The sequence below is a fragment of the Schistocerca gregaria genome, chromosome 7 (genome assembly GCF_023897955.1).
Source record: "Schistocerca gregaria isolate iqSchGreg1 chromosome 7, iqSchGreg1.2, whole genome shotgun sequence".
Taxonomy (NCBI): Eukaryota; Metazoa; Arthropoda; class Insecta; order Orthoptera; family Acrididae; genus Schistocerca; species Schistocerca gregaria.
This window is the reverse complement of record NC_064926.1, coordinates 477,025,956-477,170,134: the sequence shown is the minus strand read 5'-3', so window position 1 is coordinate 477,170,134 and position 144,179 is coordinate 477,025,956. Positions and strand designations below refer to the sequence as shown.

The window sequence follows — 144,179 nt, the reverse complement described above, 5'->3', positions numbered from 1 at the left end:
TAGTTATTTTACCTTTCTAAGGGCATTACTCACACCTTAGGCCAAACATTTACTTTACTGAGACTTATTACTTATCTGAGGTATCTTAATCCTTTTTGATTTTCTCTTACACTCATTCCTTACGCTTAACCTATACTGCACTGAGGTTCTTTCCTACTCATTACTTAAACACTTTATCACTTAAAAACTACGATAGAGAAGAAGGAAAGACGATAGAATTTTAGTTCTGAATGAAAGAAGAGGTAGGTTGACAATACGGAAAAGAAAGTGGAAGAAATATTGTCAAACGACTCGAGACCTAGTGCTCGTCACGCACTTAGCTCTGCAAAGAGTGCAAAGCTCTCTGAGGTATCTACTCACTCCTGGCCACGTCTCTCTTTTGAACATATCTTTTCAAATCCACAATGTCAGCCCCCTCCAATATGTCTACACTCAGTCCATTTATAACTAAGAAGTTCTGTCTTATTTCTACTCCCTTAAATGCTATGGGTAGAAACACTTCCTGTTTTACTGTCTTCTTAGTCTTACCGGTTGCTACTACAATGTTCAAGCCACTTACTGGCATCTTAACAATCTGTTTACTGTTAGGGAGTTCATTTACCAAGTTCTGGGATACTGCACAGACTTCCGATCCAGTATCTATCAAACATTTAACTGGTTCATTTAATACTCTTAGCTCTACTATCGGTTGCCCTAAGTACTCTTTATTTATTTTGGGTTCTGCTTCCTCCAATAAATCTTGCACAATTTCTCTCCTTTCGAAGCCTGTCTTTTGGGTGGCAATCACATTCACACTTACAGGGTTTATTTCATGCTTATTATCACCCTCAATTCTAGTGGCAGCTCCTATTAGCCTATCCACTATTGCTAAGTCAAAACATTTTTCCAATGTTTCCCCCTCTTTCTCATTAACCTCCTTTTCTACGACCCTATCCAAGGCGTCGTCATTAACCTCTACCTCCTCCTCTAATCTATCCTCTTCTTCGTAACTATCTACAACATCAATTATCTTATCAAGCACAGTCACAACCCTGCCATTATTACTGTTCTCACCCCTATCCGACAGCTCTTCATTAGTTTTACTGTGCATAATGTCTTTCTGATTATTACCCTTATAACTAGTACTTAGTTCTTCAATAAGTGGCTTCTTATGATTATTCTTACAGTTAATTGGTTCATTAACCTCCACTTGACTTAAAGCTACTATCTCTGTCTGTTTTACGTTATCCTCCCTAAATTTTGTAGCAACAACATTTATGTTAGGTGGTCGTTCAGGCTGCTTTCTTATGAATGGTTTTGCCAGCGGATTTAACTTTAAACGCTGTTGCCTACGATCGCCAGCACACTCGTAGACAATTAATGGTTTTCCGAGCGCGGTGCGTCATCACTATGCCTCCAGCTGACCGCCTCACCTCCTGACATCTGTCGGCCGCTGTCATACTGCTCGCGTTCATTGAACCTGTTAACATATGTTCTTCCTCTACCACGTGATCTGCCACGGTATCCGCCGCCTCTCTGAACACCCATCCTATTAATGTTTACATCCGCGCGATTGTCATTCTGCCTAGCAGGCGGGCGATGCTCCCTCCTCATGTTTTCTTCTTCTTTTTGGACGGATTCAACCCTTTCTAAATACTGTACGAACTTGTCAATGTTATCTCGGGGCGCAGATATGATCTTAGTTTTCCAGTTCCACGGTAGCTTATTTTCTACCCCTAATATGATCTGTTCTGTTTCTAACTTATTACTAAGGTAGGACAGAGTTGCTACCCACCTTTGAACAAATCGTTTGATGCCCTCTCTCTTGGGGTCATACTTCTCTCCCGACCAGAACCGATTAAGAACATCCATCTGCTTTCTCTTTCCCCAGTATTCCTCAAAGAACGCTAATTTAAATTCTGACAATTTCGCGTATTTTTCAGAGGCTAAATTCCCCCATACTCTGGCCTCTCCCATCAAATTTGAAGTGATAAAGCCTATCTTTTGTTTATCGCTCCATACTTTCGGCAAAACGTCTTCAAAATCGTTCCAAAATTCTCTGGGGTGCATGTTCTTACTTGGGTCAAATTTTAAAAACTGTCTGTGGGTAACATACGCAACCTCGGTAGATTCAATTATTCCACTGGAAATTATACTACCACTATGGTTAGAAACACACTGTTCTACTTTGGTTAGTCTGCATTCATGCCCACAAAGTTGCTCATTCACACTTTCACTGAAATGGCTTATGTGAGTCTCTAAATTATTGACCTTATTTACAACTTGCTCTCCAAGTTTCTCACACCGAATTTTGGTATCATTTACTTTACATTCTAAGGCGGCATGATTAATTTCATTGGAATTCTCTACCACTTTTATGTGCTCACATACTTTATCTAATTCTGCATCAACATGGGATTTAAATTGCTGTTGATCCTCAGTAACCTGTTCGATTCGTGTCGTCAATTCACTTTGCACTTGAACAATATTTTCTGTACATTCTAGTTTAACCTGCTGTATTTCAACATTTACTTTACTACTGAGCACTGCTAAATCTTGCTTCCAACAGTCTCTGAGATCGGATATTTTGGAATCTAAATCAGCGCCCATTTTAGTCATCTCATTACTTAAATCAGATCCTAATTTAGACATTTTTGAATCCATTTTACTTGACATATTAGTTTCCATTTGTGACATATTAGTTTCCAATTTTGATATACTGGAATCCATCTTACTTGACATATTGGAATCCAACACGTTCATCTTAGTTAATAGATTCATCAGCATACTGGCGACATTATCCTTCGCCCCCTCATTTGCTGATACAATGTCCCTATTAACATTAACTACCGGCATGGGTAACTGTAACTCACTGGGCACTGACATATTTGGATCTGACTCCAAACTATAATTAACATAGGATGAATCAGTCAAACTACTACTGAAATTGGGTTGAGACACGTCTAAACTAAAATTCATGGGGTCATTTTCCCCTGTCTCCATCCCACTATCACAACTTAGTTCCGCCTTTTTGTCACTTGGTTGAAACTCAGCCATTTTTCTCAGTTTGACTCCACAAACACACAAAGTTTTCAAAAGCACTGTACTTAACTTTGTGCTTCGGCGTGCTGCGTTGCTGCTAGATGAAACTGCGGGTCCGTTCACCATACACTGCAATGCTGTACCAGTTTCCGGGCCCCCGCTCGAATCAGCGCTGCCAACTGCCACTGCTGTCGTCGCCTCTGCGTAGTCTCCGTAGCTCGTCGTCTGCCAGACGCCGTCGTAGACTGCTATTCCAATCGGCGCGTAGTCACCGAAAAATTCTTCCGTTCCGTACAACACATTACAGTTCACGGACACTTTCACTGTCCTTCCTATTCACGTGGCGATATCAATTTGTACGCTACACAGTTCCTACACATAGCGAGCACTTCTGTATTGTCCGGTAATTGTCACTACTGCTTTTTTTTTTGAAATTCACTGGAATTTACTATTTTTTATTTCCCGGCCGATGCACCACTTGCGACGGGTCAGGCTCTTATCGCGCAGTTTCCTTTCCCTGAAAGAAAATCCACCTACCTCGTTTCTTAGGTAGTTGCTGCACTCGCCTCTCCTGATAGCAGCTACTGGAAAAATTGCAGAAAAGCAGTGTTGAAGAAACTGCAATTTAATAGCCGCTCACCGGAGGCCGCGATACATGTTTGCTGAAATACAATCTATGAGCAATCTTCCTAAATAAATTGAGTTATTGGAATGGTAGTAATTGTTTACTCAAACGAGAACGCGAAGTTGGTAATTCTATTTAAGCTCTTTATTGTCTTTAAGCCTGATCATCAGCCCGCTAATCTACGTTTGAAGAAAGTTCAGTTCACAATTCTATCCACACTCAAACCCCGCCAGAATTAGCTTTCAAAGTTACGGAATTTACTTAACTGCAACACAGACGATTTTCTAACATACACGTTTGCAGTCGATGTTCAATAATAGTTCGTTTTTTAACGTTAATGCTCGCCATAAGCACTTAGTAAAAGTTTACGAAGTACCGCCACGCTTTTAATTATTAAAGTTACTCGCGTCTTTCGCGGAACGAAAAGTCACAACTCGCTCAAACTCACACTACGCGTTACTGGACTCTTCCAGTCTCAAATCGCACAGTACCGAACCGATGAAGCCGTTTTATGACTTCATTTTACACATTATTCGCGAGGACACATCAAGCATGTCTCTTCTCGATCACAGTTCCTTCGCGACTCCTCATCCACTCGCGACTCCCTCTCCTAGTCTGCTAACCGTCCTCGCATCTCATTGGCTCACACATCACACAGCCAATCAGAATTAACTCTTTGGGTGCGCCTCGCGCCAAAATCTAGCACGCACCAGTCATGACTTCTGAATCATTTACGTCATGATTTCTTGTTACACAAAATTTACTGTATAATTTAACAAACCGAAAGGAAAACTAGACTTTACTTTATTTCCAGAAATTATTTAAATACTCGCGAACGTTCTGGCTGCTTGTACAATACCATACACTCTTGGACATCCGACATTCACTAAGATGGGGAACCACTGGCGACTCTGTTCCCACGGTTACATCGTCTGAACACTTGCGAGTTCCAACCTAGATTTTATACACTTGCAAAGAATGGCGAATGTCCCTCTTTCATTCACTCAGGCACACTCATTCACTCTCACCTACTCATATAAAATAACTGTTCACAAAAATTCAAAACATTTATGGTTTTAACAAAGTTATAGGTGAATTTCTAAAAGTAAAATTCTCAAAATAAATACAAAAGCACGGAAGGTGATTTTGTTTCATAGTTGGATGGTCACTGAAGGTGATCTATACATAATGGTATTTATTTAGACTCGAAAATTGTAGAAATTTACGTTTTCTGTAAGATTTTTCTAATTTCCAAAATATGCAGGTTTCAAAGCTCAAATTTGGATGACTTATTTTTATTTATAACAGAAACTAGTATATTAACTTTTAATTTCCTCAGGTTCCTCAGTTAGAAGTTATTAAAGATGAAAGTTCCACGTTATACACGCGGCTAGTTAGCGCACAGGTCTTACATTCTCACGGTACAGACATGCCATATGGTCGTGACGTCAGACGAACGGACACCGGTAATCTGCCCGCTACAGCACATATGCTAATCTGATGGCTACTTTACAGTCTGTCTACATTTCACAGTAAATATTTGATAGAAAACTGTGCGCTCGCACTAGTTGCGACGCCACAGAACGACGTAAGTAGTAAAACATGTTTGTAAAAATAATCTGTGACGCTTGAAACGGGACTTGATCCCTGTTGAAACAAATTATTCTAGCTAATATAGCGAGGGATCTTGTCTCCCTCACTCACTCTCTTCTGTCTTAGCTTCCAATGTAGATGCATGCTTTCATAGGAGGTGCAGTAATTTTAATGCAAAGGTATTTCATGACAATATAAAATTATTTAAGTTATCAATCTTATTTGAAATAAGCCATTGTAACTGCCTTGTTCTAAGGCGTGTTTATCTTTTCCAGTCAGTTTGAGACAAAGAAACTTGGAAGTCTTGATAAGGTAATGAAATTGATCGGCCGCCATTGTAATGGTCCACACGAAATTGCATGATCAGTCATAGAATCTGCCTTCATTATCTTTTCATGATTTACGGACTCCTGTTTGAATTCGTCCTCCACATTTTTATGCACATCAGCATTGGCGATTCAAATCTACGTTACGGATACACGGTCTGGTGCCTTCTCATGGACTTCACACGGAAACCAGATACGTTGATTAGTAAGCACAGTTTTTTATTCATGCCCTTTATCAGAACGTTAGCCCTCCTTGCTGCTGTCATGAATTCCATTGTTAAACATTTTTAATGATTAACTGTGACCCGGAGCAGAAATAGCATAACTAGTAATCTGAATTGACATGGTTGTCTGATTTGAGTAGTGTGTTGTTAATTAGGTTGTGCTGCAGTGCTGAGAAAATTGTCGCATAACACAGGCAAAAAAGCTATAAGAAAAATTCTTAGGAAACAGAAGCAACTCACGAAATAAGTCACGACTATATTTTCCGTATTTAGTAAGTTTTACCAATCCTTGCTTTGTGTAACCAGAACAAGTGGTGTAGGAAGTTCGTTACTCCAGATCCTATTTAAAATTCAGTTGTCCAACTTTTCTTTTAATTGGAATGCATGAGTGAACTGTCTTCGTGTCGATGCGTTTTATTTCTTCTGCTTTATCATTTAGTTGCAATTTGAAGATTGTGTATCATTGTTCATGTCACATGGTGGTAATTTCACCATGTGTAATTTCAGTACTATCTTGAATAAGTTTTATTCTTAATTAAGCGTGATATTTTATCGTTATTTGTGTCAATACGATTTCCATTTGTGTTCTTGAAGTTTTCACGAATCTTTATAATTCTGCTTTATTTACTAATATTCACGGCTTTTAAGAGTGCTTCACGCCAGCATAGTTTAGTTTGATGTGCAAGTTGATTCAGATATTTTTGTTTGTCGGAAAGTGTGCCATGGTATTCTTATTCACATTAATTCAGTCGTAGTGGTTGGGATGAACCTCTGAGCCTATAACTTAATGTGACGGGTAAAATTATTTTTGTCTCCATCCTTGTATGTGAGATTTCCACGCCCACCTAAAATTTCCTTTTCATTTATCACTGTAATGTACCTCATCAATCAATACAATAATAACATGAGTTAATTAATGAAATAACAGACTACAACGGAACATAGTTTAGAATTACTCCCTGAATTTTTAACATGATATTTCATTTTAATAAACATTGTTAAACTGTGATGACTGCTTCTCCGACAAACTTGTTCTCTTCTGTAAGATTATTTTCAATATATCTCATTTGGCGTTTCTGAACCACAGAAGGATGACCTTATATTTGCAGACATTTTTGTGATTATTTTATTCTTTTTGTTGAGTCTTAAACTCCTGCTTTCCCTGAATTATTTAACGGTTTTCACTGAATTGTTCTCATATGCTCATTCACTTGGTCTTTTAATTAATATTAACATGTTTGTAGGCTTAGCAATTCGCTGATCAGTTCGGTTCTTGTATTAAATTTTCCCATTTTTTATTAAACTGGTTGGCGTCTCAGTGAAATTTTGTTGCACACGTAATTTACAGTAGACTGTCGAGTTCCACATTGACTGCCTTCCCCAGTTTCTATTTGCAAATGACTGTCCAGCTAAACCGTTGATGTTTTTGTGGTCTTCAGTCCTGAGACTGGTTTGATGCAGCTCTCCATGCTACCCTATCCTGTGGAAGCTGCTTCATCTCCCAGTGCTTACTGCAACCCACATCCTTCTGAATCTGCTTAGTGTATTCATCTCTTGGTCTCCCTCTACGATTTTTATCCTCCACGCTGCCCTCCAATACTAAATTGGTAATCCCTTGATGTCCTACTAACCGGTCCCTTCTTTTTGTCAAGTTGTGCCACATACTCCTCTTCTCCCCAATTCTATTCAATACTTCATCATTACTTTTGTGACCTACCCATCTAATCTTCAGCATTCTTCTGTAGCACCACATTTCAAAAGCTTCTATTCTCTTCTTGTCCAAACTACACTCCTGGAAATGGAAAAAAGAACACATTGACACCGGTGTGTCAGACCCACCATACTTGCTCTGGACACTGCGAGAGGGCGTATAGTGGGCATGCGGGAGGCCAGGTGGACGTAGCGCCGAATTGCTCAACACGTGGGGCGTGAGGTCTCCACAGTACATCAATGTTGTCGCCAGTGGTAGGCGGAAGGTGCACGTGCCCGTCGACCTGGGACCGGACCGCAGCGACGCACGGATGCACGCCAAGACCGTAGGATACTACCCAGTGCCGTAGGGGACCGCACCGCCACTTCCCAGCAAATTAGGGACACTGTTGCTCCTGGGGTATCGGCGAGGACCATTCGCAACCGTCTCCATGAAGCTGGGCTACGGTCCGGCACACCGTTAGGCCGTCTTCCGCTCACGCCCCAACATCGTGCAGCCCGCCTCCAGTGGTGTGAATGGACAGGCGTGAATGGAGGGACGAATGGAGACGTGTCGTCTTCAGCGATGAGAGTCGCTTCTGCCTTGGTGCCAATGATGGTCGTAGGCGTGTTTGGCGCCGTGCAGGTGAGCGCCACAATCAAGACTGCATACGACCGAGGCACACAGGGCCAACACCCGGCATCATGGTGTGGGGAGCAATCTCCTACACTGGCCGTACACATCTGGTGATCGTCGAGGGGACACTGAATAGTGCACGGTACATCAAAACCGTCATCGAACCCATCGTTCTACCATTCCTAGACCGGCAAGGGTACTTGCTGTTCCAACAGGACAATGCACGTCAGCATGTATCCCGTGCCACCCAACGTGCTCTAGAAGGTGTAAGTCAACTACCCTGGCCAGCAAGATTTCCGGATCTGTCCTCCATTGAGCATGTTTAGGACTGGATGAAGCGTCGTCTCACGCGGTCTGCACGTCCAGCACGAACGCTGGTCCAACTTAGGTGCCAGGTGGAAATGGCATAGCAAGCCGTTCCACAGGACTACATCCAGCATCTCTACGATCGTCTCCATGGGAGAATAGCAGCCTGCATTGCTGCGAAAGGTGGATATACACTGTACTAGTGCCGACATTGTGCATGCTCTGTTGCCTGTGTCTATTTGCCTTTGGTTCTGTCAGTGTGATCATGTGATGTATCTGACCCCAGGAATGTGTCAATAAAGTGTCCCCTTCCTGGGACAATGAATTCACGGTGTTCTTATTTCAATTTCCAGGAGTGTATTTATCGTCCATGTTTCACTTCCATACATGGCTACACTCCATACAAATATATTCAGAAACGACTTCCTGACACTTAAATCACTACTCGATGTTAACAAATTTCTCTTATTCAGAAACGCTTTCCTTCCCATTGTCAGTCTACATTTTATATCCTCTCTACTTCGACCATCATAAGTTATTTTGCTCCCCAAACAGCAAAACTCCTTTACTACTTTAAGTGTCTCATTTCCTAATCTAATTCCCTCAGCATCACCCGACTTAATTCGACTACATTCCATTATCCTCGTTTTGCTTTTGTTGATGTTCATCTCATATCCTCCTTTCAAGACACTGTCCATTTCATTCAGCTGCTCTTCCAGGTCCTTTCCTGTCTCCAACAGAATTACAATGTCATCGGCGAACCTCAAAGTTTTTATTTCTTCTCCATGGATTTTAATACCTACTCCGAAATTTTCTTTTGTTTCCTTCACTGCTTGCTCAATATACAGACTGAATAACATCGGGGAGAGAGTACAACCCTATCTCACTCCCTTTCCAACCACTGCTTCCCTTTCGTGCCCCTCGACTCTTGTAACTACCATCAGGTTTCTGTACAAATTGTAAATAGCCTTTCGCTCCCTGTATTTTACCCTTGCCACCTTTAGAATTTGAAAGAGAGTATTCCAGTCAACATTGTCAAAAGCTTTCTTGAAGTCTACAAATGCTAAAAACTTAGGTTTGCCTTTCCCTAATCTTTCTTCTAAGATAAGTTGTAAGGTCAGTATTGCCTCACGTGTTCCCATATTTCTACGGAATCCAAACTGATCTTCCCCAAGGTCAGCTTCTACCAGTTTTTCCATTCGTCTGTAAAGAATTCGCGTTAGTATTTTGCAGCTGTGACTTATTAAACTGATAGTTCGGTAATTTTTACACCTGTCAACACCTGCTTTCTTTGGGATTGTAATTATTATATTCTTCTTGAAGTGTGGCGGTATTTCGTCTGTCTCATACATCTTGCTCACCAGATGGTAGTTTTGTCAGGACTGGCTCTCCCAAGGCCATCAGTGGTTCTAATGTAATGTTATCTACACCCCTGGCCTTGTTTCGACTCAGGTCTTTCAGTGCTCTGTCAAACTCTTCACGCAGCCACGATATCAAAGTTAGCGTAAGGAGGGCTATCCGTGAAGCGTTCTGTGAATTCGAAAGAAAAATTCTATGTACCGACTTGACAGAAAATCCTAGGAAATTCTGGTCTTACGTTAAATCAGTAAGTGGCTCGAAACAGCATATCCAGACACTCCGGGATGATGGTGGCATTGAAACAGAGGATGACACGCCTAAAGCTGAAATACTAAACATCTTTCTCCAAAGCTGTTTCACAGAGGAAGACCGCACTGCAGTTCCTTCTCTAAATCCTCGCACAAACGGAAAAATGGCTGACATCGAAATAAGTGTCCAAGGAATAGAAAAGCAACTGGAATCACTCAACAGAGGAAAGGCCACTGGATCTGACGGGATACTAATTTGATTCTATACAGAGTACGCGAAAGAACTTGCCTCCCCTTCTAACAGCCATGTACCGCAAGTCTCTAGAGGAACGGAAGGTTCCAAATGATTGGAAAAGAGCACAGGTAGTCCCAGTCTTCAAGAAGGGTCGTCGAGCAGATGCGCAAAACTATAGACCTATATCTCTGACGTCGATCTGTTGTAGAATTTTAGAACATGTTGTTTGCTCGCGTATCATGTCGTTTTTGGACTCCCAGAATCTACTCTGTAGGAATCAACATGGATTCCGGAAACAGCGATCGTGTGAGACCCAACTCGCTTTATTTGTTCATGAGCCTACGGAATATCAGACCAGCTGTGTGGCTGGATTGAAGAGTTTTTAGCAAACAGAACACAGCATGTTGTTATCAATGGAGAGACGTCTACAGACGTTAAAGTAACTGGGGAGTGTTATGGCACCATTGCTTTTTACAATATATATGAATGACCTAGTAGATAGTGTCAGAAGTTCCATGCAGCTTTTCGTGGATGATGTTGTAGTATACAGAGACGTTGCAGAATTAGAAAATTGTAGCGAAATGCAGGAAGATCTGCAGCGGATAGGCACTTGGTGCAGGGAGTGGCAACTGACCCTTAACATAGACAAATGTAATGTATTGCGAATACATAGAAAGAAGGATCCTTTATTGTATGATTATATGATAGCGGAACAAACACTGGTAGCAGTTACTTCTGTAAAATATTTGGGAGTATGCGTGCGGAACGATTTGAAGTGGAATGATCATATAAAATTAATTGTTGGTAAGGCGGGTACCAGGTTGAGATTCATTGGGAGAGTCCTTAGAAAATGTAGTCCATCAACAAAGGAGGTGGCTTACAAAACACTCGTTCAACCTATACTTGAGTATTGCTCATCAGTGTGGGATCCGTACCAGATCGGGTTGACGGAGGAGACAGAGAAGATCCAAAGAAGAGCGGCGCGTTTCGTCACAGGGTTATTTGCTAACCGTGATAGCGTAACAGAGATGTTTAGCAAACTCAAGTGGCGCACTTTGCAAGAGACGCGCTCTGCATCGCGGTGTATCTTGCTCGCCAGGTTTCGAGAGGGTGCATTTCTGGATGAGGTATCGAATATATTGCTTCCCCCTACTTATACCTCCCGAGGAGATCAGGAATGTAAAATTAGAGAGATTCGAGCGCGCACGGAGGCTTTCAGACAGTCGTTCTTCCCGCGAAACATACGCGACTGCAACAGAAAAGGGAGGTAATGACAGTGGCACGTAAAGTGCTCTCCGCCACACACCGTTGGGTGGTTTGTGGAGTATAAATGTAGATGTAGATGTATCGTATCTCCCATTTCATCTTCGTCTCGCAGTCCGGAACCGTGCGACTGCTACGGTCGCAGGTTCGAATCCTGACTCGGGCATGGATGTGTGTGGTGTCCTTAGGTTAGTTAGGTTTAAGTAGTTCTAAGTTCTGGGGGACTAATGACCACAGCAGTTGAGTCCCATAGTGCTCAGTGCCATTTGAACCATTTGAGCCATCTTCGTCTACATCCTCTTCCATTTCCATAATATTGTCCTCAAGTACATCGCCCTCTATTTACTAATTCCACCTTTCCGCTTTCCCTTCTTTGCTTAGAACTGGGTTTCCATCTGAGCTCTTGATATTCATACAAGTGTTTCTCATTTCTCCAAAGGCCTCTATAATTTCCGTGTAGGCAGCATCTATCTTACGCCTAATGAGATAAGCCTCTACATCCTTACATTCGTCCTCTAGCCATCCCTGCTTAGCCATTCTGCACTTCCTGTCAATCTCATTTTTTAGACGTCTGTATTCCTTTTTGCCTGCTTCATTTACTGCATTTTTATATTTTCTCCTTTAGTCAATTAAGCACAATATTTCTTGTGTTACCCAAGGATTACTACTAGCCCTCGTCTTTTTACCTACTTGATCCTCTGCTGCCTTCACTACTTCATCCCTCAAAGCTACCCATTCTTCTTCTACTGTATTTCTTTTCCCCATTCCTGTCAATTGCTCCCTTATGCTCTCCCTCAAACTCTGTACAACCTCTGGTTCTTTTAGTTTATCCACGTCCCATCTCCTTAAATTCCCACCTTTTTGCAGTTTCTTCAGTTTTAATCTACAGGTCATAACCAACAGATTGTGGTCAGAGTCCACATCTGCCCCTGGAAATGTCTTACAGTTTAAAACCTGGTTCCTAAATCTCTGTCTTACCATAATATAATCTATCTGATACCTTCTAGTATCTCCAGGATTCTTCCATGTATACAACCTTCTTTCATGGTTCTTGGACCAAGTGTTAGCTATGATTAAGGTATGCTTTGTACAAAGTCTACCAGGAGGCCTCCTCTTTCATTTCTTAGCCCCAATCCATACTCACCTACTATGTTTCCTTCTCTCCCTTTTCCTACTACCGAATTCCAGTCACCCATGACTATTAAATTTTCGTCCCCCTTCACTACCTGAATAGTTTCATTTATCTCATCACACATTTCTTCATCATCTGCAGAGCTAGTTGGCATATAAACTTGTACTACTGTAGTAGGTGTGGGCTTCGTGGCCACAATAATGCGTTCACTATGCTGTTTGTAGTAGCTTACCCACACTCCTATTTTTTTTATTCATTATTAAACCTACTCCTGCTCTACCCCTATTTGATTTTGTATTTATAACCCTTGTATTCACCTGACCAAAAGTCTTGTTCCCGCTGCCGTCGAACTTCACTAATTCCCACTATATCTAACTTTAGCCTATCCATTTCCCTTTTTAAATTTTCTAACCTACCTGCCCGATTAAGGGATCTGACATTCCACGCTCCGGTCTGTAGAACGACAGTTTTCTTTTTCCTGATAACGACTTCCTCCTGAGTAGTCCCTGCCCAGAGATCCAAATGGGGGACTATTTTACCTCTGGAATATTTTACCCAAGAGGACGCCATCATCATTTATCCATACAGTAAAGCTGCATGCCCTCGGGAAACATTACTGCCGTAGTTTGCCCTTGCTTTCAGCCGTTCGCAATACCAACACAGCAAGGCTGTTTTGGTTAGTGTTACAATTCCAGATCAGTCCATCATCCAGACTGTTGTCCCTGCAACTACTGAAACCACACGTTTGTCTGGCCTCTCAACAGATACCCCTCCATTGTGGTTGCACCTACGGTAAGGCTATCTGTATCGGTGAGGCTCGCAAGCCTCCCCACCAACGGCAAGGTCCATGGTTCATGGACGTAGTAAGGTATTCCAATTAAACTCTTGACTTGCTCTTTGGGAAGTTGCAATGATCGGCTGCAATTTCAAAGGTCTAATAGCTTGCCATAGTCTCAGATACAACAATGAAAACTTTCACACAGTAAAATAATGATATAGAAAGGGGTGCCCTTACCAAACGAGTCCTGGGTGTTGGCTCTCATAAAATGTAATAAAAGGGAACATCTATCTAATTAGATGAATTATCAGTCCACACTAAGCCCAATTTGTTCCAACATTCTCTCATCTGAATGTTGAACAAATAATAGAACCTCTTTGACATCAATAAAGCACAGATAAAACGAAAACTAACATTTTCTAACACTGAAGAAGTTTAGACTAACAAGTGAATGGCTTGTCAAAGTCTGTGTGGGATAGGTAAATGGAATTACCATCATCTCACAAGTCATCGATGAAAAGACAGATCTGCAGTGGTACACAGTGATTGCTGTGGTTTAGATAGAAGGAGACATGACTACCACATGCAAAACAACATAAGTGTCCTAGTCATTAATGAGTCATCAGTCACTGAAGAACAAATAGAAGCTGCATAGTCTTGTCAATAAAACCAACACAGTAACATGTAGTTCATAACTTTCATTCCCTTGCTTGCCTAAGCAATAAGCTCTCACTGTACTCTGCAGACTGGAATGTGGAAAGCTCTGAGTAGTTGCCCACAGCAATACATCAGCCGCTGGATGTTGTAATGCATCTCAGAACAAACGCTGTCTTCTTCCCAAGGCCAAGTCATGGGCTCAATCCTGCCCCAGAAGCGATTGTATCGCACCTCAACTGTGTCTTAAGCTCCAGTGTGTCCTAAACAGAACTCCCTGTTCTCTGCTCTCTCCGAAGCCCTCAAATTTCTCCTTGGCCAATTATAAAATACCGCTAAATACTGTCTAGTACTATTATTCTTAATAAACTAACTAACTCCCCTCCTGAGAAAAGTTTTAAAACTTTAGCCTATCAGCTGCCTTTCCCCCCTACACTCTTATTAAACAAATTAGTGCACATCTCCTACTTTCAGTTAAGAACTTACTACAGCCAGTATGCTGCTCTCCTGTGCATGAAATTCTCAGCAGTGTGTTCCTATCCCCTACTCTCTGTTACTTCTTTAGGATTACACACTGAAATTTCTAGACAGTGGGTAGTCAGAGAAGAATATATTACTGTACCTTTACTAGAGGGCTTGGTTTGTAAAACAGCTTTTTTCTGTACAGAGTTAATTTCTCATCAATGTTCATTATACAACTTCTTTAGTTAAAACTCTCACCCCATACAAAATAGAGCATGTCTTGTGGAAAAACGTGCAGATATTGACACCCAAGCACCTGGACTGAATGTGCATGGCCCATAGCTGCTTTTGGCAACTTGACGTGATGCCTCCCCTTGCACTTTCTTTATTGAGAATTAGACTACACTCCCTTAGGTGCATTAAACCGGGTCCACGTCAATGCCCTATGCCTCTGCTCTCTTTTTGGCTCATCAGGCCCCAGCTAAAATGTGTAACTACAAAAATATGCAACACACGAACTACCATCAGTTTAGAAGAAATATTAATGTGGGTATTGTTGGTTTAATCCTTTCAGTCACTGATATTACCTATAATCAGTATTAAACATATATTAACTGGCAGGAGCATGAACTAAATTAAAAGTAATGAAATATGACATGTGCCAGTCCAGTAATAGACTGACACATTTCACTAAGCCTGTCCAAGAGAAGGGTTACTTATGGAGTGTTACTAGCTTCTAAAAATTTTAGTAAGATGATGTTCTCTAGGATAGTCACTGAACAGCATAGTAATTGGATCCTTAGCGAATAATACTTTGGATTTCAAAAGGTTCATTCTACTGAGATATCTATTTATGCATTTACTGTGAACATAATAAAATATTTAAATGATAAAACATCACCTGTTGAGATCTTCTGTATCTTACTGATGCCATTCCATCATGTCAGTAATTATATCACATTAGAGAAATTGAGCTTTTATGAAACATATAGTTCAGCAAATGTTTGGTGTAATATGTATTTAGGAAACAGAATGCCAAAATTCAACCTAGGCTGTTCAGGCAATACAGTAGGGTTGACACATCATCTACATTGGCAGAAATTAGAATAGGAATCCTGTAGGGTTCAGTCAATGGCCCAGTAGGATAGACCGGGTCAAAACAATCCCTTTGGGCATAATGGTCAAATCTCAGTCTTCACAGTTAGAGCTGCCATCCAGCGAACAATTCGTGAATTAAGAGCTCACATGAGTCTAAGGTTACACCAGTGATAATGTTCTGCCGTGTGTTCTACAACAAGATTTATAGAACAAAACTTCGTTTTATGCACTGTTCATCGAAGTTTAGTTCTAAATCTGTAATTGTTTACATCACACCGTGTGCCTCTAAAGCGAGTCACAAATATTTCGGCTTTTAAGGCAGTTTATACGAAGTTAACATACAAGATGGCGTTCACTAGCAAGATCGTCCTTGGTGCAGGACGAGGGTTTTGGGCAAAATGATCATGTAGGGGGGATCATTATACCCCATAGGGATCATATTATCCCATTAATATACTATTCCATATAAACAAGCCGACTTATATTTTTTTATGCATGTATTTACTTAACAACATATTTAATTGTTCAGTTTCATACAATTTTTTATCTTAGTATTTCAATTTTCAGATTCAACAATGGTGTAAACTTATGTTAGAAAAACTGATCGTCAAAGCTGGTGTGCTGACAATATGAACAACACATTAAGGCAGTTCAAAATGGAATACCTGTAAAAACAGCAAGTAGGAATTTTAATGTCACTAGAATGGCAACAAAAAGAAGAGTAATGGGAAAAAATACATCTGCTGTGCAAGATAAGAAAGTCTTAGGAAATTATTAACCTCTTTTCACTCAATGCCTAGAGGAGGAACTGGTTAACCATATCATGGATATGGAAACAAGATTTTTACGGTCTGACAACAAAAGATGTTCGTCACTTAGCATTCCAATTACCAGTGAAAAATGGTATCTCACATCATTTTAACACAGAACTGGGTATGGCTGGAGAAGATTGATTAGCCGGTTTTCGACAACGACATCCAGAGCTCTCCCTCAGAGTTCCTGAATCAACATCAACTGCAGGAGCTTGTGCAATCAATCGGCCTAGTGTGACGAAATTTTTCAAAATTCTTTTTGAAGTAAGTTCTGATCGGCCATATCCTCTTCACAGAATTTTTAATGTCGATGAAACTTCTATTGGTACATTTTCATCGAGGAATTCACGAGTTTTGGCGGAGAAGGGACGACTAAAAGTAGGGCAAATTGTGTCTGGCGAGTGTGGTGAGTCGACTACAGCTGTTTTATGCATGTCTGCTGGAGGAACATTCATACCACCGACACTCATATTTTCCCGAAAAAGATGACAACAGAGTTAACTGATGGATCTCCGCCTAGAACTATTTTTGCCTGCAACTCTAGAGGATGGATGAGAGTAGAGGTGTCAAAGGATTGGATTCAGCATTTTGTGCAACATGCAAAACAATCAAAGGATGAACCAGCACTGCTAATAATGAATGGACAGCTCAGCCACACGAAACATTTGAATGTGATTGAAGCTGCCAGAAAAAACTTTGTTACCGTCATATGTTTACCTCACCACTACACACACAAGCTCCAGCCACTAGAGTTTTCTTTAAGCACGTATTATGACAAGGCTCTGGAGAAATGGCTTAACTACCCAGTGAGGGTAGTGAAACTTTAGCAGATAAGTCAGATTTTTGGGGAAGCTTACCTCAAAGCATGCTCACCTGTGAATGCTATAAATTGATTTAATAAATGTGGGATATATCCTTATGACCCAGAAATCTTTACTGATGCAGACTTTATAGCTGCAGAAACTACTGACCAACTAGAAGATCAGTCAAACTGTGAAGCAATGGAAACTGACAGCAGTTCTAAAGTCTTCATTGAAGAATGCACACCACATGCACAGTCTTATATCAATCAGGAATCAGGGTCTGCAGAGCCTACAGAACATGAAAATCACTCAACAATCATAACTTTTGTTGAATCTGACCTCCCAGGTTTAGACATTTCCCAACCAGAACCAAGTGGAGTGGGCATATCTTTATGTAGGAAAAGATCATTTGGTACAACATCGCCAGCCCAGATAATTTCAGTTCCCAAAATGAAAGGATCAAGGTGTGTTAGGAAAAGGCAGAGGGGTGGCGCAACAATACTAACAGTCCATATAAAAATGCCTTAGCGGTGGAAAGAAGAAAAAAGGATGATTTACAGAAAAAGATATGCCTACAAAGATCTAAATGTAAACAAGTTAATGTAAAAATATGTGATGGCTCTCTGCAGAGAAGAAAAGAAATGTCACGCATGCTAGAGAGCTAAGAGAGCGACGATGCTGAGGGTGTCTATGTCGATGGTAACCAAGAGCGTATTTGCTGGAAAGAAACTTTTCTATGTTCGTTTCATGGTGAAGGTTGGATTATGTGACAGGGGTGTAAAAACTGAGCTCATGAGGAATGTGCTGGAGTTGACAATGATGACAAAGATTTCATTTGTGGTTTTTGTAGAAGCAGAAATGTTCTGGCAAGTAAAAGGAAAGAGCTTAGTATTCTCTTTGCTCAGTTTGTATTTTAAATGATAACTTTGAATATTTTATTTTTTAACTTTGTGACAGTGAATCAAAATTTCATTTCTCCTTAACTAATTGCATTTATGTAAAATAATATGTTATCTAAATATATTGCATAGTAAAATTTGAATAACATATGCATTCAATTTACTAAAAAAATACAAAGAATGGCAGTAAACTGCAAATTATAAGCCAGGGGATCATTTTACCCCAAAGACCAGGGGCGAAATGATCCTTTACGTTAAAACTATCTGTGCATTTATTCTAAACTTCATTTAAGTTTCAAAATTTTATAAGTAACTTCAATAACAAGTAAAATACGTGTAAAACGTATACGCAACAGATTTTATAAAATATTTTGTATATTACCCAGAGTAAATGGACATACTCCTTAAAGGCAGCGTTTTGCCCTGGTCTCCCCTACTATTCTTGGTTTATATTAATGATCTACCATTTTATTTGGATCAGGAGGCAGAGTTATTCCCATTTGTTGACAGCACAACCATTGTTGTGAAGCCAAGCAAAGAAGTATCAACAGAGAAAATAGTAAATGAAATTTTTATGAAAGTTGTTGCCTGGTTTTCCACAAATGGGCTAGTTTTCAACTTTAGCAAAACACAGTACATCATCATGTTTTTCACTATCAAAAATACCCCTACTCCTATTAACCTATTACACCTTCTTCTTTTCCTTCAGCTGTTAGCCCCACGTGCGTGCAGCGTCCACTACATTTTGCTCTATCACGGGCTGCATCTGGGTGGATGTTCACACATTTAAGGTTGTAAGGTTTTCAGGACAAAACAAAAGCTGTGTAAGCTGTAAATATTTTTGGTTTAATGTTGCAACCTTATCACAGAAATACACGAATTTATCCAGTTTACAATCAGGCAAAAGAAAAAAAATAGAAAAAGTGAATGGTCTAGGCTTAGCAAGTGCGACATTGAGCAAGGAAGAGAAGCGATGGCCCGGTGGCTAAGCGGTCGTGTTGCTGGACTGCAAAGTGAGCGAGCTGTGTTCACAGAGGACCCTCATGCCTCCTATTTTTATTATTTTTTCACTATTTGCTGTATCCAAATTTGTGTCTGTGTCATGGTTTAACGTCCGTTTGTAAGAGCGACGTGTAAGGAAGGGATCTATAATGAAAGTTGATTCTGCACAGTTACTCTATTAGCAGCCAAAAAGAAGTGGTTTTCAAATGGGAACCACAAACGTTGGATAACAAGGCCTACAAGTCAACCGAATCCTCCATCGAAAAACATGTCTGGTGTGTCATACACGACATGAGTGACACTACGTGTGTCATATGATAGGAATCTCTTATAAATGCACCTAACTTGTACACCTGGTGAGTGAGTGAAATATGCCCCCTTGCCCAGCTTAGCTGTTCGTATGAATGTCAATGCGATCACTCCCAAGGAAATGATGAAAACATAATAGTTTGTCAGATAAGCTGCAACACATGAATGCAACAGTTTCACAACCACACAGTTTCTTTGTTCTCTGTCAAAACATATGTTTTTAACGTTTTTGAAGTTGCATTCCATTTTGGAAGTTCATTCCTGAAATCCTTTGTTGTAACATAGTTCACATCCTTTTATTTGTTGTTTTCATTTCTGTGAGACATCTATGTTGTATCTCGCCAGTTCTCACTATTCATCACATTTACTTGTTTGTGGTGGTAACGTATTCTTAGCAAATGACTTATATTCTATAACCAATGAATAGTATGTCAACTGCCAAGACTACTGAAAGTGAATAGAAATTTTTACATACAGTTCCTAAAGTTGTGAATAAAGAAAAGAAAAATAAATGGCATGAGTGGGGACTAGAACCTGACTTGCCCACTTCAGATTCCAACACCAGAACCACTTGAACACGATATGGCTCATACACTGGACTAAATGTTGCACTTGTTAAGATTGGACCATTCACTGTTTCTGTTGTGCTTCTCTTTTCATACTCCAGCACACCTTTTTCCAGTTTTCATTCCTGATCTGTGGTCAGTTTTTGACAGGCTATCCACTGGGCCATCTTACTATTAAATCTGAGGGAGATGGGATGGGGAAGTTCCCCTGTTAGCAAAAAAGAATTCATTACAGAAAAAATTAATTAGAAGTATGTGTGGTTTTCACACTCTAGCTTCCTGCAGGATTCTCTTTAAACAGCTAAAATATCAAAACAGGGCTCTTAGAACATTTCTTCAGCGGTTTAATTTCTCAAAAATATATCTGAGTTTAAGAGTAACAGAAATATTCACAAGTACAAAAATAGAGGGGAAAATTACCTGCATTATCCTTCATGATTTAAAATTTGGAACAAAGGATTGAAATATCTATTTGTAAAACCATTTGATAATTTTCCCAGGAAATAAATTGTCTGACAGACAGCAGAACTGTGTTCAAATTTAGATTAAATATGTTCCTCCTTAATAACTTCTTCAATACTGTAAAGGAAACCTGATAAAATCCTGTAATTGGCCAGCAGTACCTCAGTAAATATTTGTCTTTTTAATGGGTGTTTTGTTTTCACTGATGCATTCTAAGTCACACTGTTCATCATAAATATTATATGTGGAATGTGGAACTAATGAACTTGGTAATGAGCAGAAACATACCATACCAGCTCAGAGTCATTTGACTTACAACAATTCCTTCACTCACCGAAAAGGGCATATTTATATTGTGTATAAGTAGATTCACGAGTCTGCCCCCTCTCCCATCTCATACTATTGAACTTAAAATTTCTATTTATACATCTGTTTCTGTTGTAGACCAGTGATTCTACATTTAAGCCATTTCATTGTATTTAGTTAAATTAACAAAAGATTACACACTTGACAGTTTCTTATGTCTTGAAGGTTAAAGGAATGTATTACGTAAATGCAGACAAGAGCTACGCACACTCAAACTGGAAGAAATAGTGAACTCAGGTTCCCAGTCAATCTTGTTAAGCTTAGACAGAATATACATGACATACATGTCCTGTACAAAGCAACAATTTGAGAACAAAAATATAACACAAGTAAAAAACCTTTGAAGCTGGTATTTCAGACATTAGAAAACATATAGTTGGTAATGAAATATCACAGTGATCTCTTATGGATTCTACAGGACATTAAAACTATAAAAGACTCAAAATCAGTATGTAACTTTTTTAACCCACTGAGGACGAAGCACCAAACTAATAAAATTTTTTTGAAAATAATGTTTATTTGATCCACTTGTACACTAATATAGACATAATTATACAAAAAAGAAATATACAGGCCACAATTAAAGTACAGCAAAATGTTGCACGTATGCAACTTTGTGATTCTAAGAAGTCTTATTTCGTTTTATTTCGTTCTCTTTTGAAATGTTTGAAAACAGTTTGAATGGAGATGCACATTACATTTTTTGCATTTGTAAATTGTTGTACTTTTACATAACCTACATCATCCTCTTGCATTGTTCTTCTCCTAATTGTTATGTGGCCTACATCATCATAGCATATTTCTTTCTGAAGACAGCATTTGGAGGAACATTCATAAGTTCATTTTCCTGTGTACTGAGGGGTTCCAGTTTCTCTGTTTCCTTCATTCTCAGCTGCAGTGTCTTCTGATTTCATAAGGGTCATGCATAGTATGAGTGAAATTGAAAGTGTGACATATTTCCTTCATTTGGAAGACTGTATATTTTCTATGGATTCACAATTACACTGTCTATCAAGTTGGTGAAGAGAGGCCACCACCATTTCTTGCCTCTTATTCAAATTCTGTAATTGGGAATAGCAATATTGTGTAAATCAACACCACCTGTATGTTGACTGTACTGAGCTATAATCCTGAGTTGGAGCAGAGAAATACTTTTCTTTTCTTTTCTTTCTGAATATATGTTTTTGCATTTGCTAAAGGCTGGATGGTGCCATTGTTGGCAACTACTGTCACAGTGGAATTGTCATTCCACTTTACCATTACGACCTCAGCTTTATTGTCAAATAGAATGTGAATCACACCCTTGCCTTTCTTCTTCATGCATTAGGTGGATTTCAAAGGGTACTTTGCAATTTGGGTCACCCTGAATAGTACCAGTGGCAAAAAATCCCTTCCATTTTAAAATACAAAACAAAGAACAAGAGGAAAAGAAATTATCAAATACATACAATGACGAGATGGGTCTTCAACAACTGAAAGCAAATTCATAGCTACATGTTCACCCAAAGAAAATTCAGATGTTTCACATCCTGCCATCTTCCTACCATAAAGAATGAATTTGTACAAGTAGCCAGTTGCACTGCATAACCACCACAATTTGAAGCCAAATATGACAGTTTTTTCTTTGATGAACATCTTGCAGGAATGTCTCCCAAAATAAGGGACCATTTCCTTATCGACAGACAAATTATAAGAAAATATTCCAAATTGAAGATATTTTTTATTGATTATATCAAAGTTTGGTCTCACTTTAGAAAACTTGCCATTTTATCCAGTCTGTCATTTTTAGACAAATGGATATTTTGTATGATTGACAAGAATTCATTATGACTCACGCAACTTCTTACAATTAGTAATCCTTTGTATTCATCTTCTGCCCAGTGCATTTAATTGCAGGTAATCTCTGATATCCTGAAAGAATCATTATTCCTATAAATTGCTTCAACAGTGGAACAGTTATTTGAAATGAATGGCAATTGTTATCTCGTGTATATTTATTTGTGTATTCAGTAATTTTTAAAAATGCTTCAAAGTCAAAATAAAGAGAAAAAATTTCATAAGGCAATAGACCCTCTACTCTATTCTTAATGTCTTCTGTCTTGGTCAGCTCCTCTGTTAATGGTGAGGAAGTGTAAGTTGGTTAAACCTTCTTTCACTTTGGAACATCTTCAATTTCTTTTCATTACATTCAGCCCAATTCGTTTTCTTTTCTTATCAGGTCCACTAGGCTCTGACCCTACAGTTGATTTCACTTTTTTTACTCACTATATGTATGTATTTCAAAGGTACCAGTGATAGCAGTTGCTTCCTCTTCCTCAACAAGATCTGCATCAATGTCTTCTTCATCTGTGATATTATTAACATCTGGTGGAATGTACGTGCAATTGATGCTATCTGGACTCTCAAGTTATTCATCTTCATTCAATATGGCAATAAGTTCGGAAGTAGACAGAGGTTTTGTGTAGTAATCAGATATGCCTAAACAAGCAGTAATCCCTATATGTACTGTCTGCATTCATTTACAGCAGAGTTGTGGTAAATTACTATTCAATTAGTAATACGCAAAAGTAAATAAAATGCAGAACTTCAATAAAACTAACTTACCAGTACTGGTAGCGAATATTTGATTACAGTTATTGTTCCATCTGCAAACACATTGAAACTCCAACTGAACTGAATGAATGTCTTTTGAATAAAGGCTAACAATAAAAAACTGTTCAATCATCAATGGAATACCATTATATTTTTATGGTAGGATGAAGCAGACGTGTTTCACAAATATACTTGGTAGTCCAAAGTTACATAAACATAACATATTGTAAATAGCAAAAAATAGTTAGAATTCTAACTGACATCTCTAAACAGTAATGTAGTATGACAAAAGGAGTTTGAAACAAGTTCACTGTATAAAGTTCATTTAAATCCGGAAATAAAATGAAAACCTTCGCAATGAAATACACAAATTTATCTGGAAGTTTGAAAATTCATGGTCGTCAACATTACAGTCAGGGATCTAAATTAAAATGCCTAAACTAGTTTTTCAGATATCCTCTTAACATTGTAATAAAGAAGTTCGAAATTTGTGCAATTCGTTTTATATACAAAATTTATGAATAAAATGTTGCATTAGCACGGCTTTAGGCCTTAATGGGTTAATAAACATTTCATGTCTCCAACACAGACTATACACATGCACCAAAAGATATTGAATGACATCATTCATGCAATGGATTTTGAATCTGAGTAAGTTATGGAAAATTAAATAAGCATGATAATGATCACGTTAAAAAACAAACAGTCAGCTTGATGGGACTGTAGTAAAAAATGTGTAAAAGAAGTAGTTACACCTCAAATGTACCTCATAAGATAAAGTATTAGAGAAGACTCATATCATAGTAGGCTAGAAAAGGCACTGTTAAACGAGTGCATAAGAAGAGAAGTACAAAATAAACTTCAATCTGACACTATCCCTCTCTTCAGTATGGTTTTTGAAATAATATTTGTTCAGCACCCTGCTTATTTTACAACAAACAATGTGCTAACACAAATACAGCATGGCATCAGGAAAGATTGCTTTACTTTATTTCTCCATGAAGTGTACACCTTCCTGGACAAAGGAGTGTGGACACCAGGTATATTCTTAAATCTTTCCACAGTTTTCGACTTGTCTAACCATGGGCTGCTTATTAAGAAACTAATGGCATACAAGGTCAAAGACACATTTGTGTATTTACTGTCCATGTACAGGTACATAACAAATCGCAAGCAGTGCACTAAACGTCCACATAAAATAAATAATAAGGTTATAGATCTCTAGTCTTCTAGGGATACAGTAATTCACAGTTTGTCACAAGGGACAGTTCCTGGTCCCTTTCTCTTCTTGGTGTATCTCAATGAAATGACACAACTTTCAATACTCATCTAGTAAGCTATGCTGAAGACAAATATTCTTATCTTATGAGAAAGACTCTGAAGCATTACAGTCAGCTGCAACTAATGGTGTAAAGTGTAATGGGACAAATATACCTGAACCAATAAATAATAATTTTTTCAAAATTGCTTTTCATACAACTATCAATCAGTTAATCTTGAAATAATATGAGAAGGGTGGCAATGGAGATGTCTTTGTATACATGGAAAAATATTACTTTTTATGTAAACATTATGTTAAAAGATCAAAATCTATTTCTTTACTTGTAACCGGATGCTACTCTCAGTGTTTACAGAAAGAGTCAATTAAAAGTAAAATTAATACCATGAAAGAGAAGTAAATGATTTGGATGACTTGCTTGAGCAGCAGGAGTGGGATGACAGACAATGGTGAGACTATTAAGTAGTCTCTGAAATCATTAAGCTGTGGGCGAAAGAATTTCGACACTTACGATGATGTGAAAATCTGTGAGCCATGGTTGCTTCTGAAACAATGGCTCTGGGAAGCGTGACGTTGCTTGGTATATATTAATTTATCAGAGACATGAAGAAGCTGCATGAGATCATTTTCCTTCACTGTTCCAACGCCACAGACGCGAGAATACTTCCAACAACACAAACCATGTAAGGTAAAACTTGCATTTTGTTCAGTAAATGGAGTAACCGTTACAACAGGCCAAAGTGAAATAACAATTAATGTGAACATTATGGTTCATTATCAACAGTGAACAGACTTTAGAATATTCCATCACAATTCTATCCTAAATAATCTGTAATTTACTATATATAGATTCATAGAAGATCTTGTGTTACCATCTTGGAATGTGACTAACAAAGCCAACTGTAATGAAAGTGAATCAGAGGCTAGTGAGAATGAAGGGGAAACTTCTTTACTACAAGATACATATACAGAGGTTACTACCACTCATGGAGACCTGTAGTAATACAAGTTAAATTTGGTGAAACTGTGAAAATGATAATATTCAACAGAAAAAAAGGCAGTGAAATATGTAGAGGATAGAAGGAGGAAGAAACCTCTGTACAAGGGTCTTTCATGACAAGATCTTGCAGTATAAAAGGATTTAGTGTGGGAAGAAAGTCACGTACTTTAGCACAGATCTCAATTCCTATAGAGATCTATGGGAATCATATATTTGTTTGCTGAAAACAGGCTGCAAATAAGTGCCATATCAAGCGCATTTCTTTAAATAATAAAAAATAATCCTTGTGTAGAAAGAATTATGGTAAATGGTGTTAAAGTAGTAGGGGCCAGCAATAAGGTGAGCAAGACCACTAGATAACATACCTTATTTGATTTTAAGATCCAAGGACAAGTATTTACCTCTTAGTTTTTGGCTGTGCCAGAATTGAGCACAGAAGTCCTAATGGGCACTGAATGGTTGGTAAAACAATGCGTCATCATTGATTGTAGCAGAAGAGTGATAATCTGTCAAACAATAAGTAAAATGTTACAAGTGCTGGTTGAAACAGTAAATGAAATTGAAGATGATATGATGCAATCTTTACACTTATTAGGCCAGATGGTAATGTCAGTTTTGTAAATTTTTCAGAAGATTACCGTATTCAGAATATTATCAAATCAAATGGAGGACCCTACTTTTGACAAATTGTGGATCAGACTGTCAATAGTGCAAAAGGATCAATTACACCAGGTATCAAAAGAGAAGTAAGAGGTGTTTTCCAATACACACAGGTGAAAATGAAATGTGTGGTGAAGGCTTCCCAATAGGTAGACCTGATAGCCTGGTGCATGTCTTTTGAAGTGATGCCACTCTGGCGATGTGTACATTGACGAGGATCAGATGATGATGATGAAGACGACACAAACCCCAAATCCCTTGGGAGAAGAATCTCCAACCCTGCCAGGAATAGAACCCAGGTCCCCTCAGCTACAGTGGTGGACTATACATATGGATGAGTAATATGATGTTATTGATGTTGGATGTTATTGAACGTGAGCGATTTTTCAAACCACCATATAGTCTCTCTGACAAAAAGAGCTCCAACTGAAATGGAGATAGATAGGATGGTTGAATGGGGGATAACTGAATGGAGCAATAGTCCTTACAACAATCTGTTATTACTGTGAGCAAAAAGGATGGAGGAGTATGTGTGGCTATTGACAGTCATTCCCTACATAAGATGGGAAAGCAGGAAACAGACTCCTCAAAACCTTAAGAAATTGCTCCAAAGGTTTCTTGACATTCAATTTATGACCAGTCGATGTGGCTGCTGGGTACTGCTAGGCGCAGTCATCCCCTGAATCAACAAAGTTCATTGTTTTCTTGTATGCAGGAAAATGCTGTCTCTGTACACTAGTAACCTTCAGGTTAAACAGCTCAAGGAGAGGCATATGAAACAACCAACGATTAAGTAAGATCTGAAGAAGGCAAAGCTAAAACGAATTGTCTGGTGCCTAAGACATGAAAACATTAAAAAGCCTTTTTAGGCATGTGTTCGTTTTACCATAAATACGTTGAGAAACAAGATTTCAAGAACCCAGACCTAAACTATTTACTGAGGTCTCTTGAATGCGATTTGGCTTTCAGTAAGTTGAAAGAGAGTCCATCCAAAAGACGTAACTGTTTCATCCAGAGGTGAAGGAGCCATTTCACAAAGCTATGTATGGCCGATTTTGGACCAGAAGTTCAGATTTTCCAGGAACAACAGGTTGGAGATCAAGTCATTCACAAACCAATCTTTTTAGGTAGTCAAATTTTCACACAATTGGAAAATATCTATACAGGTTAAGAAATGGGGCTTTATCTATAGTCTGAGGATGCAGAAAATTTAGGGGTGCAGAACTATTGTCCATACTAGCCACAGAGCATTGACATTCCTAAAATCCTGCAGACTATTAGATAACAGGTTCACTAGATGGCCCCTATTTCTTCAGCAGTGAGATCTGGAAATAAGATAGAAAAAGTCATAGATAATTAGCTCCCTGACGCTTTGTCAAGACTATGTGAAAATGGTGATAAGATGAAGAGAGGAAGATGAAGGCACCTTCAGAGTTAATTATTTCAAACCAGTACGGGGGAAAGACCAAATTAAGGAAATCTATAAGAACATGTGGCGATATCAAAATGTGGACAATTGTCTGAAAGTGGTTAAAAAATAATTTTGATACCATCAATATTGATATAACCAGAACATTCTACAAAGTATATACACTCCTGGAAATGGAAAAAAGAACACAGTGACACCGGTGTGTCAGACCCACCATACTTGCTCCGGACACTGCGAGAGGGCTGTACAAGCAATGATCATACGCACGGCACAGCAGACACACCAGGAACCGCGGTGTTGGCCGTCGAATGGCGATAGCTGCGCAGCATTTGTGCACCGCCGCCGTCAGTGTCAGCCAGTTTGCCGTGGCATACGGAGCTCCATCGCAGTCTTTAACACTGGTAGCATGCCGCGACAGCGTGGACGTGAACCGTATGTGCAGTTGACGGACTTTGAGCGAGAGCGTATAGTGGGCATGCGGGAGGCCGGGTGGACCTACCGCCGAATTGCTCAACACGTGGGGCGTGAGGTCTCCACAGTACATCGATGTTGTCGCCAGTGGTCGGCGGAAGGTGCACGTGCCCGTCGACCTGGGACCGGACCGCAGCGACGCACGGATGCACGCCAAGACCGTAGGATCCTACGAAGTGCCGTAGAGGAACGCACCGCCACTTCCCAGCAAATTAGGGACACTGTGGCTCCTGGGGTATCGGCGAGGACCATTCGCAACCGTCTCCATGAAGCTGGGCTACGGTCCCGCACACCGTTAGACCGTCTTCCGCTCTCGCCCCAACATCGTGCAGCCCGCCTCCAGTGGTGTCGCGACAGGCGCGAATGGAGGGACGAATGGAGACGTGTCGTCTTCAGCGATGAGAGTCGCTTCTGCCTTGGTGCCAATGATGGTCGTAGGCGTGTTTGGCGCCGTGCAGGTGAGCGCCACAATCAGGACTGAATACGACCGAGGCACACAGGGCCAACACCCGGCATCATGGTGTGGGGAGCGATCTCCTACACTGGCCGTACACCTCTGGTGATCGTCGAGGGGACACTGAATAGTGCACATTACATCCAAACCGTCATCGAACCCATCGTTCTACCATTCCTAGACCGGCAAGGGAACTTGCTGTTCCAACAGGACAATGCACGTCCGCATGTATCCCGTGCCACCCAACGTGCTCTAGAAGGTGTACGTCAACTACCCTGGCCAGCAAGATCTCCGGATCTGTCCCCCATTGAGCATGTTTGGGACTGGATGAAGCGTCGTCTCACGCGGTCTGCACGTCCAGCACGAACGCTGGTCCAACTGAGGCGCCAGGTGGAAACGGCATGGCAAGCCGTTCTACAGGACTACATCCAGCATCTCTACGATCGTCTCCATTGGAGAATAGCAGCCTACATTGCTGCGAAAGGTGGATATACACTGTACTAGTGCCGACGTTGTGCATGATCTTTTGCCTGTGTCTATGTGCCTGTGGTTCTGTCAGTGTGATCATGTGATGTATCTGACCCCAGGAATGTGTCAATAAAGTTTTCCCTTCCTGGGACAATGAATTCACGGTGTTCTTATTTCAATTTCCAGGAGTGTATATACCTAGCGAGGTGAGGCAGTGGTTAACACACTGGACTCACATTTGGAAGGACGACAGTTCAAATCCATGACCAGTCATCCTGATTTAAGTTTTCTGTGACTTCCCTAAACCACTTCAGGTAAATGCCAGGGCAGTTCCATTTCAAGACATGGTCAGCTTCCTTCCCTAATCCAATGGGACTGATGATCTCGCTGTTTGGTCCCTTTCCTCAAATCAACCAGCTAACCAAAATATATAAAGATGTTTTGTACCTGAGGAAGGAAAATGATTCCTAATCTTGAAAGTTATTTGGCCTTCCACATACATAAGGGAAGTTATCATTTATTTCCATTTGGATATGACCACTGCAGAGCTAGAAAGTGTGTTGATAAGGTATGGGAATGTGTAGCATTTAACAATTTCCTACGAAGAATAGTGGAGCAGATTATATCTTGCTATTTATGCCAAAAGGCTAAAGTAGCTAAAACTACTATCCAAGGACTGATGCCAACTATCAAGCCAAATACTATCATGGAAATAGGTTGTCTTGGATTTGTTTGGTCCTTTGCCAAAAACATCAGGTAATTTTTCCAACATTTTAGTAGAAGTAGATCTGTTTTCGAAGTTTATAAAATAGTATTCTTTGTGCAAACCAACTGTCAAAGCAGTTTATAGCAAAATGACTGAAAAATAGTTTGTTAATATGCATAAACTTCAAAGACTGTTATCCCAAATTGGATCCAAATTATGTTCAAAATTACAGAGGGAAGGAATGGCTGAAAATTAAGTCCAAGTAATCTGCACATTCCCAGTGTGAGGTATGTGTATAAAATAAGTAGGTTATGTCGTACATATGGTCATGACAATAGCCGGTCATGGAGAAAATATGTATCAGAATTTGAAAACATAATGAATGCTCTGAAATATATGTGCACAGGATTCTCTACAGATGAGATTTTGGAATAAAGGTGATCGTAATGTTTAGTGAAAAAGTTGGTAGAGTTCCCTCCACATACAGAAATACATTGATTAACAGGAAGAGACGCTTATAACTAAGGTGAGTAAGCAAGCAGAAGTTAGGATCTGTAGGTGCGATGAGAAGTTTGGCCCCTCAAAAAACAGGTGCATTCAGTCATGAGATAAGATTGCATCAGAATATCTGAGGACTAAGGGGTAAGCTTAATGAGTTGCTTATTTGTGTTGAAGAATTACAGTTGAGCAAATCAGTTGATATAACCTGCCTCTCTGAATATCATGTGATCACTAGTATAGATGTGTTAAACGTTACTGGGTTCAAGTTAACTTCTTATTAGTGTAGAGAAAATATGGAGAAAGGGAAGTTGCCATATTTGTCAGAAACTGTTTTGATATGAAGAATGCTGATATTAATAAATTTTGCTCAGAAGATCACTTAGAAGCTAGTGAAACAGAAGCAGTATTTCATAATATGTCCTTTATAATAGTAGGTATATACAGATCACCTTCATGAAACTTTAACCTCTTCTTAACAATCTGGAAGCTCTGCTGTTCCATCTCATTGTAAAAAACAAGGAAACAGGGGTTGCTGAGGATTTTAATGTGGATTTATTGAAAAGCTCTGTCAGTGAACAATTACTGCAGTCAGTAACACTATCATTCAATTTAGTTCCTACTGTGAACTTTGCTACTAGGATAAGTAAATGCTCTGAGACTGCTATTGGTACTATCTTTGTGGATAAATTTAGGGAAAAAAGTCATATCACAAAACCAATAGTAAATGGGCTATATGATAATGACATGCAGCATCTCATGTTAAATGTTGAAACTTGTCAGGATAAAAAATCTATCAAATCCGAGTAAATGGGGTAATAAATAAGTGAAAAATTGAGAAATTCTGGAAATTGCTCAAAGACATGTACTGGATAGATGTTTACAATACGTCTGACTCAAATGGAAAATGCAAACTATTCACTAATAAAGTTGCCTCCACTTTTGATATTTGTTTTCCGCTAAGGGTAACTCAGATCACACAGAAGTCAAAAAATAAAATGTGGATTACACAAGGAATAAAGATATCATGTAGGAGACTGTATGTACTATCCAGGAACAGCTCTGATGTTAGAATTGTAATGTATTACTAAGAATAATCCAAAATATTGAAGCAAGTAATCCAGTAATCGAACCAGCTTTATTATGAGAAAAAAATAATTAGATAAGATAACAAAATAAAAGCTGTATGGGATATTGTGGAGACAGAGACAGTTGGGGCCAAAAAGGAAGAGGAACAGATAGTTCTAAAAATAAATGACACTTTGGTAACAAGTACATGTAGTGTTGCAAACCTCTTAAGCAGGTACTTCATTTCTCTTACTGACAGCTTGGGGTTATCAGGTTCGGTGAACAATGTAATGGAGTATCTGAGACCAGTCCTTAAAAATAACTCCAGTAAAATGTAAATGACACTCATATCTTTCAAAGAAGTAGCGTCCATCATAAGATCTTTAAAATCTAAGTTTTCCAGTGGGTATGATAATATATCAACAAAGTTAATCAAAGAGTGCTTATGTGAGTTGAGTTCTATCTTAAGTTATTTGTGTAGTCAACCTGTAATCAGCAGAACGTTTCCAGACTGGTTAAAATATGCTGAAGTTAAGCCTCTTTACAAGAAGGGGGATAAAGAGATATCATCAAACTATCAACAAATTTCACTTTTGCCAGCTTCCTCAAAAATATTTGAAAAGGTTGTGTTTAAGCATTTGCTTAAGCATCTGATTGCAAATAATATATTGTCCAAGTCACAGTTTGGGTTTCTGATGGGGTTCTGATATAGAGAAAGCTATTTACACTTACACCAAGAATGTAATAATAAATTAGAATCTACTGGCATTTTCTGTGACCTGTCAAAAGCCTTTGACCGTGTAAACCACATCACTCTCTTAACCTTCACACGCTCGCGCGGGCGGTGAAATGACCGTCTTTTTGCAATTTCGCGCCATACTTACTCCACAAAGGTAACGAGGCGGCGGGAGGGACATGTATTCTCTAGTTGCACCTTTTTCCGACAGGTGCTGCTCGAAGTTCGTCCAAATCGCACCTCTCTGCCTCTCAGGACAAGTTCAAATAGGTCCGAACACGTTCGGCGGTCAGTTTACTGCCTTGTGAGTGCTTATGAGACTTTGTTCTACTCGTCTACTTCGGAATATAAGGATTTATTTTTGTAATTCCCCTATAATTCCTCAGTTTTATAGACTCTTCCAATTCTCTAATGAATGTGCGTTACTTTCTATAAATTTTGCCATTCACAAATCCTGTTTTTCTTTCTACTTTAACACTTCGTCATTCTAAGAAATTTCTGTTGGCAAAAGTAACAATTATTTTTGTTTTTTAAAGGGAACGACGAAACCTTGCGTCTGATGATATACATATAATCTTGGCTGAATTGGAGAGAGAGGAAGCAGAGGGGGAAAGGCCATGAGGAATCCCTAGAAGATGAGGTTTCCTATGACCCAGATTATGAACAAGAAGGGATTGAGATGATATATATCAAAGTGAGTCGTAAATTAATTTGGAAAACAGGGGATAAAATGGCGTAGATCAACACGAGCTACCAACAAATGACATCAGATTTTATATAGGTAAGGACATGGAATCTATTTGGGCTAGTAGTGCCAATATTAGCAGCAGTCAAAAAATATAATTAAAACTCTACCAGGTCCTATAGGACAAATAAGACAATATAAAACTCGACTGAAAAGTTTTCAGTGTATAATAACTCCCAAAATGGTAGAAGGGATCGTAAAGTACACGAATATTTATATTGAAAGGAAAAAATTGACACGTCAAGCACTGGCAAAAGGAAGTAGTAACTCAGCATGTGGAAGGAACTAGAAGCCGACAACAACAGCAGAAATGCTAGCATGGTTTGGTGCTCTGTTTTTGATTGCGGTCAAAAGAGGAAACCGTGCAAATTTCTCTGAATATTTCAATAGCAATGGAACAGGTCTGACAATTTTACGAGCCAATTTCAGCCTAAATAGATTTAGATTTTTGCTACGAGATATAAGAATTGATGACCTAAACACGAGATTGGAATGTCAAGCAACAGACAAACTTGCTCCTATACGAGAAATTTTGTCTTCTTTCATTGCTAACAGCCAAAAATCATTCAGTTTTGGGGCATTTGTCACTGTTGATGAGATGTTGGTTGCGTTTAGAGGACGACGTTCATTCATCCAGTGCATGTCTCAAAAACCAGCCAAATACTGGTTAAATGTATGCATTGTGTGATGCACGCACTTTTTGTACATATAACTTTTTATACATATGTACTGCAGAAAACAAGTGCCAGGCCCTAACGTACCCTCGAACAAACCATACGATTGGTTGAATGCATAGAAGGATCAAATAGAAATGTAACAACTGATAATTATTTTTCAAGTTACCTGTTGGCTGAATACCTCCTTAGCAAATGCCTCAGCTTTTTAGGTACAATGAGGTTTTTCCCCCAAAATTTGTGACAGTAAATGGAAATTCAGTGGCACGAGACTACATGTTCGGTTGTCAAGATGACAAAACTTTGATTTCTATGATTAGAAAAAAAAGGAAAGCTGTAGTAGTGCTCTCCACAATGCATCATACCGACAGTATTGATGAAGATACCAAAAAACCTGTTGAAATCACAGGCTATAATTCAACCAAAGATGGAGTTGATACTTTAGACCTCATGTGCTCCAGAATTTCAACATCAAGGAGAACACAAAGGTGACCTGCATGTATACTTTTCCCCTTACTTCACTTGGCAGGAATAAATTCGTTACGCATTTTTCAATACAACACAGATAATATGAAAGAAAAATCGAGAAGACAATTCTTACATGCGTTATCTTTGGAGTTGATGAGCGAAAATCTGAAAGAATGAGCTAAATTGAAGCATTTACCAAAAGATTTGTTAGTATATTTGGAAAATTACAGAGAGAGTGACGCAGCTTATCCAGCTGTATCAACACCTACAAGGAGAGGAATATGTTATTTATGTGGCTCAAAAAAGAATATAAAAACAAAGTGAGAATGCAGTGAATGTGGAAGAAACATCTGTTTACGACATTCAACCACGACAGGTACGTGCAATAATTGTTGTCAGCCTCAAAACAAAAATTGAATGGATACAGACTGATCAGCATTTTTCATCTGACAAAAATGTTCGTGACGTTTTCAATCAAAAATTATTTTTTCAAAGCTAAATTTGCTTTTCTTGTGACGAGTTAAGACAGTGAATAACTCTAGTCTTAAGTATTACATTATATAGTCCCAAAACATTACAATTAAAAAAATGTTCTTATATTTCGTTTGGATATTTGGCTTCCTTTTTGTATTCCATTGTATATTTTATTGTTAAATAAATAATTTTGATTAGAAATGTGTTTGCAATATTGTGTGAGACTTAATGGAAATACGACCTTTAAAAACAGAAAACCTCAAGAGATTCATGAAAACTCAGGGGCGGGCGGCCGACCTCCTGCGCAAGCGCTCACGTGGCTATTTCTATCATGAGCGCATGAAGGTTAAGTAAATGAGAATATAATGGTGTCGCCGCCAATGCTGCGAAATGGTTGGAGTCTTATCAAACAGGAAACAAAGGGTGTCGTTGCAAGATACCTGTGCAGTAGCAGTCAGTCTTCATCTGACTGGGAATTAATTACATGTGGTGTTCCTCAAGGTTCCATCTTGGGTCCATTGCTTTTTCTTGTGTGCATTAATGACCTCTCATCTGTAACATTCTCAGATGCTAGGTTTGTTCTGTTTGTAGATGATACAATCACTGCAATAAGTAGCAAGCCAAGTACAGATTTAGAAATAGGGGCTAAACCAGTTTTCATTGACATTAATAAGTGGTTTAAAGCTAATGCACTGTCACTAAACTTTGAGAAGACCCACTATATGAAGTTCAGAACCTGTAAGAGATTTCCTCCCAGAATGGGTATAACATTTGAAGACATGCAGATTGAAGAGGTTGACAGTGTTAAATTTCTGGGATTACAACTCGATAATAAATCCAGTTGGAGAGGGCATACCACAGAATTGCTTAAGCACCTAAACACGTCTGCATTTGAAGTGAGAACGAAATCTGTTCAAGGAACTTTATATTCTAGCCACTGCTTCTCAGTATATTTATTCCTTGATGAAATTTGTTGCAAGTATTACATCTCTATTTCTAGCCAATAACTCAATACTTAATATTAATACTAGGAGCGAGAACAAGCTACATAAAGACCTAAAATCACTTACCTTGGTACAAAAAGGGGTCGAATATTCAGGAACACAAATTTTCAATAAACTGCCAGCAACTATTAAAAACTTGGTTTCTGATAAAGCACTGTTTAAACAGAGTTTGAAAGACTTTTTGATATGCAACTCCTTCTACTCCATAGTTGAATATCTTAACAGAGACTGTTAAGCCAGCTTAAGTAAAAATATCTGTTACACCCCAGTTTTGACAGCACTTGGTCACAATAGTCAAGATTATGTGTTTTGTGTATGATAAATTTATTAACAGCGCTTAACAGTGTTTCATTCTGACAGTGTGTTGATTATGTAAATATTAGCTGTTCCAGTTTACTGTATTGTATTAACGTATTTCGACTATCTACTGACAAATGATCAGGGTAGTAAGTATTATATTCAAATTTTTTATGTTTTTATGTTATAATTTCTGGAATGTTCCGCACCCACAAGAATCATCTAATTTTTTGGGTCTATGGAACGAAAACTGAATCTAATCTAATAAACAAGTTCAAGTTCACGTTTAATGGTCCATTTGTAATTGTAAATTGTCCCAATGCCACTGCATATTAGAATTTACTATAAGAAAACAATTAGGAGTACAGAATATCACAGACCTAATAAAGTATGAGTGATAGTAATTAGAATTAGAGGAATAATCTGAATAGAACATAAATAAGTTAACATGCTAAATTAATGTAGTAGATGTTATATTTTTATTTATGTGTTAAACTTTTGCCTTTGTCAAATACCTAAAAAAAGTCAAGTAAGTTTCACATATGCTAAAAGTTAAACGTGCAGCTTAAAGTTATGATGAGAAAAAATAGCTTTGTGACAAAAATTACTTCACTAATGAGTGACAAAGAACGAAGTGTCAGAAGTGCAAGGAGAAGGACTTGTTAATTGACCAAGAGTTTAAAATAAACTAAAGAAACATGTAGGAACATAGAACACCACATGGCACATCATCCTAGTGAAAAATTTGGATCTAACATAACATAGTCAACTCTCCCTTATTTCTCAGGGTCTCCTCTATTATAGCAATTTTTAATCCTCACAGCTTCCTTATTCAACCTTTGTTTCTGCTATTATTTTGGTAGTGATCACTGTTATAAATATTAACCCCATGAAGTACTGTCAATAGTACAAACTCTGACCGACAGATCTCGAAAAGTTTTCATATGATATTCAGCACTATTGTTGACATACATTCTTTCTTCTGTTCATGGTTCTATGGAAAAAACATGGTTTTCCTCCAAGGAAACGAGGAATGGAGAAAGAATGACAGCAAATGTATCTGGCTGCATTGTGAGAGTGTTAATGTTTTCTTCCATCTAGATCAGTGCTTGCCAGCACTGATCGAGATGCAAGTAACCCACGAATGTCCTTGTCACATAGTGATCACCATCTATGGTATAAATGAGACATGGAAGTAACAAGGATTCATAAAAGTGTTTTATAGAGATGTTCATGTTTAAACATTCTTGTTACATTATTTAAATTTCAGTTGACTGACTCAGCACAACATTGCGCTCAAAAGAGCCAGTACTGATAGATCGCTGAAGTGGCAACAATCGAAAAAAGAGGACTGTCAACACAAAATGTTCCATTCTCTGTAGTTTTCTTTCCATAATCCTACCTACTATACTGTACTATACTATACTGATCCTAATTACACGCATTAACACTCTAAAAACTTTCATTCCATTTGGAAAATTTCCCCCAAACATAATACTATATGACATAACAGAGTGAAAGTGTGCCAGTGTTTTTGTATTTATATCTCCATTGTCACCCATACCAAAAAAATGCGATGTAGTTGTGCGACTGAAATTTATTGCAACTAAATCTCCCTTTAAAATCAGGCTCAGATCTTGCTAACCTCTCTTAAAACCGTGAGGAAATGTTGATCGGCCTAATCAAACAAATGTAAATTTTCACTTATCTGTTTATATAGACATTAATAAAGTGATGTATATGTTCTAGTAGATAAGCATGAAAAGATGTTTAGATATGTGAAGTAAGTTTAATTAGTAAATAATATTAATAAACCTGTTTACAAGGTGAAGTACTTGAAATTTATGAAACAAATACAGAGGATAAAATAAGTGTCCATATGATTTATACACACACTTATATACATAGAATTTGCACTTTTTATGAGAAGCCATATGATCATTGCATATTCAGATGGAAATTGACTAAAACAAAGCTTTTGTAAAATTATATGTATACTGTAACTGATTGTTTTATATTCCTTTATTTATGTTGTTTAGTATATAATACAATTGATACACTAACTGACATGAAGGAGTATAGTTGTTGTCATGAGGTATTTCTTGCAATTATGCTTTTGGGTATACCTCAAGGAACTGTGAAACACTAGTAATGGAACAACTTACCCAAATACATTAACAATATAGTTTTTTCAAAATCGTTTTTGTTAAAGCTATTGATTACTCTTGAACGATATATGGATGGTGGCAATAAAGATATCTTTTATACCTGGAAAAATTTTACTTTTTATATGTGCATTATTTTAAAATGATGGAATGATCTAATATTTATTTCTTTATTTATAAACAACTGCTCTATTCTAAGGGTTTACACAATGAGTTAATCATAGAAGTCAAATAATCAGTTTGAACAATTGGCTTGAGACCGTCTGTGGTGATGTGCTGAACAGGAGAGGGAAGACAGACAGTGGCAAGAACTTCGAACTGTGTAGACACTTTGTCAACAGCTACAGGCGTTAAATTGTTCTCTTATTAAAAAGTGCATGAAACTCCATCAAACTGGTGTAGCTTTTCACTTATGCACTATTACGTTGTCTCCGAAATGCATGAAAGTCATGGCTGAAGGATTTCCAGAATTATGACACTGTGAAAATTTGTGAGAGAATCTTTTCCCCATGAGTAACACTACTGGAAGAGTCATTGACGTATATCAGGAACAGTATTGGTCCTAATATGCTACCGTGTGGATCCTGTATATTAATGTATTTTGATTCTGATAATAAATATTTACATCTATTTGAAGTATGTGTTATCTCTACTCTTTGTACCCTATCTGTTAGGTATGATCGAAACCAGTCATTAGGTACCCCTCTTATTCCTAAGCTTCTAATTCATGTAATAGAATCTTGTGGTCGACTGTATCAAACGCCTTAGAAAGATCAAAAAATATAACTGTGACACATTCATCTTTATCAAGAGCATCAAATACAACTTTTGTGAATTCTACTATACCTGACACAATACTTTTGCCACTTTGGAAACCAAACTGTAATTCGGTTACAAGATTGTATTTATTCAGGTACTTCATTAATCTGTCTTTCATAACTGCTTTTATTATTTTTGAGAATGCTGATGCCAGGGAATTGGGTTGGTAAATTTCTATGTCTACTGCATTAGCTTTCTTAAGCAAAGGTACAACTGCTACCTGTTTTAACTGCTCTGGAAAAGTCTCTGATGTGAAGGATTCATTTATTATATTTGTTAAGGGGCCTTGTGTAATCTGTATGCTTTGTTTCAGTACACACATTAGTACTTCATCTAAGCCTACTGACTTTTTATTTTTTTAGTTTTTTGAACAGTTTTATTGACTTCATTCTCTGTGGTTGGAAGTAACATAATTGAATTTAGAGCAACATTATTTACAAGAGTTATGTTTGTTTTGGGGAATTTTTGCAGTAACTTCTCTATGGTGCTTGAAAAATGCTCATTTACACACTTTGCTAAGTGTTGTGGATCATTTATTACCTTATCCCTCTCCTTAGCAGTATGTTATTCTGTGTTTGTTTGCCTCTCCTTGTTTGCTTTTTTTAACATCTCAGACTTCTTTGCTTTTATTCTCTGCATTATATATTATTTTGTCATTAAATGACTATTTTCCAGCAATCAGCACCTTCCAGTAGGTCTTTTTGTATCTATGATAGAAATTAAAGAATTCTGAGTCATTGTGAATCTTTTTCATGGAACTGAGGTGTTTAAGTGTTTGGGAGGACATCTTAATACCTGCTTTTAACCACCTGTTTTGTGAGATGTTGATACAGACATGCATACTTTTAAAAAAGCCTTTTCAAAATTAAATTTAAACAATGTGGAGAATTTAGAGAATTTTATATTCACATTGGTTTCCTTATACACTTCATCAGAGCTTTGTTTTTCTAGTTCTTTTGAAAAATCTTTTATTTTGATTTCTGATAGATGTCGTTTGTAGGCTTGTGGTTTAGGGAATGATTCAATGCCTGATATTATTGTTGTTATTTGACGGAAATGGTCTGACAATCCCAGATCTTTTACAGCTACATCACATTTTCCACTGTCCATATTTGTGGCCACATGGTCAATCACTGAGGCAGTCGTTGTAGTAACCCTTGTTGCACTATTGGCCGATAGGGGCGTGCCAAAACGTTGGATGTTTATGAAGGAGCTGCTGGATTCATTTATGATATTAGTGTTGATATTAATTTCCCCATGCATAATTATGTTGACCTTTGTACTTGAGGCTTTATCTAGAACGTCTGTTAATTTATGGAAAAAAGTGTTCACACTACCACCAGGAGGTCTATACACACAGAAAATGATTAATTTCTTGGTGATATCAAGCCTTGTTTGTCAAATAGCCGATATTTCAAACTGTTTGTTTTCACTTACTGTTCTGAGGTCATGTCTTGATTTTAACTGTGTTCCTTTTCTGATACAAATGCATGAACCTCCACCCCCTGAAGTAGTTCTGCAGTAAGAGCTTGCCTTTTCATACAATGATAATACTATGTGTTGAATTTCTGTGTCTAGACCAGTGCTCAGTATGTGGAATGCCCCATGTTTCTCTTTCCAATGGTTTGTTTTTCTTTGTGACATCTAGTACATATGATATTTGGAGTGTTAAAATCTGTTTTTTGAGTGATTGTTTCAGTATTTTTAAACTGCTGCAAATACTCTTTAGGCAGGGGAACCAGTTGTCTCGACTTAACCTAAAAAAGACCTACTTTTCCTACATATGACAACAGGTATTTGACCATTGTGGCCTGAGATCCACCCCCTATACTTTCATGTGTCAGCTGTTCCATCCTTCCCTTCCCAGTCCTGTTTAGGGTAGGCCATGCCTAGTGAAACCCTATCTGTTGATAGTCTGGACAGGTGCCAGAGAAACATGAGCAATGTTGGCTGTCCTCAGAGCCATTCATAAACCCACATTGATTCGTCTCACAGCTCCATCAAGGTGTGGTCGAACATGACACCGGAACTGCTCAACAAAGAGTACGTTGGTGCCATGAGTCAGGGAAGCTATCTTGTCCAGGTCACAAACTGTGTCATATGCCCCATCCCTATCCAAACTGTTTTCTGGCACACCCACTATCACAACATGGCCTCTTTTGTAATGTCCTTACATAAAGACCCTTGGTCCTCTATCAGATGACTTAGCCCTGCATTTGGCTTGAAGATACTGGTGGCCTGGTATGCTGCCCCTAAACTTTGCTGTAACTGACCTACATCTCGCTAAGTAGTTCATATTTCTGTACCACTAGTGGAACACTGCTCACCTTGTTCTGTTAATACTGTAGCAACAAATCCACTTCATTGCGAATTTCTGTGGTAGCATTACGTAATGTCTCTCGCAACACATAAAAATTTTAAACACTCAAAACTGTGTTTCTTAATGGTGAAATCTGTGCATTTGTTTCTGCAGATATTTCACTTTTTAATACTGGGAACTGCCTGAATTTTCCATCTACAGTTGGTTCAACACTCTCTTCGAATAACTGTATTTCAGAATCAGATTTAATGCTGATTTCAGTATTGTGCATTTGAATAGCATATATCTCCGTTTTAATAGAACTCATGGATTTGCCAAGCTCTGTTGTTCTATCACTTTGTTGAGTCAAGACAGCTAAGTTTGGTTCCAATATGCCTTCCAATTTTTTAATGTAATTTTTAATTCATTCATCTGACTAGTAAAATAAGCTTTCAGTTTATGCATATTATTACTAAAATTCTGCTCCATTTTCTTACTGTTTTATTTTAAATTACTTGTGAAATAAATATGTAGAGCCCCATACTAGATTAGAAGATATTCATATTTCCAGTCATGTTGCTCATGTGGCTATATATGTTCCATAACATTCGCATTATTTTGGTCTCAAAGGTTCTTGCACCTCTACTACACTCTGATCTGCTACCCCATACTCTGGTTCATGGGTTTCACATTCCATTTCCACGTCCACTGTAGGTAGAGTGAGTGGTTCTGACTTTTTCCTGTTTTAGTTATCTACCCCATTCACTCCTATATATTCAACTACAGGTGTCGTCTGTTGTTAAGCAGGTGAACCTTCCATGTGTGCATCTACATTGTTCCCATCTGCTGTGTAACCAATCAGCTCCATTTTGAATTCTGTTACTACATCTTTACCACAGTTTCAGTTTTGATTTTGGCACTCTTTCCTGCCTTGCTGTTATGTAAATGCACTCAAATAAAATTTTTTGCAACATTTGGAGAAATTTTCTGTGATTTTTATAGAAGTTCACATCCTTAGACTTAACCAAAATCTAACACAAACGCAAGTTATGTAAACACACGCCTATCTGTGAATCCGGTATGCGAAGAATTTTTTTGATATTTCAAGGTACGTGAGTGGACTTTTTCCAAACATATATCAGTTGATGCAATTTAAATTTAGGCAAGTACTGTTATGGGAAGCTATGTATGGCTGGAATTTTATTTTTTACATCACTGTTTATGCAACAGAGATTTTGCTATGTCCTGTCATGGGAAAGGCATGTATTACGATTTTATGGAAATTCAGTTTGTGCTTTGTAGTGGAAACAACCTGTGTACCATCATTTCAAGTTGCTTATATGAAAGTTATTATACAAGTAATATTTTTTGACCAGTTTATCTTATAATTGTTTGATGTACATGCTAACATCATTAAAATGCACTGTAGAGGACAAGGGGTTATTTCTAGGAAAACTGGTGCGAAATTGTGAATTACTATGTTTCAGTGCGCGACGCGCCAGCCTCACGGCAGACGGCGGACGAAGGCTGGCCGGCGTGTTTGCATCGAGTGTCGGTATGTGTGTACGTGCGTGGCAGCCATCAAACAGCCAGAACGCAGCATTAGCAGAATTACGCAGGTGCAGGCCGCGCGTGGCGCGGTTGCGTTAGCCAACTCATCGAGAACGTTCTAATAAACATGGCACCGCGTAACCAGCGGATTCAGCTGCGGTCTGCACGATTTAAGAGCATCAGAGGTGGGCGTCAGCATCGGTTCGACCGATTGGGCGTTCAGTCTCCGCTACATCGTCGTCATCAGTGACGCTGTCCCCGAGGACCGGCAGGCAGAGAGCGTAGCCCGCTGCTGCACTGGCGACTCCCGTCGTTGACACGGGCCACAGCGTCTGCAGGAGGCGAGCCTGGCCGGGCGTCATGCTGCTAACCTCCTACCACCTGCTCAGCCGATGACCGAGAACGGCGTCGCGTTCCCCGGGCTGCACACATCAGCACGTCTCCACCACAACATGAGCAGTGGGGCTGAGCTACCAGAAAATGTATTGGAAGAACCAACAATAAAGAGGAAGACTGCTAAAAGCAGCCACCTTCTTCTACCCAGCTACACCCTACAACCCCAACCACATCACCCGCTCCGGTCATCTTATTACAAGTGGTGTCAGTCAGGCAACATGTGCATCACACACTCCTGTTACAATTGGTGACAATAGTGGTCTTCTTCCTGGATTTGGAGGAAATTGTGGCTGGTAATCAACGAGGATATGTGGCACCTGAGAAGGGCATCAATGGATCAGCAACTCCTGCAACATGACAAGTAGGTGCCAATTTTTCGTTTCGTGGTTTGTCCGAACCTGTTACATAGTCCATCTTCCCTTCCTGTTCTTCTTTCTGGGCTTACTGTAGTCTTCATTCGATAGCTGGCAGTGATGGAGCAGTCTGTGTCAGCCAAGGTGGCTATTCAGGAGCTACTTGAGCGAGTGTCAGAATTAGAGATAGAGCTTGCTCAGTCTAAAGAAGCGAGCAAGGAACAGTTTCCTGTTAATGCAGTAATTCTTGACACTAACGCTGCGTCTTTGGTCACCCCTTTCTCGGGAAAAGCTGGGGAGTATGTTATGATTTTTTTTTGAAAAACCTTAGAACAGCCGCTGAATTGGGAAATTGGGGTGCAGAAACACTTTCCCATGTGGCTAAGTTGAAAGTAACTGGGGATGCCAGAGAGTACGTTACATGCCTCGAAGAATTAAGGGATGCTCGGACATTTGAAGTATTCAAAAAAGGGTTGCTGGAAAGGTATTGGAGGAAAAATACGTCTAGATATTATTGGAAAAAATAGAATAGAATTATCAAAGGAATGAGGAATCAGTAGAGGCTTTTGTAGATCGAATTCGAAAAATTAATGTTAATACCTTTGAGCAAATTGATTCCAATAGGGTCAATGAAGCCATTCTGTAGGGAGCTGAGCAGAGGTCACTAGACGCATTTTTGCGGGGAACACAATCCGAAACCTCCCACAAGATCAGGGTGGAATTCCCTAAGACTCTCAATGAGGCAGTCGGAATTACTGTGCCATTAGAGGACGTTGAAGCAGTAACAAAGACGCGGGACAGGAAAGCAGTGTTTAATGCAGAAATAAAATGTTTCAGATGTGGTTGGATGGGACGTATTAGACGCGATTGCAAGAAAGTGCAGTGCAGGAAATGCAGACATTGGGGTCATCAGGAGCGTAATTGCAATGGGTCCTGGCAGAAACATGAGAGGAAACCGCCAGGTGGGCCTCCCCCCCATCAGTTAAACGAGGCAGGGTGTGGTGGGTCCACTGTGCAACACTCCCGGTAAGGATTAATGCTAGTGCAGAATCAGTGGCAGTCTTTTATCTGACTGGCTTGGTGAGGGGCAAACTGTGCAAGTTTTTATTGGATTCTGGGTCTCAGGTATCCGTGGCGATGAGAAATGTACTCGGTAAAGTAGGATTAAAACCATCATGCTGGGCGTTAAGTGGCGTGGGTGGTTGACAGGTGTAGTCACTCGGATCAGCAGTGTTAAATTTCTGAGTGGAAATTCCAGGCGAAGGTAGAAGTTCTTCCAGTTGTTGGCAGCAGTTATGATGTCATACTCGGACTGGATTTCCTGGTTGTGCATCATGCAAAAGTTAACCTGGAATGGCGTACAGTAGAACTGGACAGAATACAATTTCGCCTTGGTTCTGCAGCCAAAAAACCATTACTGCGGGAAGGAACCGCCCAGACGTCGGGTGGGCCACCTAAACTGTGTACAAGGTCCCTTTGGGTTAACTCATGGGATACTATACCAAAGGGTACAGGAAAATAATCTGGGCAGATGTTGGAGCCAGCGTGGCGGTAAATTCGTTGTGTGTCTTTGAACCTTTGTCTGAGAATGAGCCACTGGATAAAATGAAGTGTTTTTCGCGCCGTAGCATGTCCTACATGCGGGAGATAGAAGGAAACAAGGTTGTGCCTGTCAGTATTGATAATTTTGGCCTTGAAGAGGTACAATTAGCATGGGGTACCGTAATAGCGAATCTGGAGATAATTGGGGAAGATGAACTGGATAAGGCTTTTGCAGCAGATAACACAATGCTGGAAGAGTCTGTCAGCTGGTCCGCACTGAGGGGTAAAGTAGCACATTTAGAAGGGCAAGACAGAGAAGTCATGAACAACCTTTTGACAGAATATAAAGAGTTGTTTAATTCTCATGGTCCAATGCCTGCAACACCATTAGTTCAGCATTACATCCCCACTCGGTAGGGATGGGATAACAGAAACCAGAAGTAGTCCCTGGTCCGCTCCTGTCGTAATAGTGGGTAAAAAATCACGTGCTGGGGGCAAAGCATATCGTTTTTGTTGTGATTATCGTTTCCTGAATCAAAAAACTGTATCAGATGCATACACAATGCCTAATATCACTGAATCTATGGTTAATTTGGGTCAGTGTCGGTACTTCACGACCATGGATCTTCGATACGGGTACCACCAGCTGGAGGTTGCCCCAGAAGACCGACCAAAGACAGCTTTTTCAACACCTACAGTTCATTTTCAGTATCGGCAAATGCCTTTCGGACTCAAAAATGCTCTGGCAACCTTCCAACGGTTACTAGATAGCATGTAACGAGGGCTGGAACCTAATCGGTGTATGGTATATTTGGACGATATAATTGTTTTCTCAAAGGACGTGCAAGAACATGTGCGCCGTTTGCTCGAAGTTTTTTATCATCTGAAAGCAGTGCGGTTAACTCTTCATATGGGAAAATGTCATTTTTTGTTGCAAGAAGTCCGTTATTTGGTTCATATTATAGGACAGGAGGGCGTCCGCATGGATCCAAAACTTGTAGAGGCAGTAATGAACTTTCTGACACCTACAAAAGTAAAAGAGTTGCAGTCTTATTTAGGTCTCGCCGATTTCTACAGGAGGTATATTCCAAAATTTGCGGAAATTGCAAGACCCCCATGCAGTTGTTGAAGAAGGGAGCAAAATTTCACTGGTCAGCAGAATGCGAAGAGGCTTTTCAAAAGTTAAAAATTTGTTAACATGTAGTCCAGTTTTGGCTTTTCCAGATTTTAGTAAACACTTTATATTATCTTGTGACTATAGCAATTTTGCTTTGGGTTTTGTGTTATCTGAGGAAATAGATGAGCAGGAACACCTGATAGCATATGCTTCCAGACAGCTAAACAATGCAGTAAAAATTACTCAACAACTGAGAAGGAGTTATTGGCATTAATTTTCGGAATTACCTATTTCCGGTGTTATTTGTATGGACGACGTTTCAAGGTGATTACTGATCATGCAGGACGTAACTGGTTGTTAGGGCTTAAAGACCCAATGAGTAGGTTAACTAAGTGGGCTTTGTGTCTTAGTGAGTACGATTTTGAAGTGATTCATTGACTTGAAAAATCGCATGGAAACACAGATGGTCTGAGTCGTAAAGAATGCGCCATGGAACGCACAGGAATAAATGAGAACGAATGGGAGAAGGCACACACTACTGACACAGATTGTCAACGATTTATCTCACAGCAACTGTTTGTCATGGAAGATGGGATACTGTACTGTAAAACTAGGAACAGTCCACACATAGTCATACCAGAAAAATTGCGAAGCGAAATTTTAAGGCAAGCACAAGAATCAATGTTTTCTAGTCATCCAGATCGCAGAGCAACGGAAAGGAGGGTAGCACAGAGTTATTGGTGGTCAATGTGTAGGCAAGATGTTGATCAGTACATAAAGAATTGCATTCCGTGCACTCAACGGGCAGAATTGAGTCATCAGAAAATTGTGTTGCAATGACTACCAGAAGCGGATATACCTTTTCAATCACTTGACTTTGAAGTCTTGGGACCGTTTGTGCAAACACCAGCGGGTAATCGCTATGTTTTAACAATAATAGAACATTTTTCGCGCTATGTGTCTATGACAACTATTCTGGACCAGCGAGCTAAAACAGTGGCTCACACCATGGTACATCAATGGATACTGAAATTCGGAACATCTGAAACTATAGTTACAGATCAAGGGACAAATTTTATGTCCGATTTGATGAAACACTTATGCAAGTTGTTGCATGTTAAGAAATTTAGAACGAGCGCGTTTCATCTGCAGGCTAATGGTCGTACAATCGCTAAGATGTTAAGTTATTATGTAAATTAGCAACACAACAATTGGGATACCCTAATGGCGTTTGCAACCGTGGCGTATAACTCAAAAGTGCATGAGAGTACAGGATTGTCTCCATATGAAGTACTGTTGGGTCGAAAGATGCCATCTCCATTTGAATTGCTCAAAACCCCACCAGGAACCGATATTTCGGCTGTTAAGGATTTATCCACAAAGTTGAAAACAATCTGAGGCAGGTGAAAAAAATGAACACAAAAGCATTGGAGAGACAGGATCAAGTTCACAATATAAAACTGGCTTTACCCAAATATCATGTAGGACAATGGGTGATGATGACTAATCCGTATGTGCCAAAAAGCAAAACGAAAAAAAATTGTATCTCGTTATCAAGGTCCTTTCCCGGTGATCGAGATGACATCACTGGTGAAAATAAAACTACAGCTTCCAACTCACCGTACTATTGTGCATGTGAGCCGAATCAGGCCTTTCAAGGGGAATTTTGAGGAACTTCCTTCATTGCCTGCAGTAACTTCTAGTGGAGAGAAAGATGAATCTAAGAAAAAGAATAAGAAAGGAGTAGATAAACAAGATAACCGAGTTAATTGTGGAAGCGATCAGACATGCTATTATGCTCTTAGGCCACGTGTAAAAAGGAAGAGCTAATGTGAGCTGTTTTTCTTTTGTTTGTCAGGAAGTGTGACGTTCTGGTAAGACCAGCAGTTCCAGCGTCATGGGTTGCACTGAAGAGGGAAGAGGGAAGGTGTGCACTGTCCCTCAACATAGTTATTCTATTTTGCTCTTGCAACTTAGCTGAAGCCTTGAAGGGAAGTCCTGTATCAAGTGGTGTTTTGTTCTTGCGACAAGCGGATGTAACTATGTCTGGACATCAATGGACCTTAAGGGTGACTGTAATATTTGGGCAGTTGAAGACGAAATCTGTAAACTAGGGGATACATTTTATGAATTTCATTCCACGGTGGCTAATCAGTCAAGGTTTAATGACACACAGGGGGAATATGAGCTACTACAATCAGTTTTTCCACACTTACAAGCTCAGTTGAAGCAAACTGTACTGTTAATACCGTACGTCCATAGGAAAAGCGGATGGTTCTATGCAGGTGGCCATATCCTAAAAACTTTTTTTGGGACCGCTGACGCGGAAGATATTAAACGTATTAATGAAACGCTATGGCAGGTACAGGATAACGTGAATAGCAACCAGGTAACGTTAGATCTTCACACAACCCAATTAGAGAGTTTGGAGAAAGATGTAGTTAATAATATGCTCCAATTACGAGCGTTGGCCGTGACCTTGATGTCCCACATTAAAGCCACAGCCAACACAACCAATCACGACTTGGGTATAATCAAGTACCGGTTGGATAACATCGATTCACAGCTGATAATCGCTAAGCTGTCCGCCCCCAGTAGCTGAATGGTCAGCATGACAGACTGTCATTCCTATGGGCCCGGGTTCGCTTCCCAGCTGGGTTGGAGATTTTCTCCACTCAGGGACTGGGTGTTGTGTTGTCCTAATCATCATTATTTCACCCCCATCGCCGTGCAAGTCGCCGAAGTGACGTCAAATCGAAAGACTTGCACCAGGTCATCGGTCTACTCGACGGGAGGCCCTCGTCACACGACTTTTTTTTCATCGCTAAGCTGCACACACAGAAGCCACGGAACTACAGGAGGCTTTGTTGCACGCAAAGTGCGGTCACCTAACCCCAGTACTGTTACCTTCGAACAACTTCAGGAAGGATTACGGAAAGTTCAATCGGAATTACCCGCATCTCTGCAGCTACTGACGACATTAACAGATCAACACTTATCTGTGTACTACAAAATGGCCACTGTTACCAGTATGTGGACACGTACTCAACTGAGAATTCATATCATAATACCATTAACATGTAAGAACTGTAAATTTGAATGTTACACCTTGCATACGTATCCAGTGAAGTGGGAAATTTTGCAGAAATTCTTACAATTAACCATACGGGAAATAGTGTTAGTGGCATGTAATACACAAGCTCATGCATTCCTCACTGCACAAGACTTGCTGTGTTGTCAAACAGGTCCAGTTACCATCTGACCCGCGAAATTGCTACACCCTGTTCCCAAATCTTGTGAGCATTCTCTATTCCGCTCTCAAGAACCAGTTGCAGAGTGCCCTAAGAAAATTATAGCAGGCACGGTGCAGCTCTTTCAGCAAGTGGGTCCACATTGGGTATTTTCAGTAATGGAAAACACAGTCGTTATTTGCATTTGTTAAGAGCAGGGTAAGCAAGGGAGTACACAAAGAATAGAATTGCACGGGCAGGGACTGTTAATTAACAGCACACAGTGTGACATTTCAGGACCAACTTTCTGTTTACCAACCGTGATTACAATCATGAACATAACACGCACAGTGATCTATTCATCCGACCAACTGGTGCAATGCGTCACGAAAGAAAATCTCTCTTTTGAATAGCACATTAGACCCGACTTTGCTCGCCTCTTTGGACAGGATGCTAGCAGCTCAGGATGGACGGATATGTATGGAACACCTTTTTCAATGGGTGCATCACATTGAGCATAAGCAACACTTACTAGTTATTGGCTCATCAACCACCAGTTCCTGTGTGACTTCTGAAATTTTCCCGGCGTATTTGTTCTTCTAATAATTTCCGGGTATGCAGCCGGATCCCGTCGACATTCTGCCACGATATTTCGGCCCAGAGACGTCTGGCCATCATCAGGTGAGTACACAACTACTGAAGAGCTGCATACCCGGAAATTATTAGAAGAACCAGTTCCTGTATTTTTATCTTTGTCATAGGATTAGTGTATTATTGGCTCAAGACGAAGGTAGCCCAAATCCCGCCCCTTCCAACCTTTAACCTAAGGGTCCAGACAAAATCACTTAACAGTTGTGAGGCACTGCAGCAGAACACTGTGTAATGTTTATGAACACAGATTAGACTGAGGATAGAAGTGAATGAACACAGTGTAACTAGTGAATCAATCGCATCTTGTCGTGTTCTGAAGTGAACTGTGGTTGTTTTAACTTTTTGGTTGAATTCGGGGACGAATTCTTTTCGTACGAGGGAGGATTTGTAGAGGACAAGGGGTTAGTTTTAGGAAATATGGTGCGAAATTGTGATTTAGTGTGTTTCAGTGCGCTATGCGTCAGCCTCATGTCAGACGGCGGATAAAGGCTGGACGGCGTGTTATGCAGGTGACACAGTTTTGCAATGCGCATTGGTATGTGTATACGTGCGCGGAAGCCATCAACAGCCAGGATGCAGCATTAGCAGAATTACGCAGGCGTGGTGCGCAGTTGCATTAGCCAACTCATCGAGAAAGTTCTAATAAACATGGAACCCCGTAACTGGCGGATTCAGCAGCGGTCTGCACTATTTAAGGGCATCAGAGGTGGGCGTCGGCATCGGTTCGACCGAATGGGCGTTCGGTCGCTGTTACGTCGCCGTCATCAGTGACGCTGTCCCCGAGGACCAGCCGGCAGAAAGCGTTGCCCGCTGCCGCAGCGGCGACACCCGTCGTCGTCAAGCCGCAGCATCTGCAGGAGGCGAGCTAGGCCAGGCCTCGTGCTGCTAACCTCCTAACGCCTGCACAGAGGCTGACTGAGAATGGCCGTTGTGTTCCCCACACTGCACATATCAGCACATCTCCACCACGTAACGAGTATCGGAATAACCAACAATAAAGAGGAACATTACTAAAAACAGCCATCTTCTTCTACCCAGCCACGCCCTGGAACCCCAACCACGTCACCCGCTCTGGTCATCCTATGACAGCACTAAGTATTGTCAGATGCTAGAATAATGAACTCTTAAAGATAAGTGCTTAATTTTGTAACAGATGTTCTATAAGTTAATATTACGCCATAAAATTTAAATAGCACCCACTCTAACTTATCTATTGAAGATTTCACTTTTCTAAATCTATTTTTCGAGGAGACGATACATTTTTTAAGTGCTGGTTTTCGCCGTTTCCAGGTGTAGATTTACACATACTTGAGATATTTGAGTAAGTATTATGTGCACAATTTAAATTGTTTTTGGTCCACATACATAAAGTAGAGCCTTGTCTACTTGAGGAAGTAAAGATTTAAAGTTATATCTTTTTTTTAACGCAAAATGTCCATATCGCATTTATGCAATTTTAGGCCTAATTTTTCGAATGGACAAGTTTAGCAATTTAACTTAATTTTAAGTGTATTACGTTTCTGTATTAATAGTACAAACATATATTAAAGTCCTACATAACTTTATTGTCTCCTGAGATCTGTAGATAACAGAACATTATTGTTATTTTCTAGATAAATTTCATAAATATATTTGTGAAAAACCATGAGTGCAAAGTGTTTGAATTGCTGTAGGAAATGTAGTTCTGAGGTTCTATGCAGCTGTCGTAACAGGTGGTTTCATTGGGGCGAAATCTAGTGGTACGGGAACTGGGGAAGTGAATGAGACTCTTATACAGTATTTCAGAGTATGTTCAAGTGACAAAAAAATAGCTGAATGGGGAGGGAAGGTTAGAGCTCTTAAGGTTGAACTAGAGAGTGCTAGGGAGGATCTGATGAGGTTAAGAGAGGAGAAGAGTGAAGGCACGTGGGGAGTGGTAGAAAGGAACACGTGCCACAGAAAGAGAACAATATCTGATAGTTTCATCATTGGCACAAATAACAGATTTGCCTTGCTACCTCAGTTAAGTAAGTAAGAGGCTCAAGTAGATGTAGATGTAGCCAATACCAACAAACTTTCATTAGGAAATCAACCGTTTCAAAAAAGTAGTTGGAGGAAAGTTCTGTTTCTAGGTAGTAGCCATGGGAGTGGTATGAGCCAGATTTTGCAGCAAAAATTAGGTGACATGTACCAGGTCACAAATTTTTGAAGCCCAGTGCATGTCTTATCCAAGTGCTAGAGGATGTAACAGCCTTGTGCAACGGCTTTTCAAAGGAGGATTATGTTGCGATGGTGGGTGGAGCAGGAAACAGTACTGATAGGAATCAGCACTGGAATTTTGAAAGTGACCTGGTAAAAATAGCTTCTGCTATGAGCCATACAAATGTTGGTCTGGTGCCTGCTTTCATGTGGTATGATCAGCTCCCACTGAACAACTCTGTAAGGAGGATCAATATGGAGTTGAATCAGCTGCTTTGGGTTGCTGCTGGGTCAGACATGGGTTTGGTTCCTGTGGATACTATTGGTAAGTGGAATTTCACAAGTCATGGGCCACGCCTCAGTATGAAAGGCAATGGTAAATTGGCTGGTTTCATAGCAAAAACCTTAAGGGATGAGAGGCACTGAACCTCTGGGAGTGCCACATTTTTAGGCTAAGATCAGTTCCAGCAATACAATGCCGAAAAGAATCAAACATAATGACAAGCTCCAACAAGCAAGTACTAAAGATATTAATATATCACAAGATTCTTGTAAAAGTATAGTGTAATGTAATGTTAGTATATTGCATCAGAATATCAGGTGATTAAAAACAAAGTAGATGAATGTCTTCTTTGCTTGGAAGATTTAGAAACAGAGAATGCAATAGATGCACTGTGCCTGTATAAACATCATATAGTCACAGATTTGGAAAAGTTAAATGTAAGCAGATATAAGCTTTCAGCATATATAAGTAGAGACAATACGGAAAAAGGAGGAGTTGTCATATATGCGGAAAGTTATCATAGTGTGAAATAAATTTTTGTATAGAGGAGCACATAGAAGTATGTGCATGAAAGCGTAAACTAAAAATGGTAATTTTATAGTTGTAACTATGTATAGATCACCATTGGGAAATTTTCAAATATTTGTGAAAAACTTGGAGTCCTTGTTGTGCTATCTGTCAGGGAGAGCGAAGCAAATTATTATTTGCGTCGAATCCATTGTAGATTTCCTAAAAGAATCTGATACGAAGAATGATCTTGACGTATTACTCAGTTTTTTCAGTTTGACAGCACTTATTGATTTTCCTACTCAGGTAGTACAAGAATGTAGCACACTGATATATGATAGTTCCATAGATCAAGATAAATTTAATCAAATAAACATTTATCCTGTTAAGAATGGTCTTTCTGATCATGACGCCCATCAAGCACAGTAATGTCATAGCTCCCTACAATAATGCAAAATTATTCTCCAAAATGGTGCTTTCAACTGATAAATTGACGATTTAACGATCGCAAATGCTATGCAAGGCTTTTAGCAGACAGTACTTGTAGCAATTACACTGGGAAGAGAGTACTGGGAACCTGGTACTAACATAAAATATAACTTATTTTTGAAAACACTTTCCCAAAGAAAATGGTGAAGTATAATTGCAAGTAACAATGTGAAAACCATAGCTTACTAAAACGATAAAAAAACTTGTAAACGTAAAATGGAAGCGTATCTAATAGCAAGAAAACTAATGACCCAGAAACAGTCAAATATTATAAAAAAACTGTACTATCTTAAGAAAAGTTATTAAAAAAGGTACAGGCAGGAGCATGTGAATTACATCTGAGATTAGCAACTCTGATAATAAAATTAAATCAATTGTTGAATTGTAAACAGGGCAACCAAGAGCACAGCAAGACTATTACAATTAAACCGAAAGAAAAGTTTATTAACAAAAAGTGAGAGGTTGAAAATATTTTAATAATCATTTTAAATGTTATGGGGGCAATAGGATCCAGATGTTCATTAGAAAAATAAAGCTTTGCATGGAAGAGGCAATACCTATGCAATTTGATAAAACTGAAGTTCTACCCAACTCTCCTTTTGAAGTTGGGACTATAACAAACTTGCTCAAAAGTAAAAGCTTGCATGAAATTTATGGCATCTCCAACGAAGTGCTAAACGCTTGTTGCCAAATAATAACTAGGATTCTCAGCCATATATGTAACAGTTTTCTGCATAGACTGAAATATGCTATTGTTAAACCATTGCATACAAAGGGGGATACGTCTGATGACAACATCTACTAGCCAGTCTCACTTCTGATAGCTTTGTCCAAACTTCTTGAAAAAGTATTGTATTCAAGAATAGCTTCATGTATTTGTGCAAATAAGTTACTTGATTTTCAGAAAGGCTTTTCAACAGAAAATCCTTTATATGCTTTCACTGATCAAATATTAAATGTTTTGAATAACTGAACACTGCCAGATTTCTGAGATCTCTCAAAGGCTTTTCATTGTGTAAATCATGGAATTATTTTAGATAAGCTTAAGTATTGCAGTGTATGTGGGCAGGGCACGAATGATTATTTAACTAGAAGTGTACAAAAGATTGAAATAAACAGTTCACATAATGTGTCAAAATCAGCAACTCATTCTACTCACTAGATGATTTTTAAATATGAATTAGTAAGCTCACAAAAAATGCTGGGTGGATTGTTGTTGTACAATTGAGGTTATCGAATATCAGATCTTAAGTAACTGATGGATGCAAGGACTTAATCGTAAAATTCACCCACTATTACAACAAGACTGTGTTAATCATAAAACTGTCCCTCCCTGGTAGCTGATTGGTCAGTGCGACGAAATGTCATACCTAGTGGCCCAGGTTCGATTCCTGGCTGGGTCAGAGATTTTCTCCACTCAGGGACTGGGTGCTGTGTTGTCCTTAACATCATCATTTCAGCCCCATTGACATGCAAGACGCCAAAGTGGCGTCAACTCGAAAGACTTGCAGCAGGCGAATGGTCTACCCGATGGGAGGCCCTAGCCATGCGGCATTTCCATTATCACAAAACTGCCTACCAATAGTGTCATTCTGATACCATTCTTTTGATACTGTGAGCACAGACATCCACTGATCAGTTAATATTTCTGATACATAAAAGGAGATAATTGTGTCTTATTTTATTAATCCTCTGAAATAAATACAATGTCTAGGTCCTTATGGTTGCCAAGCTCTCAAGGAGATAATTTAATTTTAATTATTCCTGAAATTTATTGTGAATTTAAAGCAAATTTATTAACCAAGTTCTATTTTCAAAACTCTAAGATAAAAGCAGTCCTTTTTTATTCTAATACTATCTTCTGACAACCATTTTTTAAACTGTTTTGTGTAATGCATTATTGAAAATTATTAACTGGTTTCCCAACTTTCAATGAGCAAAATTTACACTTACCGTTATTAACTGGATTGTAGACATTCAATTAGTACAATTTATGTGAGCAAAGGAAAAAGTGACGATAACTAATGTACAGTGCATGAATTTATCCACTTTGAATGATCTACATTGTTAGCATTGTATTCTGAAATACTAAATTTTGAAAATGTGATTACAATTCTAAAGACTTTAGTTTTTATGTATGGCATTATTTGTATGAAATGGCAAAGAATCTGGGCAGAACAGTGATGGAACGGTGAAATATGTCTGATTACTGTTACTAGTAACCTACAATGTTCAATTACTTGTTATTTCACTTTAACATATGATGGCAAACTGGATTAATTTAAGCTGTATGCATTGGTCACCTTCAAAGGTCCATTTGCAGACATAAATTTTGCTAGCAGAAAGTTCACAATCGAGTTAATAATTTTTAATATTTAATTATATAAAAATATTTAAAGATAGTTGCCAGAACATGGTATTCAAATCCAATGGCTTGTTTCCATCTTAGAATGTTGAGTATAATGCTCATTTCATCGATTTGCTTCTAAATTCTCAGTAACTTTCAATATTAATTAAAATTAAATTACACAACTGTAAGAATCTAGACATAATATTTCTTTTACAGACTTAATAAGATAAGACACAATCATCTCCTTTTCTGTACATGCAATATAAGGTGATCAGTGGATAGGTGTACTCAAAATATCAAAACAATAGTATCACAATAATACTGATGGGAGGCAGTGTTATGACCAAACAGTGTTTTTGTAATAACGTACGAATTTTACAATAGAGCTCTTGCATCTTTCAGTAACTTCAGAAATGCTGGTCAATCACTTTCACTGTTCAACAACAATCCATCTAGTATGCACATGGTTCAGTTCATAAGGAAAGGTGATAATAACATCGTTATTTGCACAAATAAATACAATGGGAATATTCCAGTGATAGGGCGAATCTTTTGTGTACATTGACAACTTTTTCGAAGGCTGAAAACTAAGATCTATGCTACAGCCAAGGCCACATACCACAGCTACACATTTGGCACCTTTAAACATACTTAGTCCATTTAAGCATGTACCTGATAAGCCAGTTGGAAAAAATAATTTCAAGTCAAACGTTGAAAGTTGCATACTGTGGGAAAGTTTAGGCGTTTCTTAATTGCGGTATATAACTGTGGGGCTGTGCAGGAGACCTACACCAGAATATTTTTTGTTATTATAGAAAAGGGAAATGAGGTTAATGCATGGACTGAGATCCAGAGAGTACTGTCATGGAACTTTCATCCAACATAAATATCTGACAATATATTAGTCATATGTGTATAAGCTCCTAGCGACCTACAGCTGCCTACCATGTGTGTGTGTGTGTGTGTGTGTGTGTGTTAGTCCGCGAGTGTCAAATTTTCGCCTGTGCGTCAGTAGTTCTTTGAGCGCCGCCAGAGGCATTGGGTTTATTCGCTTGAAGTTCAGATCATTTATTCTTTGTTTTTGTTGATTGTCCTATGTTTTCTCTCTCTCTCTCTCTCTCTCTCTCTCTCTGGTGTGTGTTGCTTTCTGACTTCGACCAGACAATTCACATAACTAGAATCGTGAGCTTTGTAATTTATCACGGCACGCAAAAATGAAGTTCCATCGTTTAGTTTAACGTATTCTGGTGTATGCAGAATTTCTTTTGCAGGCATGGCAGAGTGCATAGTTGCCGTTCTAGTGTAAGCCGAAAGCACATCTAGGGGGCATTTTGGTGTAGCTGTTTTACTAACGGCATGGCAGAGTCGCAGGACCTAATTAAATTCCGTTGCGGCTAAAGCGGTGAATAGTTGCCGTTCTTCCGTCAGCCGACAGCATATCTAGCGGCCAGTGTAGCTTTTTTGTGGCAGAACCTAACTCTTTTACACTGCTGCTAAAAGTTTATTGTATTTTTTTCTGAATAGTAGAAATAAATTAAACAAGTGTTGCGATTTGCACAATTATTACACTAGAAGTAAGAACGACGACCTAAGACAGAAGACAAAATTAAAAATAACTGACAATAGCCCTCACAGTAATGGGCCGATATTATTTAACAAGCTAGCACATACTTTGAAAACTTGTGAAGGAAAGTTGTTCCATAGATAATTAAAAGCTTCCTAATAACTGCTTTTAGTGAATTCTAAGCTACAGGACTCCTGTTGCAATACACATTATACCATATTACTTATATTAATGTGAATATGTGTACCATTATTACATATGTAATTTGTATTACTATATTACTCAGTCTATGTATGACGTTCGCAAAAGTCATAAGCTTATGCTAAAGATTTAAATAACTTAAAAAAAAACTGCATCCTGCTTCACTGGATCTCTGGAGTACTGATGTTATGGCCAATGTAGGACTGCTTGCGAGTGAAACATGTCCATGCCATACTAGCAAATGAGAGCGATATTTGGATGAAAAATATTGAGTACTGTCATCCGGCACTGTCTCCCGTTCGCAAATACTCAAAACCCGACACCTATTTTCACGAAGCAGTGCCGTTTCACCTGATCGGAAATGTAGCATTTATTCACATTTACTGTTCCACGGATTTCGTCAGGATAAGGAACCCTAAAGTCTCTTCCGTTTGTATGGAATACGCGTTCTTGTCGATTCGATTCCTTTCCAGTGACTAACATTGTTCGTTCAAGAGAAGAAAAAGGATTCTTTTAGCCTTTTCCCAACTACTTTACGAAAGCAACCATTATCTGTATTCAGCCAGTGATACAAAAATCTCTCATTTTCGTTGATCAGGTTTACGTTAGGTACTTTTTTATGTTACCTAAAGCTAGCTACAAAATAGTTATGATTATTACTTCTTGCAGCGTATGAAGATCTTTAATGTAGTAAAAAACCTGAGAAATGTTCACAATGATAACCATATATAAAATTTATTTGCGTTGTGAATGTACGACCCATTGCATATCATAACCATCTATCGTGCAAAATGATCCATAGAACACATAACTAATTAACCAACCTCCATGAGAACGTATGAAATCTGTGATGAATACTTTTGTTTATTCAGTGGTACCACCACTCGTAGCGATTAGATAGATTTGCCAGTATTAAATGTATTTGTAAAGTAAAAGAAGGCAAGTATAATTTTGAACTTAGTACTTCAGACTTGAACCAAGTTTGAATTCACAGAAACAGACATATTGAATGCGCTTTCCAGATTTCTTGTGCGTCTGCATCTTCGGAGCATCTTTGAGCTCGGTGACAGCGGAGACGAGAGACAGTGCAAGACTTTATTTATTCATACATGAGCGTGAAGGCCAAGGTTCTTTAGGGGAGAAGTCATTGATTAGTAGTCCGTAGTTTGGCCTAGCATGAATGTGACGTCAGCTACTATTTGGTGGAGTATGGGAATCATGTGAAGGTGCGTCATCGACGGCCGCAACTTGCAGTCAAACAACAAAGCGTCCGTGAAGATGGCTGTTCACAGTTTGCATTTTGTTTTGAAGTTGCTTACTATTGTTTTACTAACAGCTGCACCATGCCTGCCGTTGGGAGACGGACTGGAAAGAAGGGTATGTGTGATAACTGAAGAGTATTCAGTTACTTCGTTATCGCCATCTTATTTCAATGCCTTTTCTTTCAGATTTCTTCAGAATTGAATCCACATTGCACATTGGCACAATGCAATACTTCACATTATTCTGTTGTGTATGTTAAAGCAGAAGGTCCAAATGATACATTACACTACGTGTGGGATCTTACTGCGAAGCCTTCTGTTTTACTGGCACTTACAGACAAGGATTCAAATCTCACGATTGACTGGAGGGGTTTCATTGATGGCGAAGATGGATCTTTAACGTTTTCCACGGATCCGTTTTATAGTTTTGGAATCATCATCGACAAGGTTTGAAAAAATTATTTATCTTGTCCTGTTCGCATGACAGTGTACCGCCAAGCTCTCTATTTGAAATGTTGCCTGAACTTTACTCATTAGACTAGTTTGGTATACTTGGGAAAATGCGGGAGCGGGGTTTGCCGAGGCCCAGTTTATGTGCATCAGGGAAATAAAAAATTCAATCTGTAATTGAGTATTGTTTCAGTACATGATGAATAAAGTTTAACAGAAGGTAGTAACTAATTCTTCTTACGATACAATTGATTCGCCACAATGATAGCTTTCTACTTCAGAGAGTAAAATAATGGCTTGAATTTATGTATGAAAAGTTTCTTTTTAACTATCATAAACGTATCAGCTGTTCTTCTTTAATGGAGCTAACCACTTGCATTAAAATGTAGTGTTATGCCATGTAGAAGCAATAACAAGAAAAATAGTTTTGAAGCATTATTACATAGGTTTTTCATTTGTATGAGATTTATGGACATAAGATTTCTTGGAATTTTTTAAAAATATAGGTGTGGGAATTCAACGATGTCAATGACACTGGTATGTTTCGTGCTGATATGAACAGTTCATACATAAAGGAATTGGACACACAGTTCTTCAATTGGAACAGAACCCAGTTTAGAGAAGAAGAAAAGTCTATGGTTTTAACTGCAGAAGCCAATGGTTACAATGATTCAGTAGTCTCAAAAAATGGAACATTGAGAGTAGAGGTATGTTTATTTGTAGTAACCAGTGGCAGCATTATTAAATGTTTTGTGTAAAATGTAGACTTTCAAAATTAAATTAAATTGTAAATCCTACTATTGTTATGCAACATGTTCTTTTTTAGGCATTTAGCCAGAATAGTAAGCAAAACATTGAATGCTATGGGTCATTGGGATTACCTGAAGCTGGAATTGCAGCATCAACAATTTGCAACCAAACTGTCAATTTTCCTACTGATCTAGATCACAGGCTATGCTACAGATCAGTATATCAGTACAGCTGAGATTCATGTTTATATTGTTGATTCTAACACAAAAATTTTGTCACCTGTCAGCATAATCTATACCTCGGGCTTTGCTACAGATAATACTATTGCAAGAAACTGCAACCCAAAAAGTAATATAAACCAAAAGACAGTGTTTTGTTTCCTTTCTGCACATATGAGGTCACTCACTGGAGCGTCGTTAAACCCCGGGACAAAGCTGATCTCTCTTGGTTCAGCTGTTGTAGCGAAGACAGTGAATGTGAATTCAAAGATATGGTGACATATTAATCTGTGGTGTAGCATGATGTCATGAATGACACATTTTTCCATTTTTGTTAAAAAAGCTAAAACTGCAAGGTAAACTTAGAAAATCTGTTGGGTTAAGGACTGGTCTTCAAATATTTTCATGCTTATTAAGTACACGTACTCTACATAAACTTCAGGAAATGTAAGAGTTAGCTTTGCAACTTTTACATTTTATTTGTGCTATCGTTGTGGATTGTCCCTTGCAGCAGGGCGTACTGTAACAGCATTCAGTGGTTTTCTCATTTTGTGTATTTTTTAAAATATGTGACTCATAAATATATAGGGGGGGGGGGGGGCTGCATTAGTGCTAGAATTTTTGCTACTTAAGTGTCACATTTCATTTTAATTTTTACCAGTAATCTCATCAGTACTAATGGGACCACAGTGTAAACATGACATTTGTTCTGTACTTAACTTTGAGTTAATTAAATAGAAAAACACAGTAATTGATGTAGTTTATTTATTGAAGAGGGAATGACTAGTGTCAGATACCAGTGCTGCAGCAGGTTGTTCAGTGGGTCGGCCAAAGTGTCGGATCCCTCTCGTCGGCTTTGACCCGTGATGTAAGGCTGTTGTGGTGTGTGACGGCATGATGGTGCGAAATTTAGTTTGTGAGAGTGACGTGTTTGCAGGTGTTGTTTTGGTGTGATCGATGGTGCTCTCTGGTGGTGTATTCATGGGTAGTGTGTTACTTGGCGTATGGGGTTCATTTGCATGGTAGCATTGCACATGTGATATCGGTAGTGACTGTGCTTTCAGCGGAATATTTTCCAGTGAGTTAACAGTTTGGTTCTGATATGTCAATGTTGTAGTTTTTTCTGTTTGTGTGTGTATTTTGGTAGATTTCTTTTCTTTTATGTCTTTGGTAGGTACGAATGTGATTGACCTGGTCAACAGTTTTCGGTTGTCGGCGATGATGGGGGGGGACAGAGCTCTGTCTCTAAAAAAATTTCCTCAGCTCTTCGGATTTTTGGGTGAAGTCGTGAAGTGTTCAGTGTCCTGAAGAAATGAGGGTTACTAAAGTTCCAGCGTCTCGGGCCAGGGATGTGGAGATGTCGTAAGGATAACAGTTCAAGGGAAGTGTTCTGTTCAAGTTTTGTTAGTTTGTTGTGTTTTTTGAGGTAGAGATGATTGTAGACGTGGTTGTAGTTTTGGGTTTTATGATTTGGTATTGGTAGTTTTTGAACTATATAGGTCAATGGAAGTGTTAAATTCCAGTGTGTGGTTGTAGCTGTGGATGCTCCGGTATTGGGAGTTGCTGTTGAGCTATATAGGTCAAGGGAAGTGTTATTTGTGGAATCGGGAGCTGCTGTTTAGATATATACATCAAGGGAAGTGTCCAATTCCAGAGGATATTGTGTTTAGTGGAATTTGGGAAGTTCTGTGTTGTCGGTTTTTGTTTTTTTGTGTGGTTTGGTATGGTGGTGTGTTTCTAAATTTGTTTATATTTGCTTTATCCCCATCCAAAAACATCCAATTTCCCACGCTTGTCCTGTTCGTTTCATTTCAAATTTTGTGGAACGAGTGTGTTGGTTTTTCAATGTATTTTCGTGTTTGTGGTCATGTTTACATAATGACGTCATAAGCGCCATATTGGACTTGTAGCGTATGGTCATTTCCGCTCATGAATGTGTCAGAGACTAAATGTCATACCATACACAGTATATATAGAACCCAAGATAATGTTTAGTGTGAACAACACATCTGGGAGAAAGTAGCAGTTGCAGCAGGACAGCTTCACTAAAATCTAAGAGTCAGCAGGGTAAGCTTTCAATGAAAAAATAAATAAATCTGTGTGTCATGTCAAAGTATAAAATGCTGAGGTGCAAACCATAGATAAGCATACTTACGTCATACACCTGAAGTGAATGTCCAAGGCATGTCATAAAACCAAATATAGGAAATGACCTAGATCACGACACAAACTATTCAGAGTGAATAAAATTCGTGTGTGAATGTACCCATGTATCATGAACTGCCATAAAACAAATACCACCAAAGGACAACTATCTAACTCATGGGAATGTCATAATGCAATTGGATACACAAAAAAAGCTACTCAACAAGCAGCAGCAGTACACTCGTATAAAAAGTATTATGTACCCAAGCTTTTGAAGCCAGTAGCTCCTTCTGGCAAAAGGGTTGAAGGGGAAGGAAGAGGGGTGAAGGAAAAGGACTGGTGAGTTTTAGGAAAAAGTGTAATGTTCAGAAGTCACTCAGAACCCTGTGTGGGGGGTCTTAGCGGGCAGGATCAGTTTCCCCTGACCTGGGGCTATGCGTGAGTTTCCCAAAATCTACCCCTTTTCCTAAACATCGCCAGTCTTCTTCCTCCCCCCTCTTCCTTGAGTTTAAAACGTACCAGAAGAAGCTACTGGCTCCAAAAGCTTGCATATGTAACATTTTGTTTGAGCATTCTCTTGGTGTCACTTGGTGAGTAGTTTTTTATCTGCCCAATTACATTGTTTTCAAAAATTTTCATGTAATTGTAGTGTATTATTAATATACCGTGTGGTTGTAATTAAAGTTTCCCTTTGTAACACATTATAACATGGAAACTAATTACCATATGATGACCAAATGTGGTAGCTTTAATGTCAAGGACCTGGGGGAGAGAAAATAATTCAGAATCAGTTAAATTGAAACACTTTTGATGTGTCCCAATGGTACATGATACAGTTACATAGTGGTATCATTACTGCTACAAAAGGTGCTCAACATGGCGACTATAAATGTCCAGAAGTGTCCGAAAGTGCAGGATTGTTTTCTGCACAGCAGAACGAAACATATCTGTAGGTATGCTGCACATCTCTTAATATACTGCACTTCAGATCAGCGCATGTGAATGTTCCCCTGCTGTCCTTCAGGTTGCTCCACAACCAGAAATCAAGGGAGTGCCTGCCAAGCATTTGGAAATGATAGGCTGATAATTCAATCATTTCCAAACGTGTTTCAGAGAAGCATGTGATCTTACGAGCGATGTGCAGTGGGGCCCCACCTTGCATGAAAACTGTAAAGTTCAATGTGTGTCTCCTGCAGAACCAGTAAAACATGCTGGTGAAGCATATTGCAGTAATGCTGGCCAGTCACACTACATCTTTGGTCATAGAGTGCCAACCTGTTAAAAAATGAATGGGCAAATAGTGAACACAGCTGTGTAGCCACACTACACAGTGACACATTCACTGTAAAGAGGAACTTCATGTACAATGACAGGAGGTAAGGTCCCCACACTTGATAGTTGCATATGTCCACCTCACCATCTGAGAAAAATGAGGTTCGTCTGTCCGTAGTATGGTCCAGGGCCAACCCTGAACTTCAATCATTGCAAGAAAGTGGAGAGCGAAGTTAGCATGTTACTGAGTGTCCTATGGTGCAACCTGCTGTACGATATGGATCTTGTACGGGTACCATTTGAGGATGGTTTGAAGCACCTTAGTACAATAGACCATGGAATATACAACTTTCATGACACAGTACTTGCACTGCCTGACAATCAGGAATTGTACACAACATTGTGTACTATAGCAACAGCAATTTCATTAACCATCTGTGATGCGTCTGCTTGTTGGCCTCTTCCCAAGCAAAGCCCAGATCTCCAGTTGATTTGAACTTTATCATACTCCACACAGCAGGTGGAGCAAGAGGACCCTACCATAATCCATTCAGATGGCTATATTCACGAAGCGCAGCTGCAGTATTACTGTTGTACTTATAATAGAGCTACACCAATAACACCCTGGCTCCTTTTTTTCCGTGCTCATGAGGACATGTCAAAGTGCACTGCAGCTGGTAAGGTGTGAGAGACTATGGATAACAATGGCTGGTCACGGCACTTAGTGGCTGTAGTTGGAACTGGAGGGTGGTGCTGTGACACATAGAAATCGTGCACTGCATACTCTGGACATTAATGCTACCCAGTTTGGTATTCATGCGGTAATTAGTTTCTATGTTATAATGTGTTAAATAGGGAAAGTTCAATTTCTCCCCCCCTCACCCCGTACATCCACATAACATACAGTATCTGTAGACCCTGTGATAAATTATCAGTAATATCAGAGGTGAATACGTCATATGTATCCAGTGTTGTAACAAAGCACTAGATACGAAGGGAAAATCGTACCTTTACAGTTTGTGCATGATGTGGAAATTGATCCTGAAATGGTCAGCCAACAGGCAATACTACTGAAGGACCTTCATTGTTGTTACTGCATAATCATCCGTTGCACGTACTGTGACATATTAGTGAATTTCTTTTCAGAACAAATACAAAACAAAAATTAAATGTCCAGTCACCAACAGTGTGCTGAACTAACAATTCCAAAGCCAGAAACAAATCTGTAGCCCATAACCACTGACAGTACAGTAAATTGCTAAGGAAGCTCCAAACACACAATCCCAATATGACGTCTATAAGTAATGTAGAGTGGAGATACTGTGTTGCAGATAGGCACAACAGACTGTCAAATGTTTTAGCCAAACAGGCCTTCATCCAATAGAAACCCCCCCCCCCCCCCCCCCACACCACACCACACAGTCTCTGGTCGCCAAGGCCAGAATAATGTCATTATTTCATCCTGGATTTTCCATTGTTTAGTAATATACGGTTGACAGAAAAAACCTTAAACGAGGTTATCAGCACTATAGTGGCCTAACCCACAGCACACTGGTTTGTGGGAATGGCCACTGGAAGATCTTGTGTTTTGCGGAATTGATGTGTAAGGTAGTGATCGCAGCGTATAGCAATGATTGTTGTATACATAACGTGGTATGGTGTCCAGTAATCGGCTTTAAGTGGAGTTGACCGAAATAGTGTTTTTAGAACGTTTTTGTGTGGGTTAGGCCATTATTGTTCTGGCGCACTTGGCTGTAATACGTGAAAAATGTGAGATAGGGCAATTGCTTTAGACGCTGTAGTCAAACCTTGGACAAGATACACATTAGGCATTAATGATCATCATCCGCATCATCATTGACAGGGATGGTGTCACCACACAGCTGTGCAGATGTCTTCAAGTTACGGTAATAACCATGGTACACTGGTGGTATGAACTGTAGCAAGGTCATTAAATCGGTCTTTATCATTGCACTGATAGTGTGTCCATTGGGGTATAGTAAGTCAGTCTCAATTACTTTTGATCCTCATTTAGCAAAACTGACGTTGACAAACAGGACGTCTGGCTCATTGGAATACTTACAAAACATACGGGGAGAGGATGCTTTACACTGAAGCCACTGAATATGGAACCATTGCGACCTGGTGTTTTGTGTTGACACTTTAGTTACACATTTCTAAATGTACTGTGGACATGAAATCATTCCTTGTCATCAGTATAGTGGTGAAGGGGTGGTGTTTTCATGTAGTGCTGATGATTCATCCAGTCAGAGGGTGTGTATATGTTCGGGTGAAATTTCCTGTTCTTCATGATGATACCGAAGCCCTGGTCACGTGCTAGATATGAATGCTCACTGACTATGAATTTATGGGCGATTACTTCTGGTGTGAAGTCTGCATACAGAACTATGACTTGACACAGTAAGGGCATTTTGTGATTCAAGTTTTGCTTGCCACATTGATCACAGCACATAATCAGTCACTTTGTTTGGATCTTATGTTTAATGTAATGCATGAGACATGATCCAATTTCTTGCAGTCCTTGGAATGCGTCTCCCTCACTCCATACATACATCATACATGGTAGCTCTCTTGGTACATATGTCACGTATTCTGAGGCAGTATGTCCCATCCGCGCGCTTTTGGCCTTTCGTTGATGTAAGGCTTTCATGTTTTCATTTACCCTTCTCTTCCATGGGGTTGGCTGCAGCATTTTTGATGTTGTAGAGGCCACATTTACGGCAGGAATCGCTTACAGGGGGATAAAATGACAAGATAAATCTTGTATTAAATATCTGACCTAATATGTACTAAGAGACCGGATCATCATGCTTAGCTTTATATAAATGGTGTAAAAACCCCGTGCTCAGTTCTGTTGACAAATGCTTCTGATCCACTGTTTCATTTATTCGTGCACAATGGCTCAGATATGCTGTAAACTGTTCTATGAAGTTCTCCAGTGCAACCATCTTTTATATTGTTTTGTTTTAAGCAGGGCATGTGCCTTGCTTATCGATGGGTGGGATCTGGTGCTGCACTTGTGGGAAAGAACCCTTGTAATCCAACCATCTGATACCCGCAAAATGTTCTTAAAGAACTTTTTACACACCTTCACGTCCACTCCCTCTACATTCTAGAAATGGTATAGACGTGTTGTTACTCATCGTGACTCTGTAGTACCAAAGGAATATGCACGGGCTGTAGGGACTAACTTCACCGTAGCAAAAATGTATGCTGACTAAAAGTCGTAACTACTTAATGCATAGAACGAGTCAAATATATGTTGCTGTTGTTCGGGTGAAGAAAGTCAACCACATTCCTTCTGACACGCGCATGCTCAGAGGGTGGGACATTTCTTTGGCACTAAATTTCCCTTCACGTTAATGTATTCTTTCCCTTTCGATCGCTTTTATTTTCAAATGTTCCAAGCTCATGGGTGTGCAATCCAGACCTGTTTTATTACTCATTGCAGTGCAATTATGGAACCAGTACTAAGATACCTCTCCGATACATCCATGGTTGACGTAGTGGGGGTGGTATCTTTTGATGTACTGGGTTGACTGGGCTCTACTAATATGACAAGTAACTTGTCCACTGTACCACTTGCACACTGGATGGACCGGCCAGGTGCACTTTCCACGTCTGAGACATTGGTAGTAGTGTCCGATCCAAATAGGTCTGAAATCACACACACACACACACACACACACACACACACACACACACACACACAAATGACTGTTGAGCAGTGTGTCGACCACAATACTGTGAGTCTATACTGCAGCTGTGTCCTCCGCTGTGAATCATGTGCTGTATGATGTATGGTACGCTGTCCACCGGCCTACTCGCTATGCATACATGGCACAATAGTGGACCATGTGGCATAGGCCACTATTGCACTCAGTTTCGTACGGCACTACACGGTGCATAAAAATCATCTGATGCTTCCACTTTGTCCACGATATCCGAACACATGTTTGGTGATCGTAGGACATAATGGTGGGGCGTAAAGTGATGTTCTGTGTGAATATCTCATTTTTTCCAAAAATGTGGGTTAGGCCACTATTGCGCTGATAACCTCAAATAACACTGAACACTTAAAACAAATTTAAAGTACTAACATCTAGCAATAGAGAGGACGACAACATACTGCCAAACCTGTTCTTCAAATATGATCTATTTCTAATATGTTGACAACCATGATGTCACATAACACGATACTTACTTAGAATCAAAGCCAACAACTGTTACTGCACATTTCAATTGATCTCTTAAGATTTAAGATTGCAGAATTGGAGTAGTCTTTCTGTGTATTGCCATGCCTTAATGTTACACAATTTATATGGTGTTGTCTGTAGCAGAAAGGACAAAAGTTCGCAATTGTTGAAGGTAGATAACAATATTTGTGTGAAGGCTTGGCGCTTCTTAGTACTTGTACACACATCAGAAAAAGTGAATGAAATGTTAAGATGCTACTGTTCTCCTTTTACCAGTGAGAAATGTAATTTCCTTGTACTTTTTTTTAATAGAGATTATGGTGAAACTTGTTTGTACGTCGGTTTTAGGGGTGGAGAGCAACACATGTCGAAGAACTTTGTTACTATGAGAGTAATGACGAGTTGCGATGTACGTGTATGAACTAGTGTTTTTGTTCAAAGGTATCCTTATGTAAGTCATTCTAATAAATCCCAGAAAGCACAGTTTCTTTGTGTATTGAGAAACTCAAGTTTTTAATGGAAAATTCAGAACATTTTTAGTGGTAGTTGTATGCAGTAAGTTCTTGAATTATTATCTGATATCTGTGTGGATTAAGTGCATTCTACTTGTGATAAACAGTCAAGCTCTGCTTACCAGAATCATATGAAAAACATGCTTTTGCACTAGAAATAATTGTAACTAAACAAGTTTGACCTTCTGTAACATTCAAAGGACAAAAAAGTAATTTTTGCAGCATTTGTTAGGAAGGCAGAACTTTGGGCTTCAGATTATATTGTACATTATAAATAAAGTAGAAATGTGATTGCAGATGATTTTAACTCAAAAATTGATTGATCTTTCTGTTCCTTTTTGTTTTTACGTGGTTGCAAGATATTTAAATTCCAAAGAAATGAATGTAAATGACTTTACAGTAATTATGAATTTTGTTCTTATCCTAGGTAGAAGTCTTCGGCTTCAATGACCACAGTGAGAATTTACCTCACCTTTTACACACTTCAAACACCACTCAGGTGGATATGGTATTTGACAGACTAACCACTGATCCATCTTTTAACAATTCTCGATTTGCTGTAGAATTTGTCATTGTCAGTCAAGATCAGCGTAATGGCACTATGATTGTTGATGTCAGAAAGAGCCTAGATGATGAACACACACCAGGTGTTTTCACTGTAAGTAAAGCTTTCATCTTTTATTATTTGTTGTAATTTACAGATTAGCACTTAATTTTGAGTGATTATATATATAAGAAAGAAACTTCCACATGGGAAAAAATATATTAAAAATAAAGATTCCAAGACTTACCAAGCGGGAAAGCGCCGGCAGACAGGCACAATGAACAAAACACACAAACACACACACAGAATTACTAGCTTTCGCAACCAATGGTTGCTTCTTCAGGAAGGAGAGGGAAAGATGAAAGGATGTGGGTTTTAAGGGAGAGGGTAAGGAGTCATTCCAATCCCGGGAGCGGAAAGACTTCCCTTAGGGGAAAAAAAGGACAGGTGTACACACACACACACACACACACACACACACACACACACACACACACACACACACACATATCCATCCGCACATACACAGACACAAGCAGACATATTTAAAGGCAAAGAGTAAGGGCAGAGATGTCAGTCGAGGCGGAAGTACAGAGGCAAAGAAGTTGTTGAAAGACAGGTGAGGTATGAGTGGCGGCAACTTGAAATTAGCGGAGGTTGAGGCCTGGCGGATATCGAGAAGAGAGGATATACTGAAGGGCGAGTTCCCATCTCCGGAGTTCGGATAGGTTGGTGTTGGTGGGAAGTATCCAGATAACTCGGACGGTGTAACACTGTGCCAAGATGTGCTGGCCGTGCATCAAGGCATGTTTAGCCACAGGGTGTTCCTCATTACCAACAAACACTGTCTGCCTGTGTCCATTCATGCGAATGGACAGTTTGTTGCTGGTCATTCCCACATAGAAAGCATCACAGTGCAGGCAGGTCAGTTGGTAAATCACGTGGGTGCTTTCACATGTGGCTCTCCCTTTGATCGTGTACACCTTCCGGGTTACAGGACTGGAGTAGGTGGTGGTGGGAGGGTGCATAGGACAGGTTTTACACCGGGGGCGGTTGCAAGGGTAGGAGCCAGAGGGTAGGGGAGGTGGTTTGGGGATTTCATAGGGATGAGCCAAGAGGTTACGAAGTTTAGGTGGACGGCGGAAAGACACTCTTGGTGGAGTGGGGAGGATTTCATGAAGGATGGATCTCATTTCGGGGCAGGATTTTAGGAAGTCGTATCCCTGCTGGAGAGCCACATTCAAGGTCTGATCCAGTCCCGGGAAGTATTCTGTTACAAGTGGGGCACTTTTGGGGTTCTTCTGTGAGAGGTTCTGGGTTTGAGGGGATGAGGAAGTGGCTCTGGTTATCTGCTTCTGTACCATGTTGGGAGGGTAGTTGCGGGATGCGAAAGCTGTTTTCAGGTTGTTGGTGTAATGGTCGAGGGATTCAGGACTGGAGCAGATTCGTTTGCCACGAAGGCCTAGGCTGTAGGGAAGGGACCGTTTGATATGGAATGGGTGGCAGCTGTCATAATGGAGGTACTGTTGCTTGTTGGTGGGTTTGATGTGGACGGATGTGTGCAGCTGGCCATTGGACAGATGGAGGTCAACGTCTAGGAAAGTGGCATGGGATTTGGAGTAGGACCAGGTGAATCTGATGGAACCAAAGGAGTTGAGGTTGGAGAGGAAATTCTGGAGTTGTTCTTCACTGTGAGTCCAGATCATGAAGATGTCATCAATAAATCTGTACAAAACTTTGGGTTGGCAGGCTTGGGTAACCAAGAAGGCTTCCTCTAAGCGACCCATAAATAGGTTGGCATACGAGGGGGCCATCCTGGTACCCATGGCTGTTCCCTTTAATTGTTGGTATGTCTGGCCTTCAAAAGTGAAGAAGTTGTGGATCAGGATGAAGCTGGCTAAGGTAATGAGGAAAGAGGTTTTAGGTAGGGTGGCAGGTGATCGGCGTGAAAGGAAGTGCTCCATTGCAGCGAGGCCCTGGACGTGCGGGATATTTGTGTATTGGGAAGTGGCATCAATGGTTACAAGGATGGTTTCCGGGGGTAACAGACTGGGTATGGATTCCAGGCGTTCGAGAAAGTGGTTGGTGTCTTTGATGAAGGATGGGAGACTGCATGTAATGGGTTGAAGGTGTTGATCTACGTAGGCAGAGATACGTTCTGTGGGGGCTTGGTAACCAGCTACAATGGGGCGGCCAGGATGTTTGGGTTTGTGAATTTTAGGAAGTAGGTAGAAGGTAGGAGTGCGAGGTGTCGGTGGGGTGAGGAGTTTGATGGAGTCAGGTGAAAGGTTTTGTAGGGGGCCTAAGGTTCTGAGGATTCCTTGAAGCTCCGCCTGGACATCAGGAATGGGATTACCTCTGCAAACTTTGTATGTAGAGTTGTCTGAAAGCTGACGCAGTCCCTCAGCCACATACTCCCGACGATAAAGTACCACGGTCGTGGAACCTTTGTCATCGGTCAGCTTTCAGATCACGGATAGCCTGGGATTCGGCTGTGGTGATGTTGGGAGTAGGATTAAGGTTTTTGAAGAAAGATTGAGAGGCAAGGCTGGAAGTGAGAAATTCCTGGAAGGTTTGGAGAGGGTGATTTTGAGGAAGAGGAGGTGGGTCGCGCTGTGATGGAGGACGGAACTGTTGCAGGCAGGGTTCAATTTGGATAGTGTCTTGGGGAGTTGGATCATTAGGAGTGGGATCAGGATTGTTTTTCTTCGTGGCAAAGTGATATATCCAGCAGAGACTACGAGTGTAGGACAGTAAATCCTTGACAAGGGCAGTTTGGTTGAACCTGGGAGTGGGGCTGAAGGTGAGGCCTTTGGATAGGACAGAGGTTTCGGATTGGGAGAGGGGTTTGGAGGAAAGGTTAACTACTGAATTGGGGTGTTGTGGTTCCAGATTGTGTTGACTGGAATTTTGAGGTGTTGGGGGGAGTGGAGCTGGAAGTGGGAGATTGAGTAGATGGGAGAGACTGGGTCTGTGTGCAATGAGAGGAGGTTGAGGTTTGTTAGAAAGGTTGTGGAGGGTGAGTGAGTTGCCTTTCCGGAGGTGTGAAACCAGGAGATTGGATAGTTTTTTGAGGTGGAGGGTGGCATGTTGTTCTAATTTGCGGTTGGCCTGTAGGAGGATGCTATGTACAGCCGGTGTGGATGTGGGAGAGGAAAGATTGAGGACTTTGATTTGGGATAGGAGTTGACGGATGTGTTCATTGGCCGAGTCGATGTATAGGTGAAGGATTAGGCGGGTAAGGGCTATGGATTGTGCTGTTTGGAACTGGTATAAGGACTGATGGAAAGAAGGATTGCAGCCAGAGATGGGAACTTTAAGTGTGAGGCCTTTGGGAGTAATGCCAAATGTCAGACAAGCCTGAGTAAATAAAATATGGGAGCGTAATCTGGCTAGGGTGAAGGCATGTTTGCGGAGGGAATGTAAGTAAAATTTAATGGGGTCGTTGTAGGGATGTTGTGAGGTTGACATGGTATTAGTAGGTGGAAAGGGTAATATGAGGTTAAAGTGAAAGTAAAGAGAGATTTATATAGGGAGAGATAAAGGTGTGAAAAAAGTCGAAAAAGTGTTGGTTTGAGATGAGCTATGTTGATCATGCGCTGAACTTAGGTTGGTGAACAACAATGGGTGCAAAGGTTGGGTAGTTAGGTTGTCTCCAGATTACGTTAAAGGGTGGGGAAATTCAAGAAAATTTCGAAAAAAATTTTTTCGAAAAAAGTTTCGAAAAAATAATTTGCGAAAAAATAAAATTCGAAAAAAATTTTCGAATAAAATCTCGAAGAATATGTGTGTAAATGTATTCAAAGGACTGGTTATGTACTGGCAGGTTATGATAATGAGGCTAACAATTGTATGATGAAGAAATAATAACGTGTAAACCTGTGGGAAGCTGCTAAAAAATGATCGGTTTTGTGGGAAAAACGGGAATGGAAATAAAACGAAAGTTGTTGGAAAAAAACTGAAATGGTTGTGTAATGGGTGAAAGGAACTGAAGCTGTGAAATAGTATTCACGAGTTTACACGAAATGTTTGTAAACTTGGGACAATGGATTTTATAGCAGCGGTTATGTTGAAAGCGTTGAAAATTTTAGGTTATGGTTTGGAAGTAAATTACGTATTATTGAGTATAATTAGGCAGGATAAAATGTATGATAGATTACAGAAAAATGGAAGATGAATACAAAGTGGAACCTTCGTAACCTCTTGGTGCATCCCTATGAAATCCCCAAACCACCTCCCCTACCCTCTGGCTCCTACCCTTGCAACCGCCCCCGGTGTAAAACCTGTCCTATGCACCCTCCCACCACCACCTACTCCAGTCCTGTAACCCGGAAGGTGTACACGATCAAAGGGAGAGCCACATGTGAAAGCACCCACGTGATTTACCAACTGACCTGCCTGCACTGTGATGCTTTCTATGTGGGAATGACCAGCAACAAACTGTCCATTCGCATGAATGGACACAGGCAGACAGTGTTTGTTGGTAATGAGGATCACCCTGTGGCTAAACATGCCTTGATGCACGGCCAGCACATCTTGGCACAGTGTTACACCGTCCGAGTTATCTGGATACTTCCCACCAACACCAACCTATCCGAACTCCGGAGATGGGAACTCGCCCTTCAGTATATCCTCTCTTCTCGATATCCGCCAGGCCTCAACCTCCGCTAATTTCAAGTTGCCGCCGCTCATACCTCACCTGTCTTTCAACAACTTCTTTGCCTCTGTACTTCCGCCTCGACTGACATGTCTGCCCTTAGTCTTTGCCTTTAAATATGTCTGCTATTGTGTGTGTGTGTGTGTGTGTGTGTTCCCCTAAGTGAAGTCTTTCCGCTCCCGGGATTGGAATGACTCCTTACCCTCTCCCTTAAAACCCACATCCTTTCATTTTTCCCTCTCCTTCCCTCTTTCCTGACGAAGCAACTGCCAGTTACGAAAGCTCGTAATTCTGTGTGTGTGTTTGTGTGTTTTGTTCATGTGCCTGTCTGCCGGCGCTTTCCCGCTTGGTAAGTCTTGGAATCTTTGTTTTTAATATATTTTTCCCATGTGGAAGTTTCTTTCTGTTTTATATATATAGAGAATACATAGACACCAATACAGGCATTAGACCATTCTTGCATAGACCGCCAAATAACCCACAAGTCGAAACAACAATAAAAACTATCAACACAACTATGGAAGAGTTAAAACTACTGGTTTATATAGGAGCACTCACTACACTAAATATACAAACTAGGCAGAGATCGGAACCAACCAACACAGAAGAAACCCACAAAACCAGCATGACAACACAGGCTACAGATCAGAATAGAAAAACTGAGAAAATACATTGGACAGCTAAAACACAATTTATAAGACATCAAATGTCAGAGAAAAAAAAAAAATGAAAAAGGTTGAGTAAAATCTCACAACATGAAGCGATAAGAGCAATTAAATGAAAAGAAGCAGAAATTACAAGCATTGGCCAAACGACTTAGAAGATACAAAAAAGTGAAAATAGAAGGAAACAAAACCAAACATTCAACACAAACCAAAAGAAATTTTACCAGACAATAGATAACACTCACATTAAAATAGACAATCCAGCAAACATAACAGACATGGAATACTTCTGGAGCAACATATGGTCAAACCCGGTACAACATAACAGGCATGCACAGTGGATAGAAGCAGAAACAGACACATACAAGATGATACCACAAGTGCCTGATATGATAATTTTGCAACATGAAGTCACCAAAGCAATTAATACTACTCACAATTAGAAAGCCCTTGGAAAACATAAAATAGCAAATTTCTGGCTAAAGAAGTTCACCTCAACACATTCACATCTAACTAAATTATTTAACAGTTACATCGCAGACCCATATACATTCCCTGATACACTTACACATGGAATAACTTATATGAAACCTAAAGATCAAGCAGACACAACAAACTCAGCTAAATACTGCCCCATAACATGCCTACCAACAATATACAAAATATTAACTTCAGTCATTACACAGAAATTAATGACACATACAACACAGAACAAAATTATAAGTGAAGAGCAAAAAGGTTGTTGCAAAGGAGCATGAGGATGTAAAGAACAACTGATAATAGATGCAGAGGTAACATATCACGCTAAAACTAAACAAAGGTCACTACACTATGCATACATTGATTACCGAAAAGCTTTTGATAGTGTACCCCATTCGTGGTTACTACAAATATTGGAAATATACAAAGTAGATCCTAAATTGATACAGTTCCTAAACATAGTAATGAAAAAATGGAAAACCACACTTAATATCCAAACACATTCAAATAATATCACGTCACAGCCAATACAGATTAAGTGTGGAATATACCAAGGAGACTCATTAAGTCCTTTCTGGTTCTGCCTTGCTCTGAACATGCTAAATAATACAAATTATGGATACAATATTACTGGAACATACCCACACATTTGCTATACATGGATGATCTAAAACTACTGGCAGCAACAAAACAACAACTCAAGCAATTACTAAAGATAACAGAAGTATTCAGCAATGATATAAATATGGCTTTTGGAACAGACAAATGTAAGAAAAATAGCATAGTCAAGGGAAAACACACTAAACAAGGAGATTACATATTGGATAACCACAGCGACTGCATAGAAGCGATGGAAAAAACAGATGCCTATAAATATCTAGGATACAGACAAAAAATAGGAATAGATAATACAAATATTAAAGAAGAACTAAAAGAAAAACATAGACAAAGACTAACAAAAATACTGAAAACAGAATTGACAGCAAGAAACAAAACAAAAGCTATAAATACTTATACTATACCAATATTGACCTACTCATTTGGAGTAGTGAAATGGAGTAACACAGACCCAGAAGCACTCAATACATTTACACGATCACAGTGCCACAAATATAGAATACATCACATATATTCAGCAACAGAAAGATTGACATTAAGCAGGAAGGAAGGAGGAAGGGGATTTATTGACATAAAAACCTACATTATGGACAGGTAGACAATTTATGAAAATTATTTCAGGAACGAGCAGAAACTAGCAAAATACACAAAGCAATCACTCATACAAATACATCGGCTACACCGTTGCAATTTCATAACCACTTCTACAACCCTTTAGATCACATAACATCAACAGATACGAAGAAAGTAAATTGGAAAAAGGAAACACTACATGGCAAGTACCCGTATCATCTAACACAGCCACACATTGATCGAGACGCATCCAACACATGGCTAAGAAAAGGCAATATATACAGTGAGACGGAAGGATTCATGATTGCAATACAGGATCAAACAATAAACACCAGATATTACAGCAAGCATGTTATTTAAGATCCCAATACCACAACAGATAAATGCAGACTTTGCAAACAACAAATAGAAACAGTAGATCACATCACAAGCGGATGTACAATACTAGCAAATACAGAATATCCCAGAAGACATGACAATGTAGCAAAAATAATACATCAACAGCTTGCCTTACTACATAAACTTATAAAACACGTTCCCACATACAAGTATGCACCACAAAATGTACTGGAGAATGATGAATACAAATTATACTGGAACAGAACCATTATAACAGATAAAACACCACATAACAAACCTGACATCATACTCACCAATAAAAATAAGAAATTAACACAACTAATCGAAATATCCATACCCAATACAACAAATATACAAAAGTAAACAGGAGAAAAAATTGTGGCATCAGGATAAAGTTGACATACCAATTATACTATCAACTACAGGAGTCATACCACAAAATATCCACCAGTACATCAATGCAATACAGCTACATCCAAACTTATATGTACAGCTACAGAAATCCGTAATTATTGATACATGTTCAATTACCCGAAAGTTCCTAAATGCAATATAACATATACCATACAGTTAAAAAGGAAGTCACGCTTGATCAAGGTCCGTGTCACTTTCTACTTTTGACTAGAGATAAGAAAAAATAATAATAATAATAATAATAATAATAATAATAATAATAATAATAATAATAATAATAATAACAATAACAATATGCTTCTGGGTGTAAGGATGTTTTTACATTACTATATGAAATATCTGAATACTTGGAGTAAAATTGCCAAGAAGATCAACTTCCTGTTCTGTCAATAATTTTCCATACGATCGTGTGTGCGCACACACACACACACACCTCTGCTGTGTCGCAGCTGCTTACATCATTGTTTAAACTACTAAAATGAAAAAAAGATTACTGAAACATATTTTGTTGGAAGTCAATAAGCACTCTTAATCAAATGCTGGATGAATGAAGTATGTGAACTTGCTTGCCATCAGTTAAGCTACCTCCAAAAAGTTTGCAATTGTAATACTTGCCTTATTGTATTAAACATTAAAGACCTTATACCTCTTAATGAGCATAATGTGACAGTACATTAAATATTTAATTTCAGTCAATCTTGGAACACCTACCTAATATCTTGTAGGGCCCCTGCAAGTGCTGCAACATGACATGGCATGGACTCGATTAATGGCTGAAGTAGTACTGGAGGGAATTGACACCACGAATCCTACAGGGCTTTCCATAAATCTGTAAGAGTACGAGGGGGTGTAGATCTCTACAGAGCAGGACATCACATGGCATCCCAGATATGCTCAGTATTGTTCGTGTCTGGGGAGTTTGGTGGCTAGCGGAAGTGTTTAAACTCGGAAGAGTGTTACTGGAGCCACTCTGCAGCAATTCTGGACATGTGGGGTGTCACATTGTCCTGGAATTACACATGTCCATCAGAATGCACAATGGACATGAATGGCTGCAGGTGATAATACAGGATGCTTATATACATGTGACCTGTGACAGTTGTATCTAGACATATCAGGGGTCCCATATCACTCCAGCTGCACATGCACCACACCATTACAGAGCTTCCACCATTTCGAACAGTTCTCTGCTGACGTGCAGGGTCCATGGATTCATGAGATTGTCTCCATTCCCATACTCATCCATTCGATCAATACAATTTGAAACTAGACTCATCTGACCCAAGTGGCATGGTTCCAGTCATAAACAGTCTAATGTCAGTGTTGACAGGCCCAGGTGAGGCATAAAGATTTGTGTTATACAGTCATCAAGGGTACAGGAGTGGGCCTTCGGTTCCGGAAACCCATATTGAACATGTTTCATTGAATGTTCGCACCCTGAATTGAAATCTGTAGCAATTTCCAGAAGGGTTTCATTTGTGTCATGTTGAACGATTCTCTTCAGTCGTTGTTCCCGTTGCAGTATCTTTTCCCAGCAACATTGATGTCTGAGATTTGGTTTTTACTGTATTCCTGATCTTAATGGTACACTGGTGAAATGTCGTACGGAAAAACCCTAATTTCATCACTGCCTGGAAGATGCCGAGTCCCATCGCTTGTGCGCAGACTGTAACACACATTGAAACTCACTTAAATCTTGATAACCTGCTATTGTAACAGCAGTAACCGAGCTAACTGCACCACACACTTGTTGTCTTACATAGGAATTGGTGAGTGCCGCATTGTATTCTGTCTGTTTACATATCTCTGTAGTTGAATATGCATACCTACACCAGTTTCTTTGGAACTTCAGTGTGGTAAGTTCTTTAGCTTACAGTTTTAGATCATCCAGCAACAGCAAGCACCTAATGTTAAAGAACTTGGTTAATACCCTCTCTTGAGCCAATGGAATGGCAGCAAAGGTCTTGAAGGATGTCTAAATTATACAGGAACATAAAGTGCTATTTTATGTAGTTCCATGATTATCCCAATGTTCTACAGATTAGGATTTTTACCAGCCACATAAGGTGGTGAGATATGGGCTTGTTAGTGACTAACACAGGGAACAGTTTATAGTAAGGTACAAAGAAGGAACAAATCCGCTGTCTGGTTACACTCAAATCACTGAACTGGCATCTGCCAAAAAATTTAAATTACTTCAAAATTTCTGAATGGTAAGCATGGCAAGCACATAATCTTTTTAAAGAAAGGAATTCTTAACATAACTCGGCCCAAAAAGAGGGAAAAATCTGAACCTTAAGTGACTAAATAGTAATTTTTTACGAAAGCAATGAACAGTCTTAGAGATTTACCAAATCAAGAATATGTTGGATGGGCAGGGAAAAAATAAGTGTGAAAGAAAGTAGTTGATATTAGGCCATTTTCATATATTTCAAGTAAATTTTAAAATCAAATATCTAGAAATATTGTAGCTTTGTCCACATTATACACTCCTGGAAATGGAAAAAAGAACACATTGACACCGGTGTGTCAGACCCACCATACTTGCTCCGGACACTGCGAGAGGGCTGTACAAGCAATGATCACACCCACGGCACAGTGGACACACCAGGAACCGCGGTTTTGGCCGTCGAATGGCGCTAGCTGTGCAGCATTTCTGCACCGCCGCCGTCAGTGTCAGCCAGTTTGCCGTGGCATACGGAGCTCCATCACAGTCCTTAACACTGGTAGCATGCCGCAACAACGTGGACGTGAACCGTATGTGCAGTTGACGGACTTTGAGTGAGGGCGTATAGTGGGCATGTGGGAGGCCGGGTGGACGTACCGCCGAATTGCTCAACACGTGGGGCGTGAGGTCTCCACGGTACATTGATGTTGTCGCCAGTGGTCGGTGGAAGGTGCACGTGCCTGTCGACCTGGGACCGGACCGCAGCAACGCACGGATGCACGCCAAGACCGTAGGATACTACCCAGTGCCGTAGGGGACCGCACCGCCACTTCCCAGCAAATTAGGGACACTGTTGCTCCAGGGGTATCGGCGAGGACCATTCGCAACCGTCTCCATGAAGCTGGGCTACGGTCCCGCATGCCCTTAGGCTGTCTTCCGCTCACGCCCCAACATCGTGCAGCCCGCCTCCAGTGGTGTCGCGACAGGCGTGAATGGAGGGACGAATGGAGACGTGTCGTCTTCAGCGATGAGTCGCTTCTGCCTTGGTGCCAATGATGGTCGTATGCATGTTTGGCACCGTGCAGGTGAGCGCCACAATCAGGACTGCATACGACCGAGGCACACAGGGCCAACACCTGGCATCATGGTGTGGGGAGCGATCTCCTACACTGGCCGTACACCTCTGGTGATCGTCGAGGGGACACTGAATAGTGCACGGTACATCCAAACCGTCATCGAACCCATCGTTCTACCATTCTTAGACCGGCAAGTGAACTTGCTGTTCCAACAGGACAATGCACGTCCGCATGTATCCCGTGCCACCCAATGTACTCTAGAAGGTGTAAGTCAACTACCCTGACCAGCAAGATCTCCGGATCTGTCCCCCATTGAGCATGTTTGGGACTGGATGAAGCGTCGTCTCACGCGGTCTGCACGTCCAGCACGAACGCTGGTCCAACTGAGGCGCCAGGTGGAAATGGCATGGCAAGCCGTTCCACAGGACTACATCCAGCATCTCTACGATCGTCTCCATGGGAGAATAGCAGCCTGCATTGCTGCGAAAGGTGGATATACACTGTACTCGTGCCGACATTGTGCATGCTGTGTTGCCTGTGTCTATGTGCCTGTGGTTCTGTCAGTGTGATCATGTGATGTATCTGACCCTAGGAATGTGTCAATAAAGTTTCCCCTTCCTGGGACAATGAATTCACGGAGTTCTTATTTCAATTTCCAGGAGTGTATTTACTTTTCCTGTCTTTTTCTTGTAAGTGCTAATGATACCCTTCCAGTACATGTGTGTTATACAAGAGATCACAGTTTCATTGATGAATACAGTACCACATGACGAAAGCTATTAGAATTACAATAAAATGAAAGTATGCCAAAGAAAATCCAGTTACTGCTTTCGTGCTATGATGCTGTAATGAATGCCCACATAAAGAAACATTGCTTCTAGGGAAAAAATTGAACTGTGATGAGGATAGAACACTTGATTTTTGTAAATAGATTTCAACTGTTTGAACACTAAAGATCCCACGTGCTGCAAAAAATTGCTGACTTCATTGAGGATCTTTAATCTAAATTTGGTAAAACTTGTTGCACATTTGTATACTGCCAAGTCTCAGTTGGAATATTACACACAACAACAGTTCTGAATCGAACTAATAAGTCATATATGTGTGTTGCTATGGTGACTACCTCCAGTGTTTTGTACTGATCGCAAGGTTACCTCTGACATTTGTAAACATATACACAGTTACCATGAGTATTACCTATGACACAATACTGTACTCCGATGGATTTCAGCTTTTCAGTTGAAAGTAAAGCACCAGTGGAGAGACATTATAGACATCTATGGAACAGTAGTAAACACCATCATGCCACAAAGGACTGTGGCAACCAGTGACCGGGCCTGCATCATCATGTTAAGTGCAGAAGGATTTTCAACCAGCAAAGTTGCTTGGCATGTACAGCGGATTGAAGTTATGTGGCACAGATGTGGAATTGGTTCCAGCTGATGGGTAGTGTTGAGGATCACACAGGCTGTCAATTTGAGAGGTGCCCAGGATGAGTGATATCTAAGACTAGGGAGTCAAAACCTTGAGCTAACTGCTCCAGAACTGAATTTGATGTTTGAAGAGGCATCAGAACATCATGTATCACATGATGCATATCTGTTGATATGCAGAAAGGAAAGGCAGAATACTTTCAGTGTAAGGATGTCAAACTGTCTTCATCAGTAAATTGTCAAAATATTCATAACAAAGTTCCCAGCTTCACTTCTCTCTTGGGACCGAGAGCTTGGTGAAACGTGAAGTAGAAAGCTCTGAAGTATTTGATGCTGGGGGGGGGGGGGGGGGGGGGAGGGGAGTAGTCATTGCATCTGACATATATTGTCTTCACTGTGGTCAATGTTGTGTGTGACAGTGGAGTTATTGGTCACGTGTAACAGATCTAGGTAAACTAAGTTATGTAGTGAATATTTTTACCAGCCAGCTGATTCTTCTGTGACAGTTCTAGAGTCATTTGAAGAAAGTCTGCAGTCAGTAGTACATAAATTTCAGATTGTGCAGTATCAGTTGGAGGTGAATTTGACCTACAGAGTATAGACTGGGATGCCTGTGGAATCCATTGTGGTGAGGAGGGATGGTGTACAGACAGACTGGCTGGCAGGCACAGTCTCGTAGAAGTACCTTCAAACAAATTTTATGAAAACTGTCTTGATCAGGAAGTTAAGCAGCCCACATGTAATGGAAATATCTTAAGACATTGTAACTGGGCTAGACCTTACTGACGCATCAGTGTAGAGTTGGGGGGCTGAGTGATCATGTTGCCACAGCAACTGCCATTATGAATAAATCAGTCGAGAAGGCTGAGAATGTTTGTCCTAGAAAAAGCAGGTAAGCTGTTAGCATCTGACTTAGTGAACTGATGTCACTTAGTTCTAGTAAGAAAGATTTAAAGGAATTGTGGGCACAGTTTGAACAAATCGTTAATTGGGGGCTGGAGTACTATGTGCCTTGTAAGTGGACTGGGAATGGAAAAGACACACCTTGGTTTAATGATGAAATTCAGAAAATGCTAAGGAAGTAAAGGCTATTGCACTCTATGTTCAAAAGAGAACACTCAAATGATGACCGGCAGAGAGTATTTTAGATTTGTGCAGCTGTGATGAGATTTATGCATGAAACATACAGCGACTACGTCATACTTCAGCAAAAGCTCTGGCTGAGAACCCGAGGAAATTAAGGTCTTTTACAAAATCGCTAAGCAGGTCTAAGGGTTCCATCCACTCACTCATTGGCCAGTCTGGTGTGGCAGTTTAAGGTAGCAAAAGAAAGCCGAAGTTTTAAATTTTTTATTTAATAAATTGGTAACACGGGAGAATCATAGAAACATATCCTCGTCTGACCATTAAAGAGGCTCCTTTATGGATGACATAGTAAGAACCTTCAATGGTTTAGAGAAATAACTGGAGGAGTTCAAAACAAATAATTTGCTGTGTCTGGATGGAATCTCAATTCAGTTTTACAAAGAGTGCTCTATGGTACTGGCATCTTACATAGCTTGCATTTATCATGAATCGCTCACCCATTGCAAAGTCCCAAGTGACTGGAAAAAGTATTGGTGACTCTTGTAGGTAACAAGTATAAAAGAATGGACATGCAAAAATAACATCCCTGACTTCGGTTTGCTGCAGAATTATTGAACATATTTGGAGTTCAGATACAATAAATTTTCCTGAGGCTGAGAAGCGTTTGGAAGACAGGGTGGATAACAATGTGTTTGTTTGCTAATAATACTGTGGTGGATGAGATGATGTTGGGGTTGACTGGTTGTAGGATGATACAAGATAATAGTCAAAATTGGTACTTGGTGAGATGAATGCCAATTTAGCTCTAAATATAGAAAAAGTAAGTTAATGCAGATGAGTATGGAAACCAAACTTGATTGTTTGGATACAGGGTTAGCAGTGTTCTGTGTGACTCAGTCACATTGATTACATATCTAGGCATAACATTGCAAAGCAATATGAAATGGAATGAGCATTCAGGATTTTGGTAGGGGGGATGAATGGTTTGGTTTATTTGGAGAATTTTGGGAAAATTTGTTCATCTATAAAGAAGACCACACATAAGAAGCTAGTGTGACGTATTCTGGAATACTGTTCATTTTTCGGGTGCACATCAGGTGAGATTCAAGGAAGACATTGAAGCAGTGTGGCAAATCTGAATGACATGCAAGTGTTATGGAGGTGCTTCACTAACTCAAAAGGGAATCCTTGGGGGGAACACTATTGAGAACTTACAGAACAGCATTTGAAGCTGACTGCAAAATGATTCTACCACAACCATCACAGATTTCGCAAAAGAACTATGAAGATAAGGGAAATTAGGGCTCATGTGGAGGTATATAGAGTGTCGTTTTTACATTGCTCTATTTGCAAGTTGAAAAGTGAAGGAAATAACTAATAATGGTACAGGGTACCCTCCAACATGCACAATGGCTCACAGAGTATATATGTAGATGTAGAGCAAACTGTTAGATAAATGCATGATGGGAATCCACATTCCTGATGCGTGTGCTCAGAACCACTTCTTAGACCACAATGCCATGGACTCCTTGCAGATGTGGAACGTATCATGTGGAATGGATCCCCAGGATTGATGTCAGGTGTTGTTTACAGATGAAACTCAGATCTGTTTGCACCCGATGGAGATCATTTCATAATAATGAACACCTCCAAAACTTTGACCCACATGTGCAACAAGGTGGTGGTAGTGAAGTGATGCTCTGGAGTGGCATTACGTGGGACCACCGTACACCTCTTGTGGTTGTTGAGGGCAGTTTCTCTGCTCTATGGTACTTCGAAACCAATAGTGGGACTGTATTGCGAACATTCTGGTGACACTTTCATCTTGATTGTAAACAACTCACGTACTCGTCATGCTGTTGTTTTGAACAAGTTGCTTCATCATGCTATGATCACCAGAAAAGTGGCGTGCCAGTTCTCTGGTCAAAAATAATCCAATCGAATATGCGTGCAATCGATTGAAATGAATTGTTTTTGGACACTGACTGATCACGTACACCGTGCAGTTTCTGTAGAATCTCCATTAGACGGGAACAATTTGGACCATGGCTGGCCTGATCATGTCATATATGGTGTGTGTGTGTGGGGGGGGGGGGGGGGGGGGGGGGAGATTCAGACCTATTGACGATGCTCAGGAGTGTTGACCCCCCCCCCCCCCCCCCTCCAATGGAGAAACAGATTATGTTGTCGTTACACAAATGTTAAATGTTTGTGTTTCTGTATTGGTGATCTGGATACAACAATTGAATTGTTGTATAAGTACAACAATAAATCACAATCACTTAATTTGAGAAAAATAAGTATACTTCAAAAACTGAGCTTGAAGGCCCCTGGCATGTGCCGCACACAGTCATTGATTTAGTTTTGCTTCATCTAAATAAAAATTTTTTCTTTGTAATTTCTAAACTTTTTTTAGAGCAAGAAAACAACAAAACTCATTTTCTCATGCACTGCTATCATTCACTTCATGGAAACTGCTCATTACTTTCGTTTGAAGTCTTTTTCCTTTACTATTGGTCATTATATATTTCTAACTTCTGCAATACATCAAACAACTGTTTACTTGTAGGTAAGTGCAGCAACTAAAATACACAATTAGTAAAATGAACAAAGTGTATCGGTTTGCCTTTGACTTCAAATATGGCTGTTTACTCTGTTTCAGTTTGGCAGACTTTCTATAGGCACACTAAATTTGGGCACATGGACTGGAGCAGAGTTTCTATTTTGTATAGACTGTTCTGGCCCAAAAAGTAAAAGAACATCTCAGGTGAATATAATTTTTTTGTTCCAGCTTGTAGACGTGGAGAGCCCAAGCAGCCATTCACACTCTTCTGGAGGGTATTTGCAGTGGAAACCAGTAGCATATTTAGCACAAAATCGTGATATATCCAATTCCACTGTTACAAATGTGTATGGACCTGTTAAAAGTCCCCCAAAGGCACTCGATAGCTCACTGTTGTCTGCCTATTATGGCAGTCAGTTAACAAATGGCTCACAGACTCTTGTGCAAGCTGTGACTGTGTCTTTTGGTGAGTCAGATGATGGGTTCTACAAGAAAACAAAGTACACATCGTGGTAAGTACTATTGTAAAATATTGGTATCTAATTACAGGTTCTCCATCATTAAAACAAACACACACACACACTCACACACTCACACACTCACACACTCACACACTCACACACTCACACACTCACACACACACACACACACACACACACACACACACACACACACACACACACACACTCACACACACTCTATACAGTATTGACAACCAGCGACCTCTCGTTCCAGAAACAAAAGTGTCCTGTAGCTACATGTTAGAATGTTGCTTTCATTTATTTCAATGGACTGGCTAATTCAGCAGGGGCATCATAATCTGGGTATATGCACATTTGAAGATCAAAACATAACAATGGACTGTATGATTTACATTCTGGGAGTTGTACATGAGGCTGTTCTGTAGCTGCAGCAGCAGTGTGCTAGTGTGTATATATATCGTCAATAAGTGATAGAATGCAATGTGGGATAGTGAAAATACAGATGGAGCCTTACAGAAAGTAAAAACAGCAACTATTAGCATCAGTTTTTTTAAATATATTGTGAATGTTCACAGATTCAGCAGAGAACGTTCAAACATGAAATATTTAATTCTGAAATCTGTGTTGCTTTGTAATTAATTAATTAATATGGTGGAGTCATTGATGCTGTTTCACAGCACACTGAGCAGTTTTCCTCAACTATGATGATTATTTTTTTTCTGGACTCATTTATTTACTCTTTCCAACTAAACAGCGTGCCACATTTGCTTGCGATGTTTTTAGATTTTTGGAATCTAATTCTAGTAAATGAAGCTTAAACTAAGGAATTGATTATCTAAACTATCTAACAGAAGAAAACCATTTATACTACTATAACCCAAGTTGCAGCAGCAGTATTTGTACTAGACCAGTGGAAAAATGCTCCTATCAAAGCACAAAAAGGTGCATATGCTCCTGTTTAAAAGACTCATTGAAAAGTTGTGTACCATCTTCTTCATTTGCCCATCTGAGCACCTTTAAAAATTTTGGATTGTGGACATATTTGCACTCAGTTTAACATGCAGCTTACTTCTCACTCCCATTAGCTACCATAACTGTAACTCGCTCACACTCTCTAGTCCATTACTGTCACTCACTCATACTCAGATTCCCATTGGTCCATTCTGTCTCTCATTCAACCCAACAGTCACTGTCACCCTCTTGCACTCTCTCACTGCTACTATCCCACCCATCCTTACCACTGCTGCTGCTGCTGCTGCTGCTTCTTCTTCTTCTTCTCCTCTCTCTCTCTCTCTCTCTCTCTCTCTCTCACACACACACACACACACACACACACACACACACACACACACACACACACACACACACCATTACCTTCACTCCTTCTGTACCTACAACCAATGTCTGCTACCTTCCAGTATTGATTACTTTCCTCTTTCCCAAAGCCACTGTCTCCTCCTCTCAGTATAAAAAAAGGGCTAATGTGTTCACATGCCAACACTTTAGACAAGCTGAGGAGGGTGGAGTGAGGCAGCTGGTACCCCAGTTTTCAATCAGTCTTTTAAATAGGAGCATATTTGCCATTTTTGTGCTTCAGTAGGAGCACTTTTCTGCTGGTTCCCTTCTTTTCCTACCACAGCATGACTTGCCACTTTGGTAACCAAAAACTGTGTTTCTCTGATAAATGTTTTTGAAAAATGGAAGATAGCACTTCTACAAGGAACAGTTAAATGAAGAAAGGACACCCACCACAGTATGATCATGGAATGGTTCCATTCAAAAGTAATCATGACACACGTTACGACATTTGTCCTAGTGGGAGATTAGATGATCAATTCCTTCAATTTGGTTAGCCACTGATGGATCCTCTACCACTCCCATTCTTGCACTTCATCAGATGGAAACTGACATCCACATGTATTTCTTCAGATTGCCAAAGATGTGAAATCACACAGTTAACAATACAATACAATACAAATCGTCAAATGACCATTGTCCAAAGACAGAAGTCAACAGGCAGTTTGTCAAACATGCATGTACTGTCTAAATACCATCAAATTGCATTCAACAGAAAGAGCAACAGTAACATTTATGTGCAAAAGAGCACCATAATAAATGAGCTTAATTCTTGCATTACATTTAGGGTTTATACTCCCTTGTAATGACAGTATAAAATAGTTGTTTGTCTGATGAAATTCCACAGAGACAGTGTCTTGTACACATTTGCCTTATGTAACATTATGTTATCCTTCAAACAACCAACAAGATAAGTTGTCTTTGATGTTGAGTGAAAACTGACCTTCATTTTACTCTTAGAGGGTCTGATGTATTTTAAGAGATGGCCTACATATGCCATTGATAACATTTCTCTTCAGTCTTTTGACCTTATCTTCAATTTAAACTGCACTGCCTTGCAGTATTTATACAGTGGGTAGCTGTTTGTTTGTTAGTTTTTTCTTTTTAAACCATTTTTGGTAGACTCTGTCCCAAGGTGTGACTGCTTTTGCTGTAAAGTAAAACATCCAAAAATTAGATGCATCCTTCCACTTCCATCTCTGTGGTGAATTGACTGTTTTCACAGGTGGAATTAACATGGTCATGGAACTGTAAGAGTATCTCTTCACCATGGGACCACACCACAAGTGTATCATCTACATACATACAAAAAAAAGATTAGCTTTAAAATTAGTAGAGCTTTCTTCTCAGTTTTCCATAAACAGATTGGCTGCAGGAGGTGACAGAGGGTAGGTACCTCATTGCAACATTATTCAAAATATGTGCCACTTTAAATACGTGATGTCCTGCAGTTCATACCCAAGGTTAACCCATAGATTGTGGCTGGAGAGGACAGGTTAAAATCTGCGGCCCTTGAATGGTATGTAGGGGGGAGTCGTCCTAGAATGTTAGATCCTCTCCACGTGTAAAGTGAAAGTTATTTTTTATCTAGCATCAGAGCCAGTCTCTTGTTGGTTCTGTCAAGCCTGATGCGACACTACCTAAGGCAGGTGTATAAAAGATGCCATCTGTGTGGACTCCCTTATATAGGGAAAACGAGTTAAGGTATGTAGGTGCCTCATGTCTGTTACAGCCTAACAAACCAGCTGTGACAAGCAGTGCATGTTTGAGACAGGCCACTACTTCATGGGCAAAGAAAAGTCAATGTCTGCATAATCCTCTCAGGATTTGGTGATTAATAAAGTCATCAAAATCAGTGTAACAAGCAGTTTATGTAACCATGATGGTGGCAGTTTTAATTTGAGTAAAATGTGAACTCATGTATGTGAAATGCTCAGCTCTAAAAAAAATTGTAGAATACTCTTGTCACAGATTCTTAGTGAGTATAGATAAGAACTTTGACATGACGTACATTATAGAGCATATGCACATAGCTGCTGCCTAGGTGCCAGTTCTGTGGATATAATAGTCTGTATCTGCATGCACAGTAGTGCGAGTGACATGTTAACAAAGCAGACAGGACAGCTGGAATATCCATCTGATGGCTCAGAAGATGGTTGGACAGTTTACAGCTGAAAAATTATTAGAGGAGATTTACACTGGGAGCCAAAACATTGACCACTGCCCACTGTACTGATTACTGCCTTGTGGTGCTGAATGGAGAATAGAGGGAAGATGAACGGGGAATCATTCAAGTGGTGATATGGGCTGAAGATTAAGAAATCCACTGATGTAAGGAACTTTTACAAAGTGTGTGTTATGTTTCTGCTTCAGAAAATGACCTTCTCTGAAATATTGAAGCTGCTACTGTTGGGAGCATCAATGGAAAGTGGTTGAAGGAGAGTGAAACCACGAATGAATAGGCAACAGGATGTTGAACATACATGCCTTTAGCAGAAAAGGAGAGAAGTGGAAAGACAGGGTGCGTTAATAGGGATAGAGGGCTGTGTAGTGTGGAAATCGGAACAGGTAAGGAGGTAGATAGGTAAGGACAATGACTAATGAAGGTTGAGGCCTGGACAGTTGGGGGAACATAGGGTATAGGAGGTCTGTTCAAAAAAAAATTCCAGAACTTTTGTAGTTTCATGTCAGTAGTGTGTCGGAGCGAAATGTGGTTAGCATCCTTGCACATGCCGGTGTTCCATGTGTAACTGCTGGAAGTTTCATTGTTTTATGCCTGATAGTTATTGTTCAGTGCTGTATTAAGTGAATTTTGTCACACAGTTCGCATATTTCAAGATGGTAGAGTGAGAGTAGCAACATGTCTGCATTAAATTTTGCACGAAACTCAAGAAAATTTTTAGAGATACACCAAATGATGCAGGAAGCCTACAGTGATGAGATCTTATGCCGTACTTGGTCTTACGAATGGTTCACACAGTTTAAAAGTTGCTGGACTGGAGTTAAAGATAACACTCGTTTGGGATGCCACAGGATGTGTAGCGATGACACTCATGCCAGGAAAATCAAAGAAATTGTGCTTGCCAATCGAAGACAGAATGTCAGAGAGGTTGCAGAAGAATGTAAAATTTCAGCTGGATCATGTCGTGAAAGCCTGACACAGCATCTCTGAATTCATTGAGTTGCTGTAAAGTTCATTCCATGCCTCATGAGTCAAGACCAGAAAGAACTTCGCCTCAGAATCTCTGAAGAGCTTTTGGGCTATGCAAGGGAGAAAGAGATGGCCCTTAAGAGAATCGTAACTATTGATGAGACATGGATCTCTGGTTATGATGTCAAGACCAAGGTTCAATCTCCACAGTGGGTTGGGAAATGTTCTCAGAGAACAATAAAAGCTTCTCATGTCAAGTCAAATGTCAAAGCCACACTGATAGTTTTCTCAGACTTTGAAGGATTAGTTCATCATGAAATCGTACCTAAGGGACAAACTGTTAATCAGTGCTACTATCGTTGTGTGTTGCAAGGTCTGCGAGTAAATGGGAGGGTGGCCTGAAGTGTGATGAGACAGTTCATGGCTCTTGCATCATTTTAATGCATCTGCACATTCATCCCTGTTGGTGCATGACTACTGCACAAAACACGAAATCACTGTCCTGCTTCATTCTCCTTACTCTCCACACCTGGCCCCTGCAGACTTTTTATTTCCAAAGTTGAAAAGGGCAAAGGTTTGCAATGGTAGATGAGATAAAAGAAAATTTGCAAATGACACCTTGCACAATCCAGCAAGGGGCATACCAAGACTGCTTCCAGAAGTGGAAACGGCTTTGGTAACGGTGTATCAATTATGGAGGAGAGTATTTCGAAGGAGACCATCCATAATTAGTAAAAGGTAAGTGTAGAAAAAATTTTGTGGGCAAAGTTCCAGAATTTTTTGAACAGACCTCATATTGCAGGGAGAGTTCCCACCTGCACAATTCAGCAAAGCTGGTGTTGGTGGGAAGGCTCCAGATGGCACTTGCTGTGTAGCAGTCATTGTATTAAAGAATGTTGTATTGGGGGGGTGTGCTCAACAATGATGTGATCCAGTTGTTTCTTGGCCTAATTTGTCAGTGACACATTCATGTGGACAGACAGCTTAGTTGTCATGCCCACGTAGAATGTAGCACAGGGGTTGCAGCTTAGCTTGTAGATCACATTGCTGGTTTCACAGGTAGCCGGTGGTGGTGGTGGTGGTGGTGGTGGTGGTGGTGGTGGTGGTGGTGGTGGTGGTGGTGGTGGTGGGGGGGGGGGGGGAGATGTACGTGACTGTCTTGCATCTAGGTCTATTACAGGGATGTTAGCCCTGAGGCAAAGGATTGCAGGCATGGGTTGTGTAGGGATGGATAAGGATACTGCATAGGTTCAGCAGGTGGTGGAGTACTGTAGGGGGGATTGGGAAGGATAGTGTTGGGTAGGACATTCTTTACTTCAGGGAATGATGAGAGGTAGTCAGAACCCTGGCAGAGAATGTGATTCAGCTGCTAGAATTGAGTCATGAGGAGAATCCTCCTCTGTAGCTGGACAGTGAGACTTTGGGAGATGGTGGGTGACTGGAGCAATACGACATGGGAGATCTGATTTTGTAGAAGGTTGGGAGGGTAATTACTGTCTGTTTAGGCATCAGTGAGACCCTAGGTATATTTCGAGAGGGGCCACTTCCATGACAGATACGACAGCCATGTGTAGGTAGGCTGCAGGGAAGGGACTCCATGGCATGGAATGGGTGGCAGCTGTCGAAGTGGAGGTATTGCTGGTGGTTGGTAGGTTTGATACAGATGGAGGTACTGATGCGGCCATCTTTGAGGTGGAGGAAAGTGTCTTGTTGGGTTGAGTAGGACTGGGTGGTGCTAATGGGGAGAAGGTGTTTAGCTTCTGGAGGAATATAGATAGGGTGTCCTCACCTTCAATCCAAATTGTGAAGATGTCATCAGTGAATCTGAAACAGGTGAGGGGCTTTGGATTCTGGATGCTTAGGAAGGGTTCCTCTAGATGGCCCATGAATAGGTTGGCATTGGATGGTGCTATGCAGGTGCCCATAGCCGTATCCCAGATTGGTTTGTTGGTAATGCCTTAAAGGAGAAGTAATTGTGGACAGTATATAATTGGTCATAGTGACTAGGAAGTAGGCTGTAGGTTGGGAATCCATCAGGTGCTGGTAAGGTAGCATTCAATAGTGGAAATGCCATGGTCATTAGGGGTGTTAACGTAAAGGAGGTGGTATCAATAGTGACAATCTAAGCACCATGTAGTAAAGGAACAGAAACTGTGGAGAGTCAGTGGAGGAAATAGTTGGTGTCTTTTACTTAGTATGGTAGGTTGCAGGTAGTAGGCTGAAGGTGCTGGTCTAAGAGAGTAGAGATTCTCTAAGTAAGGGCACAGAAACTGGCCATAACAGAGCATCCTGGGTGGTTGGGTTTATGAATTTTAGGAAGAATGTAGAAGGTAGGAGTTCAGGGAGTGGTGGACTGGAGAAACTGCTGGATTTTTGGAATGGGATCACTGTGGCAGGATTTGTAGGTAGATGAATCTTTCAGCTGACAGTCCTTCTGCCAGGTAATATTTGTGGTTCAAAACAACAATGGTGGAGCCTTTGTCAGCAGGTAGGATTATAAGGTCAGAATCAGTTTATAGGTTAAGCGTTGGGGTTCTTTCTGCAGATGTGAGGTTAGCTGGGATGTTGAAGCATTTGGGAAATGATTGTGAGGCAAGGTTTGTGGTTAAGAAATTCTAGAATATTAACACAGGGTGATTTTGGGGCAATGATGGTAGATCATGGTTGGATAGAGGAGTGAACTGAGTCAGGCAGGGTTCAGCATTGGTCTTCGGTTGCGTCTCCCCTGTAGGGAGTGGAAGTACGGGAGGAGGTCTTTAACATGTCCTGCAAGACTGAATTTGGGAGTGGGGCAAAAGGTGAGGTCGTTGGAAAGGACTGATACTTCTTTGGGGCCAAGGCACTGGGATATTGTGTTCCACAGCTGCAGAGTACATTGGTATTTTTGACACATGCGGGAGTGGAAGCAAAGTTAAGAAAGTGGCTTTCTTCGTCATCTTCAGCCCAAAGACTGATGCTTCTCCACACTATGCTATATTGTGAAAACCTCTTGTTTTCTGACCTCTTTTTCAAAATAGCTTTCCATCCTAAAGCCAGCACACATTTTAATATCTTCTCTGCGTTGTTGTTGTTGTTCATTAATTATTTCACTATCCAGGCAGCTAAACTAATGTAATGCTTTTACTGTATCATTTCTTAATCTGATGTCTTCAGCATTGGATGAATTAGACTGCATTCAGTTACCATAATTTTATTTTAGTTGATATTCATCTTATAATCTCTTTCCTATAAATTATCCTTTTTGTTCGACTGGTCTTTCAGGCATTTTGCCAACATCAGTTTTCCTTCTGCTAACTTATCTTTTAAGACATGTCATAGGGTCAGTGTCACCTAGTGTGTTCATAGATTTATCATGAATCCAAACTGATATTCCCGGAGATTGGCTTGTATCAGTTTCTCCATTCTTATATAAATAATTCATGTTAATATTGTGCAAGAATGACTTAATTCACTGATAGTTTAGCAGTATTCACATATTCACACCTGTCAGCACCTGCCCTCTTTAAAATAGGAAATTTTCTTCTTGAAGTCTAGTGGTATTTCCTCGGTCTCACATATCTTGCACACCAGATATAATAATTAAGTCATCGCAGGCTCTTCCAAGGAGAGAAAACGTCTTCTACTCCATGGGTCTTGTTCTGATCTAGGTCTTTCAGTGCTTTGTCTAATTCTTCTCACAGTATCATATCTCCCATCTCATCTTCACCTGTTTCTTCTTCCCTTTCTATAATGCTGCCTTCAAGGTCATTTCCCTTGAATAGCAGTTCTATATATTCCTTCCACCTTTCGGCTTTCCTTCCCTTGCAGAATGCAGGTTTTCCAAATGTCTGTTTAATTCACCTATAGGTAATGTGTGTTCTTTCCTGTAATAGTCTGTGCTTCTACAGTGTAGCATTTGTCCTCCAGCCCCTCTCACTTAGCCATTTTGATTTTCTGTTACTCATTCTTTCCATTTGTAGGATTTTCAATTTTTTTATCTCAGTTAAATCTAATATATCATGTTACCTACAGATTTCTAACTTCCTATCTTTTTGCAAATTCTTTTGTTTGACTTCACACTTCATAAACAATAAATTATGGTCAATGTCTACCTCTGTTCATGAAAATATCTTAGTTTCAAAACTAGCTTCGAAATCTCTATCTTCCTGTTGTATAATTTGTCTGAAACATGCTGGTGGCCCCAGGCATTTCCCATATATACAATAAAGTGTCCCTTATTCTGCTATCTGTTTTGTGTGATGGGTTACCAAGAGGGTAGGCTTCCAAAATTTTTTCAAAATCCTTTCTCAGAAAAAATATATAAAGCTCTAAGAGATCACGTTATCATATCTCACTGTTGGATTCTCTAATTCACTTTCATAAAACTGTAATATCTCCTTAATTTATTACTCAGCAAAAACAAATCCAAACTCTAACTGGCCAGTGTGAAAATTACTTATATTGATAAGTTTCCAGTTTTCAGGACTGCTTGCTACACCATGTACCTCACATATAAATACTTTTTTAAAATAAGTTCATATTGTGATGACGGTATGAGGAATAAAACTCCCTATCTAATCTGTGTTCAAGATGAATATCCCATTAAGATGGCCAGTGTTAAGGATAATTTGTACATTATCTCAATTACCCCAATATGTTAATGCATTACAAACAGCATTTGCTTGCTCTTTACTGGATCCATTTTGTAACATTGGAGTAGCAGTGAGCTGTTCATTTTCCCCAGATGTAGCAATGCTAGGAACTGTTTCTTATTTTGTATTCCTGACATTTAATGCTGTCAACAGTATACCATTGCAATGAATGGTAAGAACTGGAGGATATCTAGTTATTCTCTCAAAGTGTACTGTTCTCATATTCTGACTGACTCTATGAAGAGAAGATTTATTAACACAGAGCTCTTCCTGAATTTGACGGAGTACTTTTGCTGGCACGTGAAAGATATAAACAGAATTTCTTACACTCGGCTGGCATCTGTTACACTTGGCTGCTAATTTTTGAATAAAGTCTTTGGTAGCTCACCTTGCAGTATTCTCCTGTCAAGTTCTTCCAGAATTACATTCTAAAATCTCACCATCTATGCCAATTTCATCTGACTTGAGAATCCCCTATTTGATTATTCAGAGGAAGAAGGAAGTACAGCAGAAGGTGTAGAAGTAGAAGTTGTGCACTGTGTTTTTTTGCCTTTTCTCTTCCTCCAGTTTTTTCCCCCCACGGACCCACCATTCCTTCTTTATCCACACGCATTGGGTCTACTCCTGTAAGGTAGCCTTTACGTCTCTAAGGAAGAAACCCTGTTGTCTTCAAAGTCAGTTTTGTTGTGGATCTTGGCAAGTGCAATATCAAATCAGTTTTCTACAGTATCAGATAAAATTTCCAAATTATTTATAGCTTCTCTTCATGGCACTTAAACAGAACTTGAAATTTTTTGGGTATGTTGAACTATTCTCTCAGAATGCAAGTTAATAAGATTTTGTGAACAATGCTCACTAGGTTGTCAGAATTCTCGCTTTATCCTCAAGGTTATCATGGTTAATTTTACTTAAGGTATTTTGTTAAACAATACTTCTGACACTTGTCTGTCTGGTGTTCTTCAGTTCATTTTAAAAACGCACATTCCTTGGCACTGCATAGTTAATGTGACATCTAGATAGTGACTGGGATGTATGCAGCAACACAGTTGATAACATATAAACAACTGACTGTATTGCATATGCACATACTGATAAGCTGAGGTGATGTCACCACTACATATGTGAACAGAGAGAAAGATCATGTTACTCATGTGAATGCATGCTGAAGTCAGCACTGGTTACAGTGCTTAAATTGTAACAAAATTTGTACAAACATGTCCTAGTGTTATTCAAACAATATTGGAAGGGAACAGCTCAAAAATATTGAAGTAAGAAAATAAGGGACACATTAATATACAACCTCTTTTCATTACACTTAAACTAAGTGTTAGCGATGATTAAATAATGTTCTGTGTAAAATTCTACCTGGTGTCATCCTTTTCCATTAATTTCACCCTGTCCATGTTCTTCCATTTCTCCTTATCTTCCTTTCCAGCCACCTATCACAAATTTATATTTCTCTTAACTTTGCAAATAATTGCCTATATCTTACCATCCATTCTATGGACCTATTCATATGCAGAAATAGCTGACCCATAAATGTCTATTACTGTGGTAGCTTCATATCTACCTTGCTTACAATAATGTGTTCACTGTGCTGTTCACGTAGCGTACTTGTGTTCATATATTCCTATTCATTATAAGGTCTTCCCCGTGTTGCCCCTAATTCATTTTTCATTCTGTGTTGATAACTCATTACTATCTTGATCAGTAATCCTTCCCGCCATCATACATAACTAATTCTCATTATATTTAACCTCAACCAGTCAGTTTCTTGTTCAAATTCTCTAACCTATCTATTTGAGTAAGAGATCTAATGTTCCACATCTGACCTGTAGAATGCCCGATTTGTACTTCTCTTAATGACATCCTCCTAGCAGACCCTACCCAGATATCCAAATGGAGGAGGGCAGAGGTTACTGTATCTCTAAAATATTTTAGCAGACATGGTGCTATCATTATTTAGCCTTACAGTACAGCATCGTGCCTCCAGGAGAAAGTCGTGGCTGTAGTTTCCCCATGCTTTCAGCCGTTCCAATCACCAGCACAGGAAGGCTACATTGTTTAAGAGGCTCCAGAAAGCCATATGTTTCCAGTGTTAAAATAGTGCTTATAATTTACACGTTTTCTTAGAAAGTATTTCAGCTAGGAAGCAGAAATTTTTACAATTTATTTACTGGAGTATTGGCTACAATGTAACACAAGTATTATTAAAAATTTGAATTCAGTTGTTAGATTAATCTTTTCTATTGTAATGAAAATTCACTACTTTTGTGCCATTTTTTGTTTATAAATTAAACAATATACAGGTTTTTGGAAAAAGGCTGTGTTAAGTTATGCAGCAGGGACTGTGTGACATTCCCTGAAAATTTGAAGCAAATTGGTCAGTAGATGCTTAGAAAACATGTAATCTGTATGAAAAAATAACTTTTGGGAATTGAGCAACAAAGTTTGTATTACCTATTCAGTGCATTCCAGGTCCATCTTTGTCTGAAAACTACTCCCCCAGATTCCTCTTTGTCCTCCTGTTTACTAAGGCTTGTATTTCTAGGCTATTTACAGCCCTGTCAGTACCCTGAAGACGTTCCTTGCCTACGGCAAGTGTCATTTGTATCATGCTGAAACCTATCTTCATTCCCATATTTTGAAATATTTTGCATCTTACAACATTGCCATCATTGAAAGTAGCAACAGCATCAGACACACCAAAGTGAAGTGTTTCTGATCCAACAAACACAGTCTTGGGGATTCTTGGCCATATAACACTATTTTCACATTCATTGGGGTTTTGAGTTTTTCCATGACCACGTTTTTTCCGCAGTTAAAGTGCTCCTAAGTCTCTGAAGGTAGGTTTTATCACCCCCATTACTGTCAGGCAGATTGTTTGTGAGTGTTCACATCACCAATTAGCAATCCCTTGTTGTACTTACACAAACAGTTTTCTTCTTGATGGACACAAGTAATGATTGGGACTTTCATTGGTTGAAAAAGGATGAAAAAAGAGCCCAAAAGCCTTTGTTTCAGTGACACTGTGTGTTTTGCCTAAACGCCCCGTTCCCCTCCCACTCCACTGAGTTTTTGTTTTTTGTACAAAGCTTTGTTGGTAAAGTCTTGATCCCATTTGTTTCTCTGTGTGTCCAGTATACTCAAATTTCTGCACTAAAACATCACCACCATGGAGCTTCAGTTCTTGAATATGTTTGAAACTTACAGAACCACTGCCACCAAGGTAATTCACATATTGCACTTTATCAACTCAACAGAATGTTGAAATATACTAGCAACACCAGCCTCATCCATCCCTCCACTACTGCCACTACAGTTAGCTGTCCAATTATTTTCATGTGTACCTTTTTTTATGGGCACCTACAATATTTAGATAATATTGCTATATCGAAAACTTTCCTTGTATACATACTTGTGGCAGGTACTACACCATGAAAAGATGTGTGTCTCTGTGTGCGTCAGGTACCATCAAATGCTGCAGTTAAGGTTTAGTTCCAGGCAGACTTCACTGCACTAAGTACCTCACAGTTTGCGAATATTCCATTGAGAACTGACATATCAAATATTTCATTCACATCCGATTTGCCCATAAAACATTCATACATTTCACTAACTGAACCAAATTTCGTCTTCAAAGTACACTAGGCTCTCGCTAATCAGCTCTCAGTAGTGCAGCCTCTGTTATCCGGCTCACATCCAGCCTCTAGTCGCTCGATCAGAAATGATGATGCATACAGTAATGTGTTCTTGTGTGTAACAACGTTGTTAGTTAAATACAATGTTTAATGAAGCTACATGTGTTTGAAATTGTCACTTTTTTACTGTTCAGTATCAAGGCTTCCAAAAGGATGCACCCCCCCCCCCCCCCCCCCAGGGGGTCCACATCTCTTTTGTGAATACGTGCTTAGCGAGCACGGGACCCCGAGCTGGTGTGGCCCTCCTTCCTTTCCGGGCTGCATACCTTCCTTTTCCGCATTCTTCCCCATCCCCCATCTTCGCCCCCCCCCCCCTCCGTCACCTCCACCCCTTTCCTTCCCTTTCTCTCCTCTCTGTGAGTATGTTTTGTGCCTACTTCTGGAGATGGACACTCGAAAATGTAACATTCTTCACTTTCTCTTCTTGGAAGTCTTCGTCCTTTCTTTTGTCCTTCTCTTTTCCTTACCTCTCTTCCTTACCTCTTCCTTACCTCTTCCTTACCTCTTCTCTTTACTCTTTTCTCCGCTGTGGTGTTTGAGACCTCTCTTCTTTCCTTTCCCTTTGTTTTTCCCTTTCCCTTTGTTTTTCCCTTTCCCTTTGTTTTTCCCTTTCCCTTTGTTTTTCCCTTTCCCTTTGTTTTTCCCTTTCCCTTTGTTTTTCCCTTTCCCTTTGTTTTTCCCTTTCCCTTTGTTTTTCCCTTTCCCTTTGTTTTTCCCTTTCCCTTTGTTTTTCCCTTTCCCTTTGTTTTTCCCTTTCCCTTTGTTTTTCCCTTTCCCTTTGTTTTTCCCTTTCCCTTTGTTTTTCCCTTTCCCTTTGTTTTTCCCTTTCCCTTTGTTTTTCCCTTTCCCTTTGTTTTTCCCTTTCCCTTTGTTTTTCCCTTTCCCTTTGTTTTTCCCTTTCCCTTTGTTTTTCCCTTTCCCTTTGTTTTTCCCTTTCCCTTTGTTTTTCCCTTTCCCTTTGTTTTTCCCTTTCCCTTTGTTTTTCCCTTTCCCTTTGTTTTTCCCTTTCCCTTTGTTTTTCCCTTTCCCTTTGTTTTTCCCTTTCCCTTTGTTTTTCCCTTTCCCTTTGTTTTTCCCTTTCCCTTTGTTTTTCCCTTTCCCTTTGTTTTTCCCTTTCCCTTTGTTTTTCCCTTTCCCTTTGTTTTTCCCTTTCCCTTTGTTTTTCCCTTTCCCTTTGTTTTTCCCTTTCCCTTTGTTTTTCCCTTTCCCTTTGTTTTTCCCTTTCTCTTTTTTCCTCCCTGTTCGTGTCTGAAGGCTGACCCACGCATTTCCATGCATAGCCGGTGCTAGGTTAATGCTTATCCGGTGATGGGGTAATGCATAATTCCCCACCCCGGGTAGACAGTTAGGACACGTATGTACCCCCTGGTAATGGCCAGGCCCAGGTAGGTGTGATTACCCATGCTGATACCTGCTGAAAGTGCCGATTGGTCCGTTCGTCCATCCGCTTCTCTGGAGGTGTGACCTGAGGTGTGAACAATCACCTAAGGCGGGAGTGCCCTCAGAGAGGGCCCCCACAAGCGAGGAGTGTGCCATCGGAGATGCCGGTAATAATTGGGGATACTTCTGCAATGGTTTCCTCATCTTCTACTATGTCTGCTCACAAGTGTAAGTTCAATGAGTCTCAACCACAGACAGTTCTTCCATCGTTGCCACGGTTCATTTTTGTTTGTCAGTCTGACGAAGGTCACGACTTCTTCACAGAAAACCCTTTCATTACTCAGAAAGGTGTTGACACAATTGCAGGTCCTGTAAAGTGTTGTTCCAGATTACAAAATGCCACCTTGTTGTTAGAAACAGTCAGTGCCCTCCAGGCACAAAAATTGGTGCGTACTTCACTGCTACACACCTTCCCTGTCTGGATGGAAGTGCACCGCACTTTAAATTCCTCACGTGGGGGTCGTTTATACACGCTCCCTCGACAGATTGTCCAACCAGGAAATTCAACACTACCTGTCTGACCAGGGCATAACGGCTGTTCATAGTCATGAAAAGGGTTGACACCAACATCATTCCAACCCATACTGTCTTCTTGTCATTTGACAGAGTTCAACTCCCATCGAACATAAAAGCGGGCAATGAGGCAATTTCCGTTTGCCCTTACATCCCAAACCCTACGCATTGCTATCGGTGTCAGCGGTTCAGTCATACCAGCCAGTCCTGTTCCAATCCGGCCAAATGTGTTACGTGTGGCAAGGATGCCAATGAGGGTGCTTGTCCACCTCCATCCCCTCGTTGCATCAACTGTATGGGGTGACTACGCTGCTTCCTCCAGAGATTGCCCCATTTTTAAAAGACAAAAAGCTCATTCAGGAAATCAGAGTGAAGGAAAAGGTGTCGACCTTTGCTGCTCGAAAATTATTCGCCACTCGAAAGCCCACTGTGCCACAGACAGGTAAATACAGCACTGTTCTTGCCTTTCCTCGGCCAACATAGGAGGTGGCCACGCGGACTTGTGATCTCACCTTTAGTGCCACAGTCGTTAGATCGGCCAGCGCAAAGATTGCCCATTCAACCTCCCCACTTTCGCCTGCTCATTCTGAGGCTCACCCTTCATCGGGTTCTGCTAAATCTCGAGCCCAAAAGTCAGACACCCGGGCTTCCAAAATAGAGCCTACTCCTGAAGATTTTTACGTACCCCAACTTCATAATCATCGGTTCCTCCTTCATCTAAACATCCTTTTTCCAAGAAGGCTAATAAGAAACCCAGTTCCTCTCCTTCTCTGCCAGTGTGTCTCGTCTACAGCACCACCTGGCGGTAACAGTCTTCTGTGTCGCCGAGGCGCAATGCTGGCGTCCGATAGCTTGTGGCAGGAGCTGCTCTGAACAATCTATGGATCAGGATCTTCTGCCTTCAGCTGAATGCCGTTCCACGCTGTTGGTCGCAAGCTCTGAGCAGTTGTTGAGTTGAGGGCAACCTTGGTCACATTCTTCCATTTTCTGTCCACCCTATGTTCATTATCCATTGGAATATCCGCAGCATTCGAGCCAATCGGGATGAATTGTTGATCCTCATATGATCCTACTCGCCGGTCATCTTCCGTTTCCAAGAAACATAGCTGCGTCCCCACGACTGCGTTGTTTTCCCCCATTTTCAGACAGTCCGATTTGATCTCCCCTCTATTGAATTCACTCCAGCACATGGACTACTCATGACACTCTCCATTATCACCCAATCCCCTTAAACACTTCCTTCCAAGCTGTCGCTGTCCATCGTTCCCTTTCTGGATACACCTTCTCTCTTTGTACTGTATATTGTCCACAGCATTGGCACGAGCTGATCTCCTTCATCTTCTTGTTCAGCTTACCCCCACCACCACCACCAGCACCACCACCAGATTTGCTGGTTAGGTACTTCAATGCCCAACACCCGCTTTGGGGATCTCCACATCCTTGTTCGCATGGCTCACTATTGATAGACATCTTCCACCAAGTGGATCTTGTTTGCCTCAACAATGGGGACCCTACATTTTTGTCTGCCTCCAAGACAAATTTCTCTCATTTGGACCTTTCGGTCGATACTGTTCCTCTAGCTCGGCGCTTCGAATGGTTCGCCCTTGCTGATACACCGTCTAGTGACCATTTTCCATGTGTCCTTCGATTGCAGCTACAACTGCCATATATGCACCCGCGACACTGGAAGTTTGCCCAAGCTGATTGGACACTTTTTTCGTCTCTAATGACATTCGGTGACCGTCACTTTCCTAGCGTCGATGACGAGGTCACTCATATTACAGACATTATTCTTACAGCTGCGGAACGTTCAATACTTCGCACCACCGAATTACCCCGGCGCCTCCCAGATCCTTGGTGGAACGAGGCATGCTGTGACGCAATATGTGAGCGGTGATGTGCTCTTCACGTTTTCAGACACCATCGTACTTTGACCAACTGTATGTGCTATAAGCAGTTCCATGCGCGATGCCGTCGCGTCATCCGCAGTAGCAAGAAGGCTAGCTGGGATTTCTTTACTAGCTCATTTAACACCTTCACTCCCTCCTCCGAAGTTTGGAGTCGGATTCGACGGGTATGTCGCACCTAGTTTCTCCCCAGTGCCTGGGCTCACTGTTGCGCATGATACATTAGTGGACACTGTCACAATTTCTAACTCATTGGGTCAACACTTTGCTGAGATTTCGAGCTCTTCAAATTACCCGTCAGCATTTCTCTCGACGAAACGCGCAGCGGAAATGCAACCTCTTGCCTTCTCTTCTCAAAATCACGAAAGCTGCAACACTGTTTTCTCCATGCGGGAACTCCAATGTGCACTCTCTTCTTCTCGCTCTTCCGCCCCCGGACCGGATGGTATCCACATCCAAATGTTGCTGCTTTTCCCATACCGTAGTCTGCGTTACCTCCTTCGCCTTTATAATCGAATTTGGACCGACAGTACTTTTCCCAGACGATGACGGGAAGCTATCGTCATTCCTGTTTCGAAACCTGGAAAGGACAAACATCTCCCCTCCAGCTAATGCCCCATTTCTCACGAGTAGTGTATGTAAGGTTTTGGAGCGTATGGTGAATTGCCGTTTAGCTTGGTGGTTCTGTCATCAATACGACAACTAAAAATTAGACATGTCTCATAGGGATACTACTGTATAAGTATACGCCCCACACCTTCATTTTCTATGAAAATGAATGTCTCCTTGGATTTAATGAAGTATTATACCTACTTTACACTAAATTTGACACTCTCAACTATGTCACCCATATGTGCAAGGAATGGCCGGATTAGTGAGAGTCTAGTGTACTTTTCTTTCTCACTTTCATTGCAATGAGCAGGTAAACCAGCAAGGTTAGGTTCACATACTTAGTTATCTTTTTTATTGTTTACTGTAATAGCATCTGCCTTTGGCTTTCCAACACCTTTTTTTCTCAAGAGCCTTCTGAGGATTTCTAGTCACTTCATGTTTACACATGATTATCCTTCAATAAAACAGACACTTCAGTGAACAGTATTCACTACAAATATTTTCAGGATTAGTAAAGAGCAAATAAACATGAAACAAATGACAATTGAGTGAGCAGTATATGCAGAACTATCACATATTAGCATGTAGATTCATGTGTAAGACATTTGACAGCAATGAGGTCACTCCCATGCAGAACAAATTGCAAAAATATTTTTAAAAAAATTGTAGGTAAGATATCAATTGAAAGGGGAAAAAGTAGATTTTAAAATGCACAATCATACATTTCATGATTTTGAACCTTTCTGGAGTCCCTTAATTGTAAAAAGTCAAATCAATCAAACCTGTTTCAAAGACTGCAACCCCTCTTCATGAACAATGTGTTAAGCTGGAATTCCAACACACAGCCCACTGTTGTGGTGACACCTACCTGTGTCGTTGAGCCAGGAAAGCCACCTCATCTGAACAGGATCCATGGATCATTGTGGGTTGCACGTGTAAGGTCTTAGAGATTAGGCTTTACCTAAGTGAATGGAAGCAGGAAGAAACTTTTAATCGTCCTTAGCTCGTGGTCGTGCGGTAGCGTTCTAGCTTCCCGCGCCCGGGTTCGATTCCCGGCGGGGTCAGGGATTTTCTCTGCCTCGTGATGACTGGGTGTTGTGTGATGTCCTTAGGTTAGTTAGGTTTAAGTAGTTCTAAGTTCTAGGGTACTGATGACCATAGATGTTAAGTCCCATAGTGCTCAGAGCCAAGCCAAACTTTTAATCTTCACATGCATATCTGCAAACCATAGAAATAAAAGGGGGATTCATCAGGACCACAGTAAACATAAAGTATGCCAAATATATCTTATTGAAATAGGAGCCAAAAGCTTTGTTAATGAAAGTCTCTTTGTTATGCCTATCTGCAACTCAGCATCTCTACTGTATGGTAAGTAGCAACTTTCCTTTCCATAATACTGTTACCATCCTGGATTTTCCATTGTTAGATTATTGAAATAGTGGATAAATTGGTCATGATCTACTGAAAAAAAGTTGTCAAGTAGTCAATGTAGTGAATTGGGGATAGAAAATATATTCAGAAAGCTCATCAAACCTTTAAGTATAAATTTAGTAGACCCTGATTTGAAGTTTAAAAATTCTTTACTTTGTTTGCCGTATGGAGAAGTCTTTTTTTAATTGTCTATTTAATATTGACTGGTAATGTGTTCATAAAATTATATTTGAGGGTGATTTAATGTCAAATCATACAGGCCATGTCGACTCGCGGTCCAAATTTCCCTGGAAAAATATGCATTGGATCCCTATATCATAAGTGATAAGAAATAAAGTATTTTCATCTCATCTTAATTTTTGTAAGTGGTACAGCCCTTTGAAAAATATAAACAGTAGAGAACAAAAGAAATATACCCAATAAACCAAAAGTACTGGGATCTGGCAGATGTTCTGCGTTAAAGCCCGCTTTCAGTGTGTTGAAATTTAGTTGACACCTGCATGCTTATGGGCTTCCTTTAACTTACAGTTTAAGAAAAAAATGAAATTTAATTTTTTCACTAGATTTTTTTTCTTTCCAAAAAAGTACAGAATGCTGTCTTTTCTGTCATGTTACCAGATACTACTGACGTAATTATAAACAGTATCTTCTCTGCTCTAGATCTCTGTATTATGTAAATATCTATTACTAAAAATGTAAAAAAATGCATGCGTTTTATGACTTTTTACGAATTATTTACTCAAAAACCCCATCCAAAAACTTTAGAGAAGTAAACAAAATGTTGTTTAGTTAATATATTAGTAGTCAATGTAAACAAAGTGGGCAATATTTTTCTTTGCAAAATGTTAACAAGTTTCGAACATTCTGCATATTTCACGTCATTGAATTTTTAGTGTTAAAATACATGTTGGCAACACTGTTTTCAGTACTAATCTGTTTATAACAAACAAGTGTGAACTTGCACATAAACCATTCTGCATCGAGTTTTGAGTTTGGTTTGAACTTTTTGTTAGATACAATAAAGTAGTCAAAGAGTGAGGTGTGACGATTATTAAAAAAGACACAAGATGATGGTGTTTAAGAAAAGTGAAAAACTCTTTCGGTTGTTGGAAATCTCTGAGCTGAGCTGTTGCAGAAATATCTTGGTCCTCAAGTAACAGTATTTGCATCACATCCATTGTGCAGGAGTTGCTACATTCACTATAAGAAGAAATGTAGTGACAACTTATCTGAATGTGAAACTGAGGAAGACAGTGCAGTTGCTTATATTCCTGGGTGTGAAGTTGTTGTTGTGTTGAATGTCAGCATTTCTGCTGTAGCCCCTACTATATCCCCCTTAAATGTCCAGGAAAGGTAAGAAGCACAAGAAGAAAACAGGATTAGCCTAAAAATGAAAATGGAAGAAATTGAAACAAGTTTTGTGTAAGAAACCTCTTCAAAACTTTGTGAAGTGTTCAATGTAGATCCACATGGTGCAGACCCAGAAGATTGTGATATGTGCACAAAATGGGATATGTTGCTTCAAAATCTAAATATTGCTATCCCAGCAGCCACGTATACTGAGAAGGTATAGTTACTGACACTGATACCAGGTAGCTACTCTAAGCAGCAGATACGTAATACATTATTTGATTTCAACAGCTCGTAAAATGAAGAATGAGAAAGGTGTTTGGGCATGATAAGATTCTTACTGTGGGAATCTGTTGCAAGATGATATGCTTACTGTTGCTCTGGAATATTACCTAAGTGATGACAGATTCCAACAGGTAAAGTCCTAACCAGGTTGATGTAATCTCTGTTAGTGAAAATAGTGAAAAAGTTATAAAGGTAAAAAATATATGAAAAGATAATAAGAGAAGCATATCTCCTAATGAAAAAGTGTTTGTTGGTAATGAGGATCACCCTGTGGCTAAACATGCCTTGGTGCACGGCAAGCACATCTTGGCACAGTGTTACACCGTCTGGGCTATCTGGATACTTCCCACTAACACCAACCAGTCAGAATTCCGGAGATGGTAACTTACCCTTCAGTATATCCCCTCTTCTCGTTATCCGCCAGGCCTCAACCTCTGCTAATTTCAAGTTGCCGCCACTCATACTTCACCTGTCTTTCAACAACATCTTTGCCTGTGTACTTCCGCCTCGACTGACATCTCTGCTCAAACTCTTTGCCTTTACAAGTGTGTGTGTGTGTGTGTGTGGGCGCGCGCATGCTTACCTGTCCTTTTTTCCCCTTAAGGTAAGTCTTTCCGCTCCCGGGATTGGAATGACTCCTTACTCTCTCCCTTAAAACCCACATCCTTTCGTCTTTCCCTCTCCTTCCCTCTTTCCCTCTCCTTCCCTCTTTCCCTCTCCTTCCCTCTTTCCCTCTCCTTCCCTCTTTCCCTCTCCTTCCCTCTTTCCCTCTCCTTCCCTCTTTCCCTCTCCTTCCCTCTTTCCCTCTCCTTCCCTCTTTCCCTCTCCTTCCCTCTTTCCCTCTCCTTCCCTCTTTCCCTCTCCTTCCCTCTTTCCCTCTCCTTCCCTCTTTCCTGAAGAAGCAACCGTTGGTTGCGAAAGCTTGAATTTTTTGTGTGTGTTTGTGTGTCTATCGATGTGCCAGCGCTTTTGTTTGGTAAGTCACATCATCTTAGCCCGTGTGGGGTTGTTAGTCGGGCACCTCCCCGGGTGGCGGATGGGGGAAAGCTTCCTAGATATAGGTGGTACTGGGGAAATGAAATACCCAGGACGGACCAAAAACCAATAAACCCAGTGGTGTGTGTTCAGCATCTGGAGGCCAGTGGTCAGCGTCTGTTCCTCTAATTGAGGCGGCTGCACAAAATCTTCTCGAACTCAAAAATCGAGTCATATACCTGTGGTCTCAACAGAGACCACCACAAAAACTAAAATTCAACTTGAACGCATGATGGAAAAGACGACCACAGAGTCACTACCCCAGGCACCAGTCGATAGACTGGATTCACCTGATCATCGGATCATCAGATTCTGGGGGATCAGGGACACCATGCGGAGAAGAATCGGAGCTTCTCAAAACTAAACATAAAAATTTTATTGGTACAATTAATGTGAACACCCTCACTGAAACAGGCAAATTAAAGCAACTTACCAATGCAATGGGAAAATTTAACTTGAAAATCACTGCACTGCAAGAGACAAGATTCACAGATGATGGACACTTTGACACAGAATTACAGGATCTACAAGGGCAAACCTGCCATAAAAGTAAGAGACAAACTACCACTTTTCGGAATAGGATTCGTCGTACACACTTCCATACTGAACTCAGTTATTGACTTCACGTCTCCCAATGAAAGAGTCTCCCTGTTATCGGTAAAAATCAGCTAATAAAGCATACACCCTGATCAATGTGCACGCCCCCACAAATCACCACAATAAAATCTCCCAGAAATTGTCCACTGTTTCAGGGTAAACACTAGAAGCAACAACAAAGTACGTAGTCACTATGTGAAAATCTTAGTAGAGCGATTTTAACACACTATTAGGGAAGGAAAGAAAAATTCAGACATACCACTGGACCCCACACCAAACACAAACGTACCAACAAGAATGGTGAAAAACTAATCGACTTCTGCAGAAACTTTGGACTTAAAATAATGAGTACCCAGTTTCAAAAACCTGCACATAAATTAACCACATGGAGATCACCCAGTCTTAGACAGGGTGAATACCAAATAGACCATGTCGCAATTTCCAAAGAAAACATAAAAGAAATTCAAAACATCAGAACCCGCAAAGGTGTCTTTGAATCAGATCATCATCATCTCCAAATAAAAACAAAATTAAAACCTAACAGAATGCTAAAAAAGCCACCCAAAAGTACCAAATCAAATCCAGAATATCTGCAACTCAACAAAGAAAAAATCATAATGTAAATGAATCAGGAAAAATCAACAGACTGGAAGAAACTAACAGAAAATTCAGGAAGCCCTCAAATTAGGACAACCCCCTCGTAACAGGAAACATCGCTAGTGGAATGCAACCTGTGACAAGGCAGTCGACAACCGAATAACTGCATGGAAAATATTTAGCAGTCACAAAACTGAAGAAAACTGGGAGAACTTTCTCAAAACCCAAAAACAGACCTCAAAAATAATTAGAAAAGAAAAACGGGGATATGACAACAACAGACTCTCTGAAATCCAGCAGGATTTCATCAAAAATAATAAAAGAAATTTTTATAAGACTTTCAGAGAAAACTTACAGGCATACCAAGCACCTAGCTCGTGCTTCAAGAAACCCGATGGCTCTTTGGAAACCAATACGAAAAATAACTGCAAAATCTTAGCCCAATATTTCAGTTCCCTCCTCAACTGCGAACCACCCAAGAAAAACTTGTTTTCTCTTCTCCAGTTTTCACACACACCCATACTCACATACCCCGGATCTTGAAGAAATTATGAAGATAGTCAAGCAGCTGAAAAATAACAAAGCACCAGGAGAAGATGGGATCATTGCTGAGTTCTGGGAACTAAACTATCCTATACTTATGCAGAAATTACACCATATAATGTCAGACATGGATAACAGAGCAGATACCAGAGGACTGGAAATGCGTTCTAATTCACCCGCTACACAAAAAGGGCGACAAGACAGACATGAACAATTACAGAGGAATTTCCCTGCTCCCAGTCACTTACAAAATCGTTTCCAAAGTGCTTTTAAACAGGATAGAATCCCAAGCAGATACACTAATTGGTGTATTCAGAAAAGGACGCTCATGTGTGGAACAGATCTGGTGCTTAAAGACAATATTACAAATGAGGAAATGCAGAAACACAGTAGTTACATTCATCGACTTCAGGAAAGCATATGATTCAGTGGACTGTGGAACCCTGTTTAAAATCATGGAAGAATTTGGGATCGACTGAAAGACACGAAAAATCACAGAACAGACACTTACAGGAACAATGGCCAAAGTGAAATTCATGGGCGAAGTGTCAGAACCCTTTGAAATCAAATCTGGAGTCCGACATGGGGACGGACTAGCCCCAATCCTTTTGAATATTGTTCTAGTAAAAATAATCAGGAAATGGAAACCTCACGTAAAGGGTATACAAATTGGTATCAAGAAAGAGAACCGAATTAAAGTCAAGTGCCTTGCTTTCACTGACGATATTGCAATGATCACCAATAACATCATGTCAGCCTGGTAAAAAATGGACAGAGGAAAGGAAGAAGGAGCATTCTGAGAGGATGAGGAGGTTTTGGGAAGCAAAGAAGAAAAACATCCAAAGATGACATTATGAATTAAAGTTCAATTGCTCTCCTAAATGGGAACAATCGTTATAATAATAATAATAATAATAATAATAATAATAATAATAATAATACATATGTGTTGACATTCCACAAGATGCCTCTCCAAAACTACAGCATTTTGATTTTCCAATGATTTGTTAAATGAATAGGTTGGCGTACGAGGGGGCCATCCTGGTACCCATGGCTGTTCCCTTTAATTGTTGGTATGTCTGGCCTTCAAAAGTGAAGTTGTGGGTCAGGATGAAGCTGGCTAAGGTAACGAGGAAAGAGGTTTTAGGTAGGGTGGCAGGTGATCGGCGTGAAAGGAAGTGCTCCATCGCAGTGAGGCCCTGGACGTGCGGAATATTTGTGTATACGGAAGTGGCATCAATGGTTACAAGGATGGTTTCCGGGGGTAATAGATTGGGTAAGGATTCCAGGCATTCGAGAAAGTGGTTGGGGTCTTTGATGAAGGATGGGAGACTGCATGTAATGGGTTGAAGGTGTTGATCTACGTGGGCAGAGATACGTTCTGTGGGGGCTTGGTAACCAGCTACAATGGGGCGGCCAGTATGATTGGGTTTGTGAATTTTAGGAAGTAGGTAGAAGGTAGGGGTGCGGGGTGTCGGTAGGGTCAGGAGGTTGATGGAGTCAGGTGAAAGGTTTTGTAGGGGGCCTAAGGTTCAGAGGATTCCTTGAAGCTCCGCCTGGACATCAGGAATAGGATTACCTTGGCAAACTTTGTATGTGGTGTTGTCTGAAAGCTGACGCAGTTCCTCAGCCACATACTCCCGACGATAAAGTACCACGGTCGTGGGACCCTTGTCCGCCGGAAGAATGACGATGGATCGGTCAGCCTAAGAATGACGATGGATCGGTCAGCCTTCACATCACGGATAGCTTGGGCTTCAGCAGTGGTGATGTTGGGAGTAGGATTAAGGTTTCTTAAGGAGGATTGAGAGGCAAGGTTGGAAGTCAGAAATTCCTAGAAGGTTTGGAGAGGGTGATCTTGAGGAAGAGGTGGTGGGTCCTGCTGTGACGGAGGACGGAACTGTTCCAGGCAGGGTTCAATTTGGATAGTGTCTTGGGGAGTTGGATCATTAGGAGTAGGATTAGGATCATTTTTCTTCATGGCAAAGTGATATTTCCAGCAGAGAGTAAGAGTGTAGGACAGTAAATCTTTGACGAGGGCTGGTTGGTTGAACCTGGGAGTGGGGCTGAAGGTGAGGCCTTTGGAAACAAGAGGTTTTGGATTGGGAGAGAGGTTTGGAGGAAAGATTAACTACTGAATTAGGGTGATGTGGTTCCAGATTGTGTTGATTGGAATTTTGAGGATTTGGAGGGAGTGGAGCTGGAAGTGGGAGTTTTATTATTATTATATAGCAATCTTTGGATTAGTGATGTGACTCTTTCACTCTTGACCTGTAAGATTTGTGATGAAATCGCCCTTGAAGCATTAAACTCATTGAATTTATCATGAGCAGCAGCACTGCTAACCTCTGATATAAGTTTAAAATAAACTTTTGACACTATATATGGTGTTTTCATTTGGAAATACTCATTTCTTCAGTTTAACAACTTTGAGTGCTTCATATGTGAAATGACACTCAGTGCATGCTTCTTTTGGAGAGGATAAGTTTTAATTTTCAAAGTGGATAAGTGATTCCAGAACTATCTGTGATCGTAGTGTGTACTGAAAGTGGAAAACTACATCTTCACTTGAAAGACAACTGCATCTCTGCAACATTTCATTATATTTTGTTCTGACAACACAAGTATAAAGTGAAAGGGGTACATATTTATTGCAGTTCTTTGTCTATTATAATTTTATTCCTTTTCTACATTATAGGTTTAAAATAAGAAATATCCATATGTACGTACAGCAAATGAATGTTTCAATGTGCTATAAAATGACATATGTTTATTAATGAAGAGGAACATTTTGTACAGTTTATACAAAATACTGTAGCTTTTTAATACTTCATGAAATAAAGAATAGTATATACATTTGAAAGGAGATGGCAAACTGAACTGAGTGAGCATATAACATTGGATGCTGAAGAAAATGTCATTTACGTAGCAGCAGATTGTATACATCCTGAGAAATGTGGGAGTTGTTTCATCCAGGAAAATACAGGAAAATCTGCAAATTGGGTAGAATTCTAGAATTTTTTTTAATGTTTCAGTTCTCAGTTACTTTTCTGTAATTTTGTTAGGTAAGAACTGAGACTCCAACAAGGAATTTTGCTTCAGCACCCATAAGATCCAAATCCATCTAACCTTAGCATGCTACTGCATAATAATATTCCAGCAATAATACATAAGCAAGACAAAAACACCAAAATAAAACTTAAGTTATAAGAATATACACCATTGACAACAAAACACTGTACCCACACAAACATCTGTTTACAGCAAAACGTGTCCAATGCTTCTGGCTTGGATGAATACTACGCAATACTTCATAACAAAAACCTGCTTTCAGTGAGCATGATGTCACAACTGCTCATCTTTTTAACATGTCATGTGAAAATATTGCGACTAGTGGTTTGTGAAGTGCTACTTTAAAAGTAAATTTTCTTTACACAAGATCCAAGTGTGAGATTGTGTGATGAAGTTCTCAGATCATGGAGTGTTTGACACTCATTTAAAACTTGGAGGACTATCCACCTGGAAAAAATTTGGGCCCAGAAGACAAGCAGTTTATGCCATTAATTAAAATCTTACTGGCACATTTGTTTGGTATATATCATATAGGGTAACACTCGCAGCAAAAAAAAATCAAGGTTAGTTTTCATATTCCTTTTAATTCTTTCATCACAAATAATGCAGTAACAATAGCAAAAAGTATAGTTATCCATAAAAAAGGTGATGTGAGTTCATGAGCAATTTCACACATAATTAGCTTTGCACTATGGAATAGTCAGTGATTGATAGAATATGTATTGAGCCAGGTAAATCATGAAATGTTCCCGGGAGTGGAAAGACTTACCTTAGGGGGGGGGGGGGGGGGGGGAAGGACAGGTGCGCACACACACACACACACACACACACACACACACACACACACACACACACACACACACACACACACACACACACACACACACACGCAGACTTGCAAAAGCTTGAATTTTGTTTGTGTTTGTTCATAATTGTGCATGTCAGAAATATTGAGGTCTTGCAATGTAAGCTGTCCTGGGGATGCTGCCTACCCACGCCTTCAGGGGGGGAAATAGAGGTCCAATTTATATGTGAAATCTTAACTTCTTGTAACTATACTGTGGGTACATTAACTCGAACCATTAACTGTCCCTATTTGCATGTTTGCACTAGTTAAGTGATACTGCTGTTGATTGACTACATCATGTATTGTATGTTCTGAATATCTGCTGTCATTGGCTGGACAGAGCACACAACGTGAACTATGATTGGCTGAAAAAAGCACATCTCAATCTCAGTTTCACACCTTGAGAAGTGGCCATGCTACATTTGGATGAATTTGTATTTCTCTTTCTGTAGTACAAAAACATGTAACATAAATGTTGCTGAGTGTCAAAGATCTTTCCAAAACACTTATTTTTTCCTGGGTTTCATTTTCTAAACTGCTGGGAATCTACACTGGTGTATAAAACCTTTACCATTCAAAAGATTGAGTTTTCCCAGCTGTGAGGGAAATTACACTGTCACTTAACACAGAAAAAATGTACTTTGACATGGGAAAAGCATATTTTAGCCCAGGGAACAGTGTAGTTTTAAACGGGTAATTCGTGGAAAATCCAGGGTTTTTTTTTCCTTGTCTGCAAATATGCCCTGAAAGTGAAAACTTTATCTGTAATATTTTGGGGGAAAATGAAGTTATTGACTTTGTTTCACTTGCCTTCAATCCACTGTTTCCCTCTTCAGTGCATGAAAACATCAACACCTTCATGTTACTCTCTTTTTGACTGAATGGCTGCTAAGCAATATTGGTTTAAGTTTCTAAATTATAAACTTGACGTTTTTTGTTCAACATGTGCTTCACAGTTTCAATTTTCCGTTCTTTGCCTGCAATATGGAAACTTAATTACCATCATGCTTGTTATGTTGTCAAAAGTTTAGTCTTTATACACTTTGTTACTTCTGAGCAGAACTTGCAGATTTGTGACTTAAGTGTCACAGGCCTGGAATGCACTTCAGATACAATACACATGTTTAAACAATAATAAAGTTAAAGAACACTAATAAATTAGATAAATGATAATTCACTTACATGTATGCACTTTAAGTGTACAGTACCTTTTTTTTTTTTTCATCTTTGGAAATGACATTTTTGACTTCATTGATGAAAATGGGTCTCGGCCCAAAACTAGTCATTGAATCAAAAAGAAAATATTTGCAACTTCGACTGGTTTTGTGTTCCATTGATTAACAGAATTTGCTGCCCCACACTACTCCAGCATGCTGGAAGCATATAATTAATAAAGTAGTTGAAAGTGAGGTAGAAGTTGTAAATTCTGCTTACTTTAGTGGCCCTATTACATTTGTGTCCTGAATTTTGTTACTAAACTACTCAATTATTTAACCTCTGTCATTGATTTGTTTCTGGGAAAAATAAAAATTTCACTGATTTTTAAGTACATATTGAAGCACAGTGTGTATCAAAAAGTATCATCTGTTTTGGCACATCTATATTTTTGAAACTAATAAACATATACAAGGAATTTTGTTTTTTTTTTTTTTTTTTTTTTTTTATGAAGGGGAAGTGGAGGCACATAAATTCTTTCCTAAAAAGCCACAAGAAGTAATGACATACAGTCAAGTCTGATGACGTTGGTGGTCTGTAATGTAAGGCTGGATCATTTGGTCCAGTGCAACTGATCCATCATTCAGTAATCCTTTGATTTAAAAATTGCTGCACTTCCAGATGCCAGTGTGGCGATGCCCCATTCTTTTGGTCAGTGAAGTTGTTTGAATCAGTTTCCAACTGTGGGAAAAGAAAGTTCTCAAACATATTGAGATATGTTCTCAGCAAAGAAAAATGGACCATACACCTATTCCCATGAAACTGCACAAAATCCATTAAATTTTGATGAGTCCCTCTCATGTTGTACAACTTAGAATATGGGCTATGGAACAACCACACTCACATTGACTCTTCACCTTTACATTTAAATGGAATGTTGCCTCGTCACTAAATACTAAGCGTGATAGAAAACTGTCATTCTCCATCTTGTGAAGAACGAAATTGCAGAACTCAACATGTTTTTCACCTTAGCAAAGAGCTTCTAGTAGCTGAATTTTGTATGGTTTCACGTGTAAACGTCGACACAACACATGCCAGATGGACACTGGGGGACATGTTGAACTGTCGAGCCGCATGGCGTACGGATTTCTGCAGACTCCTTGTGAAACTATTGCAGATGGCCTCAACGTCTGTGTCAAACACTCGAGGATGGCAAAGTGATTTGCCTTTAGACAAACAACCTGTTTCTTGGAATGGTTCATGCCATCATCTAATGCTCTGTGCTGGAGGGCAACGTACACCATACACAGTACGAAACTCGTGCTAAATAGTTATTACTGACCCACACTGCCTGTCTGTTGTCCTGACACCATTTTTACTAGAACTGAAGTGAGTGCACACTGCTGCTTCCTAGCAGGAACTGTTTAAAACTCGAGACTTTGCTCTATCCACATTATGTTATTCACTCTCATATCTCAAATAACATAATAGTGATGGTTTTTTTTAAATTGGATGATTCTTTTTGTGAGTTTCCCTTTAATTGGCTGGGTTATTCATTTTAAATATTAATAGAAGGCAAGGGCATACCGTCTGCAATACAACCACTTCTAGTAAAGCTCTTTGGTGTTCAGACGAACTTTAGGGTTAAGAACAACTTTAGTTTTACAGTTTTGTGATATTAAATTGCTGTCAGTATATATGTATTTAATTTCTTTGCAGGACATTTGCCATTGGCTATGGGAAGCCACCAAATGAAGATTTCTCACTATTGGTTATTCTTGTAATCAGTATCGGCCTTGGACTTCCTGCTCTTTTGGTTGTAATCAGTGGTATTGTGATGTCCATTCGCAAGATCTCACAAAACAAGGATGATCTTTTACTGTCTAGTTGACCCTGGCTTACTTGTAAATGTAAATGCAGCCCTGTTTGATGTCAAGTGCCTGTGTATGAAATATAGACTATTTTTTTGTACTCTAAATATTTTCCAATCGTGTGTGTGTGTGTGTGTGTGTGTGTGTGTGTGTGTGTGTGTGTACAAAATATATTCTTCTGTGATAATATTGCTGTGAAGTTAGCTCTCTTGCTTAAGGAAATATTTTTCAGAAGCTGAATGATAAAACCATACTAATATCCATCATAGGTGGTAGATTCTTTATACAATATGACCTTTAGTGTACCATGTGTTACATTACATTTGTAAGACTTGCATTTTATTTAAATACACGTTCATTTTGCCATGCAGGGATTGAGGAATCGCGTGCACTGCTTAGCTGGCACATGTCCATTGCTGCTGATGTCTGTAGTGCATAGCTTTGTGTTTGCAGTAGGGGGTGGCTTGACATTCCAGTACACCATAGGATAGCTGATACTGGAAGATATTCAGGCCTGAATTTTTGCAACCACACAGTAGCTGCTACTCCTCATATCAAAAGCTGAGTCCTGTACTTCTTGTCATGCTGATTCACCTATGCAGGCAGTACTGGTGAATCACTATGAAGAGAAGTACGAAAATCGAGTTTTGATACTTACAGAAACAATTACTTCATGGTTGCTGAATCTCTTAAGAGATCAGCTAGAAAATCCTGTGCATTAAAGACTACATTTACAGCAATAGGCATGTGCCAGCTAAGCAGTGCAAGGTATCCCCCAATCCCTGAATAGATTGTACCAGTTATGCCAGCTAATAAACAGTCCGAGCAGCCCTCCAATCCCCACATTGCGAACTGAATTTTTTTTGATTTTTCTAAAGTGAATCTTCATCTAGTATGAAGAATTTGACAGCCTACGATGGACATTAAAAAGGGTTTTGCAATTCAGAAATCAGGTCGAGGCTGTTTACCCAAACATGTAGAAACATTCTCAAGCTATCATAGCTAAAGAATGTTAGTGCTGTCATGTGCAGCATGCTGTACAAAGCTTCTTTTTGAAAAACATATGATAATATTAAATACTGCTCACACAGTATCATATCAGCACCAGCTCGTGCATTTAAGCTTGTTGGAAAATGTGTAATAGATAATAGTGAAAGTTACTGCAAACAAATTTTCATGAACTTGCTGAAGATAAGTTTAATGTGAAGTTGTAATCTATTTATTATATCTAATTTATACAAAGTCGCGGATAGTGAGTTTTTAAAGTTGTGTAATATAATATTGGTGTTAAAAAATTCACATATTCATTTAATTACTGGTGCCTTCATAAAAGTTTTTGATGTGGCAGCTTAATTCATAAGTTGATGCAAAGACGGAGTTGTAATTATTGAACATACTCTGTGACTTATGTAGCCCAGAAATGTTTCTTGTATTATTCAAGAAACAGTAGTTAATTGAAGGGAATAGGGTAGAGAAAATAGTCATTTGCCATTTCTTAGAGGCAGGATAAAGAAATGTACATCTCATATTTATTTGCACGCCAAAGTCATTGTTTTCAAAATGCTCTAACTACTAGCTGTGTAAAATACTCAGAGAAATATATGTTTAATGCAGGTCAAATAAACTACATGCTTTAATTGTTGGAAATAGACTTACTTTAGAGATATCGTTGTAAGTACACTGTTGTACCCTTTTTTTGTTCATCTTGATATTTGATGTAAAGACTTGTGTTCATTCCTGTTCTTTTTGTCATCACCTACTTCTAATGATTATTTTAAAAAACATTTTGGAGGCCTTCATACTGTAAGTTTTTGTAATACATAATAGAGGTTTTGAGGGAGTAAAAATAGTGCCAGTTTCACTACTTGATATCTGTTGGAGAATAACTGCAAATTAAAACCTATATTAGGAACAAATGTAACACTCTGATGAAATGTATCATTGAATGTTTATTAGAAAGTACCTTCAAATGTAAATGATAGCACAAAACAAGATGATAATTTCAGTTATTGGCATGCTGATAGTGACATTCATAAAATGTATGAAGGTTTTGAAATTTGTGGGAATAATAAACAGGTGTCTCCAATATAAAGGTAAAACTTTTTAAATGGTCATTTCATTGGCACTATGCCGGTGTCAGAGACAGGATACCACTGATAAACCTACATTCAGTCAATCACATTGGCATCCATGTATAGTGCGTGGATCCCATCCCCTTGGAAGCTTCAAAGTATGTGCAGCAATCGAATGAGTGAAGGAGGTGCATCAGAAACACTTGTTTCCAGAATGATATTTTCACTCTGCAGCCGAGTGTGCGATGATACGAAACTTCGTGGCAGATTAAAACTGGGTGCCGGACCGAGACTCGAACTCGGGACCTTTGCCTCTTGCGGGCAAGTGCTCTACCAACTGAGGTACCCAAGTGCGACTCAGGCCCCATCCCCACAGCTTTACTTCTGCCAGTAACTCGTCTCCTACCTTCCAAACTTTACAGAAGCTCTCCTGTGAACATAGCAGAACTACCTGGGAACCTAGCACTCCTGAAAGAAGTGCTGTGTGGAGGGGGCATGAGTCGTGCTTGGGTAGCTCAGTTGGTAGAGCACTTGCCCGCGAAAGGCAAAGGTTCCGAGTCTCGGTCCGGCACACAGGTTTAATCTGCCAGGAAGTTTCAGAAACATATGTTGTTATCATTAAATTTGTGTGTCTGTTACCAATCTGTCTTTTGCTTCCTATTTTTATAGAGAAATAAATTTGTTATAATATGAGGTAGAACACAAGTTTATAACAAAATTTTATGTTTTCCAGAACTTTACAGCAGGATTACTGGTCTCAACAGTTGCACTCTGCTCAAAAAACATACCTTCTGTGTAGTCATGTAATCCAGTTCAGTTTGTAAAAGTTTGCATTATGAAATTTAGCTACTTCCCATGAGAGCTGAGTATTACTTTCAGTACACTAACTGAAACATGGTCACAGAGCCACAACCCAACCTTCACACACACAGGCTTGTCACAGATCGCTCTATTCCCATTTCTCTAAACCACTTGCAATCTACCAGGGTACCTACAGCCATTGGCGTGAAGTGCTAATACCCTCAGTCTTCATGAAGACCAACAATATTGCAGCTGCCAGAAATGAGCTGCTAGATAGATTGTTAGTAAGATGGTTGATAACGACAGCCTAACATACCTCATCACTTCACAGGCAAGTGATCTACCTCCCTGAGCCGCCTGCGAAAGGCAAAGGTCCAGAATTCGAGTCTGTCTAGCAAACAGTTTTAATCTGCCAGGAAGTTTCAAGAGAACCCTTGACTAAAATATGTGGCCTAACTCTGAACTGTGTCTTTGCAGTTTACAAATATTTTTGAAATCATTCATACATTAACAGTATGCAGAAATGTGCAATTTTGACTTGGCTTGGTAAGTAATTTACATCCAAGTATATACATTACCATATATTGAAATGTGTATCAAAAAGATTTCAGAACAGCTGGAAAAACCCAGCATGTTAAAAAATGTAATCCATTGTAGAACTCAAACATTGTGTAGTGGTCCATAAAATGTTTGAAAGCAAGGAGAAACTACATTATTTGTTTCCCAAGAAACAAAGTTCATGTATACTGTATAGCTTTAATGATGGTGGTGTCCTCACGGCTAAAACATTAGAATGTTAAAATAGTCTCTTTTGGTATATCCATGTTGGGACTCCTTAGGAGGATATCAGCAAAATTGAAACTGGTATTGCGAGATGAGGCCATGGCATGCTACAACCCTTAACCAAGCCAGTAGGTTAGAGAATGTAAGTAGGAAAATAGATTAAGCGAGACATAGAAGAAATTATGGAAGTGCAGTGGCAGGAAGAACAGGACTTCGGGTCAGACAACTACACTGTTATAAATAAATAAAAAAGCAATTAGGAGTAATGGAGAAGCCAGCGTAATGAATAAGAAAAGAGGAATGTGAGTAACTTCCATTTCACAACATAGTGATAACATTATTGTAGTCAAGGTAGGGGGACACAGAGGCAACACCAACCCACTGTAGTAAATGCTTATGCTACAACTGTGTCTGCAGGTGACAAAACTAAACTAATACATGATTAGATCAAAGAAATTATACAGATAGTTAAGGGAGATGAAAATTTGTGATAGGAGGCTGAGAAAGGATTAGGAAAATGGAGAAGGCAAAAAAAAAATATTGCCCTAAAATTGTTTCAATAGCTTGGTTTAAAACTTGTGAAAGAATAATGTATTCTTGCATAAAAATTTAATGTACAAAATATTTACAAGAGGCAGGTGCAGATTCTGACCTTTATGTATAGGTTGTGAATGGCAGATTAAAACTGATGAAACTACAGAAATAAGAAGATGGAAACTGCTTAAATTGAAAGAATCAGATGTTGAGTTTCAGTGGGAGACTGGAAAAGGGCAAAAGAGCACAATAGATGATGAATGGGTAGCTTTGAGAGGTGAAATAGTGAAGCAGCAGAGGATTTAATAAGCGAAACAAGGCCTACATCTATGTGATTACTCTGCTATTCACAATAAAGTGCCTGGCAGAGGGTTCAGTGAACCACTTTAAAGCTGTCTCTCCACCATTCCACACTCAAATGACGCGTGGTAAAAACAAGCACCTAAATGTTTCTGTAACTCGTGATTGAAATTTAATGAGAAGATCCCGTCTCAACAAAAAAACGCCTTGGTTTAATGATTGCCACTCCAATTCACATGTCAGCTCTGTGGCACTAGCCCCCCTATTTTGCGAGAATACAAAATGAGCTGCCCTTCTTTGTACTTTTCCGATGTCATCCGTCAGTCCCACCTGATGCGGATCTCACACCGCACAGCAATACTCCAGAATAGGGCATACAAGTGTGGTGTAAGCAGTCTCTTTGGTAGACCTGTTGCACCTTCAAAGTGTTCTGCCAATGAATCGCAGTCTTTGGTTTGCTCTACCCACAATATTATTTGTGTGATTGTTCCAATTTAGGTTATTTGTAATTGTAATCCCTGAGCATTTACCGTATTTACTCGAATGTAAGTTTTTGTAATCTAAAAAGCCGCCTGCGGCTTAGAATCGAGTGCAAAGCAAGTGGAAGTTCTCAAAATTGTTGGTAGGTGCCGCCACAACGAACTTCTGCCGTCGAATATATGCAGCGCTACAAAGGCATGCTTTGTAGGCACAAAGATAAATACTGGCGCCAAAACCTCCGTGTCATTAAATAAATTTAAAAAAAGAGGTGGAAGACGAGCTTTTTTTTATCCGCACCGAGTTTCGCCTACTCCATTTTCATACATTATCCAACGAAGTAAATACAAATTCCGTATTGTTCATCTTCGAATGTAGCGGAATTTCAATGTACTACGAAAATCCGACATGCAAGACTGGGATGTTTGTCAATATGGCCAACTCTACTTTATAAATTTTTTCCTACCTGTGATAAGAGATGCTTGCTAATAGGAACCTGATGAAATGTGAATCACATGCAGTATTCTCTTCACCATAAGAATAATACGAATATCAACATTTTGCCATGTATTCTTTCGTGTTTGCTGCTATCTCATTTAAATCCCGTCTGCCTAATAAACTACGAAACTAGAGTAGGACAACATCAAACGCGGAAGAATATACGTATCTTGTCATGTTTATATTCGTATTATTCTTATGTCTAATAGTGATACAGTCAGAAATGAAGCACTGCATCTGACTTAGATATTTAATTCTAAGATGACTCCAATTTCTGTGCAGAATTTGATGTACTAAAGAAGCGGCTGCAAAGATTTTCAAACGGAGAAACATTTTCGCCTAACTTATCAAAGAAAGCAGCAGTGTAAGTAACAACAAATAGCAATCTCTTGCCATTGTTTCGCTAACGAGACGATTACTCTTTTTTTGAATTGTAAGCGGCGGTAGCGTGCACAAAAGCAAGCCATGCCGCGAACAGCGACAGGCCGTAAACACGCACTATCAGAATGCGACAAACAATGCGTGACACAGTACAGTAATGCATTTTCAGCTTAGAGTGACGTAAACATCTATAACAAAGAAAACAGCACTTATCAGATCAAAGCAAAATAAGCAATCGATTCAAACCAGACGAAGCACGTGAAAAAGGCGGGGTACCCGTATAACTACGGACGGAGCGCCTGACTCATAGCAATGGCTACCTGGTAAAGCTTAATTGCTAACCTTACGACTCGAACCAAACTACTGTAGCTGTATCGTCATTCATTCGACCTAAATTGTGTCTCATATTACAATGGACCAACTTGTTTCGATTTGGAGGTGCGGCCTAAAGCTTTACTCTCCTCTTGTACTTCGAGTCTCGAATTTCCGGTGCGGCTTAAATTCGGGATTTTTTTCCCCTTTATTTCGAGTCTCATTTTTCAGGTGCGGCTTAGATTCGAGTAAGTACGGTAGTTGAATTTACAGCCTTCGGAATTGTGTGACTTATCGCATAATCGAAATTTAGCGGGTTTCTTTTATTACTCACGAAAATAACTTCACACTTTTTGCAACATACAGATATCTAAATCATTTTGCAATTTGTGTTGGTCATATGACGACTTTACAAGACAGCAAATGACAGCGTCATCTGTAAACAAATTAAGACGGCTACTCATATTGTCCTGTATGTCGTTAATATACATCAGAAACAGTAGAGGGCCCATAATTCTTCCTTGGGGAACACCGGATATTACTTCTGTTTTACTCAATGCCTTTCCGTCTGTTACATCTACATCTACACAGTTAACCTGCAATTCAGACTCAAGTGCCTGGCAGAGGATTCGTCGAACCATTTTCATACTACTTCTCTACCATTCCACTCGAATGGCGCATGGGAAAAAGGAACACTTAAATATTTCCGTTTGAGCTCTGGTTTCTTTTATTTTATTATGATGATAATTTCTCCCCTTTAGGTGGGTGTAAACAAAATATTTTCGCATTCGGAAGAGAAAGTTGGTGATTGAAATTTCGTAAATAGATCTCACCACAAAGAAAACCACCTTTGTTTCAGTGACTGCCAACCCAATTCGCGTATCATATCACTGACTCTCTCACCCCTATTGCACCATAACACGAAATGAGCTGCCCTTCTTTGCACTTTTTCAATGTCGTCTGTCACTCCTATCTGGTAAGGATCCCACACCATGCAGGAATATTCCAGCAGAGGATGGACAAGTGTAATGTAGTCTCTCTCTTTAGTGGGTTTGTTACATCTTCTAAGTGTTCTGCCTACAAAGTGCAGTCTTTGTTTTGCCCTCCCCACTATATTGTCTATGTAGTCTTTCCAATTTAATTTGCTTGTAATTGTAATTCCTAGGTATTTAGTCGAATTGACAGCCCTTAGATGTGTGCTATTTATTGTATACCCAAAATTTATCAGATTTCTTTTAGTACCCATGTGGATGGCCTCACACTTTTCTTTGCTTAGTGCCAATTGCCACTTTTCGCACTGTACAGAAATTCTCTCTAGATCATTTTGTAACTGGGATTGATCGTCTGATGATTTTACTAGACAGTAAATTACAGCGTCATCTGCAAACAATCTAAGGGGGCTGCTCAGATTGTCACCTGGATCTTTTATGTAAATCAGGAACAGCAGAGGGCCTATGACACTACCTTGCAGAATGCCAGATATCACTTCTGTTCTACTCTATGATTTACCATCTATTTACTACGAACTGTGATCTCTCTGACAGGAAATCACGAATCCAGTCACACAACTGAGGCGTTCTATAAGCACACATTTTGGTTAGGAGATGCTTGTGAGGAACGGTGTCGAAAGCCTTCTGGATATAATAAAATATGGAATGAATTTGACATCCCCTGTCGATAGCACTCATTACTTCCCGAGTATAAAGAGCTAGTTGTGTTTTACAAGAACAGTATTTTCTGAATCCGTGCTGACTATGTGTCAATAAATTGTTTTCTTCGATGCACTTCATGATGTTCGAGCATAGTATACATTCCAAAACCCCACTGAAAATCGACGTTAGTGATCTGGGCCTGTGTAAGTCTGCTGATTACTCCTACTTCCCTTTTTGGGTATTGGAGTGACCTGAGCAATTTTCCAGTCTTTAGGTACGGATCTTTTTGTGAGCAAGTGGTTGTATATAATTGCTAAATTGGAGCCATTGTATCGGCATACTCTTAGAGGAACCTGACTGGTTTACAATCAGGACCCGGAGGCCTTGGCTTTATTAAGTGATTCAAGCTGCTTTGCTACACCGAGGATATCTAGTTCTATGTTTCTCATTTTGGTAGTTGTTCTTGAGTGGAATTCAGGAAAATTTACTTCATCTTCTTTGGTGAAGGAGTATGGATGTATATGTGTGTGTGTGTGTGTGCGAGTATATACCTATCCTTTTTTCCCCCTAAGGTAAGTCTTTCCGCTCCCGGGATTGGAATGGCTCCTTACCCTCTCCCTTAAAACCCACATCCTTTCATCTTTCCTTCTCCTTCCCTCTTTCCTGACGAAGCAACCGCCGGTTGCGAAAGCTCGTAATTTTGTGTGTGTGTTTGTGTGTTATTTTATTGTGTCTGTCTACCAGTGCTTTCCCGCTTGTATATTCTTGAAACTTTGTTTTTAATATAATTGATAGTTTAGTTTGATTGCCAGGTTTAACCTCTAACCATAATATTTTACAGGGACTATCTACTTCAATTTCACTTCAAGGCAAACTACTTCTAACAGCAATAAATATTCCACCACCAACTGTATGTAATCTATCCTTTCTGAACAGTGTTAGATCATTTGAACAAATTTCAGCTTAACTTATTTCTGGCTTTAGTCAGCTTTCTATACCTTTAAATATTTGAGCTTCAGTGCTTTCTATTAGGGCTTGGAGCTTTAGTTTTTCCCAACACAGCTACAACACTGATCGTTTCTATAACTACCTTACTGTGCTTTGCCTGCTCCCTTGTAGATGGACGCCCTTTCTGTGGTTCCCTGAGACTCTCTTAACAGCTAAACTAAAAAACCAGCCAGTGACGTCCACACAGGCCCCGCCACTCGTGTCGCCGCTTCCTGTGTGTAGTGGTCTTCTGACCTTATAAGTGGAACCCAGAAACCCACCACCCGATTGTGCAAGTCAAGGTCTCTGCAGCCTGCATGGTCACAGAACCACCTGAGCCTCTGATACAGTCCCGCCACTTGGCTCTGCACCAAAGGACCACAGTCGGTTCTGTGAACGATGCTGCAGATGGTGAGCTTCACCTGAATCTCGCAAGTAAAACTGGCAGTCTTTACCATTTCCACTAGCTGCCGGAAACCAAAGAGAATCTCCTCCAATGCAAAGTGACACGTTATTGGTAACAACATGAATCACCACTTGCAGTGGGCTGCACCCTGTACTCTTCATGCCATCCAGAAGTTCCCTTTCCACATTCGGAGTGACTCCCCCTGGTATGCACATGGAGTGCACACGGTCTTTCTTCCCCTCCTTGGCAGCCATGTTCCTAAGGGGCCCCATTACATGCCTAATGTTTGAGCTCCCAACTACCAGCAGACACACCCTCTGTGAATGCCCAGACCTTGTAGGCCGCAAAGCGTTGTCTGGAACAGGGTGGATGACTGCATCCGGCTTAGAGACATCGCCAGTCACAGGTAACACCTGAAACCTGTTCATCAAACGAACCAGGGAGGCCTTATGATCAGCCCCTCAGAAAGTTTTTCACTGCATGCGAACCACAGCCACAGGTTAGGGGTCAACCTCAGTGCAGGCAGTACCTGTGGCGGCCACAGCAGTGGACCGATCGGGGACACAAGGGACGTACTCGACATCCCTCACATCCCCGTGTCCGACCCTCCACGGTGATGCCCCTTGGCAGCAGCCTTAAGCTGTGTGAAAGAAGTCAACGTAGCCTGGAGCTGTGATTGAAGGGTTGCCAACTCGGATTCCGTCTGTACACAGCAGTCACAGTTCCTATCCATGACTGAAGCCCCTCATGCTTGAAGCTCATAAAAATATGTAATAAACGAACAGTGTACTCGACTTATTAGCAGCATGAATTCTAAGTGCGGTCTAACTGACACTGAGCTACACTAATCAAAACGAACAAAAGCCTAAACAATATGAGGGTCAATAACAAGGGCTACGCTGTTATTAAAAGAAATGGTTGTGCCTAGTAAGCACTCGAATATGCAAGAAATTACAAAAACAATCTAGTAACTACACAAGTATCTGTAAATCAAGTTGCTCATGTGGGAAGCTCATAAAAATATATAAAGAATGAATGGTGTAATATAAATCCTTGGGAAACATGTGAGACTTTAATCAATGAGAGATGAAAATATAACAATGCAAGAAAAGAAGCATGCAAAAGACCATACAGATGTCAAAAAAATCCTGATTTTTGACAAAGTGCAAAATGGCTGAGCAGCTATGGCTAGAGGACAAATTCTAGACTGTAGAAGCATGCATGCGTGACTGTGGGAAAGATAGGTGCCACCTATATGCAATTTAAAGAAAACTTTTGAGAAAAGAGAATCAGCTGTTTGAACATTAAGAACTTAGATTACATGCCAGTATCAAACAAAAAAGGGAAGGGCTATACAAGTGAAATGAAAAAGGCAGTATATAAACATGAAATGCAAGATATGATTTTGCAAGAATAATTTGACAGAGCTCTGAAAGACTTTGGCAGACGATATTATTGAGATTCTTGGAGAGCCAGCCAAGACAATACTAATCCACCTGGTGTGCAAGTTATGAAACTGGCAAAATACACATATGGTTCAAGAATAGCATAGTAATTCCAAAAAGGGCATGTGCTGACATGTGTGAATATTGCAGAACTATCAGTTGAATAAGTTGTAGTTGCAATAAAATAAAAAGTGAGCTCCTTGCCAGGTGGTGAAGGCCAAAGGGATGTCTACTGGGCACTGTGTCATCATTTGCCTTTTGGTATCATGTGGATGTGATACGGAGGGGCATATGGTCAGCACACTGCTCTCCTGGCTGTTTTGCGGAATTTCCAGACTATGGAGCCATTACTACTAGGTCAGGTAGCTTCTCAATTGGCATCATGAGGCTGAGTGCATTCCATACCAGTCCGTCCACCAAGGAAAAATTCTTGGCAGTTCCGGGAAGCGAATTCAGGTCCTCTGCATGATAGCCATCTATGCTTTGACCACCTAGCTGTTTAGGTGGATATGGTTGCAATATACTGATGCAAATTATTCACAGAAGAATGGACAGGCTGGTGGGGACCAACCTCAGGGTGATCAATTTGGATTTCAGAGTAATGTAGGAACACAATAGGCAATACTGACAGTATAACTTAAGACAGGTCAATGATCGAAAAACATATGTTTACATTGTTAGTACATTTCGAGAAAGCTTCGTGATACTGACTATGCAATGGTCTCCCCACTTCCTGAATTCTGTTGAACTTCTTTATTTGCTTCCATCAGTGTATCCACTAGAACTTTGTAATCTTTCTCAACTGATGTGTGGAACTTGTTCTTGGAGTTGATGTGTGTTCCAGGAAGTGCCGTTTTACAACTGAGCAAGTATCAACTAGTACTTCTCAGTGCACACAACAGCACTGTGAACAGGTTTCATGTGTCATCCAGCACATTCTGGTCTGAAGTTGCTCACTTAGACTGAAACTGCTTTTCAAATTTAATAATAAATAAATAAATACTAGTTGCGATCTGGACTGAGTGTTTGTTATATTGCTAATTATGATCACTATCTTTCCACTAAGACAACAGAAATTCTTGCTTGTTTCTAGGGGCTCTTGCCCTACCCTTGCCTTGGTTCATAATGCAATAATTACTAAGCCATTCATCTTTGACTCCTTGATGTTGTACTGCATGACATCAGTCAGTGTTATGAAAAATTTCTGTCAGGTACGTATTATTACCTATGTCTTAACATTCGTTCTCGTTATTATGAAATAATGGCAAGAAAGAATGTACTTAGGCCCAGTAACTCATTTCATTGTACACAGTTTACAACCAAATAGTGCACCTTTTCAAAATGACTAACCTCCTGAATACTGAAAACCATTGCGCACATATTTAACAAGTTCTCTAAACAAATTATGAAAAACCACACATATTAATTAACCCCAAAAAATGGAAGATAACTGAGCATTATTTAAACTTGGAAAAAGTTGATTGGGTCTAAATTAAACCCATGAAAGGGAAAGTACCTCTGGATATTAATTAGTTCCAGAAAACAATTGGGTATTCATTACACATGAAAAGTAAAAGAGAAGTAGGCATTAAATAAACCCAAAAAATGCAGCTTGATATTAATTAGATCAAACAGTTACTAAAAACAAAATGCAAAAAAATGTGGATTGAATTGTAACATTGGTGTGCAAAACTCAAGAGCTTAAATAACTTTTGCATGATGCGTCACTGCCAACTAACATAACTGCATGAAACTTGAACAATACATAAAAGAACTGCTACAGTGTAGTACAGAAGGTAACCAGAGGGGAATACATAGTGAGACAGACAGAAATTACACTTATTCAAGGACAGTAATTAGAACAAAGTCACCACGATTCATGATGGAGCCCTGGACATAAAATGCAGGGCATGGTTGTGATTACGAAGGCTTTCCCGGCATAATAATTGATAATATTCTTCTCGGGTGTACAGCCGGATTATAACGTCATCTTGATTAGGCAAGAGGTCTTACACACATTTCGTTGGGCGCCACCTCTACAGAGTAACATCTCCTCTCTTGAAAGGGCAGCAGTCCGGTCCATCAGAGATGATGAAGATCTGATAATTCTACCAGCGGACAAAGGCAATGCAATAGTTCTTCTGTCACATGATGACTATATGGGAAAGATGGATCTCTTACTTAAGGATTCAGCATACAGAAGATTGCAGGATGACCCAACTGAACAGATGAAACGGAAGGCGCTTTCACTGCTGAAGAAGAGTTCTTTACCTGACGATGTTCTCAAAAAACTTCATCCTGGTGCTGCCATTCCATCAAGATTATATGGTCTATCCAAGATTCATAAGCAAGGGGTCCCGCTTCATCCAATAATGAGTAATTTTTGTGCTCCCACCTACAATCTAGCAAAGTATTTAGCATCTGTTCTTGGCCCTCACATCTGTAAATGCAAACATCACATTCCCAATTCTATGGCGTTTATTCAGAGATTGAAGTCCTTGTCTCTTAGTTCCTGGGATTTGCTTGTGAGTTTTGATGTTGTGTCGCTTTTTACCCAGATTCCTGTGGAAGAATCCTTGCAGTTAATTGGTGAGAAATTGGATGAGGAAACAACCAAGCTTTGTCGCCATGTGCTGACGTCGATGTACTTTTTATTCAATGTCAAATATTTTGAACAGACTGACGAAGCAGCTATGGGAAGACCATTGTCCCCAATAGTCGCCAATCTTTTTATGGAGGATTCTGAGCACATAGCGCTGAAGATGACGTCTTTAAAACCAACCTGTTTCTGGAGGTACGTCAATGATACGTTTATGGTGTGGCCTCATGGGAGAGAAGCTCTTGACCACCTCCTAGATCTTTTAATTCCCTGCATCCTAGCATCAAGTTTACTATGGAGGTGGAAAGTGATGGAAAGCTTCTGTTTCTGGATGTTCTGGTGTACAGAAAGGATGATTGGACACTGGGGGACAGTGTTTATCAAAAGCCTAAGCACTCGGACTGTTACCTGCATGCTTCTAGCTGTCATCCATCGTTCCAGCATACAGGGGTTCTGCGGACGTTGGTGAGAAGAGCTTATGCCATTTCAGATGGAGAAAGCTTGACACAAGAACTGGACAATCTTAAGGTTGTGTTCAAGCAGAATAGCTATACTGATAAACAGATCCGTCATACTTTCTAGTTTGAACCTTCGCCTGAACCACCAGAAGATACCTGCAAATTGGTGTTTTTTTTTGCCTTTTGCTGGGAGCATTTCCTCGAAGATAGGAAGAATTCTAAAAAGATATCATATCAAAAGTATTTTTTGTCTGCCAGCCAAGATAGAGTGCTTCTTGGCTCTGTTAAGGATGGCTTGGGTTTGAGGAAGTCTGGTGCCACTGTGGGAAGGCTGATATTGGTCAGACAAACCTTACCATTCAGGACCAATGTGTTGAGCACCAGTGACACACACGGTTGCTTCAAGCTGAGAAATCTGCAGTGCCAGAGCACTATCTTGCCGAGGGACATAGAATGCTGTATGGCGAGACACAAATGGTTGTCCCTGCATCTCGCTATTGGGACTGTGTTTTAAAAGAATCTATAGAGATTCATTTATCTGATAATATTATTAATAGAGACAAGGGTTATCTTTTAAGTAAGACTTGGAACCCGGTGTTATCAGACATTAAAAAACGACGGCCTGTGTTTCGATTGTCGGAATAATTTTTAATTTTTGATAGTGATATCTCGACTTCGCCTGTTTTGACCACTGGCAGCGCAGTATGTTTACTTGCGCTAGAGGGCAGTTACAGCACCTTCTCACGCACATGTTGTGGGCCTTCTGCGGCCTATATAGGGGCCACTGCTTGCACTGAGAAGTCAGTTCCAGTGAGATCATGTGCCAGCACTCCACCTGAAGATGGTGGCCAGTTGGACCACGGGAATATTGTGCCAAGATGATGTTATGATCTGGCTGCACACCCGAGACATGGTTCTCAGTACATTGCGTGATCATCATGGATAGCAATGCATGCTCTGCAAGTTGCTCCTATGTGAGGCACTAGATTGGTGTTCTTGTAGTAGGACATTTCATTCTTACACCAATGCAGTTAACAACATCTGGATGGTCATTGGTGCATGTGGGTGTGTAGCAGCACATGTTACCAACACTTCCCACACATGCTCAATCAGATTTAGTTGGAAGAATGGGCAGCCCAGTCCATTCAACAAATATCTTTTTGCTCCAAGAGCTGCTCCACCTGCACAGTTTCATATGGTCATGCATTGTCATCTGTGAAAATGAAGTCAGGGCCAAAGGCATATGTGAAGCAATGCACATGGGAAAGGAGTACATTGTTACGATAACATTGATTAGTGAATGAGTGTACTGCGTTCAAAGTTTTGGAGATTAGTAGGCCCTTGCAACATTTTGCCTCCCTTCACCATGACACCTGGACCACCAGAGCTATCATTTTTGACAGTGTTCCTGGGTGGATTGTGTGTTCCCACCTCTTGCCGTATGAGGGTGCATCTAATCATGGAAATAAATATATCAGCCCATGACATACATCTTGCATATTCCCACTCAATAATGTCTTGCAGAATAATTTTCTGGGATAACTCAGCACTTAGAAAGACATTATTGATTATTCAAAGGCAAGCAATAAGACTAATGTGGTGTTTTTATCATTTTTCGATAGATTAAGGTTTTATTAAAGTACTCTGAAAACGATTTTGCTGAATTTTTTTTTTTTTTCGAACCTTTTCCTACCCCGTGTGTTCATGTACCATGCCCACTTTTCTGTCACCCACTGTCAACCCACCCTCTGTGAACTCTAAGCCTTATGGAGATGCCATTATTAGCAAAATAAATGTGTAGGCCATGTTCAAAAATGTTTGGGAACAAGGCTGAGAAAATTAACTGTTGATATGAGAGGAAAAAAAAGTAGAAAATGGAAAATTGTTGACCGGACGGGGTCGGTTAACTAAAACTGAAATAGAAAACTTGCAGTTATACTATGGGCAGGCAATTAGGAGAAATAAAGAAAATCTGGAGACAAAAGAGAGATGTTTGGGCCATATTCTTCCATAAGTCCTCTACCGATGATAACCCATGTCATGGATTGTGCCCATTGGGAGAAAATTTGTGGTGCAAATACAATAGGGCTCAGGCAACTGAAGAATCTTATTCTCACCAGTATTCTCTTCCTGTTTCTGTTATTATAGCAATTAAACCTATTTTCAGAGACTTGGCTCATCCTGACCTTCTAAGGAAATGTCTGCAAGGGCAGACACAGAACCCAAATGAATGTTTCAACAGCGTAATTTGGAACCGCCTTTCTAAAACTGTATCTGTAGGTATACATACAATGAAACTAGGAGTTCATGATGCTGTTATTACATTCAATTGTGGTAATATTGGAAAGTGTTGGGTACTGGGAAAACTGGGAATTAATCCTGGTGAAAATATGAGCGCTGAATGAAGATAGTCAATGCAGACAGGTCTGCATCTAATATGGCCAAGAAAGCAAGACAAACATCCAGAAAGGTGAAATAGAAGCTGGAAGACCTGCTAGAGGCCAAAGAAGGGTCATCATATGCAGCAGGACAGTTTTAATTAACTGTAAGTAACAAATTTCGAAAGTTTTTTCTTTAAAGTCAATTTCCCGCAAACTAAAATTTTCAGTGCATATGCCCCATATCATTGATCAATGAATGAAATTTTCAGAGACTCTGCATAACATAAAAAGCCACCTCTGGTACTACATTCATTAATATTCCACCATTAGGAAGTTCACAAAAAAAGAAAAACTTAATATTTTTTGTTAATAAATTTAAAAAAGGTATTTCTTAAAAACTATAACATGTATAAAGTAGATTTTAGTACAGTTGACTCTATTAGCATCATGTAATATACAGTAAAAATATTAAGGTCATGCATTAAATAGGTTCTTCATAAATGGGTTAGATACTTGCCTAAATTAACATGGGTTAGATAGGCAGGGTGTGGTCCCCTTAACTGTGCTGTCACGATACATATATTCACTAATGAAGTTCAACATAAATAATCCATCACAATTTGAGAAGAGCTGTGATATCCATACCTACAACACTAGAGAGAAACAAATGTCCTTTATTATTCACTGTTACAGCTGTCAATGGTTCAAAAAGGAGTTCAGTTTGGTCCATGTGTTAGAGTGTGGTGAGGCATAATGTTACATGTATGCACTGACCTCCAAATCTTTGAACATATTACACTCACTGATCAGTGTTACTATGATACTGTGCTCCTTACCCATGTGCATGTTTACTGGGTTGCATTTAGCCCCAGTATTAATTTTATGGATGACAATGTGTGATTGCATCGAACAGAGCAGGTGAAGCAACTCTTGGAATGAGAGGATATTTGGTGAATAAACTGGCCTGCCTATAACCCCCCCCCCCCCCCCCCCCCCAAGCTTTGGGCACATGTAGAATTAACTGAAGAATATTAGTCCATATATTCTGAACACACAATACATTGTCCTACAACAATGCGTAACTGTCCAAGTATGTGAGCTGAATCTTCGCCTACCATGGTTGACGCACAAGAGAATGATGCTGCAATGGCGGCATTCTGTCAGGAACACTTGTCCAGTAGTAGCACTGCCATCAAGGGAAGCAGGCACTCTCATATTGCCTTCTCAAAGGCAGTGCCAAATACAAATGGCATAGTCATGGTGGCAGCATACATGGATGCACTGCCACATCCCTCACCTTCCTCCAGTGAACAAAGGCAGAGAATCAGCTGGGTGGAGCTGTTGGCAACTGGCACATGTGACTGAGGAGGGCATGAGGTACCTAGTGGGTGTGGATCAACAGCAGATGTAGGTTGTCTCATCTGCACCTGAGGCCTGAAGCAGTGGCGCCATTGTGAGACTGCATGATCATCTGTGGCCCAGTGGGCATATGTCTGCAAGTAGCCTGGACAGTGGTGAGCTGGATGAGGTAAAGACCCCGCAGTTGGCAGCAATGCAGAAGATGTGCTGTTGGCATTGACAGATGGAGGTCACAATAATGGGGAAGGGGCTGCCCAGCACTCCTGCTGTAGGGAAGCATCCATGCAGCTGCAGCACCAGAAGAGGGTGTGGAATGGCCAGCAGCTGCATCTCAACGTTACTGTCACCCAACAGCATGTTAACTAGAGGCTCGTCCATTGTGCTGGGCCCCTGGGGTGGGCAGTGCTAGTAGAAGGGTTCTATGCCGGCAGCTGCAGCAACTCTGAATGAGGTAGTTCAGGGCCTCGCAAACGGTGTAGCTGGAGCTGATGGTGGAAGAGGAGCACAATGCCAGTGTCCACAAAAACCTGCTGACCACACGTTGCATGCACAGATGCTGGCACTCACCAAGGCTGCTGACTAAAAGTGCATGCCATGATAGGTTCGCTCAGAGTGCAATGTGGTCAAGAACATGCCGCAGGTTGTGCCGCAGTGCAGAGCAGATGAAGCAGCATGTGTGACTGATGGCCATGGAAGATATCACTGGGTAGTGGCCATGCACCATGGCAGTTCTGTAGATGCTGAGAAACAGAGGCAACACCGAATCTGCTAATGAATCTGTCAAGCACTTCGTTAAGTAAGTCTTAAGTGCGTGCAGTAAACACTTTGCCATTGCATTTGACTGCATGTGAAACAGAGTGGAAGTGAGATACATAGCACCATTGCAAGTGCAAGAAGTCTAAAACAGTGCAAAAGCGAACTGTGGGCTATTCTCAGAGACTACTGTCTGGGGTGGCCCTTTGATCGCAAAAACCTGGGTGAAAACCCGCACAGTGGCTCCCACTATGGTGGAGTGCTTTTACATGACAAATGGATAGTTGGACAGTGCATAAACTACTGTCAACCACATGGAATTACAGCAGGGGTCTGTAAAGTAAATGTGGATAGGGTCCCATGCCTGACTGGGCATGGGCCATTCAGCGGAAGTCTGTTTTGATGCCACCTACTGCTCTGTGCACTCATGAATGATTTTCTCAATTTCCGAACAAGTGGCAGGCCGGTAGACAAGAACCTTCACGTGAGTCATGCTCCAGTAACCATGGTGGAGGAGATCAAGTATATCAGCTTGCAGGACCAGAGGGAGGATGGAGCAGGGGTCATCGGTGTCGGTGCTATGAAGGAGAATGCTATGGATGAGTGTCTGCCAGTGATGGAGGAGGAAATAGTTATGGAGCAGGCCAGACACATTGGCAAACAACCAACTATCATACATAAACTGAACAGGAAATACAGAAGCATCCAATTATACCCATCTGCTTTGACCCATGATGTCACAAATATGGCAGTAACGACCATACACTATGACTCCAATATGGCGCCTATGACATCATTACGTAAACATGGCCACAAACACAAAAATACACACACATTCCACAAAGAACCTAATGAAACTAATGGGACAAGCGTGAGGAATTGGGGATTGTTGGATGGGGATAAAGTAAATATAAACAAATTTACACTCAGCACCATACCAAACCACACAAAACTACGAAAAAAACTGAAAACAAACTCTCCAAATTCCACTAAACACAATATCCTCTGGAATTGAACACATCCCTTGACCTATATAGCTCAACATCGGCTCCCAATCTCACAAATAACACTTCCCTTGACCTATATAGCTCAACAGCAGCTCCCTATAACAGAATACCAACAGCAACCACACATTGGAATCGAACACTTCCCTTGCCCTATATATAGATCAACAGAAATTACCAATACTAACTCATAAAACCCAAAACTACAACCACATCCACAATCATCACTACCTCAAAAAACACAACAAACCAATGAAATTGGAATTGAACACTTCCCTAGACATGTTATCCTTACGACATCTCCACATCCCTGGTCTGAGACGACAGAACTTTAGTAAGCCTCATTTCTTCACAACACACTGAACACTTCATAACTTCATCCAAAAATCCGAATAGTTGAAGAAATGTTATTAGAGACAGTGCACTGTCCCCTATCATCGCCGACAATCGAAAACTGTTGACCGTGTCAGTCATATACACACCTACCAAAGACATAAAAAAAAACAATTTACCAAAATTCATACACAATGAACACAAAAAAACTACAATAATGTCAACATAACAAAACAAATCGTTAATTCAGTGAAAAATATTCTGCTGAAAGCACAGTCACTACCGATACCACACACGTGCAATGCTACCACACAAATGAACCCCATATGCCACGTAACACGCTACCCATAAACACACCACCAGAGAGAACCACAGACCGCAACAATACGCCACCTATAAACATGTCACATATGCAAACTAAACCAAAAACATCATCTAACACACAACACGTAACACATAAACTCACCACCAGAGAGCACCACCTATCATATCAAAACGACACCTACAAACCTGCCACTCTCACAAACTAAATTTCATGCCATCGTGATGTCACACACCACGACAGCCTTATGTCATGGGTCAAAGCTGACAGGTGGGATCAGACGCTTCGGTTGACCCACTGAACAACCTGCTGCAGCACTGGATCCTGACTAGTGGCCTGTGCTATGCGATGGGCCATTACTGGAACTCTACCAGCCACTTTCTGCAAATGATGATTGATCAGGCAACCTCAGCTTTGTTGAAGGCCAAGTTGTGTCCCATTGGCAAGCACAAAAATGCATCCGTATTAGCATGTTGTAGCATCAGTCTGTAGGGAACCTCATAGTGACACACACTCAATAACAAAACCCAATGCTGGAGTTGCAATCCTGTCGGGAAGGCTTGAACAAGGGCTGGTTAGTGCCAAAAGTAGCTTACAATCAGTGATGAGATGGAATTTGTTCTCACAGAGGAGGACATGGAACTTCTGGATTGTGTACACAATGGCCAGAGCCTCCTCCTCGATTTGAGAGTAATTGCATGTGTTGGAATAATAAATGACTACCCAAAAATGAATGGAGTTCATCCTGTTTCCATGCCGGACATAGGTTGGCAGTTGATGCCCTGTACTGTACCATATGTTTGACACTTTTAAAGAAGGTGGCCCAGATATTTGATTACTGTCTGGGGAAAAAAAAAAAAAAAAAATTGATGTTTGCAAATTGCACTTAAGGCCCACCTCTTGAAGTTTTGTGGACAGCACAAAAAGGTTGGTGAGATGCTTCTGCCATGAAGGACTGTTACCAAAGATGTCATCAAGACAGTTTGCATAGCACGGTACAGCCCATGTTAAATGTTCCAAAAATATCTGAATAATAGCAGAGGCATTCCAAATGCCAAAATGCAGGCATTCCAAATGCTGAAATGCAAGCATGTATGTCAGTATAACCTGTAGGGAGGTGTTTAGAGGCAGAGTCGAGACAAAGCTCCAGGTACGCTTCTGCCATGTCAGTTTTTGAAAAATGCACACTGCCCACCAACTGTGAGAAATTCGTCAGGCATTAACAGTGTACTTAAAATCCCCACACAAACGAAGTGCCCCCATAGGCTTATGAGTAACCACCAGAGGTGTAGCCCACTGGCTAGAAGGAACCAGTTCAGTGATGCCCAAGTTTTGCAACCTGTCCAATTCATCCATGACAGTCTGTCATGGGACAAAAAGTATAGGCTGACCATGACAAAATTTGGGAATGGTCATTGGTTTAAGGGTGATGTGGGTCTTGTAGCCCTTTGTTGCACCCATTCCAGACAAAAACAGAGACCCAAACTCACACCAGAGCTTGTTCACGTCCTGGAACAGAACGCAGTTTGGAAATAAGATGCACAGAATATTGAATGGAAAATCCAAAATTCTGAATGTGCTGAGACCAAAAATGTTTTCTGATGTCACATTGTTGACTGTCAAAAATGTGATCAACCCCATGACATGCTGTTACACAAAGTCAGTCATGAAATGGCTGCATACAGGATGGGCTTCTCATCTTAAACAACCAAACAAGATCTGTTCAGGGAAGAGCAGGGTGACCCAAGGTTTCAACATTCGCTAGAGACACAGTGGGCCCAGTATCAACCTGTAAACAGAGTGGCTGTAGCTGAATGTGCAGCGTAATGTAGTCTTATAGGGGAACACTGAGCTCTGGACCATGCACATGCATAATACTATGGATTTCATGAACCCCATGTCCACAACTCAGGACTGGCTGTGCAGGCAGCTATGGCAAACAGCTGGTCTTGTTTTGTTGGCCCTGCCTACTGGTGCAGGCAGTGACTATGGATGTTCACAAGGAAACAATCAGGTCATGAGGGGAACAACTGTCGGAAGGGAGCTATGTGTGTCTGTGAATGGCAAGAACCTGTTGAGCACGATGAGATTGTCATTGAACAGTGCCTTTGCTGTGGAAACGCATGCACTGACGTGACATCCAAGACATCCTCAAACTGTTCTGTCACAGCCTCGTATACCTCACACACCCAAATTATAGCCAAAACCACCTCTACTGTCAGTTTTTCTCAACCAAAGCCTTGCTGAACAGATGACAATGTTGCATATCAGAATTTCTGCATAAGAATGTTGACAAAGAGCACATCTAAATTTGCATTTCCTATTTAAACCTCAGAGGTTTGCCATCCACACTTCACAAGACTGGCCTAAATTCTTGTGTCACTGGAGAAACTCTATGCAGGAAGTAACAATGTGGGCTTTCTTGAGATAATGTGCATTGACAATTCCTGAAATTCAGAAAACAGTGCTGCTGGTTCCTTTAATGGAGCAAGTTTTTGAAGCAAATGAAATGTTTCTGGCTCCACTCAAGACAAGAAGAAAGTCTTTCGCAAAGATGGGTGCTCTAACTGGTGCTCTCCCTGAAATGCTGTGAAATGTTACTGCAAACAGTCCATGTACGAGTCCCAATATTCCTTGGCTTCCTCGATAGCGGAAAAGTAGGAAGAGTGCTTGGACATGCAGAGGGGAGTTATGGAGGGCCTGTGGCACTGTGCAAATTTGTAACCAACTGAGAAAGCAAATCTAACTGCTGCTGTTCAAACTGCTGCTGCTGCTGAACCAATGTCAGATCCATCATATCATGGAACTCAGGTGGAAACATAACTATCTCATCACCAAAAAATCTAGAATCTACAGTTCTATATTGACAATGAAACACAAGTAGTTCCAGAGGTGGTGAGCCGAGGATAAACAAGCAAGAGAGAACATTACCTGAAGAATACAAGTCTAGGCAGAGTCTGATCACATACCACATTGTCCTTTGATGACCCATAATTGACCCAAGTCTGTGAGTTTTGAACCTTCCTCTCACACAGCTGAAGCACAAGGGAGCAAGGCTGCATTAGTGGGATGCTGCCATCAACACTTTTCTGGCAATGGCACTACCATTGAGGGGAGCAAGTGCACTTTTGTTGCCTTCTCACGGGTGGCACCAAATACAAACATTGCAGTGGTGGTGGCAGCCATGTAGTAGTGGCTTTTCCTTCTGTCTGATCTTAATTTCACTTTCTTATTTCGTGACCCATACATTGTACAGTTTAAATTCCACCACATTCCAATATTTTTTTGGAGTTTGGGTAATACAAAAAATACATATTTGGGGGTTCCATTTGTGTAATCTTGTACAGCCCTTCATACATGTTAAAGACTTTTAATATCTTCTAGTCAATCTGTTTAGGTTTTTTGTGTGTCTGTACCAGAGCCCAGTCTCTTGTTTTGAAATCAACCTTATAGTCCATTTATCACATTGTTCTTTCTGTATTTGTACCATTCTCTCAATATTCTTTTTCACTAATTTTCTCTTGTCCTCTGTCCGCCCCTGGTAGCTGAGTGGTTAGTGTGACAGAATGTCATACCTAATGCCCCAGGTTTGATTCCTGGCTGGGTCAGAGATTTTTTCCACTCGGGGACTGGGTGTTGTGTTGTCCTTATCATCATCATTTCATTCCCATAGACATGCACGTTGCTGATGTAGCATAAACTCAAAAAACTTACACCAGGCGAATGGTATACCCGACAGGAGGCCCTAGCCACACGGTATTTCCATTTCTTGTAACTCCTTCCTGAGCAGGAAAGACACTAATTCTTCTATTAAACAAAGATTTCCAACCTTGATCATAGAATATTGATGTACAAAATTGGTGGTCTCATGGACTACATTGTTAAATATGTCTTCCATTTCTGTCATGAAATTTTCCCAAACACTATGTTCAGATCTACAGAAGGTTCTACATAAATGTCAGCTTTCCCTCGCATACCATTCAGTGGGATCAGAAGTGGGATGGAATGGATGTATTAAATCGTCTACCTTATTTTGTTCCATTCCTCTCTCTAAAATTTTGAAGTAAATTGCAGTTCATTATCAGAGAGATTTCCTGTACTTAGGCATATGTTCTTTCTCCAATTTACTAAGTACCACTGCACTGTTTGCTCTATGTAGCAGAAACAGTTAATAAATTTTGAAATACTTACAGTACCACAAATATGTAACAGTAACCATCCCTGGATTTGGGTAAGGGTCTATGTAAGTCCAGTGCTAGGTTTTCATTATGTCCATTGGATTTATACCATGCATAGTCACGCAATTCGTCATGTTGCCAGGTGTCGGACATTTATATGCCAATGGACAACTTTTTTCATGCTGTCAAAATGCACTATTTTCAGCTCAGTGTGTCCATGTCTTAAATGTAATACATATTAAGTCTTCAGTCTACTTTTTAGACCAGCATACTATCCAGTGTTCAGATTCTTCTGACCACCAGTGTAAAATTGTGTCATGAATTTTGTAGAAGTTCCTTACATTCACCTCCTTTTTTGTAATGGATGTGGTCTTTGTAGATTTCTGTACCTCTCTTAATTTTGTTTCTACATGAGATTTTGCAATGGCAATGGCAAGAAAAGCGTTTCTGAAGAAGAGAAATTTATTAACATCAAGTATAAATTTAAGTGTCAGAAGTCCTTTCTGAAAGTATACATATGGAGTGCAGCCATGTATGGAAGTGAAACATGGACAATAAACAGTTTAGACAAGAAGAGAATAGAAGCTAGAATGCTGAAGATTAAATGAGTAGATCACGTAACCAATGAGGAGGTACTGAATAGAATTGGGGAGAAGAGAACTTTGTGATACAACCTGTCTAGAAGAAGGGATCGGTTGGTAGGACACATTCTGAGGCATCAAGGGGTCACCAATTTAGTACTGGAGGGAAGCATGGGAGGTAAAAATCATAGGGGCGACCAAAAGATGAATATAGTAAGCAGATTCAGAGGGATGTAGGTTGCAGTAGTTACTCAGAGATGAAGAGGTTTGCACAGCAGCATGGAGAGCTGCATCAACCAGTCTTTGGGCTAAAGATAACAACAACAACAACAACATCTTTTCTGGACAGCACACATTCAGGAAGTAGTCCTTTCTCAATTTTATCACTGTGGCAGTTCCACTAGCTTTTAGTAGAGGAAGAAACTTAACATGTTAGAGAACAGTTCTAAAGCCTCCATCAGTTGTGTGACACTGCACATAGTTGTTGGTAATTGACCCACAATGTCAGCAGTCACTACCTGCTTCAACTTATCTGGAAGCACTGGATGTATATAAGGCTTCCTCTTAAACATTTGAGTCTTGTTTCTTTGACTGTCAAAGGTTTCCAGTATCCTGGTTTTCCTCTTGGCCATGTTGTTGCAAGTTGTCCAATACTGTAATGAATATAAGTAGTCAACTTATTTACAACATGCTCAGAAATACACAGTTTCCAGTCTTCATGCATTATGTTTGTTGGGCAATACAATATTTTATTGTGCAGCAGGTAGAATGTTATCTTTTCCTCTGACCGACTGCAGGCACTCATTTTTGTCATGCTCACTTTCAGTGTTTCGAAATGTCTTCTAAAGAAAACTTTCATGCTGTGCTCCCCTCATGATTCTGACATTTATCTCTACCATCTGCTACTACTCTCCTGGCACTTTCAGTCATCTGGGAGGTATGGACGGTACATTTGGCACTATGTTCTCTTCTCATGGTTATCATCAAACAACATGGGAGGTATGGATGGTACATTTGGCACTATGTTCTCATCTCTTGGTTATCATCTAACAACAAAGTCAGATTCTTGTAGGGATAGAAACCCTCATTAACTGACTGTGTCTTAACTTACACCTGAGCAAGAATTATAGTGCTTTGTGATTAGTTACTATAATCAAGCTCCAACCTTCCAGGTAATATCTACTTGTGAATATTCACACGACAAAATTCTCCATCTCTATTAAACTGTTTCCATTCTTTGACTGGTTGGCAAAAGCTATGGTCATTTTTGCCCACTGCCATTTAACTGGTACCAGTACACCAACCCCATAGTCCAAATTGTCACAAACTAACAATACCAGAGAAGAAAAGTTGCTACTCACTGTATAGAAGAGATGCTGAGTCACGAACTGAAACCAATTCCCTGCGACTGGAGACGTGTGTGCAAGTTGCATTAGTGTGTGTGTGTGTGTGTGTGTGTGTGTGTGTGTGTGTGTGTGTGTGTCCTGGATTTTCCATTGTTTGATTTTTGTCACAAACTAAAAATTTTCTTTGCAATTGTGGATAATGCAAAATAAATGCAATATTGAGCTTGCTTTTTATGGCCTGAGAACCCTCCTCAAGATTCATTTAGCTAAGCCAAAACACCTTGTTTGTGAGTGGGCTGTATCTGGATAGTGTTTCATTGTTTAATGTTTATTTGTCCACAAATCTTCTATAATATCAAGCTTGTTAAAAAATGCTTTCAGCTGTTTATTGTTAATGGGCACAGGGCAATCTGTAATTCCTGTTATCTTTAGGGGGTCAGCGTGTAATTCAAGCTTTAATAAAGTACCTGAATTTACTGCCCTCCAGAAAACTTCTTGCGGTCAAGTTATTCTTGGGACTAAGAGCTGGCTGAAATCTGAAGTGGAAAGCTCTGAGATGTTTGGCAAGTAGTGTGCATTGCAGTTCACAAAAATATTGTCAGTGAAACCAAGCTAATGCGCAATATGTTTATTGCTACCCAATTCCACTGTGACAGTTATAGAGTCATTCAAAGAAAGTCGGTGGTCATCAGGTCATCATTGTGGATTGGGGAGGGGGGGGGGGGTGTACAGAAACACTTTTGAACATGTCTTCTGAAAATTGTCTTGAGCTGCTAGCTCGGTAGCCCAAATACTTTGGAAATACCTTAGACCTTTTAGCTACAAACAGGTTGGACCTTATCAAAAATGTCAGTATAGAAATAGGGATTAGTGATCACGATGTCATTATAGCAACTATGGTTACAAAGGGTAATAAATCAGTCAAGAAGGCTAGGAGAGTGTTTGTGCTAGATAGAGCATATAAGCAGTGATTTTACATCACTTAGTTCCAGTAAGATGGATGTAGAAGAACTATGGGCAAATTTTAATTAGATTGTAAATTGTGGTCTCGAGAGTTATGTGCCTCGTAAGCAGGTAAAGGATGGAAAAGATACACCACAGTTTAATAATGAAAATTGGAAAATGCTGGCTGAGGAAGCAGAGACTGCTGCACTCTCAGCATCCGGACCATGTACCTGTATTCACAGATGGCTCTAAACAGGGGGACTGTGTTGGTTGTGCTGTTGTTTTCCCTGATCGAGTCGTCAAGTTACGGCTTCCTGCGGCGTTTACCATCCTCGATGCTGAATTGTTTGCAATCTTGCGGGCATTGGAGCAGATGAGATGTGTTACCAGTCTTAAGTTCCTTATCTTTTCTGACTCCCTGAGTGCCCTTCAGACCATGCAACACTTGTACCCAGCGGATACGGTCGTCCAGAACATCCATGATGCCCTACTCCACCTGCAACGGCAGGGGAAGGAGGTTTCTTTCTGCTGGGTGCCGGGGCACGTGGGTATTAGGGGAAACGAACTGGCGGATGTGGCTGCCAAAGATGCATGTTCCCTCCCTCACGTTGTTGAATGTGCCGTCCCCCTCCATGCTGTAACCTCCCTTTTGCGTTTTCGTGTTATGCATCAATGGGAAGAGGAGTGGTTGGCAGTTTCTGACAATAAGCTGCGTCTGGTAAAGGCCACTACGCGACCATGGCGTACGTCCTACCAGTCATACAGGCGGGATGAGGTTCTCCTCACTCGCCTCCGCATTGGACACAGTCCCTTCACGCATGGTTTTTTACTCCGGCGGGAGGACCCCCCAATCTGCAGTGCTTGTGGCGTCCAGATTACTGTCCGCCACATTTTACTTGACTGTCTTTTATTCTCTGACCAGAGGGCGGTGGTTTCCTTGCCACCGGATTTGCCCTCTATTTTGCAAGACGACGCAGCGACTGTGGTTAAGGTCTTACGGTTTTGTGTCCTGTCCAATCTGTTGCCTCGGATTTTAGGGAGAAGGTTTTAATGTGCTGCTGGGTGACTGGCTCACCCAGGTTTTAGGTAAGAGGTCCGCCAGTCACGATTACCTCCTTGTTTCCCTTCGGTATCTGTTCTCTTTTCCTTGTGTTTCCTTTCCTTTTTTAGTGTGTTTCTTATCCTCTTGTTTTGCCTCTGTATGTGCGCATTTGGAACTGCGTCAGGCCTGTGTCTTTTAGCCGTTCTCCTTGTTCGGCGTCCGTCTTCGTCCCTTCACCGCTTGTGTTCCTGTTTCTATGCGTTTGGGCTCTGATGACCACGCTGTTTAGTGCCCGTAAACCTCAGACACACACACACACACCTGCACTCTCAGTTTAAAAGAGAGCGTTCTGTCAAATGACAACAAGCAAAGTTTAGTAGAGATCCATGTATCTGTGAAAAGATTTATGCACAAAGCATACAACAGCTACCATTGTCACACCTTAACAAAAGATCTGGCAGCAAACAAAAGAAAATTCTGGTCCTATGTAAAATCACTGAGCGGGTCTAAGGCTTACATTCAGTCCCTTGTTGAGCAGTCTGGTGTTACAGTTGAAGATAGCAAAATGAAAGCTTAAGTTTTAAATTTCACATTCAAGAAATTGT

The 144,179-nt window shown here is 40.2% G+C and overlaps 1 protein-coding gene across 2 annotated transcripts; it reads left to right on the top strand.

The window, feature by feature from the left end:
* Nucleotides 1–58,261: 58,261 nt before the first annotated feature.
* LOC126281337 (glycosylated lysosomal membrane protein-like) lies at nucleotides 58,262–117,733 on the top strand. 2 transcript variants are annotated; one of them, XR_007551251.1, is made up of 8 exons: nucleotides 58,262–58,526; nucleotides 58,610–58,964; nucleotides 59,036–59,296; nucleotides 59,806–60,006; nucleotides 68,841–69,071; nucleotides 85,278–85,561; nucleotides 115,474–115,992; nucleotides 116,380–117,733. XR_007551251.1 is itself a non-coding variant. In XM_049980218.1 (7 exons), exons 2-7 carry the CDS (start codon nucleotides 58,866–58,868, stop codon nucleotides 115,643–115,645), a joined length of 1,248 nt encoding a protein of 415 aa, XP_049836175.1. In that variant the 5' UTR covers nucleotides 58,262–58,526; nucleotides 58,610–58,865; the 3' UTR covers nucleotides 115,646–117,733. The 2 variants fall into 2 exon arrangements, 1 of the variants encoding a protein (XP_049836175.1); XM_049980218.1 differs by having other exon boundaries at nucleotides 115,474–117,733.
* Nucleotides 117,734–144,179: the final 26,446 nt, after the last annotated feature.

Bases quoted from the DNA above. Each gene is read 5' to 3' on its own strand.
- LOC126281337 (XM_049980218.1), top strand. From the start codon at position 58,866: ATGGCTGTTCACAGTTTGCATTTTGTTTTGAAGTTGCTTACTATTGTT. The intron at 60,007-68,840 runs GTATGTTTATTT...TTCTTATCCTAG, and splicing joins ATGGAACATTGAGAGTAGAG to GTAGAAGTCTTCGGCTTCAA. The intron at 69,072-85,277 runs GTAAGTAAAGCT...TTTTTGTTCCAG, and splicing joins ACACACCAGGTGTTTTCACT to CTTGTAGACGTGGAGAGCCC.